Genomic DNA, 144,179 nt, shown 5'->3' on the forward strand with positions numbered 1-144,179 from the left:
AAGTTTCATAGGTGGCCCAAGTGATTGGATGGGACATTGGAATTTTTAACTATCATTCTATCAACTTTTGCTGCAATTATTTGTGTATTCATGCAGCTTCAAGAACGTGATTCATGTTTTCCACTAACAATTAGCTAGTTATTTACCCTATGTAAATCCTTCCTTGCTTGTTGTTTCAATCTATCTTTATTTTCTCTCCAACAAATCGTCGGTTTCTTTCACTGGGAGGAACATAATTATGGGTTACAGCACCTCAACAAAAAGTTACATAAGACTTTTGGGTGTAATCGGAGTCACCCAAAATATTACGGTGGCTCATGACTCTGTATCTTCGTTGATGGATTACGTAAAGCCTATATACCGATCAGAATTGGGTGAGCGTTACAGCGAACCTATGTTATGGATTGGGCTGTACATTGCTTTAGCATCTCTGTGTTGCATCCTTGCAATGGCGGCTGATTTAGTACATGGTGTGATGAGCAGAAAGTTATGGTTCCCATGTAAGTATTTTAGTGTTAATGCTTTTTCTCTCACGGTGATATCTGTTGCGATGAAGTTACCTGTGGATCTAAGTGGTTCTATGCCTGGTGATGTGGACCAAGTGGCAAAGCTCGGAAGCATGGCCTTCTTGTGCACCATGATGGCTAATTTATTGCCTTGTTTAGCAACCATGGATAGCCATGAGCTATTGACAAACATCACAGCTTTGGGTGTTATGGTAATCACCTTGGTGGTGAATGTTTGTATTCAAATAGAAACAGGTGTTATATCCTATAAAGAAGATGGCCATCTCATTAGTACGGTCGCAGAACAATATGATTTAGAATCACTCGGCATTAATACAAGTTGCAATACCATAATAGCCGTAATTTATGTGATTTTTCTACTGTTGTTTCTGATAATTTATGCTTGTTTGTCTTTGGCGATTCTAGAATCCAAGGAGATTATTGAATCGAAATACCAACAAGGTCATAAAAGAGCTTCAAAAGACATTCAACAATCACAAGCAAAAATATTAACAGTTGAAAATCAACAACAACATATGCGAAATTACTTTCTCATGGCAGGAAGTGGCAACCCTCAATTCATCATAGCTTGCGCTGTGACAACTACTGCTTCTGGGGTAATATGTGCTTTTACCGCTATATTACACACTGTTACTATGGATTGGAGTATTTCAGCTATGTTAAATAAAAACTATGATTCAGATTATAAGTGGTCAATGGTAGCTATTCTCATAATACAGTTTATAGGAGTCCTACTTGGTACAGTTGCACCACTTTCTAGATGCTTTGCAACTTTAATCTTTAAGGTTTCCACTGAAAGCATTTCAAACCATATGAAGGTCTTTAAAGTTGAGAGCTACTGGACTCAAAAGTTATATGACTGGAAACATGATACTATACGATTCCCTTTTCGTAGCCGTAGTTTCAAGGTGGTCATTATCACTCTTAAAAACCAAATTCTCAACTTTTGTATAGAGTTTCAAGAAGGTGTTGTGGTAGTATGCAAGATTGTAGCGCTGGTTCCGTTTTTCTTTATGATATGTGTCTGGTATTGTTTGCGTTATTTGAAGTGGTTATTACAGGCGGGGTTTAGTTCACCAAGAAAAAGGGCTGGAATGTTGGAACCAAATCTATATGTTTTGCAACTTGAAGATGAAATGGAGCTTGCTGAGAGAACATTGGAAGGTCTTACAAAATCTATGAATCGATTGATCCAGAAGGGTGAAAGGAAACAACCCAGCATTCTCAGGAAGTTAATTCTAGAAAGATCTACCATAGGTTTTCAAGGAGTTAAAAGGTTCGACGACGGTCATTATGTTCCATCTTTATTATCGAAAGTAGACTATCAACATTGGAAGGTCTTACAAAATCTATGAATCGATTGATCTACCATTGCCATTACTCTTAATAAGATCGAAAAACATGTAGAGTTTAAAAGCTTGTTGAAAAGTGTGAGGGAAGGTCTTGACTACGTCATACTTGTGGAAGAAAGTCTCAATGCTACGGATGACTATGGATGTTTTCAATAGGCGGCTGAAGCATTGTGGCAAGAAGTTGATGTCTACCACAAATGGTTAGGAGACAAGTTGCAAGATATTGTTTCTCAAGTGAATAGAGCGGCTTGCAGGAGGATAAAACACGGGAAATACTTGAATTGTTCTTAGAAAAGGCTAAAACCAAGATCGTTGAAGGGGTGGGAAGTACGGAAAATGGTGGAGGGCCAAATGGTTATTCCAAATGCACGTCTATCTGTGCCTACTCAATGTGTCGTATCACTAAAACAATCCTTGATGATAAGGAAAGCCAAAAGAACCTGCTTACTGAATTATCGACAACCATCGCCGACATAATGGCTGCTTGTCTCATCAACTTACCCCAAGTCATAGCAATAAAATGCCACACTAGTGTGATAAAGAGAAGGACGGCATGTGTCCAAGCTGCGGCAAAACTTCTAGGTGAGACTAAGCAGATAATCAACACCCTTCAAAATCGCGATGTTCCAAGTATGAATCCAGATGACATTCCATGAGTCCTCTAAGTAACAAGGTTAGTTCTTTTTAGATTAATTTGTGATTATATAATCTCTCTAGATCATGAATGTCATTTGTTATTTGGTTTCACAAAATATTGATTTCCTATTACGCACCATTGTACTAACACTTTAGTATGAACCGCAGTGGGAAGCTAATATGATTTTCTTGCAACACATCAAATTAATCTTGGATGAGATCTAGATTGAAAGGCTTCCTTCAAGAAAGTTTGAGATCTTGTGACCCGACCCTTGTTTCTAATAATTTGCATCCTTTCCAAGATTATTTGTAAGATATTGTCCATAGTTTGTTTTTTGTGTGGTTTGAGGAATATTTTTTATGGATTTAATTGTTGTATCTAGCTAGAATCAATCTATGATATGATTCTCCCTTGATGTTTACGGTGTACATTTTCTGGTGAATATCAAGAATAATATCAAAACTGTTATGGATGTTCATGCTTATGCTGTACTTGAATAATATATCGTTTTCCGACTATTAGCACCAACCCAAGTCCACATAAAATGGATATAAACCAATTTATCTTTCACAGTTTCACCTGAATATGATCCAATCCACGTACATATAAACTTTGATTTCCATTAATTTCTTGGAAACCTCTAAACAATTTGGAAATGTATACTGTTGGATAATGATTGAACATATTGATGATCGGCATATGTTTAAATAGCATTACAAAAGGAAAGAAAAACAAAACAAAAACTAACTGAAAACACTAATAACTCACACCTAATTAGGAACTAAAATACTCCTAACGATCGGACATCGGGTAGGAAACTGTTAGTAAAGTAAGATATATAAAACACTCCTGTTGTAACATACAATACATAAATAGAAAGAAAGCAAGAAGCATCACGTATTACTGTATTAGTATCATTACTCTAGTTAAGTGTACACTTTTTACGTTAAAATTAAACTGTTTGTATTTGACCATAACACCACGTCTGATATATATTTAACAGTTGCTACTATTCATGAATAGGTTATAAACAATCACAGCCACTACCAAGCCAAAAGCTCATGGCAGCTTTTGTGTTCGTCTTTTTTTAGCAATCCAATATGACATCCAATCACTTGGGCCACATGTCACACTTTATTTTGGCGCCATTAATCAATTATTAAAGCAGCTACGTGGAACAATTTTGAAAAGTCTACCTCACATTATTGAAGCAGAATAAACATTAATCTTGTAACATATTAATAATGAAAATTTTGCAGCTTTAAGAACATGATTAATATTTTCCACTTACAAGTTACAACTCACCACATCTGATAGTAACCGGATTTGAGATCTGCGGTCACCCAAGACATGACCCTTTGAGCGGGTTAAACTCCAAGATAAAGAATTAGACATTTGTTTTCATAATTTTTCTACTTGCTTTCATTAATAATCAAGGCCTTTTTATATGCAACAAAATAAACGAACTAAAGAAACTAACTAAAGGTTATCACCACTAAGCCACTACCTAAAAGAACATGCCTAAAACAAAACAGTTAAAGTAAATAATGCCATAAAGATTGATGCATTAGCTAGCCCACGGCTCCATATTGTGTATGCATGGTGGACGAGGGCTAAAGTGATTGGGCACGTATCAATTCCTTGCCCCTTCAAAATGTTCTTGTCCTCAAGAACGGAATGCCCTTTCCACGGTGGTCGCCATTCAGCTCGTCCAATGGCATTCGGAGATGTTAAAACGAATCGCCATGGTGGTTCCCATTCACATGATCCGGTACTACCCTTCGATTCCTTGTTGGTCAATGAATAATTCCGGGTGTTTTGTGGGCTGTTGTGATGGCAACTTTTTGGTAGGCCCACGGGCGGTTTTGCGGGTTGGTTTGTGGTGTCGATAGGTGCTATGTAGGGTCGATTTGGGAATTGGTTTGGGTGAGGTTTTTGATGCTAACAAGATGGTAGAAGCGGTTTGTTTTGAGGCAGTTTTGGTGTGGTGCCCACGGGTGCGCTTTTTAGAAACAAGTGATTCTGTTTGATGTAGGAAGGGTTTTGTATCAAACGGTTTCGATTGAGGTGTAAGAGGTGGCAGTGGCGGTTCATGGCGTAACGGTGGTGGACGAGTGGGTAGTGGAGGTGGAGGTTCTAGGCCGAGTCGAACACAAAAAAGCAAGAGTTGCTGTTGGTTTTTCTCGATAAGACTCCATATGTCGTCAATCATTGACATTGTGTGTGAGTTCATGGTGGAAGGTGAGTAAGCCGATGAAAGCACCATTGATAGTAGCCCTTTGAGCAGCAAAATAAACGAACTAAAGAAACTAACTAGAGGTTATCACCGGTAAGCCACTACCTAAAAGAACATGCCTAAAACAAAACAGTTATGTAAATAATGCCATAAAGATTGATGCATTAGCTAGCCCACGACTCCATGTTGTGCATGCATGGTGGACGAGGGTTAAAGTGATTGGGCACGTATCAACATCTTTTTCAGAATGGTAAAAATCTAACACCACTTCTAAATTTCACTTTCTTTTGACAACGACGAGACTCGTAAATATTACCTTTGAGTATCTCAACAGTTATCAAAGGGCATATGGTTTAGCGGTATTATAATTAACTATTAAGTGTACATAGAGTTAATGGTTGTGTGAATTAGTTGTTTTTTTTTAAGTATATAGGTGTTACTAAACGTATCATTTCTGTACTTTATAAAAACACGTAATATTGACGATTGATTCTAGATCTCTCTCCAACTAGATATATTTTTCTCTTTAAAATGGCCTCCAAAATAGTCACATTAACGTAACTACATAAGCAATATCTTTCCTTAAACCAATTGGCACTGCATTTCTTCTTATGTCTTCGTTTGCCATTTTTCTCCTTTCTCTTCTTATTTTCCTCCATCGGGTCGCAACATCCGACCCGACTGAGGAGAATGGAGAGCTCAACCCCTTTGTAGAAGATACGGATGGAGAGCGACTCCCCTTCGTCAAAGTTATCCGGGATAATGAGAGGAACGCGCTCCTCTCCTTCCTTGATAATGTTAATCACAACCCTAGTAAAATCCAATGGAAGGAGTCCGAAAAACGTCATTGCACTCATTGGAAAGGCGTATATTGCGATCCAAGCAAAACAACCGTCGTTCAACTCAGCTTGCCTCATATGAGTTTTGTCGGCGAAATACCAGTTGGCACAATTGGAAACTTATCTAACCTCCTTTACCTATCCCTCCGTGGTAATGGCTTCCGTGGCAGGATCCCTTCTGATTTCTTCGGTCTTGCCCTTTCCGAACTTTACTTGAATGACAACAACTTTACAGGCGGTCTTGAGAACATTAATGCAGATCATTTAGAGAAACTAAACGTTTCGAATAATGCATTAAGCAGTTCGATCCCAACATCGTTGTCTAAGTTTCCACAATCCGCATTCTCTGGGATCAAAAATTTATGTGGCCGTCCTTTGCGTCCTTGTAACAGGACAACATATGTATGCCTGGAACCATATAATCCACGTAACACCGATAATAACAAGAAGCGTGTAACTGTCAGTCTTTCTGCAGGATTTGGGCTATTTGTTATTCTACTCTCCAGTGTACCAAAGAGGATATATAAGCGGATTAACCAACCTACGAAACTAGCATTAGGAGCGAGAAACACAAATTTCTTGTGGTTCGACGATCGGTTTAATTGTGTTGACTGTGACAAGTTGTTGCGGGCATCTGCTGAGGTTTTGGGGAAAGGGAGTGTGGGGACGTCGTGTAAACGCGTGCTGGAGGAAACGAAGATGGCGGTGGTTCTGAAACGATTGAAAGATGTTACGGTTCCATTGACGAATTTTGAGTCACATATGGAGGTGTTGGGGAAGATGAAGAATGAAAATGTGGTTCCATTGAAAGGTTATTGTTATTCCAAAGACACAAAATGGCTTGTTTATGATTACATGCCTTCTGGTAGCTTATGTGCTCATCTCCATGGTAATTTCTTTAAATTCTTATGACAATTTCAATTATTTATAAATTTTTATTAGTTTATTGCAATTAAATTTTATCCAATAGAGAATCTTGATCACTTATATCTGTTAATCTTCTTTTTAGGGGACCAATATTCTTGAGCATTCTTACCATTTAGTTCATTGCAAATATAGTAAAAGGATTTAAACTTATATCAACCATATATAGTTTTACATTCACCTAGATAAAAGTGTTTATTGGACATATAAGACATGCTGATATTAGATTCTATACTCATCGATCAATGAATATAAGGCGCCACTATACTAAACGTTATTGATAAGACTATTAACTCGATCACCACTTACGTGCCATACATGTCATATAATAGAACGGAAAATGGTCAAAATATACGGGATGTATGATCATAGAGGCCATATGGTCATTTAGGAAAGGTCACATGGGTCGTATGAAGTACAAAATCATACATCCCGTATAATGTTTTGACTGACAAAAATTTGACTGATGTACAAATTAACTCATGCAACCGGTATGACCTTTTTTCTTTTCACTCTTTAATACAATCCGTATGATATGACAAGTGGCCCTATATACACACTATGCGAGTGGTGCGTATATCAGTGGTCCATACAAAACTATTTTGTTTTTCTACTTGATAAGGACATCCATGTTTTCCTGTCTGGTTAATAATCACTTAAAGCTTCTTTAACAAACAAATAATTGCTATATGTTTCCCAAAATCAAACATCCCTTCCACCCTTTACAATGATCATCAATGTGACAAGTGATAGTTTTGTAGAAAGTATACCGCTAGACTGGGACCGCCGTATGAGAATTGCACTAAGCGCAGCTAGGGGTGTGGCATACTTACACTTGGGAAATATTGTTCACGGCAACATAAAATCATCAAACGTGGTGCCACTTTTTATCGGTACTTGGATTTATAATAAGTCAACATTAGAAAGTTCGGGTTGGTTCGAGTCACATAATAAAAGTCAATATCATAATAAAAGTTCAGATTAATTTTCTTTGGTTTCCATTTGAAGATGAAGAATCAAAGTACCCAACTTTGAATAGGTGTTATAGTTTTGTTAGTTTTTCTATATTTTTTTGTTTAAAAAAAATTGGATGAGACAAATAAGTTACATAACTCTTTTTTTCTCTACTAATAATGATAATTATTCAGTTAACTTTCTATGTGGTAATAGTCGAACATAAAATCATCAAACGTCTTCCTCCGAGAAGAATCCAACAAAGATGCTGTGTCCGACTATGGTCTTCACACACTCTTTGACATGTTGAGTTCCCCGAACCATTGGGTCACAGGTTACAGGGCTCCAGAAGTTATCAATACCAAGAATTTCACATTCAAATCTGATGTATATAGATTTTCTAGTGGAGCTTTTAACAGGCAAAGCTCCAAACCAAGCCTTAGCAGATGAGTTACAGGTAGACTTTTCGCCATGGGTCCAGTGGGTTGTACACCAACAACAAAAGGTTGAGATTTTTGATGACAAATTAAGGAGGGATCAAAATGTCGAACAGAAGTTTCAGATGTTGCGAATAGCTAAGGATTGTGTGTCGATTGAGCCAGATAAACGACCACGAATGCAAGAAGTGGTGAGTATGTTGGAGGAAGTGAGTCGGGTTGAAATTAATATATGATGTCACATCTTCGACTGATACTCGAGACACACCTGGTACCATCACGCCGTGATCCCAAATTATCATTGTGAATGTATAATAGATCATATTTTTTATAAATATTTCTCTCTTTTAACTTTGGTGTTTTTACATTTTATTTGAATGTAATTTGTCTGTATTACTTAGGTTGGAGTTCCATGGTAGGAGTATCATTCTTACTATTATAACTATTATTATAGAGTAAGTTATAATTTGAGCTCTTCTGATTAGGCCTAAATTTACTTAAGGGTGTGAAATTTAAAACAACGATAAAAACTCCAAATTTTTTAAACTCCTGATCACTTGTTAGAACACAGTGCGGGTTCCCTGGACCGAATTGGGGGTGATCCATCATTCACTGATTGTATAACTTGAACATACAATTCGATACTGGATTGAGTAATGAAAGAAACACATGATAAAACACACTAATTGCATTAACAAATCGACATACCAAATGTTTTACAAGGTCGGTGCTTTATATGTGTTAAAACGTTGTGTCCTTTGTCATATGACACCGATTCAAATCAAACTACTCGAATGCCACCGTTATAAACCTATTGATACAAATGGACATAAACAATCTAAACGTAGCTAACCTAAGTACTTGTCGCCTTCGACCCGTATTAACTTATTGTTTAAACACAACAAACATGAGCTAAAATAAGTGTCTCGTGACCCATTAACTAATAAATATAAATAAGCCCAATCGAACAAAGGGTTAGTGTCACACATGGCCTTTGGAGCTAGGAAATGTGACCATTAGTTAGTAGCTTTTCAAAGTATTAAGGCTTCACAAATACTTTGGCATTTTAATGATAAGAAATTTGAAGGACAAGTTCTTCAGGCATGGCTTGATAGAGATGAGAAATTATATATATAGCCATGGTGTTTTTCTTTGCATCGACTTCTCCTTTCGATTAGCGACAGAGCCATGAACTTTTTCCTATACATGGTGCCACTTTTTATCGGTACTTGGATTTATAATAAGTCAACATTAGAAGTTTCGGGTTGGTTCGAGTCACATAATAAAAGTCAATATCATAATAAAAGTTCAGATTAATTTTCTTTGGTTTCCATTTGAAGATGAAGAGTCAAAGTACCCAACTTTGAATAGGTGTTATAGTTTTGTTAGTTTTTCTATAATTTTTTGTTTAAAAAAAATTGGATGAGACAAATAAGTTACATAACTCTTTTTTTCTCTACTAATAATGATAATTATTCAGTTAACTTTCTATGTGGTAATAGTCGAACATAAAATCATCAAACGTCTTCCTCCGAGAAGAATCCAACAAAGATGCTGTGTCCGACTATGGTCTTCACACACTCTTTGACATGTTGAGTTCCCCGAACCATTGGGTCACAGGTTACAGGGCTCCAGAAGTTATCAATACCAAGAATTTCACATTCAAATCTGATGTATATAGCTTTTCTAGTGGAGCTTTTAACAGGCAAAGCTCCAAACCAAGCCTTAGCAGATGAGTTACAGGTAGACTTTTCGCCATGGGTCCAGTGGGTTGTACACCAACAACAAAAGGTTGAGATTTTTGATGACAAATTAAGGAGGGATCAAAATGTCGAACAGAAGTTTCAGATGTTGCGAATAGCTAAGGATTGTGTGTCGATTGAGCCAGATAAACGACCACGAATGCAAGAAGTGGTGAGTATGTTGGAGGAAGTGAGTCGGGTTGAAATTAATATATGATGTCACATCTTCGACTGATACTCGAGACACACCTGGTACCATCACGCCGTGATCCCAAATTATCATTGTGAATGTATAATAGATCATATTTTTTATAAATATTTCTCTCTTTTAACTTTGGTGTTTTTACATTTTATTTGAATGTAATTTGTCTGTATTACTTAGGTTGGAGTTCCATGGTAGGAGTATCATTCTTACTATTATAACTATTATTATAGAGTAAGTTATAATTTGAGCTCTTCTGATTAGGCCTAAATTTACTTAAGGGTGTGAAATTTAAAACAACGATAAAAACTCCAAATTTTTTAAACTCCTGATCACTTGTTAGAACACAGTGCGGGTTCCCTGGACCGAATTGGGGGTGATCCATCATTCACTGATTGTATAACTTGAACATACAATTCGATACTGGATTGAGTAATGAAAGAAACACATGATAAAACACACTAATTGCATTAACAAATCGACATACCAAATGTTTTACAAGGTCGGTGCTTTATATGTGTTAAAACGTTGTGTCCTTTGTCATATGACACCGATTCAAATCAAACTACTCGAATGCCACCGTTATAAACCTATTGATACAAATGGACATAAACAATCTAAACGTAGCTAACCTAAGTACTTGTCGCCTTCGACCCGTATTAACTTATTGTTTAAACACAACAAACATGAGCTAAAATAAGTGTCTCGTGACCCATTAACTAATAAATATAAATAAGCCCAATCGAACAAAGGGTTAGTGTCACACATGGCCTTTGGAGCTAGGAAATGTGACCATTAGTTGGTAGCTTTTCAAAGTATTAAGGCTTCACAAATACTTTGGCATTTTAATGATAAGAAATTTGAAGGACAAGTTCTTCAGGCATGGCTTGATAGAGATGAGAAATTATATATATAGCCATGGTGTTTTTCTTTGCATCGACTTCTCCTTTCGATTAGCGACAGAGCCATGAACTTTTTCCTATACATGGTGCCACTTTTTATCGGTACTTGGATTTATAATAAGTCAACATTAGAAGTTTCGGGTTGGTTCGAGTCACATAATAAAAGTCAATATCATAATAAAAGTTCAGATTAATTTTCTTTGGTTTCCTTTGAAGATGAAGAGTCAAAGTACCCAACTTTGAATAGGTGTTATAGTTTTGTTAGTTTTTCTATAATTTTTTGTTTAAAAAAAATTGGATGAGACAAATAAGTTACATAACTCTTTTTTTCTCTACTAATAATGATAATTATTCAGTTAACTTTCTATGTGGTAATAGTCGAACATAAAATCATCAAACGTCTTCCTCCGAGAAGAATCCAACAAAGATGCTGTGTCCGACTATGGTCTTCACACACTCTTTGACATGTTGAGTTCCCCGAACCATTGGGTCACAGGTTACAGGGCTCCAGAAGTTATCAATACCAAGAATTTCACATTCAAATCTGATGTATATAGCTTTTCTAGTGGAGCTTTTAACAGGCAAAGCTCCAAACCAAGCCTTAGCAGATGAGTTACAGGTAGACTTTTCGCCATGGGTCCAGTGGGTTGTACACCAACAACAAAAGGTTGAGATTTTTGATGACAAATTAAGGAGGGATCAAAATGTCGAACAGAAGTTTCACATGTTGCGAATAGCTAAGGATTGTGTGTCGATTGAGCCAGATAAACGACCACGAATGCAAGAAGTGGTGAGTATGTTGGAGGAAGTGAGTCGGGTTGAAATTAATATATGATGTCACATCTTCGACTGATACTCGAGACACACCTGGTACCATCACGCCGTGATCCCAAATTATCATTGTGAATGTATAATAGATCATATTTTTTATATTTCTCTCATTTAACTTTGGTGTTTTTACATTTTATTTGAATGTAATTTGTCTGTATTACTTAGGTTGGAGTTCCATGGTAGGAGTATCATTCTTACTATTATAACTATTATTATAGAGTAAGTTATAATTTGAGCTCTTCTGATTAGGCCTAAATTTACTTAAGGGTGTGACATTTAAAACAACGATAAAAACTCCAAATTTTTTAAACTGCTGATCACTTGTTAGAACACAGTGCGGGTTCCCTGGACCGAATTGGGGATGATCCATCATTCACTGATTGTATAACTTGAACATACAATTCGATACTGGATTGAGTAATGAAAGAAACACATGATAAAACACACTAATTGCATTAACAAATCGACATACCAAATGTTTTACAAGGTCGGTGCTTTATATGTGTTAAAACGTTGTGTCCTTTGTCATATGACACCGATTCAAATCAAACTACTCGAATGCCACCGTTATAAACCTATTGATACAAATGGACATAAACAATCTAAACGTAGCTAACCTAAGTACTTGTCGCCTTCGACCCGTATTAACTTATTGTTTAAACACAACAAACATGAGCTAAAATAAGTGTCTCGTGACCCATTAACTAATAAATATAAATAAGCCCAATCGAACAAAGGGTTAGTGTCACACATGGCCTTTGGAGCTAGGAAATGTGACCATTAGTTAGTGGCTTTTCAAAGTATTAAGGCTTCACAAATACTTTGGCATTTTAATGATAAGAAATTTGAAGGACAAGTTCTTCAGGCATGGCTTGATAGAGATGAGAAATTATATATATAGCCATGGTGTTTTTCTTTGCATCGACTTCTCCTTTCGATTAGCGACAGAGCCATGAACTTTTTCCTATACATGGTGCCACTTTTTATCGGTACTTGGATTTATAATAAGTCAACATTAGAAGTTTCGGGTTGGTTCGAGTCACATAATAAAAGTCAATATCATAATAAAAGTTCAGATTAATTTTCTTTGGTTTCCATTTGAAGATGAAGAGTCAAAGTACCCAACTTTGAATAGGTGTTATAGTTTTGTTAGTTTTTCTATAATTTTTTGTTTAAAAAAAATTGGATGAGACAAATAAGTTACATAACTCTTTTTTTCTCTACTAATAATGATAATTATTCAGTTAACTTTCTATGTGGTAATAGTCGAAGCAAGAAATTCCACAAAATGATATATATTCTAGTTTCGTACTTGTTAAATGTAAGCTAAATTGGCAAACTGAGAAAAACTAATCACACTACTAACGTGGCGTTTGATACGCTAGAATGACAAAGGGAATAATATGAATCATTGTGAGCCATGATAAAACAGGTGAATACAATCTTTTAAATTCATTAAAATTTGGTAAAATTCCATAAATAATCCAAAATAGGAGAGAGAGAAAAAAAATAATATCAAAAGAATCCAAATTCCAAAAATAACCCATAAATTTGTACTTAGCCGACACATTGGTAATATAACCGACAGGATTTTCCAACCAACGAAAACTTGACACTTGGAAAGTTTCTGACATTTCCGACGAGATTTTTAAAAATCTTGGGGTTTTCGTCCATATTTCTAATTTAAAGCATTTTGTAAAAAACAGTCTCTCCAGACGGTTTTTTTATGTTTCATATCTGTTACGTTCAAATTATTATTATTCCTAACTTTTTCTTCATCTTCATCATTTTCATCTTCATCTTCCATCTTCATCTTCATATTCTTCATCTTCCATCTTCATCTTCTTCATCTTCATATTCATATTCCATCCAACAATAAACCATTGTTCTTTTATAATCAACAAATTAACTCCACCACTCAAGTAAGAACAAGAATTTGGAACCACCACTTTCCACCGGAACCGCCACTTTCCACCGGAACAAAAATTAACAAACCCACCGGAACAAGAATTCCGTCACTTGAACCATCACTCGGAACCACCACTTTCCCCTGCACATGCATCACCCGTTTATAGCTCCAAACCAACCTAAAAATCACGGCTTTCAACAACACGATATACTTGTATTAAAGTAGTTACATCTCAACCTCATTGCTGATATTTCAATTCCATCATGAATTAAAAATTACAAGTTGTAATAGTGAGGTAGTTCGTCGCAAGGCTACTTTAGTGAAAACAGAAGTACAATGTTAAAAATTCCAATTGTCTTCGTCAAACAAATATTTTAGTGATTTTCCTTTAATTAATTATCTTCTTAAATCTTTGACTGTTTATTTCTTCTCTCCTATATATACATGTATGGTCTTATCTGAAATACGTACTACAAGCAACACAATCAAGCCTTTCTCAAAACAAATCCCAACTTTAACCATTAAATCAGGGAGCCATCAACGCAGTTATGGCTTCCGACGAAATCACGGCTTTCAACAACACGATAGTTTATCTTGATCTTATGAGTAACTATCAAATACCAAAACTTCTTTGATTCTTAAAGATAAGTTGGAGAGTTATGTAACGCTCATATATAAATTAGACCTGGAGGACATGTACGCCGAACCAATGTTATGGATTGGGATTTACATGGCGGTAGCATCTCTGTATTGCAACCTTGCAATGGGGGTTGACTTATTACATGGCTTAAGAAGCAAAAAGCTATGGTTTCCGTGTAAGTATTTTTCTATTAATGCTTTTACTCTCGCGGTGATAGCTGTTGTAATGAAGTTGCCGGTAGATCTAAGTGGTAACTTGGCTGGTGATGTGGACCAGTCTGCAAAGCTCGGAAGCCTGGCCTTTTTGTGCACCATGATGGCTAATTCATTGCCTTGCTTAGCAACAATGGGCAGCGCTGAGCTTTTGACAAACATCACAGCTTTGGGTGTTTTCGTAATCACCTTGGTGGTCAATGTTTGCATCCAAATAAGTACGGGTGTTATTGGAAAAATTCCCAATAACAAGACTTATAAAACTCTCTTTGATAGAGGAATGATTAGCCCGTTTGATGAGCTAGAGGAAAATCTAGATGTGCTCTATACCATAGCAGCGTCAATTTACGTGGCTTTGTTACTCTTGATGTTGATAATATATGTATGTTCATCTTTGGCGATTCTAGGATCTAAACAGACTATAGAATCGAAATACCAACAACAACATAAAGCAACTTCAAAATCAACTGATCAAAAACAATTAACAATTGAGAAGTTACAACAGCATGTGAGCAACTACTGGGTCATGGCCGAAAGTAGCAGCCCCCAATTTATTCTCGCTAGCTCTGCGACAACCGCTGCTTCGGGGGTAATATGTGTTTTATCCTTCCTCTTTCACGCTCTTATTATAATTGTTTTGGTTGGGCCAATTCAATCAGAAAAGCCAAACAATTATGATTCAGATTATAAGTGGTCAACATTAGTGATTCTCATAGTACAATTTCTGGGAGTCATACTTGGTACGATTGCACCATTTATTAGATGTTTTGCATCCCTAAGCTTTAAGTTGTCCTCCGAAATCATTTCTAAACATATTAAGGTCTTTAAAGTAGAGAAATACTGGACTCAGAAGTTATATGACTGGAAATATGGTCGTATTAAACTCCCATTTCGAAGCCACATACTCAAGATGATCATCAAGAATTTGACAAATCTAGTTCTCGACATTTGTATATTCCTTCAGAAGTTTGTTGTGGTACTATGCAAGATAATAGCGTTGATCTTGTTTCTGTTAACACAATTTTTGCGTTGTTTGACATGGCCAATACAGGCCTTGTTTTGTTCATGGGGGGAAAGGACCGAAACCTTTGAACAAAGCAAATTTGTTTTGCAACTCGAAAATGAAAACAAGCTTGCTGAGAGAATACTTAAAGATTTTTCAAAACCTTTTGACCAACTGATCAAAAAGAGCGAAAATAAACAACCCAAAAATCTCATAAAGCTAATTACTGAAAGATCAACTAAAGATTTCCAGGGAGTTATAAAGTACGACAGTAATGATAAACCTGATTGCTGGAGCCTAGCGGTGGTAACCTTAACAACCATTGCTACTACTCTTCCTCACATCAAAAAGGTGGAAGTTGAAAGCTTGTTGAAAAGTGTGAGGGAAGGTCTTACATACATCACATTTGTAGAAGAAAGCCTCAATGCTAATGAAGACTATGAAAGCATTCAAAAGGCCGCTAAAACGTTGTGGGAAGAAGTTGATTTACACAATTTCCACCACAAATGGTTAGGTTTCAGGTTGAAAGATATTGCTTCTCAAGGGAATACAACACCGCAAATTGTTCAATTGTTCTTGGAAAAAGCTAAAAGCAAGATCAAAGAAGGGGATGAGAGGACGCACATATCTATTTGTGCCGACTCAATGTCTCGTATCGCTCAAACTATTATCGATGACAAGGAAAGCCACGATAAACTCTTTGACGAATTGTCATCAAGGATCGCTGACATCATGGCTGCATGTCTCACCAACTTACCCCAAGTCATAGCAATGAAAGCCCATACTAGTGTGATAGAGAAAAGAGAGGCAAATGTCAAAGTTGCAGCCCGACTTCTAGGTGAGACTAAGGAGATAATCAAAACCCTTCAAGACCCTTCCAGACATGTTCCTAGTATGAATCCAGACGAGTTGCTGTTTATTGACAATTGGCGTGCTCATTTAAGCGAACCCTGAATCATATCCGTTCCTCGAGTGTTGAAGTAAGTTCATTTAGCTAGACTTTTCTCTAATATTGATTTCCTATTATACATATATAACACTTGATTATAACCACAGGGTGAAGCTAATACGATTCCTATGGACAACGAACTCTACTCCTCAAATAAAATTCGATGACATCTGGATCAAATTTACATGCTCTCTAAAGAGTACTCGATGATCCTAATTTGTATTTTGGTTTCTTAGTTAATTTGTAACATAAGTCCTCTGGCAAAGTCATTGGTTGTAATAGTTGTTACCTTTCCTATTTTATTTGTAAGATAAATGTATTTGATTTTGGTGTGGTATGATTAAGGTTTTAGTTGGCTATCCTGTCTTGTCGATCTCTTTTTCTTTATTAAACTGAACTCGACATAACTGAATGCAAAATCCTATGATCTTATCATAGTTATATTTAATATCTACCCAATTAAACTAAATATTTAATTCAAAACCTTTAATAATCTCTTTTCCTCAATCCTTTTTACCTTATCATCTAGGGCCGTCTATGCGATTTCGGGTACCCTGAGAGAATACTAAAAATTGGGTCCTCATATAATTTTTCCCCGTAATTGATGATGATCATTTTGATATCAATAAACAAAGGCACACAAAGTGTGAGACTCTTATAGAATTACATGAAACAAAGTTGTTAATCAATTAATTATTAATACTTTCTAATTGATCGTTCGTACTTCGTCAATATTCCCTGTATCCGATTGCTACCTGATTGTGTTCACCGATCTTAGGCTGGTCGTATGGACGATGTAGCGACATTGTATTACCCACTTGTACCCAACCGGTTATTTATTTATCTAATTTGGTTTTGGGTTTTAGTTATTGGGTTAACTTAAATGCATGTATTGGGCTAAAAAATTGTTCACGTACGTTAAATGTGTATTGATTAAATAATTGAGCTAAATATATATTGGGTTAAATAAAATACATTCTTGATCAGTCCAAAGAATTCATCCCATTATCACCACTTTTGTTTAACCAACCAAACCGTCGACATTAATACACGATTTCCATTTCCTTGTTCAAGATTCAAGAACACAACTCAAATTATAGGTTATATCCAATTGTTCTCCAACAGTAAAGTGTAATGTTGTCATTTGTCATTTTGTTTGCAAGATAAAAATTCAATAAAAATAAATTAGTTAGGAGCTGCAAGATACGATGGCATCAAAGCAAAAGCATCAAAAAGCTCCTCTATGACATATCCAATTGTAAGAGCGCACCTTAATCACTTCCAAGATCTTCTCCAGCGCACATTTCCGATTATTGAATACCGTGTGATCATTTCTCGCTTTCCAGAGAATCGAACAAGTTGTGTCGACAATAGAAAGCAAAGCCTTCCTCCTAAATATCCATCAATAATCTCAACATGAAACATGCATGTAACTTTCAACGGCGTCCATTTAATCTAATAAGTGATATTAACACCTTGTGGACCTACGAAATCATTCAAGTTCAACAAATTCCTAAAGGATTTAGCTGAGAAGTGATCAGAACGAACCTGATTTGCCACTGAGTGGAAGTGCTAGTGTGGGGCCATCCACTTTGACTCGTTTTTATGGTTTAAATACTTTTGTATTGCCACTTCTTACTGCCGTATTGTGTGAGCAACCCGACTGTGCGTTACATGTTTAAAAACCCAAACCTTCTTCTTTTATTCAATTTCCAACCCAAAAATTTTCTCCACATCCACCTATCTTCAGTCATAATGAAGCGGAAATTAGAGACCATTATATATATATATATATATTTAGGTCATCAATCTCCATTTTATCCGAATCTGTTAAGTCTTTTAATTCTCCAACTCAAGTTCAGAATAATGGCATTAATAGGACCTCTTGCAACTCTACATTGCACCAAACAGCTCTTGATCGAAGATTCAATATTGTACAGTCTAGGAAACAATTCCTTTAGGGGAATCATTCCTACCCACTTGTCTCTCCAAAACTCAGTTTCATTGCCAAACCAACCTCTCTTTTAATTAAGTTCTATAATAATAATACTCCTGCTTTTACTAGTTCATTCTTGACTTCAGGGCTGGCAGTTCGTGTCTTAACAGGTTTAACAAGTAAGAGGCGACGCGCGTGACACAAATATAAAACTTGAATATGATTCGTTTAACTACTTTATATGGCATGACTATAAAACAGTTCTAAGTTTTGTGTACCAATAAGGGATAATGAGGGAGTCTAGCCTACTTATTTCAATTATTTAAGAAAATAAAAAAAATCACATACCACACTTTTTTGATTAACAGGCCTTATCATGTCTTTAACAGGTACACAATTGTCAGCCCTACTTGACTTTTACGACTTTAAGCCATGTCACCGAATAAGTTTTCTTAGCCAACTTGTCAATATAGATGGTAAACAAGTATTTACATCAATACAGAAAGCAAACGAGCAACACATTATGCCACTAGCCCTTATTGTCAAAAGTCGTTTTAAAAATAGCATTCATAGATTGTGGGACAATAACATTATCATACATGGCCCGTTGTACACGCATAAATAGCTCAACAGCCTCATGTGTTAGGAAATATCACTTGTCATAATCATTATTTTTAACATTATGTAAGGCCGTAATACAACATGCTCATATTGCCATATAAAATGTAACGCCATCTTTTCAATCAAAATTGTCTCGCCCTTTTCTTTAGGTAAGGTACGATCATCTCCAAAACTTCAAGCACAATCAGATTGTTGTTTTCCTCTTAAAAAAAGTGGGGGTATTGAGTTCCTTAAACAAGTGGCCACTGGGCTTTTGTGTTATTTTGAGTTTGACAATGGAAATCAAAATTATTTGTTTGGTTAATTTCTATAATTATTGCTCCTGGTTGCCATCTAAAACTGTCAATGATGCTTTTTCCCCCCTTATATATTAACAACGTTTGGAACTATCCAAATACACAAGTGAGTCTTTTTGAGATGAGATGACAACTATCTATATAAATTAAATTTTGACATTTTAAGCCTGACCCAAAAATTGAGAATGGTGAAACGACCCCATAGCATGGTGATATTAGCATTAGCGAACTAATAAGCCACAATACCAAACCTTAATGCTTGAAGCCTTGACATTATATAATCTATGGATCTAGCATGCGTTCTTTAGTGTTTTCAAACTTAACAATGACACCAATTAATATTATAAATTTATAATTAATTGTCTATTTTTAATAACATCATGATCTATAGTTGCACGCGGGCAAACGTTTTATGTCAGTGATCATGAAGAACACAAGCATGGGTGCTAATAAGCCGATGGTATTTATCCATAATACACCTCGACCATAACATCATTTATATGTCCACTTGAGAATAAAAGGAAAACTTTTGAGAACTTGCAAAAATTTTTGAAAAAAAAATAACAAACGAGCATTTTAAGTTCTCACAAAAAATATTTTAGTGAGTTTTAGTATTTTTGTCATATTACATATATGATATATTAATTACTATATATTATTTAACTACAAATTAAAAATATTAAATAAATGTAATAATTAAGTCTAATGACAACTTTTTTCCCGTTTAAAATTTATCACAACTCATGCAATTTTGTGTGATATGTGAGAAGCCACAAATATCTATGCCCCGGTTACATGACATCCACATGACAAACTGACACTTCCTCGCATTCTACATGAACTACGTACATCAAAGACCTCAAAGTCTATTGGATTTATATCGAAAGAAACCACTGATCATTAATTATGATCGAGAGATGCATTCAATAATTCTATTCTGATGTAGCTGTTTTAATAATTATTTTAATGACGCCAAACAAAATAGAGTTTCATATTTTTTGAAGAGCACCAAAATAGAGTTCCACAGAAGGCGAATTGATAATTTGATATACTACAAGTAACATCAAAATATGTTGTTGGTGGAAATCGAACTCACTGTCTTACTTTTAAAATGTTTATAACTTACCAACTCAACTATGATAAACTGATGTTAATTGGTATATATTCACAACCTTCCATTTATATTTCTTTTAAAATACAAAAAACAAATTATTCTAACTAATCTATGTATTTTAGAAAATTATTTATATATTATGAATCTATAAGATATGTTATTATGGGTATTATTAAATTTAACTTTTTTGTTTTATTTTTTTAACCACTTGTATATCCTAGTAAACCCACTAAGTTAATTCCAAAGAAGAATCATGGCCTCATTCAAGGGGAAGCTTGTATTGTGGTCCGGGTTGGCTCCGATCACACATGTTTTATGCTCAATGGTGTAACTTTATCCGTATTGTAAATTTATTCGTTTCCGTTCAAGATTTTTTAGCATAGTCATCCTGGATTATGAAAAATTTTATACGTATTGAGTCCGACCACCACAATGTATTCGCCAAGCTTCGCCACTAACCTCAAATCGAAATGTTTACACCATCAAAACTCGAATAAAGCATGCGCAAGAAGAAGAGAATAATAGTTGTGCGCGTCTTCAACACACCAGAAAAAAAAGGAGGATATCATTTGTCCGAAGAATCGGAGACAGAGGATGTGACTATAGTAGTTGGCGACCGGCCTGCTATCTCATCTTCGGTTCCGCTGCCGATCTGTCATCATGGACGAATGCATGCATGGTTTCGATGGTTGTAGGTCTCCACCCGTATGTTGCTAAAAAACTGTGGATAAAAATAAACAAAATAATACAAAAGGTTAAAGACTATTTTACCTTAACATTCAAAATAGAAGAGGTTGCTAAAATAGATGAAAATGGCAAGAAGTGTAAAGAAATGTAAAACCTCAATGATCTATATGAAAAAAAAAAAAGAAATATTTTGGATGAACCTCGCATAACTGATCAAACCTTAAAGACGAAAATGACACTTTACACTAATAGTCTATCTATAATAATATATATAATTGACCCCCTTAAAAACCTATATGTCGCTATCTGGTTGCTCCACACTCACTCGTCACTCTCAAGTCACCAAATTACTTAATTTGTGATTTGGAGGTTTCTCATACGTTTGACCTGAATTCGCAGGTATGAATCTCACCGAACCCGAATACTCCTTAAATGGATTATAAGAACACATTTATTTGTGAAACTCTTTCATCATCAAATAGTAATTTCACGGGTCATGGGTCTCACCAAACCTGGATAACCCTTAAACGAGTTACACATCTCATTTATTTGTGAAACCCCTTCATCATCAAACAATAATTTTCACAGGTTTGGTACCCAGATAGCCCTTAAATGGGTTATATATATCATTTATTTGTGAAACCCCTTAATCATCAAACAACAATTTTCATGGTCATGAGTCTCATCAAACCCGGATAACCCTTAAACGAGTTATAACATCTCTTTAATTTATTTATGAAACTCATTCATCATCAAACCCTAATTTATTTTCCCTCATCGCTGGTAACTTCTGATTACCACCCACCATCGCCAGCCTCCCATCTCATGCATCAACCACCATCATCACCTATATCAAATGCCCCTTTTTTGTTGGATTTCTCCTGTGTCTTCGAATGAATAGCGGTTAATCAGCCATCAGTTCAGATTTGACCGCCACTTACCTCCTATTTTATTTATCAAACCCTATTTAAGTCAACCCATTTTCATCTTCATCAGTCATACCACCACCACAACATCAAGAATGTTCCAGCCTAGAACAATTGTTGCTGGTGACAGATTAGTAGCATACTATGTTAGCTTAGATATATAAAAGCATGCATGATTTAGTGTTTGATGTTAATGCTCTCTAATACAAACCGGGGTTAAATTAAATTATATATGTATTAAATCAAAACAAAACTCCATTGGAAAATTAAACACATCATTACAAAAAAAATAGCAAAACGATTAAGCATAAAAACCTAAATAAAGCCTCACAACACGGGGGCTAAAAACTAGTTAAGAATACTCACATGCGTGTGTTTCGCTTAAGTAAAAACATTACACGTATTAAAACTTACATAAAAAAAACCCTTGAAGTTAACATTTGAAAGTCTTAGATTATGGGGGTGGGTACCAAATTGCTTCTCTCCCTAAATGTTAGCGTAACATCACACCTCACTTCACTTCACTCTCTTTCATCATCATCATCATCATCATCATCATCGTACTCAGTATATCTGAGGAGGGTAAGATGTAGACAGTCTTACCTCTACCCCATAGGGATAGAGAGGCTGCTTCCGGTGAGAAACCCCGGCTCGATAGTAGTTTTGTATCAAGCCTTGGACATAAGGCACATAACACTCAATCATCGAAACACCGGCTGATATGTGCATGCACCCTTGTCTTTCGGCTATCAACGCCACCACATGATGCCTGATTAACCTTCCGCCACTTTTAACGTTATTTTCACGAGATTAGTAAAATAACGTCAAAATTAGTGCAATTTAACTTTTGCCTACCCGAGGGTTCACACATATATACATTATATGCGCGCACCACAAGCAGGGCGCTTTAAACTTACTGTGAAATAAGACTTTCACTCTCTTTCATTATGTCAAAGAAATGCTTCCCGATTAGTTTTATAAAGATATTAGAATAAACTAGAATAGAAAAAAAATATTATATATGTTTAGGAACGTTACATTTAAAAATAGGCAAATTGGATTTTAATAATCTCATCTCAAAAAGTTATCGCCGCCAATCTCACATTTCGCCATATTTTTTCAGTGGGTTTCGTAAAAGAAATAATTTAACTTCCTTAAGTTTTTTCTTTTTCAAATTTCAAACTGATGTTATAGGGCTTTTGATTGGAAGGATGACACGAGTCGACTGATGTAAATTTATCTCAAAGCAATGCTCCAAACGGTTTATTTTTATTATTGGAAGTTTAAACACCCGAATTGAAGTCTCATTTCACAGTAAGTTTTACATCAATCGACTCGTATCATTCTTCCGATCAAAAGCCCTAAAAATCAGTTTGGAATTCAAAAAATCTTAACATAGTTAAGTTTTTTTAGCAGGGTTCAGTGAGAAAAAATATGACGAAAGGTGGGACTGATGACAAGAATTTTTATATATTGTTAGCCAACTGCAAAAAAAAATAGGATTATTAAAATTTAACTTGCCTTAAAAATATTATATAAAAATATAATTACTTTGTAGATATGAGCATTTTGTTAGAGCATCAACAACAACAAACCTCTACAAACCGCCACACCAGTGGCACATCATATTTCAAACTTTTCTCAAAAACCTATATTTGTTCTACAACAAACCTCCACAAATTTATCACATAATATTAAAATAATATATATATACACACACACACATGTTATATCTATAATATATATAAACGAAAGCTCAAAAATCCTACGTGTGGCGATGTGGTCGCTCCACTTTTTTTTAGTCACCAAATTTGTTTGATTTTTAAATGGAGGCTTCTCATTCATTTGACCCGAATTCATGGGTATGAGTCTCATCAAACCCAGATATTTATTAAACGGGTTATAACATCTCATTAAATTAAAAACTAATCTCATCAAATATTTGATTTAAAAATCCTATATAGTAGGGATATAAAAAAAATTAATATATATGATTTATTCAAAAAAAAGATATATATTATTTATAAATAAAAAATCAATTTTATGGTAAAAAAAAATAAACGGGTCTTGGGTCTCATCAAACTCATATAGCTTTTATACCGGGCTATATCATCTCATTTATTTGTGAAATAATTTTATCATCAAACCATAAGTATATTATTAACTTTATACAATAAAAAAATAAAATTCAAAAAATAAATAAATATTAGAAACAAATAATATAAAACAACCCTCGATAAAAAGTAGTGTGTATATATATGTGTGTGTGTGTTGAGGGGGGCTGTTGAGAGAGTGGTCCCCCACTTTTTGACACCTATGATGTTTAGATGAAGTTTATAGTCACAAATTTTGTGAAGCAAACTTTTAGCCCATAATAATAAAAGTTGGTGTCCATCTTGTTTAAAGTCATCCACATCATCCAAACTTACCGGCTGCAATTTAGTTTCTTTGTTGATTTAGGTTTAAGTGATAAATTACGTCGTGGTTTCAATTGATTGCGTACGGCTGCGAATTCATTCCTGTATTCATGTTGGACAAGACAAACAAATTGATATATAGATGTGGCTGATATTTTAAACTTCTTGGAGTAACTGTTTCATAAACTCCAAAAGGTGAAAACAAACAAATATAGAGATGTGATATTTTGAACTTCTTGTAGTTATTATTTTATAAACTCCAAAAGGAGAAAACAAACAAATATATAGTTGTGGCCGATATTTTGGTCTTCTTAATTACTTTTTTGGTCTTTTTGAGAAATTATTAGCATCTATAAGTATTACTTATTGGGAAAACGTACAAATGAAATAATGTGCTAATTGTAAGAATCAAGTACATTAATTACGTATACAAGTAGAGTAATTATGTAATTACTCATGTTTGACCCTATCCATGTTTGACCCTAACCCCAAGACCCTAATTCACAACCCTCATGCAGTTTAACTTTGTCGTTCAGTATTGCGTTAGTATATACATTCTAGGAGTGTATACACAAAAGGTGTAATTGGGGTCATATAATTTTTAAAAAATTGTATGTTTATATAATAACTTTACGAACGAACATGAACACATGTCTTGTTCGTTCATTTATGTTCATGAACGTTCATTTATTAAGTTTATTTATGTTCGTTTATGCATTAATATAATATAATTAAATATTATGTGGATATGTCATATACTTAAACTTTTTATATTTGTTAATTTGTGTTCATTTAAGTGTTTTCATTTATGTTTGCTTATGTTTGTGTTCATTTACATTTGTTCATTCATGTTCGTTTAGATTTTAAACAAACGAACACAAGTGCCCTTTTTTAACGAACATGAACACAAATATTTGTTCGGTTAAGTGTCCTTGTTCTTTTAAAGTTAAGTGAACGAACACGAGCATGCCCTTGTTCGTGTTCATTCGATTTGTTTACAGACTTTCATTATTCACATTGATGAATACATGAGTATCAATCTCTAGGCTCTGCCGATTTTATTTATGTTCGCTTATGATCGTGAACCGTTCATGAACATATTCATTTCCTTAATTACGAACACGAACACAAAATCTCGTTCAGTAAATGTTCGTGAATCGTTCGTGAACACATTATTTTCTTAACTAACGAACATGAATAAGCCTTGTTCGTGTTCGTTTGGTTCGTTTACAGCCCTAGTTAAGAGAACAAACTCATATAGATAGGTACCGGGTGCACAACCAAACAAAAAAGTATCATCGACATATCCATATTCTTCGGTAAACACTAGTTAATTACCAGCGGAAATCGGTTAGTAAATTATCGCAAGAAACTAAAATAGCCATGGTAATATGATTTGCAACATATTATCGACAGGTTACCGACTTGTTGTTTAGCGACAAAAGTCGCAGAACTACCAACGGATTAAAAAAAAGTATATGTTCTTTATGGACGGACTAAATCCAGTTGGTTTAAAACGAATTCTAAAATACTTTTTAATTCTTACAGATGGATTACTACAAATAGATCTAAAAAAGAATTGTTTTCTAGCGACAAATTTTCGTTCACAAATCCGTCGATAAATTACAACCGTATTTCATTTCGTTGTTACTTTATGGTTAGCAGTGAATCTAAGCTTGTTTCCCCTCAATTTAGAGGTTTGGTGTTCAAAGTTAACACATAGTCGTGGTTAACCTTGTTTTCTCTTTAATCAGAATCTTTATTAAGAAAAACTTAATTTTGAAATTGAAAATAAGATGACATGATGAGGGGTCTCTTTGTTAACTATTTCATAGATGGGCATGGTGCAACTTGACAACTTCAACATCTCCAAACATATAATAAATTCTTTTTCTTTTAAGTTCTCATATTCTTTTATAATAATCTAATCTAAGATTGAGACCCAACAAAAATGAAGGCCTAAAACCTTGGCCTAATTTAGTTTACCCACAAGACAACTCGGCATAGCTCGCAATGTTGCCAAAACTCGTAACAATATTAACACACAAGCTACTCTAATTTCCGCCAACCCAAAGAGTCGGAATTGAAGATTCTGTTTTGGTCTAATTTTATCTATGATTTTTTGTGTGCGCCTTGTATTTTTTAAATAAGAATGTTTTTCTCGTTAGATATTTTTGGAGTTACAAGATTTTTAACCCTCTCTTAAAAGTATGAGTTCGTTAATTACCATATGTGGTTATACTCTCTTAAGCCAATATGAATTACGAATTGTTTGAAGGTTATTTTGGTGAAACCAAAAGTAATATGTTAAAATTGCAAAATTTCTTCGTCAAACACATGCATATTCTAGTGATTAATATTCGTTTTAAATCCTTCGCTGCTGCCTATATATATATGGTCTGAAACACTACAAGCAACACAGCACAATCAAAAGCCTTTCTCAAAGAAATTGCCAACTTCAACCACCAAATCATCAGTTTTGTTTTCCGGGGAGCCATGAACATGACGAAAGATTATCATAATCTTACCAACGAAAAGGCGATTTTCAACAAAACGATAGTTTATCAGAATCTTATGGATCAACTATTGCATACCAATACTTCTAATGGTACTATAACCGAGTTGAAGAAATACGAAGAGTCCATATTAAAATTAGATCTGGAGAACAAATACGCCGAACCAATGCCAACGATTGGGGTGTACATCGCTGTAGCATCTCTGTGTTGCATGCTTGCAATGGTGGCTGACTTATTTCATGGCTTAAGAAGGAAAAAGCTGTGGTTTCCGTGCAAGTACTTTTCTGTTAACGCTTTTTCTCTCGCAGTGATAGCTGTTGCAATGAAGTTGCCCGTGGATCTAAGTGGTAACATGCCTGGTGATGTGGACCAAGCCGCAAAACTCGGAAGCCTGGCCTTTATGGGCACCATGATGGCCAATTTATTGCCTTGCTTAGCAACAATGGGTAGCACTGAGCTTTTGACAAACATCACAGCTTTGGGTGTTCTTGTAATCACCTTGGTGGTCAATGTTTGCATCCAAATTGATACTGGTGTTGTTGGGAAAGTTCCCACTAATCTTGATTATATTTCTACTCAACTAATGTCAAATAATCTTAACCCTGAGCAGTTAAAGGTCATCTTTGATTGCTTGGTGTATACCACAGTAGCGGCAATTTATGTGGCTATGTTACTCTTGTTGTTGATAATATATGTATGTTCATCTTTAGCGATTCTAAGATCTAAAGATATAATAGAACCAAAATACGAACAAGCACATAAAGCAGCTATAATTTCAACCGAAGAGCTATTAACAGTTGAGAAGCTACATCAGCATGTGAGCAACCACTGGATCATGGCAGGAAGTAGCAGCCCCCAATTTATTCAAGCTTGCTCTGAGACAACCGCTGCTTCGGGGGTAATATGTGCTTTAACATTGATCTTTCACACTTTTATTAAGAGTTGGGCAATATTTACAGATCCGAAAGGTGATTCAAGGAACTATGATTCAGATTATAAGAAGTCAACGTTAGCGATTCTCATAGTACAATTTGTTGGAGTCATACTTGGCACAATTGCACCAGTTATTAGATGTTTTTGCATCCCTAAGCTTTAAGCCCATGCTAGTGTGATAGAGAAAAGAGAGCCTAGTGTCAAAGTTGCGGCTCAACATCTAGGTGAAACTAAGGAGATAATCAAAATCCTTCAAGACCCTTCCAGGCATGTTCCATGTGTGGGTCCAGAGGACTTGCCGTTTATTAATAAATGGCGTGCTTATTTAAGCCAACCCTGAATCAGATGCATTCCTCAAGTATTGAAGTAAGTTCACTTAGCTAGATTTTTCTCTAGTATTGATTTCCTATTGTACATATATAACATTTGATTATGAACCACAGGGCAAAGCTAACATGATTATCACGGGCCGCCTTTTACTCCGCAAAAAAGTTTGTTGTACTTTGGTTTCTAGTTAATTTGTAAAATACGTTCCTATAACGAGGTCTTGTAAGATATAATTTCTCACAATCTGTATTTGATTATTGGTGTGGTATGATCAAGGTTTTAATTTGTTAGCATGTCTTGGTTCCTTTATTTTATTAAAGGAACTCGATATAACTTAATGCAAAGTCTTGATATTTAAACTAAACCAAGACTATATATCCTATGATCTTATCATAGTTATATTTAATCTCTAACCAATTAAACTAAATATTTAATTTAAACCTTTAATAATCTCTTTATCTCGATCCTTTTTAACATATAATTTAAGTCCGTCTATGCGATTTCGGGTACCTCAGGGGAGTACTAAAAATTGGGCCCTCATCTAATTTTTCCCCGTAATTGATGATGATTTTGATATAAATAAACAAACGCACACAAAGCGTGAGACTCTTATAGCATTATGTGAGACAAAGTTAATCAATTAATTATTGATACTTTCTAATAGATCGTTCGTACTTCGTCAATGTTCCCTGAATCTGAATGCTGCCAGATTGTGTTCACTGATCTTAGCGTCACACCCGGCTCCATGGGCCTAGGCGTGTGACCATAGTTGGTACCTGTTTTGAAAATACATCAAAGTATGTGTTGCGTAGCGGAAGTCTTTTCTTGATTAAAATATTCATTTATAGAAAACTTGGGAATTAAATACCCGATATTGTCTTACAAAACATTAAAAGTGATAAAAAGTTAATTTACATCTTTTACATAATTAAAACCAAACCGAGCCATCAGATGCGTCTAAAGGCTATAACCTCCATCTTCTACTACATCTTCCTTGTAATACCCGTAAATTTTAGTTTTACAAAATATGATATAATAATAATAATTTAAAATTGAAACCTAGATGATTTCAAACTCATGACTGAGCATATGTTTATTATTTTATATTCCAATCATCATCTAGATCAACTTGTTTCAAATTCAAACGTGAGCAACAAACAATCAACTTATTTAGGAATTTGATCACGCTTATAACTCGTTTAATATATATATACACAAACGCGATAAGACTCCAACATAAATCTCACAAAACCCTACCGCCATCATATTCGGTTCTGCCGTTACTTGAAAACCACCGCCGCCGCAACTGTTTTAAACCACCACCACTGGCCTCTCTCTCTCTACGTGACCCTACCTTGTTTCTGATTCAAGCGGTCGCCGGTGACTCCACTGCCGACAGACCGTCACGGACCTGTAGTAGTTCATCGCTGCTATCCTTGCAAATTTCATTGCTTCCGTGTCGCGAGACAAGTTCACTTCGTCACCACCGTCAAGTACCGTGCACCACCACCGTTCTGCAAACTTCCGGGAATACACCGCCGCTGCCATCGATCTCCCCAATTTAGTAAGAGACAAGTACCAACCCGAGTCAGTTTCATTCTTTTGATATCATATTTACGTGACAAAGTGGCAACTCATTCGGTTAAATACGCAGCCACCGTCACGCGTCCGGTTACTTCCTCCGCCCTCGCTTTCTGATACGTTCGTTTTGGTCTGGCTTTTGAGGTAACTGTTAACAATCTGATTACGAATACTTGTACGGTTATAGTGTCTATAACCGTTTGTTTGTTCCGGCGACTAAAGCGAATTTCAAAACTTTGTTATAAAGAAAATACACAAACTAATAACATCGATAATCTGGTTCGTTTACTGTATTTACATGATTTAGAATGTGTAATTAAAGAATCAAAAGATAGTCATGTTTCTTGTATACGTAAGTGATATGCATGTGTTTATATAATAATAATAATAATAATAATAATAATAAAGTTATGAGTAGCTTTCAAACTAATTAAAAACCGGGAAATCTGTTTTGTTGAAGGAACATATGTTAAACCACAAATAATTTCATGTAAACAAAATAAATGGTATTTTGAGAATTCTAACTGAACGAAAAGAGAGATGTAAAAATATAAAAGTCTCTATCGCCAGAACACAGGTCAACTAGTGAACTAAACAAGTTAACACATCTAAGCAAATCTTTTGAAATAAATAAAATGTAGGTATTAGTACAACGTAACGCGGCTCGGCTTTATTTGCTTACTCATCGACTATTAAGGTACGGTTTCTGGTTTCTGTCACTCATAGTATAAATTATATTCCGTTACTTCATTACGGATTCTGTTTCTTGTTACTTTGTAGTACGGTTTCTGTTTTTGTTACTTTTAGTATCAATTATATTCTGTTACTTGGTAGTACGGTTTCCGTCTTTGTTTCCTCTTAGTATTATTTATATTCCGTTACTTTGTAGTACGGGTTTTAGTTTTCTTCACTCATAGTACTGGTTCTATATTATATTCTATGTCCGTCACTTCGTAGTGCGGATTTTTGTTATTTTTCAGTTTCAGATTGAGTTCAGTTTATCCGTATGATATGTTTAATATTAAGTTTTTAACATGCAATAGGTTATATATATTTTGTATTCATTGTTGTATGTTCCTGTTCGAATTTAGTTATATGAATTTAGCTTAGTACTCTGTTACCCGAGCATTTCTGACTTGTCGTTGGGGCGTCAACGACATGGCACTTATCGTGACAGTGCGTAATCAAAGTTCACGGCGTCTCTAGCTTGTGCTTGTATAAGCACTCTGGCCCCTAGAGGCGTATAGATCGATCTTAGCTCCGACTCCTGACTCCTGACATGGCACTTATCGTGACAGTGCGTAATCAAAGTTCACGGCGTCTCTGAAAGTACTCATGTAGTACCTTGGCCACTTAGAGGCGTATAGATCGATCTTAGCTCCGACTCCTGACTCCTGACTCCTGACTTCTGTTTGAGATGGAACAATGTGTGCACGCCACCCACACCGTCTCCTTGGTGCATGGACTAGCTAGCTGTGTACCCCTCTGTTTAGGCTCTGGGTGCTTCCGTATTTCACGACCTATTTATTTTAACATCATCGTCGTGTATTTTAGTAATTATATTTTGTTTCGCTATATTTCTGGTCCGTTTCGATATGTGTATATGAATTTGGTTAAATTTGAGTATATTCAGATTACGTCCCGATCGTGTATCGGATTATGTTTCGCATTTAATTATAGTTCGGTCTAAAACGTGGTTTTATATCCGCAATAGTTTCAGTTCTATTTCAGTATGTGTTTTGTCTTATGTGTGCTTTTACCTATACTATTGTTCTTTCCGTTACTGCGCAATTTTTGGCTCAGCCGTGTTTTCTTGTTTTGTTTTTCTTATTTTGTTTTCAGGTAATCCGGGATTCGGGGAATTTAGTGATGAGAGATAAAAATGAAGTTCAAGCTTATAAAAGTTAATTCATTTTGTTTAATAATATGACGTAGGTTGCATTAATTTTTGTTGTATTTTGGATTGTGGCGTTGATTTGATATCTGTAATAGTAACACGTTAGCCTGTTCCGGGTTGGGGTGTTACAGTTATGGTATCAGAGCTAAGGCTCTTTCCTGTAGAAAACTTAAACCTTAAAATCAGACTTGTGAGATAATGGGTAGACGTTGGGTTAGGATTAATATTTCATATCAATCTTCGTGCCGATCATTTTGTGATTTTCGGTCTATTTTTAGAGTCCTTTCTAGGCACCTACGTCAATCTCTGACTTTCCGGATTTCATTTAGTTGAATAAATTGTTCGTGCTTACACTATACAAATATGGAAATGACTTTCGAAGACAACGCTACACAACTAAAGGGATCACGACTTTGACTTACGTACCCTCTACGCTCGATTCAGACTTTACTACCACGCACGCCTCTAGACGTTTTCCGCGATAATTATGCATTTGAATAAACATCATTTCTTAATTATTTTGTCATCACATTACTCTTTTGTTATAAGCCAAGCCATGTTTTTAAAATGCATAATGGAAGGCTTGTTAGGACACAGTCGTAAGGTAAATTGACGATTAAGGTCGCGAACGTAATCGTGAATTTACAGGTATGCATGTGTGCTACAAAAAAATTCTTTTATGCAGATTTTGTTCCTCTAATACTCCATCCGATATGACCTCGTCATAAGATTTTTCACTTTATTGTGCTAGTGTTATGTGTTTATTAATTTATCTATTTATTTATTTGTATATGAGTAAAAAAAAAATATGTAAACTTATAAAATTTGATTTTTGAATTTGATATGTTTTGAGTTTTTTAAAATTATGAAGGATCAAATTTGTTACCGTTTTTAAGTTCTACTTATAGTCACCTGTTTCAGTTAGTTGTTTTGTCTCGGTTACTAGTTATAGGATTCATTTAGATGTCTTCGTTTGACATTTTTGTGATACACCCAATTATATGTATTTAGAGAAAAATTTTCTGTTTCATTTCAGTAATATGATTAAGTATTCTCAGTTAAATATTTTAGTTTACCATTTAAGTTTTGTTTGGTATCATTACCGCTTGAAGTTATGTTTCTTATCCGTTACGTCAAAGTTTGATTGCGCATGGATAACTAGAAATTTCGAGGACGAAATTTTATTTAGGGAGGTAGAATTGTAATATCCGCATATTTAAAATATTTAAAATAATAAATATTAGTAATGGATATAAGAAAATATATACAGTTGAGTTGGATAATTTATTTTTAAACTTCATAAAATCGTTTCAGTAACATAATGATTTTTGTGAAGTAACATATTTATCTTACAAGTATAAATTCAAAAGCAACAAGTATTAACAAATGTATGGTATGTATGTGTGCTACTAAAATCCATTTTGCAGCTTAATGTTCCTCTAATATTTAGATACGACATTGTCTTAAGTTTTCGCTATTATCTGCTAGTGTTACGTGTCTTTTATTATATATTTATTTATTTTTATATCAGTGTAGAAATGCATGTTAATATTCAAAATATGTTTTTGAAAATTTACGTTTTAACTCTTGATTTTTTTTTAGTATTCCATTAGTTATCACTTTTTACTTCCACTTATAAGTCACATGTTTCAGTTATCTGTCTTTCGTTTTGGTTATTAGTTACACAATTTAGTCATAGGCTTTAGCTCATCAAAATTTATTTATTTTAGTTATTAGTTATCCACTATGTTATATGTAATTCTGTGTTCAAATGAAATTTTTGATTTCCGTTTATAAGAACTAGTATTATCCGATACAAGTTTTAGGTTACCCATAGTTTCGTTCAATATCATCATGGCAACGAGTCAGCTATTTCAGTTTGGATGGTTTTGATTTCATATGAATTCTGTTTTATATGTCCTAATATTTGTTTCCAAGACTTTGCAATTGTCATGTCTGAATTTATGAAAGTTTAGGTTTGTTTCGTTTCCGTGATATCCGAAAGTATGTGTCACCGTCTTACAATTTCGAGGACGAAATGTTTTTTTTAGGATGGAAGAGTTGTAATACCCGTAAATTTTAGTTTTACAAAATATGATATAATAATAATAATTTAAAATTGAAACCTAGATGATTTCAAACTCATGACTGAGCATATGTTTATTATTTTATATTCCAATCATCATCTAGATCAACTTGTTTCAAATTCAAACGTGAGCAACAAACAATCAACTTATTTAGGAATTTGATCACGCTTATAACTCGTTTAATATATATATACACAAACGCGATAAGACTCCAACATAAATCTCACAAAACCCTACCGCCATCATATTCGGTTCTGCCGTTACTTGAAAACCACCGCCGCCGCAACTGTTTTAAACCACCACCACTGGCCTCTCTCTCTCTACGTGACCCTACCTTGTTTCTGATTCAAGCGGTCGCCGGTGACTCCACTGCCGACGGACCGTCACGGACCTGTAGTAGTTCATCGCTGCTATCCTTGCAAATTTCATTGCTTCCGTGTCGCGAGACAAGTTCACTTCGTCACCACCGTCAAGTACCGTGCACCACCACCGTTCTGCAAACTTCCGGGAATACACCGCCGCTGCCATCGATCTCCCCAATTTAGTAAGAGACAAGTACCAACCCGAGTCAGTTTCATTCTTTTGATATCATATTTACGTGACAAAGTGGCAACTCATTCGGTTAAATACGCAGCCACCGTCACGCGTCCGGTTACTTCCTCCGCCCTCGCTTTCTGATACGTTCGTTTTGGTCTGGCTTTTGAGGTAACTGTTAACAATCTGATTACGAATACTTGTACGGTTATAGTGTCTATAACCGTTTGTTTGTTCCGGCGACTAAAGCGAATTTCAAAACTTTGTTATAAAGAAAATACACAAACTAATAACATCGATAATCTGGTTCGTTTACTGTATTTACATGATTTAGAATGTGTAATTAAAGAATCAAAAGATAGTCATGTTTCTTGTATACGTAAGTGATATGCATGTGTTTATATACTAATAATAATAATAATAATAATAATAATAAAGTTATGAGTAGCTTTCAAACTAATTAAAAACCGGGAAATCTGTTTTGTTGAAGGAACATATGTTAAACCACAAATAATTTCATGTAAACAAAATAAATGGTATTTTGAGAATTCTAACTGAACGAAAAGAGAGATGTAAAAATATAAAAGTCTCTATCGCCAGAACACAGGTCAACTAGTGAACTAAACAAGTTAACACATCTAAGCAAATCTTTTGAAATAAATAAAATGTAGGTATTAGTACAATGTAACGCGGCTCGGCTTTATTTGCTTACTCATCGACTATTAAGGTACGGTTTCTGGTTTATGTCACTCATAGTATAAATTATATTCCGTTACTTCATTACGGATTCTGTTTCTTGTTACTTCGTAGTACGGTTTCTGTTTTTGTTACTTTTAGTATCAATTATATTCTGTTACTTGGTAGTACGGTTTCCGTCTTTGTTTCCTCTTAGTATTATTTATATTCCGTTACTTTGTAGTACGGGTTTTAGTTTTCTTCACTCATAGTACTGGTTCTATATTATATTCTATGTCCGTCACTTCGTAGTGCGGATTTTTGTTATTTTTCAGTTTCAGATTGAGTTCAGTTTATCCGTATGATATGTTTAATATTAAGTTTTTAACATGCAATAGGTTATATATATTTTGTATTCATTGTTGCATGTTCCTGTTCGAATTTAGTTATATGAATTTAGCTTCAGTACTCTGTTACCCGAGCATTTCTGACTTGTCGTTGGGGCGTCAACGACATGGCACTTATCGTGACAGTGCGTAATCAAAGTTCACGGCGTCTCTAGCTTGTGCTTGTATAAGCACTCTGGCCCCTAGAGGCGTATAGATCGATCTTAGCTCCGACTCCTGACTCCTGACTCCTGACATGGCACTTATCGTGACAGTGCGTAATCAAAGTTCACGGCGTCTCTGAAAGTACTCATGTAGTACCTTGGCCACTTAGAGGCGTATAGATCGATCTTAGCTCCGACTCCTGACTCCTGACTCCTGACTTCTGTTTGAGATGGAACAATGTGTGCACGCCACCCACACCGTCTCCTTGGTGCATGGACTAGCTAGCTGTGTACCCCTCTGTTTAGGCTCTGGGTGCTTCCGTATTTCACGACCTATTTATTTTAACATCATCGTCGTGTATTTTAGTAATTATATTTTGTTTCGCTATATTTCTGGTCCGTTTCGATATGTGTATATGCATTTGGTTAAATTTGAGTATATTCAGATTACGTCCCGATCGTGTATCGGATTATGTTTCGCATTTAATTATAGTTCGGTCTAAAACGTGGTTTTATATCCGCAATAGTTTCAGTTCTATTTCAGTATGTGTTTTGTCTTATGTGTGCTTTTACCTATACTATTGTTCTTTCCGTTACTGCGCAATTTTTGGCTCAGCCGTGTTTTCTTGTTTTGTTTTTCTTATTTTGTTTTCAGGTAATCCGGGATTCGGGGAATTTAGTGATGAGAGATAAAAATGAAGTTCAAGCTTATAAAAGTTAATTCATTTTGTTTAATAATATGACGTAGGTTGCATTAATTTTTGTTGTATTTTGGATTGTGGCGTTGATTTGATATCTGTAATAGTAACACGTTAGCCTGTTCCGGGTTGGGGTGTTACATTCCTACTGACTACCTGTAAAATAGTTTTATAAAATATGTCAGCGACAATTGCTGGTGAACACGCTGACACTAAATCATTTGTATAAACCTTTAGCTTCACTCGTAACAACTTAGCGGCCATGTAGACCGGCGTACCAAATATATCATATAGTCAAGCCTTAACGCCCGTATAGACCGGCTCAATGAGCAGGGATATGATGCTAAGCGTGGCGGGGTATTCCTACCCTTTAACCACATATGTATGGATCCAGACACACGTATATCTAGCCTGAGAGCCAGCGACTACTAAAGTTTTAGGGATCTATAATCCCATGTATACTTTTGAGTCGTTGTAATGACTCGATTAAATAATTTAAAAGAGTTGGGGGCGTATTCACCTTTTTGATGAGTTGTTTAATTAACAACTTCTCTGTATTTGATGAACGATTACCTCGGACCTATTGTTCGAGAATGATAGTTTAATAATTTATCTAGATCAAATGATCTAGTTTCAGACCTTTAGTCTTGTTAAATAGCTTTAAACCTTAATTGAATATTTTATTGTTAAAATATTACTCTAAATCTTTAGTCTATAAAATCCTATTTTAATATTGTCGTTTCTTTCTGTAGGAGAAATCATCTAAATTATATGTTTCTTCCTCTAGAAGAAATCGTGTTTATAAAACTTTTATGTTTCCTCCTTTAGAAGAAACATTATTTATTCAGAATGATTACTTAAAACCTTTTAGTTCATATGATGTTTGATGTAGCATACTTTGGTCTAATATGTTCGAACACTCTCATCAAGCTCTCCAGGAAAGTAAACAGATCTCGCGGTTGATTGGGATTTATACGAATTACTTTCCTTAGACAAGAGACTCGACTATCGGTATTGTTACCATAGTCACAGGAAACGTGATATCACCCGCGATCTACGTTCCGGATCGCCCCTACCGGAAATGGGTACAACAGCGTACTGATCACTATAGAAACGCGATCTGGATCGGTGAAATTGGCCGTTCCCGATTGTTGCAAGAATCGGACTATTTTCATCAAATTCGTGTTTTGGGTTAACAAAAGCGCTGTTTGTGTCGTGAAAAAACACGAATAGGCGGTTACAAGGGTAAATCGAGCGCTTTTGTGATTCAAATCGAAGAAAGATATGTAGATAAAGAGTTACCGGAGAGGACTGTGTAGAACAAAAACCGCCGTCGATTAGAAATTAGGTTTTACATAATTACACTCCTACACTTAAGGTTATATAATATTTAGAGTTTACACTTTTTACCCTTAAAGTTGTAGTTTTTACTAACATTTACCCTTAACTTTATAGATAAGTGTTATTTATATGTTAAAACATATATATAGCTTAGTTAAAGTTAGTTTTACTTAACTTATGTTAGAAACTTACAAAAATTATTAAAAAAATATATTTAAATGTTTTGTATATGATACGATGTACCATATTATACGGGACACCGTACCACGTATCGAATTGTCATTTCGAATGAACCTACCCCATTCGTACCGAATTTTTGATAAGCACGAACCGCGTACCAGTTTTCGTACCGCGTACCGGACCGTACCGTGATCCATGTGACTATGATTGTCACCCTTCTAGTTACTACATGTCCGTCATGTTTTTCTCATTAGTTATTTACAATTATCTTTTATAAAAAAATTAATGTTTCTTCCTTTAGAAGAACGTCACTTGACAATAACCTTCATATGCAAAACTTTATGTTTCTCAATAATAAAGAAACGTCTATTTTTGTAAACTTTATACAAAAAGCTTGAATATATCTATACACTTTCCAAGGTTTAGGCTATACCATCGACTAGGATCTAAGGTATGAAGTAAAATATCTTAAACGTAACTCTTACCTTAAAATGGGTATAACGCTTAAAGACGAACGAGGAGTACTTCGACTATACGTAAGGTGTCGGGGGTATGATACGTCAAAACTCTAGTGTGACGTCGGGACTCCAACTCGATGGCACAAACTTCGAGAAAGTGAGAGTGGTTTGGTGTTCGGGATGTCACAAATTAATGAGCAACCCATGACCACTATTTATAGTTGAAACTCACACCCTCGGTCGGACTGTCGCTCGCCACCATTAATTCTTGTGATGACACATGTCCTTTCATGTTGACATGTGATGACACATGTCAATCCATTTGATTAGTCGCTGGACATGTGTCAATTTTACCCGATTAGTCATTGGACACATGTTGATTTCATCTGATTAGTCATCAAACACGTGTGCTCCCATATTTCTTTAGCTAAAGGACTAACTAGTCACTCAACTTTCTAAATTATCAAAATTGGTATGAAAATTTGTAGGATGTTATACTTAGGCTGGTCGTCTGGAAGATTTAGCGACATTGTATTCCCCACTTGTACCCAGCCGATTATTTATTTATTTAATTTGTTTTTGGGTTTTAGTTATTGGGTTAACTTACATGCATGTATTGGGCTAAAAAATTGTTCACGTACGTTAAATGTGTGTTGATAAAATAGTTGAGCTATATATATATTGGGTTAAATAAAATACAGTTCTTGTTCTTGATCAGTCCAAAGAATTCATCCTATTATCACCACTTTTGTTTAACCAACCAAACCGTGCCTTCACCTATATATATAGCTACCCACCGTCGACGCCAAAACACGATTTCTGTTTCGTTGTTCAAGATTCAAGAACACAACCCAAATTATAGGTTCAATCCAATAAAGCAAGCCCTCCTGTATTAACCCTTCTTCTCGAGATGAGTTAGATCCGAACCTAAGTCGTAATTTCGTCGAACATCTGGCGTGCAACACGTATTAACCAACAAAATAGATAATTTGAATAGAAACCAAAACTAGAAATCGAATAGAGAATTGAATGCTTGTTGTTGTTATTATTGACGATCAGGTCCTTTTAAATTCTCAACGAAATCGGTTCTGGAATTGGTGGTTAATAACCAAAACTTAAGTTGGGTATGTTAAAGTTAGGCGGAGAGAGAAGGTTGTTAGGATTCCTCCTTCCAAATCAATCAAACAAAACCCTTCTTCTCCACTCTCATATCACACGACACAAAACCCTTCTTCTCCACACTCAATTCTCTCTCAGCCTAACAACCTTCTTCTCTCTCAGCCTAACTTTAACATACCCAACTTAAGTTTTGGTTATTAACCACCGATTCCAGGACTGATTTCGTTGAGAATTTAAAAGTACCTGATCGTCAATAATAACAGCAGCAAGCATTCAATTCTCTATTCGATTTCTAGTTTTGGTTTCTATTCAAATTATCTATTTTGGTGGTTAATACGTGTTGCACGCCAGGTGTTCGACGAAATTACAACTTAGGTTCGGATAATTTAAAGGTTGTTTACTTGCATTTGGGTGCTTAAGGGGGTATTTTGAGTTGGAGTTCTACCCAATTTGCTTTATTTTGGAGTTATACCTTCCTCCTCTTATGCCTTAGCGGTTGTTGTGGGGTGCTAGATGGGGGGTAAGCAACCCGTGGTTGCTCCCCTCCTTCAAGTGTGAGGGGTTTGGTCTTTGATTCTTGCTCTAACTCATCTCGAGTCGGGGTCTTTAGGGGTTCGTTGTCTTTTGTGATTTGTTTGTTTTCTGTTCTCATGTGTGCATGGCTACCATAAAAAGAATTCGAAACGTTAATACAGGAGGGTTTGGTCCTAGCTCCACTAGCGAGTTAAGGCCATGCCCCTTTAAGCATTTCCACGAGTGTAAGGATGGTAAACCGGGGTCCTCGGGGTTTTTCCGTCTACTTGAGCATATGCAAAGTACCCATTTCAAAACGGATACTCGGGAGAACCTTTTAAAAGATGCTATCTCCAAGGATTTGGACCTTTTTATAGATGTTGGCGAAGCCCTTCGGACGGGGGATAATGGTTATGTGGGGGTGCATGACATTGCATGCCTTTAGCAGGGGGTGCAAGCATGTTAATGGTGTCTATTCTTTTTCTATGGATTCTGGAGATGTTGGAGAATTAATCGTTGGGATCCAGAAACCTAATCGTGTGTCTGTGGATAGGGACCCAGGTCCATCTGTAGGAGTGGTTGGGGATGTATCCCTTTTGGAACGGGCTTTCTCCCTTCCCATTCAAACGGTTAAGAGCATCCCCCAAGTTGTCGTTTGGCGTTTGCTCAGACTTTGGCATGTGTTTTACGCAAGGTAGTGGATTCACCAGGCTCGATTGAGAATTGGGTCAAATTACTATTGTTGCCACGTTGTACTTTAAGGGTGGTGAAACCTTCCACTAGGCAGGAACGCAGGACAGGGAATCGAAAGTCTTTTTAATGTAGTAGCATTCAGCAAACACTTGCGGTGTGGAAAGATGGATCTGGTTTTGCTGACTTGGTTCTTTCTCTCTTTGATAACGTGAGGGGAAGCACTTTTTCTAAAAGAGAGGTGGGAGGGGAGGAGGGTTCTGAAAAAAAGCCTCAATATTAAACAATGTCTCAGGAAAGTCAGGGATGGTCATTTCACAGCTGCCGTCAAGGTATTATGCTCAAGTGGGGTTGCCCCTCTCGGAGATTCAACCATAAAAGCCCTCATTGATAAACACCCAGTGGTGTCGCCTCCGTCCTTGCCTTCTAGCTCTGTCGCCCTGCCTACTCTCTCGGTGAATGGGGACTGTGTGCTTAGATGTATCCGATCATTTCCTAAAGGGACCTCATGCGGGAGAGACGGGATGTGGGCGCAACACTTGTTGGACGCTCTTAGTGGTGAGGGATCAGTGACTTCCATGGGTCTGCTCTCAGCCATCACTGAAGTCGTCAACTTATAGCTAGGGGGTCTGTGCCCCAAGGTGCTCGCTGAGTTCATTGCTTCGGCCCCCTTACCCCTTTATTAAAGCCGGATAATGGAATTCGGCCCATTGCTGTGGGGGCTATCTGGCGTAGGTTGGTTTCTAAAGTGGCTATGAAGATGGTTGGGAAGGAAATGACTTAGGGGACTTTCAGTTTGGGGTTGGGACCCCTAATGGGGCAGAGGCGGTGCTTCACAGCGTGAACCGGTTTCTTAACTCCTTTCACGCGGACGGTTCTTTAGCTATGCTTACCGTGGACTTCTCCAACGCCTTCAATATGGTCGACCGCACAGCCCTTCTCCGGGAGGTTCATCATCATTGCCCGTCTATCTATCTATGTGTCCAGTTCCTTTATGTCCATCCGGCTAGGTTGTACGTTGGTGATGACTGTATAGGGGCTACTACTGGGTTTCAGCTGGGAGACCCCCTTGGGCCCCTCCTCTTTGCCTTAGCCTTACACCCTCTTGTTCTCCGGGTACAAAATGGTTTTAACCTCCCATTTCATGCTTGGTACTTGGATGATGAGACTATTATTGGTGGTGCCAACGAAGTCGCTAAAGCCCTAGACATTATCAGCTCGGGAGGGCCATCATTGGGGCTTCAACTTAATATTAAGAAAACCGAGGTTTTTTGGCCAACGTGTAATGGAGTGGAAGTTAAAGATGGGCTTTTCCCTAGTGGGATTGGTAGACCAGAGAGAGGGGTAAAGCTCCTTGGAGGGGCTGTTAGTCGAGATCCCTACTTTATTAAGGAGTTGGCGAGGCGGAGAGCATCTTGTGCGGTTGATCTTATGAAACTCTTACCTTGCCTTAGGGATCCCCAGAGCGAACTCCTCCTGCTTAGGTCTTGCATGGGGTTGCTAAGTTGCTTTTTGGGTTACGAACATGCCACCCCCATATGATGGATGATGCGGTATCCTGTTTTGATAAGGGGCTTCGAGAAGCCATCGAAGACATAGTTGTATGTGGAGACCCGTTCTTTGGTGATCTTCAGTGGCGACTTGCATCTTTACCGATGCGCTTGGGGGGTTTAGGCCTTCTTTCGGCTCATGATGTTGGGTTTTATGCTTTTGTAGCGTCAAGGGCTCAGTCTTGGAAGCTACATAATCACATCTTAAGGAATAGCGGAGTTGTCGACATGGACTCAGACTGCGTGCAGGCCCTGGAACGCCTAAATGGCGCTCTCCCAGACTTTGACATTGGCGGTTTCTCTAATAAGGACACCGCCCCACCAAAGCCTCAAAAAACTTTGGCGAATGCCCTTTTGGCAAAATCGCTCAGAGCCTGGGAGAAGTTTTTGGATTGTCCCCCGACAGAAGGCGGTTATTGAATGCTTACAAGGTCCTCATGCCCAAGATTTTCTGACCGTTATCCCGATTGATGGCTTGGGCCAAAGCATGTCTGCGGTCGAGTATGAGTATAGGGCTATTCTTAAGTACTGTTTGATGGTCCCAATGTACCCAGAAGACGAAACATGTCCGATCTGCCGTAAGGCTTGCCTGGATAAATTCAAAGAGCATGCGGTTCATTGCAAGGAGATGCCTGGGTTCAAATACCGACATGATTGGGTGCGGGACGTTCTTTGGGACATCTTAAGGCGAGCTGGGATATCAGCTAAAAAGGAAGCCCCCGTAAACTTCCTTACCACGGAATGGAGATCCACTCTACGACCGGCAGATTTGCTCGTCTTTGGCTGGGCCGGGGAAAAACACGCTTGTGTTGACCTCACAGGGGGGTATCTCCTTTAGCTGGTTTGAGGGATAATGAGTTTGTAGCTGGGCAAGCAATGAAAAGGGCTGAAACGAAGAAGGTGGAGAAACATGCTAAAGCCTGCGAATTGAACCAACATGTTTTTGTCCCTCTGGCTTTTGATACCTTTGGCTCCTTGGCACCGGAAGCTATCCGTTTCCTAACCAGGGTCCAACGGGTTGTGCATAGCAATGTGTCGACTCCAAAGGGGCAGGGGTATGTCTTTAGCAGGTTAGGGTTTGCAATTCAGAAAGGGGTGGCGGCACAGCTTGTTGCCCGCCTACCTGCTATGTTGATGTAATATCTATGTTTCTATATAATGAAAAATGAGTTTTATATAAAAAAAAAATAAAAAAAAGGCGGGAGTTAATCCAATTATATTTTGACATATATATTTTTTTTGCAAGATAACAATTTAATAAAAGTAAATTAGTTAGGAGCTGCAAGATATGATGGCATCAAAGCAAAAGCATCAAAAAGCTCCTCTATGATAGATCCAATTGTAAGAGCGCACCTTAAAATACTTCCAAGATCTTCTCCAGCGGCCATTTCCGATTATTGAATACTGTGTGATCATTTCTCGCTTTCCAGAGAATCGAACAAGTTGTGTAGACAATAGAAAGCAAAGCCTTCCTCCTAGATATCCATCAATAATCTCCACATGAAACATGCATGTAACTTTCAACGGCGTCATTTAATCTAAGTGAAATTAACACCTTGTGGACCTGAGGAATCATTCAAGTTCAACAAATTCCTAAAGTATTTAACCTTCGAACGAACCTGATTTGTCATTGCGCGGAAGGGCTAGTGTGGGACAAACCACTTTGACTCGTTTTTATAGTTTACATACTTTTGTATTGCCACTTCTTACTGTCGTATTGTGTGAGCAACCCGACTATGCGTTACATGTATAAAAATTCAAACCTTCTTTTATTTAATTTCCAACCAAAATTTTTCTCCACATCCACCATCTTCAGTCATAATGAAGCTGAAATTAGAGACCATTATATATATTTAGGTCATCAATCTCCATTTTTCTCCAGTTCAAAATAATGGCATTAATAGGACCTCTTGCAACTCTACATTGCACCAAACAGCTCTTGATCGAAGATTCAATATTGTACAGTCTAGGAAACAATTCCTTAGGGGAATCATTCCTAACCACCAGTCTCTCTAAAACTCAGTTTTATTTCCCAAACCAACCTCTCTTTTAATTAAGTTCTATAATAATAATAATAATAATAATAATAATAATAATACTCCTGCTTTTACTAGTTCATTCTTGACTTTTACTACCTTTAAGCCAAGTGACCGAACAAGTTTTCTTAGTCAACTTGTCAATATTGAAGGCAAACGAGTGTTTACATCAATACAGAAGGTAAACGAGCAAAATGTTATGCCACTAGCCCTTATTTATAGCAAAACTAAGTTGTTTAAAAATAGCATTCATAGATTGTGGGACCATAACATTATCATACATAATCCGTCGGACACAAATAAATAGCTCAACAGCCTCATACGATAGGAAACATCACATGTCATAATCATTATTTTTAACATTGGTTGAGGATTTGTGTTCAACACGTCTCTCTTAAAACAAATTTCACACATCATCTTAGACGAATGCGCGGAACAGTAGTTGTACTGCTGGAGATGGCCCCTGCACCCGAGAAAGCGTCGGGCTTAATGGTGTTCTTGATATATGAAAAGAAAGAAGATGAACAAGAAGATGGAACATAACTTGAGAGTACTACTCCTCTCCAATTCTATGGAAGAAAAACCTATTACTTGTCTACAATTTTCCTTCTCTCTTTAAGCAAGATTAGAATGATCTTTTGAGTTGTCCAAAGACTTAAAATAGAAAATAAAGAGCATTAAACGTCTTTAATGCATTTATTAAGTTTTGAGGAGCGGGCTTAACTTTGATTCAGAGTGGCATTCTTTAATGCATCAAAGTTAAGCTCGCGCGCATCACTCAAGTTGCCGCACACCACTTGCGTGCCAAACGAACCAACCATATCATATTCATAGCTTTGCGTGACATGTGAAAACCCACAAATATCTATTTGGCGTCTACATGACAAACCGAAACTTCCTCACATTCTACATGAACAACGATAGATGAGCTAATAATGTAACCACATCAAAGTCTACTCAAAAGTCTATTTTGTTTATACTTTAAATATCAAAAGAATCCACTGCTCATTAATTATGCTCCAGAGATATATTCAAGATTATATTCTGATGTAAAGTATTTTAATGGCGCCAAAATAGAGTTTCACTCGTTTTGAACAACACCGGAATAGAGTCACAGAAGGCGAATTTTGATATACAACAAATTAAAGGAATCTTTTGTTTTTTTTAACACCACCAAAATAAAGTTCCCCCACCCTGGCCCCTCTCGTCTCCATTGATGAGCTTGCATTGTGTGCTTGTGGCCCGGGTGGCTCCGGTCACCTCGGTTTTTTGCTCAGTAGTGTAAGTTTATGTGTTTCGTCCAAAAACTTTTATACGTAGTGTAAATTTACTCGTTTTCATCCAAACTTTTGAGCCTGGTCACCCTAGTTTATGAAAAATCTTTATACGTATTAAGTCTGGTCACCATGATGTATTCGTCCAGGCTTCGCCACTGGCCTCATTTTACGCAAAAAAAAATCCCTAAATGAAAATCTGCAAATCGAAATCTACACCATCAAAACTCGAATCAAAGCATGCGCAAATCGAAATCTATACCATAAGAGAATATTATTTGTGTCTTCAACCCACCAGAAAAAAACCTGGATATCATTTGGCCGTAGAATCGGAGATAGAGGAGGCCAGTCGTTGTGCCGCCAATCTGCCATCATGGACACATGCATGTAGGGTTTCCGTCATGGAGCTTCTTAATTTCGCTGGTGGAATGGCAATAGGGAGCAGATTGTTGGGTGTTCGCTAAAAATTTGGGGATAAAAATGAATAAAACAATACAAAAAGTTAAAAAGACTCAATGATTAATATGCAAAAGAGAAATACTTTGGACAAAACTCACATAATTAATCAAAACTAAGAAACGAAAATAACACTTTACTATGATAATTAAGAATATTTACATACATTTGCTTCACTTAAAAGTAAAAACATTATACATATATAAAAACTTACATAAAAAAACTTATCATTTGAAAGTAGACTTTGCGGGTGGGTACCAAATTGCTTCCTTCGGTGAACGTCAATGTCGTATAATATCTCACTTCACTTCACTCTCTTTCACTCTGTCAAAGAAAATTAAAAAGTATTTCCCGAATAGTTTTATAAAGATATTTAGTATAAACTAAAATATATATATATAAAACAAAATATTTGATAAATTTAAGAATATTATATTTAAAATAGGCAAATTGGATTTTAATAATCCATCTCAAAAAGTTCTCGCCACCAATTTCACATTTGGCCATATTTTTTTCTCAATGGACTCCGTAAAAGAAATAACTTAGCTCCGTTAAGTTTTTTCTTTCGAAATTTAAACTGATATTATAGGACTTTTGATTGGAAGGAGGATACGAGTCAATTAATATAAGACTTACATCCAAACATTGCTCTGAATGGCTTGATTTTTATTAATTAAAAGTTTCAACACCTGAAAGGAAGCCTTGTTTCGTGGTTTGGAGCACATTTTGTGGTAAGTTTTACATTATTCGACTTGTACTATTCTTCCGATCATCAGACCTAAAAATCAATGTGAAATTCAGTAAAATCTTGATAAAGTTAAGTTTTTTTTAATGGGGTTCAGTGAGTAAAAATATGGCGAAAGGCGGGTGATCAGAACTTTTCGATATAGAATTGTTGTCAGTCAATTGCAAAAAGTTTTAATTATTAAAATTCAGTTTATCTTTAAAATATTAAATAAAATTATAACTACTTTGTTAATAGGTGGTAAAGTTACGATCATTTTGTTACTGGCTGCAATTTTAGTTTCTTCATTGATTTAGGTTTAAGTGATAAAAATACGTCATGGTTTGATTACGCACGGCTGCGAATTCATATAAGGGAAGGCAAACAAATTAATATATAGATATGGCTGATATTTTAAACTTCTTGGAGTTATTATTTTATAAACTCCCAAAGGAGAAAACAAACAAAATATATAGTTGTGGCTGATATTTTGGTCTTCTTATCATTTTCTTTTGGTATTCTTGAGAAATTATTAGGATTTATTAAAAGATAATGAAATCAAAAGGTATAGAATGAATGATGGAACATATTATACAAAAGAATGAAGTACATCATATTTTCATTGTTCATCATTATCATTTTTCATTATTCAGTTTAATTAACTTATCTATAATATATATATATAATATATAAAATATTAGTAAATTAAGACACGTCATATAACATGTAAGATAGGGACACATTTGTTCATTAGAAAATATGTCTTGAAATAGTTACAACATTGTCTCCTCAACTTTATTCAAATTTTGTAAATTTAAAAAATAGTTACTACTTTGAACATTTATCTCTACCCATATATTCCTTTTAATTTTAATTGTAAATAACTTCTCACCAATGATTTTCCACCGGCCATAACTTTTTCATACTTTAATATTTTATAAAAAATTGCACCATAAAAATGAGCATTTTATTGTCTTTAATTTGGGTATGGTATTCCTATAATTTTTCAAATTAAATAATTAACATATTACGTATGGGTGTTCACAATTCCGTTTCAACGGTTTCCAAGTTATACTGTGAGCCAAGCCCTTGGTTCGATTTTTTGTTATTAAGAACCGAAACTGAACCATTGACTCTTTAAACTGAATCGTTACTAATAGTTTGGTTTCACGCATTGAACTTCAAAAATAAGTTTACCGCTCGGTTCGATTTTAGATGACCAATTTTCGTATAAACCATAAACCAAACCGTTTGCTATGGTTTGAACATTCGGAACCGGCTGACTAAAAGTGATTTTTGGTTCAAACGTTTTCAAGGTTTCAAACGAACCTTGAACATTCACAATTGTTACATGATTACTATGAATCTGTTCCCCGCCGAATCGCGCGGGCACTCGTCTAATATGAATATTATACAAAAGTCAAAAATATCACTGCCTTAAAATAAATAAAATTTTCAAAAATAAAAAATGATGATTGCGATGGTGGTCGCGAGAATGGTAGTGATGGCGTTGGTGCTGGTACTGATCATGTTCCGGTGGCGAAAGTGGCATCACTAGTGGTGGTGGGTCTGTCGAACGTGGTGTGGCAGCAATATTGGCAATGGTGGTGGTGGAGACTGACGATGTTGGTGGTAAAGACTGACCAAGTGGTGGTTGCGGTTGTGTTGAGAAAGTCACGGTGAAAGATGAAATTGAATGAAAAAAAAGGTGGTAGAGTTGGAACTAATGAGATTCCTTGTGTAACAAAACACCTCTTTTTCATTGTTTTATAATGGTCTATTCAATTTCATCATAAATTCTAGTATACCAAACACTGTATTCTTTTTAGTGGTGTTTGGAACTACCATCAATACCCAGGTGAGCCTTCATAAGACATGATGTCACCCGTCCATATTGATTTTGGCGTTTCAGGCCTAACTCACCCAAGAACGTAACATCATCAAGGAGGAAATCCAATGTTATGGAAAAACCCCATGAGTTATGTTTCGAACATGAGACCTCAAAAATCCATAACCTTAATCATAATACTCATGTCACTGGACCAAAATGCCATATGCCGAAACACTACCTAAGTATTTATCTTCTAGTTATGTATCTTTTTATTTATTTTTTTCATTGTAATTTTAATTTATTTTTATATCAACCTATTTTAAGTTGTAAGACATGTGTTGATTATATCCTATTTTACATGTCACGACTTTATTTTTTAGATTTTTACTTTCAGTTTATATCTTGAGCATCAGGTGGCGTGACGAACTAAATCGATGCCGCTTGAAATACCGACCTGCGAACGAAGATAATTAGTTTACAGAACAGGTTCGCTATTTCTCTATATTATTTAATCTTTCATAAAAAAACACATGGATCGTTCTCGCAAAGTTAAAGGTGTGAAGAAATCGAGAGCCGGCCCGATAGTAGTCGTAAACCTGAATTAAATCTACATGCGCCTTCTCAAATGCCTTCCCAATTTCAAAACAACCCCACCCCCAAACAATTCTAGACATATACGCAACAAGTACCAATATCGTCCCAATACCAAAACTTCATGCAACCAATAGTAATTCCAACTCCACCATTCCCGAATCAATCTTTAAGATTTGTTGACGGCCTCAACCAATATCAAAACTTGTAACAATATCAACATACAAACTACTCTAAGAGGACACAAAGTGGTGCCCGAAATCAACAGGAGAACCGGCACCGACGACGGAAAATTGGACCCCCCCCCCCCGAGAGAAAATGAGAGAAAGTGGGGAACGGGACAACTTCGTGTGCTAGAACTACCGCCAACCCAAAGAGTTGGAAGATTTCGATGTGGTTTAATTTAATATATATGTTTTTTCAAAATTATTTTGCATGACTTGTATTTTTTTAATTAAGAATGTTATTTTTGTATTATATTATGTTATTTTGATTTATAAAACAATTTAGCTTTTCGTTTTTAATATTAAAATTATGGCCATGTGAAAGATGGAACAGGAAATATGACTTATGATATCATGGAAATATCAAATATGACTTATGATATACTGATATGGAAACCGCTCCAAAGGCATCCAGAAACCATATATTACTTTTTATCTGAAGTATAATACGTACTGGTTTCATAAATTAATATCTTACGTAACGGGGTGCTACGTCCTAAGTTGACTCATCTTGACCATGTATTCTTGTTAAATATTTTGGTTAATACTCTGTTAAAATTGCAAATTGTCTTCGTCAACCACATGCATATTCTAGTGACTTTCCCTTGATTAGTATTCATCTTAAATCCTTCACTGTTGCCTATATATACATGGTCTGAAATACTACAAGCAACACAACACAACACAACACAATCAAGCCTTTCTCAAAACAAATCCCAACTTGAACCATTAAATCATCATTTTGTTTTCCGGGGAGCCATGAACACAACAGATATGGCTTCCGCCGAAATGATGAATTGCAGCACAACGGTTTACAACAGTACATCGTTCAACAAAACGATAGTTTATCACGATCTTATGTGTCATCTATCGTTTACCAATACTTCTCGGGAAAATTTAACTGAGCTGATCAGTTACGAAAAGACAATATATAAATCAGATCTGGAGGACACTTATGGCGAACCAATGAAAACGATTGGGTTTTACATCGCTGTAGCATCTCTGTGTTGCACCCTTGCAATGGTGGTTGATTTATTGAATCGCCTAAGAAGGAAACAACTATGGTTTCCGTGTAAGTACTTTTCCCTTAATGCTTTTTCTCTCACAGTGATAGTTGTTGCAATGAAGTTGCCCGTTGATCTAAGTGGTAACATGCCTGGTCCTGTGGACCAAGCCGCAAAGCTCGGAAGCATGGCCTTTATGTGCACCATGATGGCTAATTTCTTGCCTAGCTTAGCAACATTGGGCAACACTGAGCTTTTGACAAACGTCACAGCTTTGGGTGTTCTCGTAATCACCTTGGTGGTCAATGTTTGCATCCAAATACATACCGGTGTTGTTGGAATTCTTCCCAACAACAAGTCTATTAAAACGGTCATTGAGAACGGAAAACCTAAGGTTGAAGACTCAGAGGTCTTCTCAGATTTGCTCTATACCACAGTAGCGATAATTTATGTGGCTATGTTACTCTTGTTGTTGATAATATATGTGTGTTCATCTTTGGCGATTCTAGGATCCAAATTGATTATAGAATCGAAATACCAACAACAACATGAAACAACTTCAAAATCAATTAAAAATGATCAATTAACATTTGAGAAGCTACAACAACATGTGAGCAACTACTGGATCATGGCAGGAAGTAGCAGCCCCCAATTTATTCAAGCTTGCTTTGCGACAACCGCTGCTTCTAGGGTAATATGTACTTTCACCTTTATTTTTCACACTCTTACTATGTTTTGGGCAGTTCCAAAGACAGATAAATATGATTCAGATTACAAGAATTCAATGCCAGCGATTCTCTAGGTACAGTTTGTGGGAGTCATATTTGGTACAATTGCACCATGTATTAGATGTTTTTCATTCCTAAGCTATAAGCTGACTTTCAAAAGTATTTCGAACCATTTTAAGTTCTACAAAGTAGAGAAATACTGGAATCAGAAGTTATATGACTGGAAAGATGCTCGTATTTCACTCCCATTTCGAAGCCACACACTCAAGGTGGTCATCACGAATTTGAGAAATCCAGCTGTCAAATTTTGCATAATACTTCAGGTGGGAGTTGTGGTAGTGTGCAAGATAATAGCGTTGATCTTTTTTGTGGTATCAATATGTTTTCGTTTTTTGAAGTTGCTATTCAAGGTCGTGTTTGGTTCATCGGTGAAAAGGACCGAAGACTCGAAACAAAACGACTTTGTTTTGCAACTCGAAAATGAAAACGAGCTTGCTGAGAGAATACTGAAAGGTTTTTTGAAATCTTTCGAACAATTGATCAAAAAGAGCGAAGAGAAACAACCCAAAAATCTCATAAAGCTAATTACTGAAAGATCAACTGAAGATTTTCGCGGAGTTCTAAAGTATGTCAATGACGATCATCCTGATTGCTGGAGCCTAGCGGTGGTAACGTTAACAACAATTGCTGCTACTCTTCCTAACGTCGAAAAGGTGGAAGTTGATAGCTTGTTGGAAAGTGTGAGGGAAGGCCTTGAATATGTAACAGTTGTGGAAGAAAACTTCGATGCTCCTAGGGACTATGTAAGCATTCAGAAGGCCGCTGAAAAGTTGTGGCAAGAAGTTGATATCTGTCACAGATGGTTAGGTATCAGGTTGGAAGATATTGCTTCTCAAGGGAATACAACACTGCAAATTGTTCAATTGTTCTTTGAAAATGCTAAAAGCAAGATCAAGGAAGGGGAAGGGAGGACACACAGATCTATTTGTGTCAACTCAATGTATCGTATCACTCAAACCATTAGCGGCGACAAGGAAAGCCACAACTTTGACGAATTATCATCAAGGATCGCTGACATCATGGCTGCATGTCTTACCAACCTACCCCAAGTCATAGCAATGAAAGCCCATACTAGTGTGATAGAGGAAAGAGAAGCAAGTGTCAAAGCTGCAGCCCAACTTCTAGGTGAGACTAAGGAGATAATCAAAATCCTTCAAGGCCCTTCCAGGCATGTTCCAAGTATGGATCGAGAAGACTTGCGGTTTATCAACAAATGGCATGCTCATTTAAGAGAACCCTGAATCATATTTCTTCCTCAAGCATTAAAGTAAGTTCGTTTTGCTATATTTTTTCTCTAATATTGATTTCCTATTATGCATATATAACACTTGATTATAAACCACAGGATGAAGCTAATACGATTCTCACGGGTCACCATTTACTCCTCAAACAAGTTTGTTGTATCTTGCTTTCTAGTTAATTTGTAAAATAAGTTCCTCTAGCGAAGCCGTTTGTTGTCAAAATTGTTACCCATGTAAGATATACATTTCTCATTATATGTATTTGATTATTGGTGTGGTATGATGAATGTTTTAGTTGGTCAGGTCGATAAACAAACAAACAAACACATGTACACAAACGGATTTTGGAGACTAACCAGTCTTCGACTCTTTTTTCTTTTAAACTAAAAATTTTAATCTAAATCTTTAACCAATCTCTTTATCTTGATCATTTCTTTTTAAGTATATCGCAAGAACTTGGGGGTAGTTCCAAACACTTTAAAAAAAAGTGTACAGCAAGAACTTCAGTAACTAATCTGCTGATGGAAGATCCGTTGCACGAGCAACACATCAATAGATCATTCTTTGGTCCTCGTTCTGTGTATATATTAGCCATATATCGTTGTCTTCCTTTTCTGTCAAGTTCGGAAACATGTCATTGTTTTCTAGTTTAATTGCATGAGAGATTAATTTTACATCTTTGTCTTGTTTTTTATTCCTGATAATGTGATATAGAGAGGAGTGAAAAAACCAAAATTGTCTCAACTTGTGAGTTGGGGACCACTTTCGCAATGCGTCTCGACTATCATTCATTTTAAGACATATTTCAATAATATTTAAAAAAAAACATGAAACGATAATAAGGATTTACATAAAACTACTTACACTCAAAGTTACCTACTTTTAAATCCAAATAAAACACCACGAATCTACGATGAACGATACTATATATCCATAACCGAACATCAATTGAATCGACCAAATTGCCTATTTCCTTTACAAAACCACCACTACCCCTTCACTTTAAATGGAACCATATCATGCTTAACACCATTTTTTTATAAAATTTTAATTACCAAGTTTTCAGTCTTAAAATGAAGCAATGTCATCAAACTAGCTTAATTACGTGTAAAATAATTATTAATCCATAAATGCATATTTCATGTAAATATAACACCAAAAACTTATAATAATGTCGTTTTGTTGATGCATACGAAAATATTATATCTTAACTTCTAATGTCTCGACCAAATCATCAATTTCTTTCCCTGGGAGCTAGGAACAAAGTTTGGATTGTAACACAACAAAAGATTATATTCAACTTTAGGAGGAACTCGTGGCTAACTACATGGAGATAATACTTTTAGCTAGGTAAACTTCAAACTTACAGCTTGTTGATATCTAATTAGTTGTTAATATCTTGTTTTAAACTTTAAAGCTTAATTTTTTGATTAATTTTTTTTTAGCTTACCTTGAAAGTTGAAATGGCTGTATGATCTATAATGGACCTTATCCTATACATACGGATCTAAAAACCGAACTAATCATTGGGCTTTTTATGAGCCCACCCAACTATGATCTTGAATGGGCCCTATATATATGTATAATGTATCTAACATCCAGCCCACTACCTACACACTTCTTGAACCATAACCAGACCAAGATTCACATTCCAAAAGTTTTATTACTTTTAGCACAAAATTACAATCAGAAAGAAAAAAAATAATCTACCCCTAACTTTTAAAGATTTTTAAAAACATCCCCATATATCATTATCCACATCTATCCGCACCGAAAAACCGAAGCAAGTTGTGATCATTTTGAAGCTTCCGAATTTACTATTTTGAGATAGAATATCAGCATCAGCTATGACTTTGACCAGAAAGGTCAGCAAGCCCCAGTTTTGACTTTTCCAACTTTGTTAATCCTTCGACCTTCGTAACTTATTTAAGCGAAGCCTGAATCATACTCGTTCTGAAATAATGAACTAAGTTCATTTAACTAGATTTCCTTCTAAATTGATTTCCTATTACACACACATATTTTTAATGGTATTAACATTTGATTTTGAACTATAGTGCCAAGCAAATATGATATTCAAAGTAAATCCGATGACATCATTGAGATTGAATTAATATTCGGCGTTAAAAAGTACGTTGTGTGTTGCTTTCTTGTTCCTTTGTAAAGTTATATAGTAAGTTCTTTTGGCGAAGTCCTTGATTGTAATAATTGGTACCCTTTCCTAGTTTATATGTCTGTATATATACATGGTCTAAAACACTACACACAACACAACACAATCAAGCCTTTCTAAAACAATTCCCAACTTCAATAATCAAATCATCAGTTTTGTTTTCCGGGGAGCCATGAACACGGATAATATTCACAAGGAAATGAAGACTTGCAACAATTATACGGATTTCAACAACAAGGCTTTCAACAAAACGGTAGTTTATCACGATCTTATGTGTCATCTATCGTTTACCAATACTTCTCAAGCTAATATAACAGAGTTGGAGAGTTACGAGGAGTACATATATAAATTAGATCCGGAGAACAAGTACAGCGAACCAATGATAGTGATTGGGATGTACATCGCGGTAGCATCTCTCTATTGCATCCTTGCAATGGTGGTTGACTTATTGCATGGCTTAAGAAGAAAAAAGCCATGGTTTCCATGTAAGTACTTTTCTATTAATGCTTTTTCTCTCACTGTGATAGTTGTTGCAATGAAGTTGCCTGTGGATCTAAATGGTAACATGCCCGGCGATGTGGACCAAGCCACAAAGCTCGGAAGCATGGCCTTCATGTGTACCATGATGGCTAATTTCTTGCCTTGCTTAGCAACAATGGGCAACACTGAGCTTTTGACAAACATCACAGCTTTCGGTGTTCTGGTAATCACCTTGGTGGTCAATGTTTGCATCCAAATACATAGTGGTGTTGTTGGGATAATTCCCAATGACGAGTATAGTAAAGATGCCATTAATAAAGGAGCTGTTAACCCTGGCGAGTTAACGGTCTTCTCATATTTGCTCTATACCACAGTAGCGATAATTTATGTGGCTATGTTACTCATGTTGTTGATAATATATGTACGTTCATCTCTGGCGATTCTAGGCTCAAAACAAATTATAGAATCAAAATACCAAAAACAACACAAAGCAACTTCAAAATCAATTGATCGATTTGCAGTTGAGAAGCTACAACAACATGTAAGCAACTACTAGATCATGGCTTTAAGATGTCATTTAGAAGCATTTCTAACCATTTTAAGGTCTATAAAGTAGAGAAATACTGGACTATGAAGTTATATGACTAGAAAGATGGTTGTATTTCACTCCCATTTCGAAGCCACAAACCCAAGGTGGTCATCAAGAATTTGAGAAATCAAGCTCTCAACATTTGCATAATATACTTCAGGTGGGAGTTGTGGTAGTATGCAAGATAATAGCATTGATCTTTTTTGTGCTATCAATAGTTGTTCGTTGTTTGAAGTGGTCATTCAAGGCCGTGTTTGGTTCATCGGTGAAAACGACCAAAAACTCAAAACAGCACAACTTTGTTTTGCAACTCGAAGATGAAAACGAGCTTGCTGAGAGAATACCGAAACGTCTTTCAAAAGCTTTTAACCAATTGATCAAAAAGAGTGAAAAGAAACAGCCCAAAAATCTTATGAAGCTAATTACTGAAAGATCAAGTAAAGATTTGCAGGGGGTTAGAAAGTTGTATGACAATAATTATCAGCCGGATTGCTGGAGCCTAGCAGTGGTAACCTTAACAACCATTGCGATTACTCTTCCTAACATAAAAAAGGGGGAACTTAAAAGATTGTTGGAAAGTGTGAGGGAAGGTATTAAATACATCACGCTTATAGAAGAAAACCTCAATGCTACTAAAGACTATGAAAGGCTTCATAAAGCTGCTAAAAAATTGTGGCAAGAGGTTGATTTTTGCCACAAATGGTTAGAAATCATGTTGACAATATATAGCTTCTCAAGGGAATACAACACCACAAGTTGTTCAATTTATCTTGAAAAAGGCTAAAGACAAGATCAACCAAGAGTTACAGAGTGCAGATAATGAATGCCAAGAAAGCCATTCATCACACATATTTATTTGTGCCAATTCAATGTCTCGTATTGCTCAAACCATTATCAATGGCAACGAAAGCCATGAGAAACTCTTTGACGAATTGTCGTCAAGGATTGCTGACATCATGGCTGCATGTCTCACCAACCTACCCCAAGTCATCCCAATGCAAGCCCATACTAGTGTGATAGAGAAAAGAGAGGCAAGTGTCAAAGCTGCAGCCCGACTTCTAGGTGAGACTAAGGAGATAATCAAAACTCTTCAAGACCCTTCCAGGTGTGTTCCAAATATGGGTCAAAGAGACTTGCCGTTTATTGACAAATGGCGTGCTCATTTAAGCCAACCCTAAATCATATACGTTCCTCAAGTATTGAAATAAGTTCATTTAGATAGATTTTTTCTCTAGTATTGATTTCCTATCATACATATATAACACTTGATTATGAACCACAGGGCAAAGCTAATATGGTTCTCATGGGCTACCATTTACTCCACAAAAAAGTTTGTTGTATTTTTGTTTCTAGTTAATTTGTAAAATAAGTTTCTCTAGCGAATTCGTATGTTGTAAAAATTGTTACCCTTGTAAGATAAACATTTCTCATTATATGTATTGGTGTGGTATTTGAATGTTTGAGTTGGCCAGGTCAATAAACAAACAAACACATGTACACAAACGGATGTTGGAGAGTAACCGGTCTCAGACTCTTATTTATTTAAACTAAAACTTTAACTAATCTCTTTATCAGAGCCGTCTCCGAGAATTTAAATGTCTCGGCCGAGCTGAAATAAAAAGGTCCATCGGCTCTAACGAGTAATGAAATAAATTGACCCGCATGCCCATTATCTCAAATGGGTTATGGGTATAAAAAGATTGGACCTAATATCTAATAAAATGATTGAGATTTGTACCTATTTTATATAAAAATATATATATATACATAAAAATATATGTATTAATGTATATATAAAAAAATTTTGTGCCCTCAAAAAATTAGTGCCTCGGCCGGTCGCCCGGGTTGCCCAACCCAAGAGCCGGCACTGCTCTTTATCACGTACGCTTCTTTTTAACTTAGCGGTTTATCCTTTTCTCCTATAATCCTATTCAAGATACTGCAACAGCTTTGTATGTTTTCTTATGGTTTTGTTGTCTTCCCATCTCCCCGGATCACATGAGTTATCAAAGAACAAACGGAGACCTAAAACTCAAACACAAATGTATCATGATTTTTTGATTTTCATGTATAATGTGTGTCGAAGAAAACCGTAATTAACTCTATTTTGGTTTTTTTTATGATTAAAAATAACCATTATGGTTTGGTCAAATCGTCATTAATCTTTCAATCGTTGAGGCGTGCGGCGTAGGTAGGTTGATTTGGAAATTAAATGAGATATATCCATGGAACCATTTTCACAACTTGTTAGTTGTGACATTAACCATATAGATCATTTTTGAAAATGAGACATAAATCCATGGGACCATTTTCATAATTCGTCAATTGTGACATATCCATAGACCATGCATTTAAGACATGATTCAATAATTTAAAGAAAATAAATCCATTAAACGATAATTAAGGTTTTATATAAGATTACTTAGACTCAAATTACCAAGTTTTAAATGGAACCGTATCATGCTTAACACTTTTTTTTTAATATTTCAATTACCAAGTTTCCATTCTTAAGATGAAGCTATGTCATTAAACTTTAGATTAGTTACATGTAAAATAGTTATCAATCAACAAATTCATTTTACGCGTAAATATAACACCAAAAACTAATAATAACGTCGTTTTGTTGGTGCATACGAGGATATTATTATCTCAACTTCGAATATCTCGATCACATCATCAGTTTCATTCCCTAGGAGCTAGGAACATAGTTTAGATTGCAACTCAACAAAAAAATATGTCCAACTTTTGGTTGAACTCGAGGCTAACTACATGGAGATAATACTTGTAGCTTGGTAAACATCAAACTTACAGCTTGTTAATTTTTAATTAGTTGTTAATGTTTCGCTTTCCAAGTGTTCATTTCTGGATTTGAAGCTTAATTTTAATATCATTTTGTTTTCGTAATTCTCTAGCTTAGTATGAAAGTTGAAATAGACGTATGATCTATAATGGGCCCTATACTTATGGATCGATCTAAAATCCGACCTCAAAATTGGCTTTTAAGGAGCCGAGCCCAATATAATCTATAATGCGGCCATGCATATGGATCTATAATCCGACCTAATGAATGGGCTTTTAGGGAGCCCAACCCAATATGATCTATATGGATCTAAAATCCGACCTAATGAATGGGCTTTTAGGGAGCCCAACCCAATATGATCTATAATGGGTTGGATACATATGGATCTAAAATCCGACCTAATGAATGGGCTTTTAGAGCCCAACCCAATATGATCTATAACGGGTTGGATACATATGGATCTAAAATCCGACCTAATGAATGGGCTTTTAGGGAGCCCAACCCAATATGATCTATAACGGGTTGGATACAAATGGATGTAAAATCCGGTCCACTACATGCACACTTGCTAAACACTTAAACGATAACCGGCCCAGGATATTAGCACATCCCGAAAAACTTAACAAACTAATGGTTTTCTTACTAGCCCAATACAGTGCATTTAACTAAACAACCCATTAATTCTTATATATCAAAGATTACTTTGTTAATCCTTTGACCTTCATAATTTCCTCCCATTGCAGCCAGTGAATTAGAAGATTCTTGTTTCGACTTTCGACGTAAATAGCCGACACGGCATTCCATTTAAAGAGAAGTTGTAACTGTATTAACTGTTATACCAAACTCACTCTATTTGTGTTTCTTATATATGAACCAATAGTCATTAATAAACTCAATGGGCCTGGCTTGATGACCTGCACATAGACGCGAGTAGTCGATATTGCCATCAAGTGTAAACGCGTATTCAAATTTTCTTGCTACTTTTATCAGGGCGTTGTCAAATCGTTTTCTAGGTCCCACAAAAACGCGAAGATACATCAATCTTTCTCGAAATCACTTGAATGATTGGGTACTTTAACTTTAACTCACCTTTGTGACTAGCTAGCTTGTAAGTGGAATACTAATTTCTTGTCTCTACACCATGTGCTAGCAAAATAGTTGTAGTATTTTTAACAGTGCTATAAGGGTAAAACTGGTTGTAATAAATCAAAAATGCTATTACACCGGCAACTTATGGGTAGGGGTTAGCATGCCTTAACTGTTAACCGAAATTAAACGATAAACTGGACCGCCACTGAGCCAAATCAACCGATAGCCGAGATTAATCGATGGTTATGGCTAAGGTTGTGATTAAGGGGGTCCCATAACCGAACATTAACTGAACTGACCGAGGTATAAACATGATTTATATATCTTAAGGGTTAATTATATGCTATTTTTAATTATGTTCTTGTAATCAAAAACTTTTGTTCCTATATCTTCTGATTGTTGTGATAGTGATTTTGTGTTACAGTAAAAGCAAGTCAACCTCAATATTATATGAAACTAGGGGTGTTCAACGAATCGAATTTCGAATATTCGACTCTATTCGAATCGGATTATTCGAATTTTGAAGTTTTGAGGTTTGCTTCGAATTCGGAATAGATTCGACAAAATCGATTTGATTTGATTCGAATTCGTTTGTTTATTCGTGAATGTGCGTTTATGCAGTTAATATGAAACAAATGGACACACAATCCATGTTTAATTTTAAACTTTACACTTAAAAATTTTGAACCCACCACCTCATTTTTAGGGGACAAACATCATACCGCTATGCCACAAGATCATAGATCGTATATATTAAACTTTAACCCGGTTCAATCTCTGGTCCGGTTTTAAAACATTGTTATTTATAAGAATAGTTAGCAGCTCATGCGAAAATGGCATTTTAACTGCATCACACATGAGATTATCTTGTAAGCGGTCATGAACTTTCAGCATGATGAACTATAACTTGGACCGTGGCTTGAACCGCACAAAGGCACATCTCATCTCTTGTATGAATCCGGCAAATTTAGAACAAAAGAAAGAAAAAAAGAAATTGGAGAGTGGTTAGAGTGATTTTGAATGAAGAATGTAAAATTTGTGAAAGAATAAATGGTTGCTTGGTATTTATAGAGTTAGATTAAAATTTTCAATGTTTTTAACGGCTCTTTTTACCTAGAATCTCAGGCCCAACGTTCAAAAACTCCACACCTTGTCTCTTCACCCACACGAGGCACGCCCACCATACGTGCCGGTAGTCCGAGGTGGCTAAGGCACTCATGCCCCGTGTGAGAGCATTACACATGGCCTTATGCGTGGGAAATGCTTTTATAAGTATTTTTCACGTTGCAACTTTAAATTTAATAATACCAAAATAAAGTTTGACATGTGGGTCATGTGGCCCAATTAATCGGACGTAAATTATTAAAGATGAACATAAAGTTACTTGCTTTTGCTAGTAGTGGCTGCAATTTGATTTGTCATATTCATGCAACTTTTAAAGCATGATTCATGTTTTCCACTACTTAACTAATTATCGTTTGGAAATCCTTGTTTATTTGTTGTTTCTATCTATATGGTTTGAAATAGAACTTAGAGTCAAGTCTCTCAAATACACCATCTTCTTTAATGGGTCAAAACTCAACAGAAAGATTACCTCAAACTTATAAATGAGCTAATCGCTATTAAGTATGATAATAATCCTAATATTACGTCCGATATTATACATTCGTTTTTAGGTTACGCAAAGTCTGTGTACCTATTGGATCTGGAAAACCGTTACAACGAGCCAATGTTATGGATTGGGATGTATATCGCTTTAGCATCTCTGTGTTGCCTTGTTGCAATGGTGGCTGATTTATTACATGGTTTAAGAAGCAGGCGGTTATGGTTTCCATGTAAATACTTTACTATTAATGCTGCTTCTCTCACTGTGATAGCTGTTGCAATGAAGTTGCCATGTGGATCTAACTGGTTTGATGCCTGGTGTTGTGGACCAAGCAGCAAAGCTCGGAAGCATGGCCTTTATGTGCACCATGATGGCTAATTTTTTGCCTTGTTTAGCAACCATGGACAACAATGAACTTTTGACAAACATCATAGCTTTGGGTGTTCTGGTGATCACCTTGGTGGTCAATGTTTGCATTCAAATACAAACAGGTGCTGTATCCTTTCAAGAATACACGACTGGTCCTGTATATATCAGGCCCAATAAACGAAATGACTTCTATGAATTTATTGGCAAAACGAAACTTCGCAATGCCACAATAGCCACAATTTACGTGACTTTGTTACTCGTGTTGTTGATAAATCATGTATGTTCATCTTTAGCGATTCTAAAATCCTAACAGATTATAGAATCCAAATACCAAAGAGGTCATAAAATGTCTTCAAACGAAGTTCAACAATCAATCGGAAATTGTTTTATGGCCGAGAAGCATGTGAGCAACCACTGGATCATGGCAGGAAGTGGCAACCCCCAATTCATCGTAGCTTGCTTTGCCACGACCACTGATATTCAGAGAGAATTGATTGAGAATTGTTATTCAAAAGTTGTGTTTTACAATGAGGAAACAATCACCAATTTATACACAGCTCCTATGAACCCAAAAAAGGAAAAAACTATATAGATGGTTGTGAATTATTGAGAAACGGAAACCGGATATTTGCTCTGCTAAATTACAGGGATATGATGTGATTGTCCACCAATCTTGCTGATCCCAATCCTTTCCAAACATTGTTTTAACACTCCCCCTCAAGTTGAATAGTGGGATTTCCAAAATTCAACTTGCTCAGACACTTACGTAGGACCCCTCATTAACAGCTTTGGTTAGAATATCAGCAAGTTGGTCTTCTGACCGAACAAATGGAAGTGTGATAACTTTAGCTTCTAGCATTTCTTTGATGAAGTGTCAATCTACTTCTATGTGTTTTGTTCGATCATGATGTACTGGATTCTCTGAAATCTGAATAGCAGCTTTATTATCACTCATGACCTTGCTAGTTTCTTGTGGTGGATATCCTATTTCTGTTAGGAGTCTTCGTATCCACAAAATTTCAGTTACCCCTCTAGCAATTCCTCGAAATTCAGCTTCTGCACTTGAAAGGGCCACAACTTTTTGTTTCTTGCTTCTCCATGTAACAAGATTTCCACCGACTAAGGTAAAGTAACCTGACGTGGATTTTCGGTCGCCTTTATCTCCTGCCCAATCTGCATCTATATATAACTGAGTTTCTAGACGCCCATTTGGTTTGAATAAGACTCCATGCCCTGCCATTCCCTTGAGGTATTTTATAATTCTTAAGACTGCTTCCATGTGAATCTTTTGAGGTTGATGCATAAACTGACTTACCACCCCCACAGCGTATGCTATATCAGGTCGGGTGTGTGAGAGGTATATCAGTTTTCCTACCATTCGTTGGTATCTTTCTTTATCAGCTAAGTCTGCTTTTTCCTCCATGTAGAGCTTCTGATTTACAATCATTGGAGTGTCTGTTGGTTTGCAGTCGACCATACCAATTTCTGCTAGTAAATCGAGGACATACTTTTTCTGGTGCATGAAGATCCCTTGTTTGGATCTTAGAACTTCAATACCAAGGAAGTATTTAAGTCTCCCTAGGTCTTTCATTTCAAATTCTGTGAACAAGTTCTTCTTCAGCTTCGTTATTTCCTCTTCATCATTTCCCGAAATGATCATGTCATCAACGTAGATTATAAGGCATGTTATGAGGTTACCTCTACGTTTGAGAAACAAAGTATGGTCTGAGTTTCTTTGCACGAATCCATAATTCTTCATAGCTAAGGTGAACCTACCAAACCACGCTCTGGGAGACTGTTTTAATCCATAAAGGGATTTCTTGAGAAGACATACTTCCTTTTCTCCAAACTGGTCGGAGAAACCATGTGGAGCTTCCATATAGACTTCTTCCTTCAGTTCCCCGTGTAAAAAAGCATTTTTTACATCAAATTGGTGTAGGGGCGATCCTTTATTTGCTGCAATGGAGAAAAGAACCCTAATTGTATTTATCTTTGCAACAGGAGAAAAAGTTTCAGAATAATCTATTCCATATGTTTGTGTATAGCCTTTAGCTACTAATCTTGCTTTGTATCTTTCGATCGATCCATCCGGCTTGTATTTAATTGTGAAGACCCATCTGCACGCAACAGTTTTCTTTCCCGAAGGCAAAACACATTTTTCCCATGTATTATTTTTTATTAGAGCTTTCATTTCTTCTTCCATTGCATATTTCCACTGTTTTGATTTCGAGGCTTGTACTACATTAGTAGGGATTTCCTTAGAGTATAGAGATGAAGTAAACGCCTCTGCTTCCTGAGATAGCTTTCCTTTGGCTATGTTAGCCATCGGATATCTACATTCTCTGGACTTCTTTTCAGGAGAATACCTTTTTGGTGGAACACCTCTATTTGCTTTAGGTGGTATTACATATCTAGCAGTCGTGTCTTCTTGTGTGGGAAGATTTTCTGGTTCTTGCACCTGTTCAATTTGCTCTGCTGATACATCTTCTTGAGCAACAACCTCCTCTTGTTCATTCTCCCCCTGTCTCGGTGCTTCATTCTCTCCCTGTCTCGGTGCATCATTAGTGGTTTCCATAGAAGAGTGAGTACTTACCTCGGGTATCAGGTTGGGAGACGCTCCTTGGGGGGCACTGATATTTTCTCCAGGCTGTGTGGTACTTTGACTCTTTCCTTCCTCATATGTAGCATACCTCAACGACCCCAGTGTGTCTAGACATTCTCTCTCCCCCTGACCACTGTTTTGGGTGGCAAAATAGTACTTGGTTTCAAGGAAATCACAGTTCATAGTAGTGAACATGTGTTGGGTTTTTGGATTGTAGCATCGATATCCTTTTTGAGTTATTCCATATCCAACAAAGACACATTTCTCAGCACACGGATCAAGTTTATCTCTGTTGGATTTTGGTATGTGAACAAAGACACTGCACCCAAAGATTCGGGGCTCAAGAGTAAGAATGGACGGAGGTTTGGTGTATTCTGTAAGGACTTGCAATGGAGTTTTTGTTTTTAGAATTTGAGTTGGAAGTCGGTTAATAAGATATGCAGCGGTGGCAAGGGCGTCGGGCAAAAAAATTTTTGGAGTTTGGGATTCTATCAAAAGAGCCCGAGTTATTTCTAATAGGATGCGGTTTTTTCTCTCCGCAACCCCATTTTGTTCTGGAGTATAGGGACAAGTGGTTTGATGGATGATCCCTTTTGTTTGAAAAAACAATTTCATCTCAGAGTTAACAAATTCTCCTCCGTTATCAGATCTAAAGATCTGAATATTTTTTTTAAACTGGGTTTGGACCATGGTGTAAAAGATGATAAATTTATCAAGAACTTCGGATTTATTTTTTAACAAATACACCCAGGTCATGCGCGTGCAATCATCCACAAATATCACAAAAAAACGAAAGTTCTGTCCCCCAATAATTGGGGCAGGACCACATACATCTGAATGAATCAATGAAAAGGGTAAGTCGGCCCTTGTATTATTTGGTTTAAATGTTTTTCGATGACTCTTGGCTAATACGCAAGTTTCACAATGTGACTTACAATTTGAAGGAAATAACTTAGGAAATAAAGCATGCAAATAACCAGTGGATGGATGACCCAATCTCCTATGCCATAGCCAGGCTTCACGCTCTGCTGTTCCATGGGAAAGCATTACAGTACCACTTTGAGCCACTTCATCCACGTAATACAGCCCATGTCTTTCAGTGCCACGCCAATGATCACTCCCGTCCTGATATCCTGTAAGATACAAAATGTGGGTTGCATGAGAACCGAGCAATTCAACTCCTTTGTTACATGGCTTATCGAAAGGAGCTTATGTGATAAGGCAGGAACATAAAGACAATTAGAGAGCTTAAGTGTTGGTGAAATCTCAATAGTTCCCCCGCTTTGGACACTCATTTTTTCCCCATTTGCCGTGTTTATAAATGATTTTGTAGGGTTTGTCGATGTGACAAAATCTGTTGAATCATAAGTCATGGTGTCCGTAGCTCCACAATCAAATATCCATGATTGTTCGGGTATCATATTATAATTTTGAGGCATGTTTGCATAACCATTAATGTTAGGTTCTTTTTTGCAATTTTTAAAACATTTCTCTATAAAAGAAATGAAGGTTGTGTTTTCGGTGGAAATGTAATTATGTGAGGGATAAGTGAAGGGTTTTGAGACACCTTCTCTCTTATCCCTTGTACCTGTGCACATCGAAAACATATCCTCCCCACTTTCTCTTATCCCTTCACCCCGGCGGTTCCCTTTGGTTATGAGCCCTAACCCTTCTGTTTCGGTGGCAACCAACCCCGCCGCAATGCCGAACAGCGGCGTATGCTGCTTCTGCCGGAGTATTTTCCTTTTAGTAGGTTCATATCTCCGGTCTAGGGCGTTTAAGAATTGAAAGAGCTTTTGTTCTGACCTGATTTTTGAGTATGTTTTTATATCTTCTGGGCATTTCATGGGGTTTGGATCGATTCCTCCCCATACCCCCTGTAACGCGATCCAGAAATCTTCAAGAGAACTGTTATTTTGCTCGCCTTCACATGAAGGTTGAAGGTTTGCAACTTGTCTCTTCCACTGTTGTAGGTAACCACCAGAGCGTCCCACAAAGTTTTTGCGGTGGGGTACTCGGTTAGGTTGCCTGCGAGTACTGGTTCAATGTTTTGGATGAGCCATGATTAGGTCTTCTTGTTCCCATTTATCATATTTTTCATCGCTTTGATCAGGTGGATCTGAGGTCAGATGTGATAACAGAGTTTTTGATCTTCCGCCTATAGCGACTCGGATCATCCGGGTCCATAGCCCGTAGTTCTGGCTGTTGAGCTTGAGGTTGATTTGGAGGTTATCAAAAAGCTTTGGATTTTGAGGCTGGGTATTGAGGCTATTTTGTAACAAACTGGCAAGCTGTAGTGATAAATCCGAGCCTGAGTTGCCGTCTCCGGACATGATGACTCGTTTTTGGATTTATCAGAGACGAGGCTGGAAATTAACGGGTATATGATGAGCAATCCTGCTTTGATACCATGATATTCAGAGAGAATTGATTGAGAATTGTTATTCAAAAGTTGTGTTTTACAATGAGGAAACAATCACCAATTTATACACAGCTCCTATGAACCCAAAAAAGGAAAAAACTATATAGATGGTTGTGAATTATTGAGAAACGGAAACCGGATATTTGCTCTGCTGAATTACAGGGATATGATGTGATTGTCCACCAATCTTGCTGATCCCAATCCTTTCCAAACATTGTTTTAACAACCACTACTTTTGGGGTTATATGTGCTTTAACCATGATCTTGCACACTCTTACTATGTGTTGGACAATTTCAGGTATGTTAAGAAAGGACTATGATTCGGATTATAAGTGGTCAACCTTACTAATTTTCATAGTACAGTTTCTTGGCGTCGTACTTGGTACAATTGCACCAATTTCTAGATGTTGTGCAACCTTAAGCTTTAAGGTGTCCAACAAAAGCATTTTGAACCATATTAAGGTCTTTAAGGTTGAGAGTTACTGGACTCAAAGGTTATATGATTGGAAACATGGTACTATACGATTCCCATTTCGTAGCCGCAAACTCAAAGCGATTATTAAGAATATGAAAAGCCTAATCCTCAACTTATGTATAAAGTTTCAAGAGGGAGTTGTTGTAGTATGCAAGATAATAGCATTGGTCCCGTTTTTCGCTTTGATGTATCTCTTTTATTGTTTGCGTTGTTTGAAGTGGTTATTACAGATCATGTTTAGTTCATCGTGAAAAAGAACTGAAAACTTGGAACAAAGCTCATATGTTTTGCAACTTGAAGATGAAGTGGAGCTTGCTGAGAGAACACTGGAAGGCCTTTTAAAATCTTTGAACCGATTGATCCAAAATAGTGAAAAGAAACAACCGTACAATCTCATAAACTTAATTAAACAAAAGTCTACAATAGGTTTCCAAGGAGTTAAAAAATTTGACAACTATGATCATCATGTCATTTGTTCACCATCAAAGGGAGAATATCGGGATTGCTGGAGCTTGCCAGTGGTAAACTTAACAACCATTGCAGTTACTCTTCCTAACATCAAAAAGGAGGAAGTTATAAGCTTGTTGAAAAGTGTGAGTGAAGGTCTTGAATACATTACACTTGTAGAATAAAACCTCAATGCTACAGATGACTATGAAAGCATTCATAAGGCTGCTAAAACCTTGTGGGAAGAGGTTGATTTCTGCCACAAATGGTTAGGAATTAAGCTGAAAGATATTAGTTTTCAAGGGAATACAACACCTCAAATTGTTCAATTGTTCTTGTAAAAATCTAAGGACAAGATCAACGAAGTGGTGAGAAGTACAGACAATGAATGCTCGAATGATTATTCCAAATACATTTCTATTTGTGCCAACTCGATGTCTCGTATCACTGAAACAATTATTGATGACAAGGAAATCCACAAGAAATTATTTGCGGAACTATCATCAAGGATAGCTGACATAATGGCCGCATGTCTCACCAACCTACCTCAAGTCATAGCAATGAAATGCCACACTAGTGTGATAGAGAAAAGAGAGGCAAGTGTCCAAGCTGCAGCTCAACTTCTAGGCGAGACTAAGCAGATAATCAACACCCTTCAAGACCCCCTTCAAGACAAATGGCATGCTTATTTAAATATGGATCCAGATCACTTGCCATTTATTGACAAGTGGCGTGCTTATTTAAGCGAAGCCTGAATCATACTTATTCTTCAAATAATGAAGTAAGTTCATTTAGCTAGATTTCTCTCTAATATTAATTTCTTATTATACATATATATAGTGGTATTAACATAATAACATTTGTTTTTGAACCACAGTGCCAAGCTAATATGATATTCAAAGTAAGTCCGATGATATCAAGATTAAGTAAATATGTGGCGTTAAAAAGTTCGTTGTGTGCTTGTTTCTTGTTCCTTTGTAAACAAATAAGTTCTTCTGGAGAAGCCTTTGGTTGTAATAATTGGTACCCTTTCCTTGATTGCATGTAAGATAGGTGTTGCTTGTTATATGTATTTGATTTTCGGTGTGGTTTGAGGAATGTTTCGAATAATTTCATATGGATATGTTGGGTATGGTTGGTTTACAGTTTTAAGGGGCTTCTAGCTTCAAGTTTTTAAGAAAAATCTCATACCCAATTAAAAACATTGTTTGGTTGAAGAAGCTTAAAGTTTTTAGGCCATGAGAAAAAGCTTAAAGCTTGAAGCTCCTACTAGTAGCGTTTAGAAAAATCTATAAGCTTTTAGTATTTTAAAATAAATACATTTAATATTATATTTTTATTTATGCCTATTTTGGTCATTTTATACATTTTATTAAAAACTCCATCTACCCTACCAAACATTTAAATATATCTAAAAAGTTACAGCTACTAATTACAGATACCAGCTTCAAGCCATCAGCCACTAGCCTTAAGCTATATCTACCGGCTAGTTTTGTCAAACATACCCGTTGTGTGTTAGTTTTTAGTTTCCAACTATAGTTGTTTCAAATTATTTATGATCCTGTTCAATGGGTTACAGGTTGTTGGCATATTTGGGGTTTGTCCTTTGGGAAATATCAATGGGTCTCTGCTTTCCATATTTGGGCTTTGGCCCAACATCAAAGTATCATGCACCAATTCTATTATTATCAACACTTTCAATAGACATGTTGAACCACATTGTTTTGGGCACACACATTTTCTTTAACTCGATCTAGTGAGTGGGGTTTGTCTCATTTGGCTTTTTGACACTAGGGTTGTTCACGAACGAAATGCTGGCTTACTCATACTTGGATATTTTTTTTACAATATACTTTTATAAAATTTTATATTTTTTCTTAAATGTTTCTTTGTTGCAAAATATTTTCTAGCGAACGAACATAAACAAGAGAATATGTTTGTTTGTGCATTCGATTAAACGTAAAAAAAAAGCATGTACAAACTTCTGTTGGTTTTCCGTTCGTTTATTTATTCGCTATTGTTCGTTTATGTAGTTAATCTTAAACAAATGGACACACGAACCATGTTTAATTTTAAACTTTACACTTACTAGAATTTGAACTCACTATCTCACTTTTAACGGGCAAACATCGAACCAGACCACTAGGTCATAGATCCCACGTTAAAGTTTAACCACAGTTGTCTAAATTCCAAATAAAAAAAGGGAAAGAATGACTCCCTCTCTTCTCTCATGTCGAACTTTCAACCGATCTCAGCCTTACTTCATTTGGTATTTCAACTGTTTCATGCATTGATGTTTAGAATTCATCTCGAATTCTTGAATGTTAAATAGTCATTTAGAAGAAACATGGGTTTAAATGGGTTTAGACATCTGACCCGCTCCGATCATAAGTAGACCGAAAAATTAAAATCAAGTTATACAAACTTATAAAAAATAACACCATGAAAAATATTATAGAAACAAAATTCGGCCATGTTGACACTTGCATTCTATTCTTTGTTACATATTTTTTTTATTAAACTAACATTTTTTTAACGGCTATACATGAACAACGGTATTATGACTGCAACTTTATATTTTATCTATTAATCAAGACAACATATGATATAATAAAATAATTAAACAGAGCGTTTTATTTTTGAATTGTTGGCTGCTACCAAAACTCACTCATCCTCTCAATATTCATCACAATTCACTCTCTCTCTCTCTCTCTCACCAAACATTCACTCTCTCTCTCTACAATGGGCGGCGGTCACCGGAAACCGCCAAAATAGCCACCACGACCCACCCGCACTCCTCCCTCACCAACAAACAAAACCACACTGTCTTTTTTTAAAACGACAGCTATATTATAAAAAACTATCTAGTAAGCAGCAAAGTACTATATAAAAAACTAGATAGGACGATACATTAACACAAATGTGTCAGTTCGCAATCTTCCTCTTTTCCTTTATCACCCTCCACCACCGCGTCACATCCGATCTGACTCACGAACAACATTCACTCCAAACCTTCATATCTAACATCCGTCACGACCCTCGCTACTCATGGAACTCATCCAATTTCATTTGCGAGTGGCGTGGCGTCACTTGCAACCCCACGAACTCATCCGTCATCGCCCTACGCCTCCCTGGCGCCAAACTCGTAGGCAAAATCCCCCCAAACACACTCGGCACTCTTTCCCACCTCCGCATACTCTCCCTCCGGTCTAACGCCTTAACCGGAGGCCTCCCTTCGGATATCTCCAATCTCGTTTCGCTTCGCAATGTTTATTTGCAAAACAATAATTTCTCTGGCGAGTTCCCACCAAGTTTGGTTAAAATAACATCTTTAGAGCGGTTAGATCTCTCCGGAAACAAGTTTTCCGGAGAGATTCCTGACTCTGTTAATAATTTAACAAAACTCACTAAACTTTTGTTACAGAATAATATGTTTTCGGGCGAGTTTCAAAGCTTTAACTTGTCGAGTTTAACCGAGTTCAACGTTGCGAATAATAATCTAAACGGTAGCATTCCAATAATGTTATCTAAATTTCCAGTGTCTGCATTCACTGGGAATATTAATCTGTGTGGTAATCCTTTACCACCTTGTAATAACACATTTGTTCCGTTTTCGATGGTTAAGAAGAATTCTAACAAATTAGGAACTGGAGCGATTATCGCTATTGCGGTTGGATCGGCTTTAATTCTTGCTTTAGTGTTACTAGTTATGCTGTTATATTTACGGAAGAAGAAGACGACTCAACGAACCAAACAATGGGCAAAACCACCAGCGTCAGCGCTGGGTTCTAGAGCTAGCGCTGACGCTGTGACATCGTCCTCAAAGGACGATATCACTAGTGCATTGGCAGAAGGTGAGAGAGTTAAACTCTTAAGTGTGTGTAAATGTTATAATAATAATAATAATAATAATAATAATAATAATAATAATAATAATAATAATAATAATTATGGTTTCTCTTGTATTTACATAAAGCTACCTCTGACATTCTACTAATTACATTGTGTCTAACAGAGAGGAACAAATTGGTGTTTTTCGACGGTGGGGTATACAATTTTGATTTGGAGGATTTGTTGAGGGCGTCAGCGGAGGTTTTGGGGAAGGGGAGTGTGGGGACGTCGTATAAGGCGGTGTTGGAGGATGGGACGACGGTTGCTGTGAAGCGGTTGAAAGATGTTGCGGCGACAAAGAGGGAATTCGAGTCGCAAATGGAAGTGTTGGGGAAGATGAAGAATGATAATGTGGTTCCGTTGCGAGCTTATTATTATTCGAAAGATGAGAAATTGCTTGTGTTTGATTACTTGCCTGCTGGTAGCTTATCTGCTCTTCTTCATGGTAATGTGTTTAAATTCTTACTGATTTTTGATTATTTGTTTGAATTTTTAGTGATTTGTTGGATATACATTTTGGGTATTCATGGGTTCAAATCTTTATCATTAATCTTGAATCATAACTGGTAAAGAGGTAAGATCAAATAAATGTTAAAAGAGTCAGGATATGTTGTGAGGGCACAACATGTTACCGCATTGTGTATAACATGTTTTGAATTATCTTTTGGATATAGATATCGGGCATGCATAGATTGGAACGAAACATTCAAACCTATGAATACATAGAATATCTATATGTAAAATATAATTCAAAACGGGCATGCACAATGGAGTATTATTTTGTATCATGTAAGGTATTTAACTACTATTCATGTGATCCAATATTTTCCATTAAGAAATTTAACTCTAGAATTGTAGATGATATAAAGATTTGAACACATAAATACCGAAAACCTACATGCAACAAATCAAAACAACTTGTACAAAACGCGCGGTAACGCTTGTACCTAAAGTACAATGTGAATGCTGGATCAAATGTTGTGGTGTTACAAGTTAAAATGTTTAATTTAATTTTCGTTATTTTTAATGTTTTAAAGTACAAACATATGAAATTGTCGTGATTATGTTTTTGCCTCTCTTTTAACAATGATAACACATCATAAGACATGTGGTGTGAAATACGCATCTAAGAGCATGATACCTTGGTAGGCTGGCATGTCGTTTAGGCCCTTAGCAAGTGAGTAGTAAATTTTACACTTAACTCCCTTTATTATACCAATAATTACTACACCCACCCCATGTTTCCCCACACCAACATGCAATCATAATATAGACAATGCTCTTCCAATATTTTCCCCTTGTGGTCCTCTAGTTCCCTTCACCAACAAACCACCCACCTACCTACCCCAACGGGGTCCTAACTTGTGTGAACCATGGTCCATGCTGGTAATTTCCATCATAATAGGCGAGTCACGTCTAGGTGAATAAGTTTTATTTGGACGCATAAGATTCATTAATGATATAACATGTTTATAGGATTGCAATAAATGTTGTAAAGTAATTGGTATACCTTTTGGTCAAGCTAGGGTCGTCCTATAAATGCATAGACATGATTAGGGTTATTGTATTATGGATTATTGTAATCGGGATTTGAATGAGTTTTTTGATTATAATAATACAAGAGTTCATCCTAAATATTGTGTTCTCCTTAGTGTTTCTGTTTATCAATTCGTTAGTAAAATCATGGTAATTTTACAGGAAGTAGAGGTTCGGGCCGAACGCCGCTTGACTGGGACCACAGGATGAGAATCGCGTTGAGTGCCGCCAACGGGGTGGCCTACTTACACGTGGAGGGAAAAGTGGTTCACGGAAACATCAAATCGTCCAATATCCTCCTTCGACAAGACACCAATAAGGATTCTTTAGTGTCTGACTTTGGGCTCAACACGCTCTTTGGCGGGTCTAGCCCCCCAAACAATCGAGTCACGGGCTATCGGGCCCCAGAAGTCCTAGAGGCCCGAAAAGCCACATTCAAATCAGACATTTATAGCTTTGGGGTTTTGTTATTAGAGCTTTTAACAGGCAAAGCTCCAAACCACGCCTCGTTGAGTGAGGAAGGGATTGACTTGCCTCGGTGGGTCCAGTCGGTTGTCAGAGAAGAGTGGACCACCGAGGTTTTTGATGTGGAGTTAATACAATATCACAATATAGAAGAGGAGATGGTTCAGCTATTGCAAATAGCAATGGCGTGTGTATCAGGTGTGCCTGATCAACGGCCCGCAATGCAAGAGGTGGTGAGGATGATGGAGGAAGTGACTCGGGGTGAAACAGATGACGGGTTGAGACAATCATTGGATGACCCATCAAAGGGATCCGACAGTCATACACCTCCAACCGATACCCGAAGCTCACCTACTATCGTCACACCATAAACATGACTAATTGGCATGAAAAAATGAATACAGTAGATGATTATTTTTTTAAAGAACCTTTTTTTTTCATTTTGATGTTTTTATGTTTATTTTCACATGTGAAGTTGGTTATTATACTTATAGGTCTAGTTGGGTTTCATTAAAGTTTTTTATGTGTTATTTTCTTTGGTAAATCTTAAGAAAAAGAACCAATATTTTTGTTGATTGTCATGTTTCTGTTTTTGGTTATTAAGTTTAATAGTTTTTAAAAATATTATGCACTTTGAGCACTGTAAAATAATTGTGTTTTATGATTAAAATAAAAATATTACAAGTGTGATCAAGATCAATTGCCGGAAGCATTTTTTAAGTATAAGTTTATATTTTTTTTAGGATATATTGGAAACTGACACTTGGTCACGAGATTAACCTTTACGGACTCTAGTGGCTAATCTAAACGAAATAGTTAAGATTTTATACAAACGGCTATATTTCTAGAGATGTTAACGTGTGTAGATAAATGTCTTTTTAAATTATTGAGGGTTTTAGACTTATGATAATAAAATGTAGATTTAAAAAGTATTTAGTCGATGTAAAAAAGATTAAGGTTTGATGAGGGTTTAAAATTACTATACTAACATATGTTCTAACATATGTTCGAACAAGCTATGCTATAAAGAAAAATATAATAACTTTCTAAGTAATTTAAATGTTTCATTTTACTTACAACTAATAATTTTAGTTGTAAAACACAAGTTTTCATTTGTTTGAATTAGAATCATTTTTAACATCTAATTAATTAACTATCAAACATTTTGAGTATTTTATCAAAAATTCTAATATTGTTTAATCTTTAAAAGATATAATATTGTACCCAATGATTGTACCAAGTCAATATATAACTAGGGTATAGGCTCGCATGACACGCGGGTGGAATAACATGTCACTAAACATAATCAACTTAAACATCAATTTAAACAAACGTATATATTTCTTTAACTATTAAAACTTGATAAATTTACATTGTCACTAAACACATCATCATACCAACAAAAAATTAATATATTTACATTGTCTTAATATTAAAACTTTCAAATTACAAGAAGTTAATTTGAGCATAACAACCAAACACACATCAACAAAATAACTAATAATGTTCTTTGCTATTAAATCATCATCAACATCTTGAAAACTTCAACCAAAAGAAAATCACGTTTCCTAACACACCTGAAAATTGTTACAACACAATAGCAGATTATATAAAATATAAACCACACAAAACAACATGTATAATAATTAGTAACATATAAACAGTACTAAAGTTGTTATATGGAACCAATAAATCTTAACTTCCAAATTATAGTTATTAGAAAGTGTAAAGAGGTGTTGACCATCTACTACTTATATTAAATCTAACAACAATATCTAAAGAATTTATATTTTACCTTAAAGTTTACCATCAGACTTCAAATTGTCTGAAAAATCTTCATAATCACTTTCATAGTTACAACATTCTTCTAACCATTTCACCTTCAAACTCATTTCAACTTCTAACTCAAGATGTGCAACTTCTTTTCTTGCATTAGATAACTTCAACAAGTCAAGCTCTCTCAACATGATCAAATCATCACATGACAATAGTTGTTTAGGCTTAAAATTCTTATACTCTCCATTCTTAAACCAGATAACAACCTTGTTTTGATAAGGGTAAAAAAACAACTCACTTACATGTTCATAAGGTAAAACCTCTTGCTGAAGATCATGAAGGAAATCATGTAAAATATTTATGAGATTTGTTTCTTGTTGACATGGATAATTCTTCCTAAGACCAATCTCATGAATTTGATGTTTAAAGAGGTTGTTGAACATCATGACGGATTCAATATTATCTTTTTGTATCGTGAATAATTCAAGGATTCGAGAGTTTTATTTTAAGCAAGATTTTTGACATAATTTAAATATTTTAATACAATCTTGAATAATTCAAAAACATTAACCTAGAAAGTATTTTGAGATTTAAAAACTTTTAATGCGAGTTTTATTTTAAGCATCCATTTTGACATAATTAAATGGTCTTTATTTTACAACTATTATACCCAAAATTATACGTAAATTAAGGAACAAATGGTTTTATTTTAAGCAATAATTTTGACATAATTAACATATTATTATAATATAATATTGAATTCAAATTCAATTAGAATCGTGTAACCATTAATTGGTATTTTAATGGAATTTAAAAAAAAAATCTTGGTAGTATTTTGATATTGGAATATTTTTAATGACGGATCTTTAACTTTAAATAACATTATGTAACCATTAATTTGTATTATAATGGATGTTTAACCTTAAACTGGTAATTATTTTAGGTTAATGTATATATTATAAATTTAGTAAAATGCAAATATCATATTTATATAAAAAAGAACAATTTTACATAAATTATGAGACATTAAATTGTTATGTAAATTCAAATACAAAAACACACAAACACTAACAAAGATAAATAAAAAGTTAAAACCTTTTTATAACTTATAACATGAGAAAAAAACACATATTAATTAAAAATTAAGCATCTAATTAAATCAACATTCAAAAATTACAATCTATAAGGAATACTTCAACATGCATAAAGTCAAAGACCTGAAAAATTACAAAACATATTAGTAAATATAGAGGGTAATAATAGTATTTTCGTGTTTTTATCATAAAATCGGTTGCTAAATAAGTATATATATATATATATATAACTCTAAAAAGTTTTGAAATATAGTTTGTTATTATGGAAATGTCAAATCCGTTTTAAACTAATTTATTGACTGCTTAACAAAAATAGTTTGTAAAACAATCAAGAATTTAATTTGTTCTTATTTGAAATTAAAAATTTGACCACAAATTAAAACATAGTAAAATTTCTTAAACAAAATACAACAAAATTATATATACACAATATAAATATAAATATAAACGTGAATGAATAACTTAAATGTGGATATTTTGGAAACAAATTATTGTAATTATAAATGATTCAAACATTTAACAAAAATAAGTTTATAAACACAATCAAGAATATACATTTTGGTAAACGTATTATGTATAGAAACTTTCTAAACATAAGTTTGAATATAATTAAATCGGTTTATTATAAATATTTTTTTTCCTAAAATAACCGATTAATTATTTTGAAAATGTATATTTAGAGTTGTTTACTATATTTAAGGTTAATCAAAATCAGTTAACAAAGACAATAATAAGTTACTTAATTTAAAAATAAAATAATAATAAGAATAATATATAAACATTAAACTCTCTCCTTAATTATCGTTTTTATAGTCAAACATTATAATATATTTGAATTTCAAATTAGTGAAAATAAAATATTAGTGTAAAATAAATTATTAACATTTTTAGAAATTTCTAGAATATATTATATTTGGAAAAATAAAGATTGATCATAAAACAAAATATATTTAGAATCTATGATTATATACTATTATATAATTTTATTTAATATTATATAAAAACATAAATTATTTCCTTAATTATAGTTTTTTTAGTCAAAACTTTAAATATAGTACGTAATAATTTGAATTTGAATTTCAAATTATAGTCAAAAGGTCAACTAATAATGGAATCAGTTATCACCATTAATATTTGTATAAAATTCTATAATAAATTTTATTTGAAAGATGAATATTATAATTTAATATGTATCTTAAAGATCAATATTATAATTTAGTTTAGTAAGTTTAGTATATTTATAATTTACTAAATGTTAATAAAAAATTAGTAATTTTATAATTAATATTTCAGGAATATTAAATTAAAAATTAAAGATCATAACCCAATAAAACATTAAACAATACTGAAACAAAACTGGCCAGAAAAATATAAAAAATTGGACGGAATTTATTATTCTTAATATTTAGTAAAGAAAAAATAAAAAATTGGACGGAAAAATAGCATAAATTAGACATAATTTTAGAACTGGAAAAAACAAACAATAAAAAGTTGGGCCAATTTGAAAAGTAACATATTTGTGTTATAACATTGATATTATGGAAGATTGGAAGATTATAATTACAATTTATAACCGGATAATTTAAATGTGTCTTACCGGAAAAACGAAATAATGATATTTTTCATGGATGAATGTGATTTTTTATTTAGAACCTAGAAGAACAACATGTAAAACAAAAAAACAAGAAAGAAAATATAAAACTTCAAATAAATATAAAACAATCATTGTTATAGGTATAACAAATAACCGAAAAAACTTAATGGAAAAACTTACTGGAAAAATTTAACGGAAAAACTTACCGGAAAAACGTAAATACGTCCACATATTAGCTTCATCGTCGTTTTTGATTTACAACCTAAACTGATTTTAATAAAATCTGTTAACAATGAAAATAAAGATAAAATGTTAGAGGAAACAATAACCGGAAGAAAATATAATGTTGCCGAAAATATATATATCAACAATCGGAAATTTTTTATAAAATATAAACTTACCGGAAAACGATTAATACAAATCTAAATCTAGATTAGTCGGAATATTTAAGAGGAAAGAAAAATATAAAACTTCAGATAAGTATAAAACAACCATTGTTATTGTATAACACATAACCGGAAAAACTTAACGGAAAAACTTACCGGAAAAACGTAAATACATCCACATATTAGCTTCATCACCGTTTTTGATTTACAACCTAAACTGATTTTAATAAAATCAAATGACAATGAAAATAAAGATAAAAAGGTTAGAGGAAACAATAATCGGAAGAAAATATAATTTTGCCGGAAATACATATATTAACAATCGGAAGTTTATTAGAAAATATAAACTTACTGGAAAATGATTAATACAAATCTAGCCGGAATATATTAGAGGGTGAAAAGAGATCCGGCTAATAGAGAAAGAGAGAAAAATATGTTTATGGTGAAAAATTATGAATTATTAACTCAAATATACATAGGATTTATTTCCATTTTTGAGTTAATTTCCATTGTCCACTTCCAATACAATGTGATTTTTAATATATAGGATATATTTTTCATTTTTAAAGACATCAAGATAACTTAGTTGAATGGTTTGTATGCTATGTATTAAGAGTTTCATCTCACTCAAAGCCCAGGTTCGAATCCTAGTCCACGCAACTAATTTTTGATTTATTAAACAAAGGTTTGATGACACGTGGCAGAATATTAGAACACATGAGAATGGAAACATGCTGACTGGATTGCACATGTGGACAGCCTAGAAGAAGGTCATGTGTCCACATTGTATTGCTTTAATAGTATTTAAAGATATTACCGGCATTGAATAGTTTTTAGGAGGATATGATTTTTAAAAAGGCTATTGCCAACTTGTAGTTTGAAACTTGGTTCAAATGCATCTTGATCGAATTTGCTTCTTTGTTTTATTAAATTTATTATTACTAGATTTTTTGAATTTTTGAAAATAATATAAATATTTTGGTTAAACTTCCAAATTACTATAAACAAAAACTAAGGTACAAAAAAAACATTAGATAGTCGATCCCCTTAGTTGAAGACCTTATATACTATTTTCTAACAAAGTTACAATAACAATCAACACTTGAGTTGCCTAAATATCTTACTGAATCGTGTAATTCTCAGTATTAGACACTGGAATATTTTGATAGTATTTGAAATTTCAACTGGATAATTTAAAGAGAGAACAAGAACGAATATCAAGTTGTTTCTGATGACCAAATTTTAGTGTTGATTACTACTAATCGCAATTTTAGTTGATCAGTTGTCGCTAGTGGACCAAGTGTTGATGGTGTTAGCTACCGACTATTAGCGACTTATTAGTGATACTCAATTATAACTGGCGACTGTTTTTTTATATCCAAATTTTCATCAACCATGTGAATTGCCACTGATGGACCAAGTTGCTTTGCTCCTTAGACTTAGCAAGGGCGCTACCTTAGACCCCGCTAAGGGGTGATGACCCCTTGAAATTCACTCCGTGATTAGTGATTACCATTGGGGTTCACCCCCTTTGAACCATAAGGTTAAAAATTGTCATAAATAAGAATAATTTAATACACATGCATACTTCATGTCTCTTAACTTGTAACAAAGTTACTTTATGTTTTATTTTATTTTTAGTAGATCTAATTAAACTAAAACAAACTTGTCGATACTAAAATCACCAAACATACTTCATCACACAAATCTTTAGTCGTAAAACCGTTTGCATCATAAATGATCAAGGGCGCGTGTAATCATCATATGCTCTTTCATAAGTAAGCTCTTAAGTCTTTTTGAGTCAATCTTGTAAGTCAACCTAGCTTGAACTATCACCATGTGATATGGGTGGTACACAACACAATATCTAGTTGTCATTTGGAATGAAGTAGTTGAGATACAATTAAGCATATAAAAATAAAGAAGAAAAGGGTATAATATGTAAAAAGTGGTAAAATGAGGGGGTGTTGCGGTTGATACGGTAAACTGTTTTACTTTTAAAAATTATAAAAATGTGTTCTATGTCATAATTTTAAACTCGTTAGGCATTTTATACCAAATTTAAAAAGATATAAAAAAAATCATCCTCATCCTTTTAAGTTTAATACATATTTGTATTTCTTGTAATTTTATGATTTTTGACTTATATGTAAAATGTAAAATGAGATAATTTTATGATTAATGTGTTAGTATCAACCAATGAACACACATGTCATACTCGGGTTCATGTATCTAAAACGACGTTAGAATTTGTGTTGTATTCGGATTCGTGCCAACTGCCAACCAGCCAACACCACGAATTTAGTACCGCTTATGAATGAAGTACTCTCCTCCAAACCAACTGAATGGTTAATTTTAATATGTAAAAAGAACTTATTACATTTCAAATAAAATGGAGTAACACAATAGATTAAAGAGAGTATTTTGATCTAAAAAGATAAACATTAATAACCAATAACTAATAAAATTACAAAATTATATATACCTTGTAATATGGTGCTTCATAATAATATACAAAGCTGAACAACATTCATCATATATTACCTTATGCAATTTATGTAAGTTTTTACAGGGTATGTATGTGCAAAAATTTCTTATATGTCTGATCCACTAATGACTCGCATTCAACGAATATCGACCCGTTTGACCAACCACGAGTCAAAGATTCGTGACGCTCATCACTTTGTGAAGTTGTGTTATCATTGGCAACAAAATCATGAACCTTTTTTCCAGTTTGAACCAAACCACACAGATAATTTTTCTCAACACGAAGAATGACCCGTTTGACCTACCAAAAGTCAAAGATTCACAAATGCTTGCACTTCCGCTTTCAAAAAGCCTAACATCGCGTAAATCTCATCACTTTGTGAACTTGTTGTATCATTCACAACAAAAACATGAAGTTCATTTCCAGTTTGAACCAAACTACACGGCCCGTTTGACCCCCCAAAGTCAAAGATTCGCATACGTTTGCATTTCTGCTCTCAGCAAAGCTAGCATTTCATAAATATCATCACTTTGTGTATTTGATTGATCGTTAGCAACAAAAACATGAAATTCTTTTCCAATTTGAACCCAACTGCACCCCGGGTTCTTCTTAATCCCCTTTTCTTTCATTAAACTCATCAAATCCGACACTTCATCCCACATTTCATTTGCAGCATACAAGTTCGAAAGAGCCGTATAATTCCCTGAATTATTCGGCTCTAATTTACTCAAATTCTCAATTAAATGCTTTGCAATATCAATCTCATTATGTTCTCTACAAGCAACAAGTAGTGATCCCAATATATGCGAATCGGGCTTAAACGGCATGTTTTTCACAAGCCGAAAAGCCTCAGACTTTCCACATTTAGAAAGAAGACTCACCACACAACCATAATGTTCCACGCTCGGCGCCACGTCATACTTCGTAACCATATTAACAAATATATCCAACCCTTCGTTTATTAATCCACAATGTCGACACGATGACAAAACATTAGTGAACGTTATACTATCGGGCTTTACACCTTCATTCTTTAAATCTTTAAAAATAGTAATAGCTTCATTATGACACCCGTGTAACGCGTAACCAGATATCATCGCGTTGTATAACGGTAATTCTTTTGCCAAAATCATATCAAAAACCTTTCTTGATTGCTTTATATTCCCACATTTTGCATACATATCCACCATAGAAGTTGCTAATACCGAATTCATATTCATATTATGCCTTATTACATATCCATGTATCGCTTTTCCAAGTTGCAAAGATGCACGGTTTTTACAAGCCGAAAGTATGCCCACCATGCTTACATTATTCGGTTTAATCCCCTTTTCTTGCATTTCAATAAATACTGTAATCGCGTCATCAACACATCCGTTTTGAACTAAACCCGTGATCAAGATAGTATGTGTGATTAAATTAGCCTCAACGGCAAGCGATTCCATTTCTAAAAACGAAACCTTGGCCTCGTTAACTTGTCCGTTTTTCAAGAAAGCGAGAATTACCGAATTCCAAGAAACCACATTGGGGGGTACACCATCTAATTGCATTTGATAGAACAGCTTTAACGTCTCACCACTCGACCCGACTTCCGCATACGCGGCTAACATTGTGTTCCATAACACAAGGTCTTTGGTCTGTAATGACGAAAATACCCTTTTCGCGTTGTGGATTTTGTTACATTTAGCATACATGTCAACAATGCTGCTTGCAAGCGCCATGTCGGACATAAGATTGCGTCTAATGCATTGACAATGCGCTTCTTTTCCGAGTTTTAAATTTTGGTTATCGCCTGCACATGTGGCGATCGATGTCATTGTCACCGAGTCGAACTTCAACCCTTCTAATAACATGTCACGACACAAAGTTAGCGCCTTTTCTATATCTTTATCATTTACATAACACGACACCATCAAATTCCACGCTACGACGTCTTTCTTAACCATCTTGCTAAACACTTTCTCTGCCTCTTTAACCAACCCCGTTTTCGAATAAAGATTAATCAACGACGTGCCCACAATATTACCCTCATCTAACCCGTACAAAACCGCAATCGCATGACCTTGTCTACCTTCTTCAACCGCACAAAGATTCGCCGTCGCCGAAAGAAAGCTAACCATCGTCACAACCGTCGGATCAACGCCCTCCATTCTCATATCAAAAAACACCCGAACCGCCTCCTGAAACACCCCATTTTGCGAATACCCAACCATCATCGAATTCCACGTAACCACATTCCGTTCCGGCATTTCATCAAACACGTTGTGTGCATCGTCCAACGCGCCACACTTCCCGTACATATCCACCAAACTACTCGCGACAAACACGCACTCACCCAACCCGAACCCCATCTTGATCACATACCCATGAACCCCTCTCCCAAATTTTAACCACCCGAGCCCACCGCACGCTTTCAACACATTCGGGATCACAAAACTATCCCCCACAAACCCACTCTCCACCATTTCACAAAACCCCAATAACCCATTTTCAAGAAACCCTAACCTACAATAAACCCCAATAACAGCAGCCCAAGAAAACACATTTTTGTCAACTAATCTACGAAACAACAATAACCCATCAAGCAATTGATCACATTTGGCGTAAAAGACGACTAATTTGGTCTCAACGTACTCGTTTTTGACTAAAGGTTCGCCTTTTTTGATAATCTTGGAGTGAATTTGCTTACCCAGTGAGAGATTACGGTTGTAGACACACCCTTGAAGCAAATCGCCGTAGATGTTGGCGCCAATTTCGAAGGATTGAGAGTCTAGTTCGATGAGGGTGTTGATGGCTTCTTGGAGTTTGCCTTGTTTGGATAGGAGTGAGATGTGTTTGGAATAAGAGTTGTAGAGGATTTGGTGGTGTTTGGTTAATTGGGGTTGTGGGTTTTGGGGATTTGTGATTGGTGTTAATGGGGTTAGTGGGAATTGAAGAGAAGCCATGGTTAGTGACTTGTGAAGAATGTTTCGAAGGAAGGAGATAGTTGAGTGACCATAGGAATTGGATAGAGTGGTGTAATGTTTTTTATTATTATTATTTTGGTATAAACTTTAAGTTTTTATTAACGAGTTAGCTGCTAACGGTTTTATCTTTTAACGTAGTTGTTTGCAACGGTCTATGACTTAGAATCCTAACATCATTACTTGCAGGTTAACGGAAAAACGTTTTTGGCCGGAAAAGTCATATTTTTTACTGGAAAACACAACCCGAACCCCACCACCACCACCGCCACTTGAGCACCACCAATCGATTCTGAAAATAGTTCTAGGGTTCTGGCGACCTTAATTTTTTTTTTTGAGGGGGGGGGGGGGGGTTACTAGAAAATGGTTTCTAAAGATCGGTCCAAGGTTACAAAGATGTTTGTGATGAAAAGTTGAGTTTTCGGGAAGAAAATTATGAGTGTTCTGGACAAAAACGTTTTCTGGCAACCTGCAACTAACAACGTTAGAATTATGTTACTCGTGGACCGTTGGGAACAAATATGATAAAATATGAGATTGTTATTGGTGTTATCGGGGATTGAAGAGAATTTATGGTTTTGAAGAAGGTTTGAAGGAATAGATAAATTGAGTGGATAAAGTAGAGTGATCATATTATCATGAATTCATTTGGGGTATTCTCTTGATTTCAAAAAAGCAACGGGATCAAGTATGAGTTGTCGATCAGAACATATATGGATAGAATCTATAAAACGAGCTTGAAAAATAAGTAACTTATGCTGGGCTATTATATTATCCTTTTTAGGTTCGTTAGGATTTTTTGTTGGTTGAAACCTCGAGTTATCTTGGTAGAAATGTGATGTCTTTATTACCGTCTTAGCAAATCGTTTTTTTTTTCTTTTCGCAAGAAATTGAGATTTCTTTCTATGGAAACGCGGGTCTTTTTACTAGCTTCTATTTGTGGTGCACAATTTCATGAAATGTAGGGAATGTAGGTAGTGGTCATGATCGATTTGATACAAAAAACGGAACAGTTTGTATCTTTCGTTGGGGATTTCCTATAATAATCGTCGGATCTTCCTCCAATTTCTTATAAAAGATATTTAATTTTTCAAAATAGAAGTTAACGATGGTATTTATGCTCGCGTTTCCTTTATATGGATATAAGAGGCAAGGGAGTCATTCCGTTTGGCTCGTACTGATGAGAATTTTACTCCACCGGAAATGAATCAAAAAGATGTGGAATTGGCTTATTTCTTGTGTGTATCAATTGAAGCATTTTAATTTGAAGGAATCTAACTATTTTGAGAATTATGTATGGAATTCGCTCGTAATCACTACACAATTAAAACTTGAAAAGAATAGCAAAACGAAATGGTAAAAAAATCAAAGAAAATGGAGGATGGGATTTGAACCCGGGTAGACACCGGTAACGTAAATTGTTTAAAGAAAAAGAGATTATTAAAGTCTAAAGACCGTATGATAACTATATTCAAGTTTAGAGGTAGACATAAATTGGTAAAGAAAAAAAATAACAATATTTCCGTCCAGTGAATGAACGTGTGAGTAGAAACAGTTTACAAATGTTGAACAATGGAAGTCACTCTGAAATGTAAAATTCAATACTTTAAAACGGTCTATATTTTACGCGAAGTCTAGACTTCAAGTAACTGTAATAGCTCGTTTGCAGCTAGCTCGAAAGAATCTCGAAGCCGGTTTGAGCTTGTATGATTTATGTACAAGAAAATATATAAATCAGTTTTTAGTAGTAAAATGTATCATATTTCTCTCTTGTTTCTTTAAACTTTCATTCACCAAAACCATATCAAAACACACCAACTAGTTAAACCAAATATGCCTAGTTCAAAGATTAGTAATTTGGATAATTTCATAGATAAAACAATCTACCCAAGTCTATCAAATGCAACATCTTCTAAAGAAAGGAAGTATCATATTTTGCTTAAAAACTCTGACTATTTTTTCTTCAGTTTGCATATAGTGTACCGTACATTGTGACATAATTTCATGTTACCTCAGTTGACCCGTAAGCCGAACTTAATGTGTACATCGTCGCTGGCAAGAATACATACTAAATTTGTCTCATTACACTTTTCCAACTTCAAAATTTCTTAAAATGAGATATAATCTGAGTTAATATGATTATTCTTAAAGGAATAGCTATATAACTTGGGTTTATATAATACTGGTAAACTAGTAAAGGATGTCATAAAGATCAGTAAAGCATACTCCGTGTGCAGAGTTTAATTATATATGAATATGTTAAAGTTTATATATGAATATAAAACTGGTAAACTAGTCAAACAAACTGCCCATCAAAGATTATAAATGAATATGTTAAAAGTTTATGAGGTTCCGTCATTACAATTTACAAACCTCTGTTTTTTGACAACTAACAGGATCTGAATTGCTACTCGAAAAAGTTGCCTAGCGGGATCAGAGTTTCCTAATCTTACATTTACATAACAAAATACAGTAAAATGACTCCAATAAAACCAAGAATTATAATATCCTGGCAATGACCAAAAAACCTACGATGTATGATGTATCATTGTGTGCTTAAATAACCATAATTTGAACAAGGGTATGTGAGAAATTAGGCTGCAATTTATGTAATACTAAAAAATCCATATCTTGAAGCATATGGTTTACAGAAAAAAAAAAAGAAAAAAAAAACTTATAAAGGAATCTCAAGGTGTCACTGTAGGGTGCAAACGAGCCGAGCCGAGCCCGAGCTCGACCAGGCTCGATCTCGGCTGATTTAATTTATACGGAGCTCGAGCTCGAGCTCGGCTCGTTTCGTAGTTTTTCAAGCTCGGGCTCGGCTCGTTTAATATTTATTAATTAATTTTTTATATATTAATAATTATATTTGAAATTTATTTTCATAATAACTTTATATATAAAATAATATGTTATTTAGTTAGGTTTTTTCATAAAATTATATATATGAATTAATACTTATTAAATATATATGTATCTATTAATATATATAGTTATAAAAAATATATAAATAACAGGCTCGTGAGCCGGCTCGAGCTCGATAAGTGAAGCTCAGGCTCGGGCTCGGGCTCAGTTATTAAACGAGCTTTCTTTTAGGCTCGGGCTCGTTTAAGCTCAGCTCGATCGAGCTTTTTCACGAGCCAATCTCGAGTAGCTCGGCTCGTTTGCACCCCTAGGTGTCACTCATGAATGATACTTCAAACCGAAATACTCTAATGCAAAAAATTCTATAGAAAACCAATCAGTAATCACACAAAGCTACCAACTAAGAACGCGTTAATTGTTTTGAAAATCAAATTAAGAACAAAACAAGAGAATAAATGCATTGATATTAGATAACAAAATGCATGATTAGCATTTACTCTCATCGACAAAACAAGTAATGTTCACCGCTATAATAAAGCAAGCATGCCCGAATACACAAGGCATGAACCGAAACGTATATAATGTGAAAAAATATACCTATTTGATATAACAATAATGATATAAATCCAAAAGCAAAATGGCTTACAAAGAAGTATAAAACTAACCAATTCAAAAGCTTATACGCCCGAGATCTTGCCAGATATGCCCTTCTCTTGATCTCCTTCCGAATACTCATCACCATCATCTGCCTTCTCCATCAACTTATTAGCCGCCGGGTCCCGCTGTGCAGCCGCACTAACTCCCGTCACAGACTGCTGATACATAATCCCCCCCGCAATCGTCACAAGCAAACAAACCAACCCGAACGGGCTCGCATGCTTATCCCAAATCACAACATTAATCGCCACCGTCAAAAACTTATTCACCACACCCGTAACCGTAAACGCCGTCGCGGAAATCGCCTTCCGGCACGCAAACCCAAAGAAACTAATCAAAAGCCCAAACACACACGACAATGACACGGCAACAACCGCCACCGTCTCGAACAAATCCCGACCGTTCTCCCCAACCGACGCAAACACGTCCGAATACTCACCCGTCACTACCCAAAACACCGGCGCCATCATCAACGACAACAAGTTGTTATAATAAACAAAACCCCAAGTATTCAACCCGAGATTCGTAACCATATGTTTAATATAAACCATCTCGGTCGTGATCGTGATCAAATACGCAAACGCCCATGAATACGCAGTTAAAGTAAACCCCGAATCAGTCGCGACATACCCAACCGCACCCATTAATATAACCACAAGTGATAAAAATGTAACCTTTGACGGAATCGGTTGTTTTCTAAACATGGTATCAGCTAAAGCAACTAGTAACGGAGTCAATGATCTAAACACAATAAACGTATCGACATTCGCGTGCCGTAAAAGATTAGTATTCGTAAAGATTGCTAAGTAAAACACAAAGGCAGCAGGCAAGAATCTTTTAGCAGTATCATACACAAATGGGTCATGATTCAAAACCCCTAATTTGCCTAAGACCCAGACGCCTAAGGCGGATGTTAAGTACTGTAAGGCGGTTAATACACCTGGGTAATTGAATTTGGTGATGGCGAATTTGTTGATTACTGATAATAAGCTTGAACAGAGTGCGTACCCGATTACGAGACTGGTGGTGGTGTAATGGTGTTTTGGGACTGCCATTCGGGTTTGGATTCGGGTTCCTGAAATGGGTTTTGGGTGGATTTGGATTTGGGTTAGTGGGTGATTGGATCTGGTGGGTTGATTGAGATCTAGTGATGGGTAGGTTGAAGAAGAAGAAGATGAAGAAGAGAGTGGTGAGTGAGTGATTGGGTGATTGGATTAATGAATGCCGTGTTCTATGGGATTCGATTATGTGTTTTGTGTAGTTTTTAGTTTTAATTTTTACATTGTTTCGGTTTATTCGATTATGTTTGTTACGGTATCAGAATTATATTAAAATAGTTAAATTCGTTAAATTGAGATATAAGAAACTTGAAATATTTAAATCGATGTTTATTCGGTTGTAAAAGACGGGTGTGTTGGTAGATGACGAGAGATGTCAATGTAACTGGGTGTTGATAAAACTCGAGTGTTGGTAAAACCAAAGTATTGCTAGTAAAACCTAATAAAATAATTCAATATATTAATTCGGTAGGTAAATTCAGGACGTTGGTAAACCCGAACGTTAGTAAAACATGAGTGTTATCGACGCGTACGTTTGTTACATCAGTGTAACTAGAGTTGGTGAAAGTCGAGCATTGAAACTAACCCAGGCGTTAGTAAAACCCATGTGTTGTTGGAAAAATTGGAGTATTGGTAAGATCTGACGTTATGGCGGTAGCATTGTACGACAGTAGTTTTACATGTCTGGTTTATTTAAGGGTATTTAAACGAGCTTTTTTTTAACAAGTGATGATGATGATGATGATGGTGATGGTGATGGTGATGGTGATGGTGGTGGTGATAATAATGATGTCATAATCAATTATGTTACATTTTCGATTATGTAACGTTTTCGATTACGTTACATAATCGATTATGTAACCTTTTCAATTATGTTACATAATCGATTATGTTACGTTTTTTATTATGCTACATTTTCGATTATGTTACATAATCGATTATGTTACCTTTTCAATTATGTTACATAATCGATTATGTTATATTTTCAATTATGTTACATTTTCGATTTTGTTACATTATCGATTATGTAACATAATCGATTAAGTTAAATAATCGATTATGTTACATTTTCGATTATCTTACATTTTCGATTATGTTACATTTTGGATAACCCTTTTTCAGTTTTTATTTATGGGTTTTTATTGTCCGGTTTCAAACCAGTAGACAAAAAACTTAATTGACTTGGAGCAGTTAAAATTAAATCTGATTACGAATCGGGTTTTCTGTTCAGTGTTGAATAGAAAACAAATTCGTAAGCTGGTTTAGTCACAATGTCGTTAAAAGATGACTTATTTGTCCTCTTTGAGTCATCTGGTAACCAAGAGTGGGTAGGTGATCACAATGTTGACTTGACATAGTTGTGTCACAGTCTTGATTATTTGACATTTTTCATAATAATGAAAATACCACGCCAACATTTTTAAATATATGTATCCAGTTGGAACCGAATCACAAATAATGAACTTTCAAATTTTGTTCTTTAATAAATTCCAGTAACAGTCTTAACTAAGTTTTACTTTTGGGAGTTAAGCCAAAACTGAGTTTGTTATGTGGTTTATGGTGACCTGGCATGACTTTTGAATTCCATTTATCGGTGTTCGCTTCGGTAAGGAATATGCGAATCTTGTTGAAACAAAATTTATTAAAGGTAACATAGATGAGTGATATAAGTTATGATCAATACCTTAGTATGATGCCCCTTACAATGCCATGATTTAGCTCTGAAACACAACATCTATTCAATCATTAGCTAAGGCTTTTCACTTAATTCAAATTGTCATTCATAAGACTATGCGTAGTAGGCATGAAGATTGGGCGATTTTGGGCGAAAAGGGGCTACAACACGCCCCCCTGGGCGAAATTTAGGGGGGGCGGGCAAGCTTTTGTCGTTGGATTGCGTTGTTTGTGGTGGGGGGGGGGGGAGGGGGGCGAAATGTGTTGTTTATTATTATTATATTGTATTGAGAGAGAGAGGGATGTATATATATATAGGTCTACAACAACATTACACCCTAAAAACAAAAACCTACCCTTGCTGACTGGGCGCCACACGGCGCAAAACGCCCCATTTTGTAGCCTCTCCACTACGCATAGCCTAAAGGAATTTAGTAAGAAAATCTTTTAAATAATTAACATAACGAAATCAAAAGAAATAACATCCTAGGACAAAATCAAATACCTAAGATCCAGAAATAAAACAGGTATATATATTTTAGCCAACAAATATAACAGAAGTTACCTATGACCACACAGACGATGAAGCCTATCAAGCAAAACACTTGTAAAAAAACAAATGCAACAAAGTACGTATCCCATATGAAGAATACATACACACACTAAAATTAAACTAAGAACACAATAAATTTCACCTAAACTCAAAACGATTGAGTGAAAGTCTGAAACAATGAAGGCCGTGAGTGAAATTAAACCGTCAGCGTCATACGTCACAAAATAATCGATTAAACAAAATGAAGGAACATCAAAATATAAGTAAGAAGATGACATGCAGAGGTTAAGATGGAAGCGCTTTGCTGAAGACGAAACCAGTGAACGCAATTTAATAATGCAGATGGTATAAACTAAAAGGACAAGTGTTAACATGCATACAAAAAAATTAAACTTTCTTCCATAAGACAAATCGAACATGGGATTGAGCCGATATGAGCTAGCTATAAAGAGCAACATATAAGCCACGCTGCTAGAGACGGAATTTGTGTCTGAATTGCACAAATATACCATATATTTAAAAGATTGACATGTCCCTTATCAATCTTGTGATGACAAACTTTCTAATTATATATACTAATAATAATTATATAATGTATATCCAACGCATGGACGCAAATCATAATTTTCTTAATTATAAGGTTTTTTAAGTTCTAATCATAAAAAGTTAAAAGCATATATTTTGGCTATGATTCATATAATTGAGTGCTACCAGTTTGTAAATTTAAGATGTTGTAACTTTAAATGATTTATTATTTGTTTTATACACTTGTATTTTTTTGTTGTTAAAAAAAAAAAGAAAACTCAAATTTGTAGTTGTGTTGATATTCAGATTATTTTGGGTTGAATCCGAATCGAATTTGGAATTGCGTGTTTTGAATTCGAATTGAATATGTCAAATCTATTTCTATTTTGAATACGTATCCAACTTTAAATTTCGATTAGTTGAACCTCATAGCCGAGACATTATCGCGTTGATGTGGACGAGTAAAGCCATACATAATGCTACCCCAATAGACTAGCTATTGGTTTTATCTCATGATAAAATAACGTAAAATAACCGAACCCTTATTAATAATCTTTTAAGCACGTATAAGTTGATTATTATTAAAAATAAATAATATTGGCTTTGCTATTCAAAAGGGGGTTATTAATAATCTATTAAGCACGTATAAGTTGATTATTATTAAAAATAAATAATATTGGCTTTGCTATTTAAAAAGGGGGGTTGCGGCGCAGCTTGTTGCTCATTTATTTGATACTTTATTGTAATCGTTTTATAGTAAATTATATATAAAATAATTATTATTATTAAAAAAAGTAAACTAAAACAAAGAGAGAAAAATGCGTCTTTTTCGCTATTTCTTTATTTAAGTTAATTATTATTGTAACACCCCAACCCGGAACAGGCTAACGTGTTACTATTACAGATATCAAATCAACGCCACAATCCAAAATACAACAAAAATTAATGCAACCTACATTATATTATTAAACAAAATGAATTAACTTTTATAAGCTTGAACTTCATTTTTATCTCTCATCACTAAATTCCCCGAATCCCGGATTACCTGAAAACAAAATAAGAAAAACAAAACAAGAAAACACGGCTGAGCCAAAAATTGCCCAGTAACGGAAAGAACAATAGTATAGGTAAGGACAGACGTAAGAGAATAAATATACGAACTTCAATTCAAACTCGAAACCAACCCTTTTTACCGAAACATATACTTAATAAAATTCGGATGTATGATCCGACACTTGGCCAGAACATGGTCAAACGCATGCGGAAATATATCAGAACTATAATAAAAACACCCAGAGCCAGAAACATATAACTTGTAACATATAATGTGTGACGTGTAACATATAACGTGTAACATTTAACTGAACTATAATTAAATGCGAAACATAATCCGATACACGATCGGGACGTAATCTGAATATACTCAAATTTAATCAAATGCATATACACATATCAAAACGGACCAGAAATATAGCGAAACAAAATATAATTACTAAAATACACGACGATGATGTTAAAATAAATAGGTCGTGTAATACGGAAGCACCCAGAGCCTAAACAGAGGGGTACACAGCTAGCTAGTCCATGCACCAAGGAGACGGTGTGGGTGGCTGTAACACCCCGTAACCGCAGCGGAAACGTACACGGGATGCAACAGACACATCTGATATCAACAGCATTGCTTATAAAGAAAATACCACTACATTAATTTATAACATATTACATTGTTGCGAGTTTCATTACTGTCTAGGTGTTACACACATATTTTACCGATAAGACATTAATAAATTCGTTACAAAACAAAGAGCAGCAAGCTTCCAACAGGTAGCACAGATAGTTAAGCAAACATCAATCAATCCAACTTGGGCATACCTAGAAAACATGTAAAGAAAACGGGTCAACTACGAATAGTTGGTGAGTTTCACTAATTTAAATAAACACTGACAAATCATTTTAATAATCATTTATTAACAATATAATCATGCTGGGAACTATGTTACCCCAGAACATTTCCAATAACTTTCTGGGAACTATGTTACCCCAGAACAATAATAACCCCTGGGAACTATGTTACCCCAGAACAATAACAACCCCTGGGAACTATGTTACCCCAGAATAATAATAACCCCTGGGAACTATGTTACCCCAGAACAACAATAACCCCTGGGAACTATGTTACCCCAGAACAATAATAACCCCTGGGAACTATGTTACCCCAGAACAATAACAACCCCTGGGAACTATGTTACCCCAGAATAATAATAACCCCTGGGAACTATGTTACCCCAGAACAATAACAACCCCTGGGAACTATGTTACCCCAGAACAATAACAACCCCTGGGAACTATGTTACCCCAGAATAATAATAACCCCTGGGAACTATGTTACCCCAGAACAACAATAACCCCTGGGAACTATGTTACCCCAGAACAATAACACATTATAAACATTTTATATATTCTATGCATCAGTCCATATATATATAAATGTACAAGTATTTCCATACGATCGGTATGTACTTAAATACTTTAAATAAGACATGTTTTCCGCCCCGGGAAAATATAATTAAAACAATTCATTAAAAGGGGCTCGTGAAAACTCACCTTGTTGTGAGTCGGTGAGTAATATAAGGAACAGCTACGTGCCTGGATCTGTAATATAATATCTAGTCGTTACTATATAATTCCCATAACTTAAATACGTATCAATCGGTACATCTGGGAACATTGTTAACCCAGTACTGTACTCGATTCGGGGACAATGTTAACCCCGTGACACTTCTAAGGACTCAGATTGACATTGCTTAGAGTTTGACAGTCAATTTAGTTAAGGTGATGAAATTATAGCTCGGTTTGACACCCCGTTTGGCCGTGGGGCCCATTTCCGGTATTTCGGTGCCGAAAACGGTAAAATCGGGTAAAATTACCCAAATCATCCGAATTATTTTCGGATGATTTATTTTTACTTAATTTACTTAGATTTATGAAATAGTCTATTTTTAGAGTTTTCATGTACCAGTCAGCTCGCTTATGCGAACTTTGCCGGTTTACACGTTTTAAGCTTTAAAAACTTGTTTTTGTGTTCTTTTTAGCACAAATAATTACCCGATTAGTCTCGGGTCTTGAAATTTTGCACAAAACTTAATTTGACAGAAAGGAATTTTGTAAAAATTTTCCAGATTTATTTTCTTATATTTATATTTATTTATCTATTTTTAAATCTTATTAAAATACTAAATATATCAAAAATACCAAAACACTTTAGAAAAATCCCAAGTTTTTCTGGGATGATCTTTATCATCCTCATAACTTTCTGGAATTTTCCCAGATTTATTTTCCTACATTTATATTTATTTATCTATTTTTAAATCTTGTTAAAACACTAAATATATCAAAAATACCAAAACACTTTAGAAAAATCCCAAATTTTTCTGGGATGATCTTTATCATCCTCATAACTCCCTGGAATTTTTCCAGAATTTAAAACTTATTTTTCAAGCCATTTTCACCCAAAACCGAGCTAGAAAGCCCTAGAACTCGTTTCACCGAAAAGCCTACTTAGACTTTTCCAACTGAGCTCAAATTTTGTGGGTGACTTTTATATGTTATAAAAAGCTTATCTTAAATTTTCCGGAATTTTTCATCATGTTTTGCTATTTTTCACTATTTTTGGCCAAAACCGAGCATTAAATTCACCAAATATTCATCTTTTATCCAAAAATTACCAAAAATTCACAGATCTCATATTTTCATGTGTAGATCATCTCTGTGAAATTTCGTGACCCGACTCTAAGCACACGTAAATCTGTCCATTTTTTCATAACACACGAAAACCGAACTATCTTGTGTTTTCTAGCTTTAGATCGCAAAGATCTCGGTTTCTAGCCTTTGCTAGCCGCTAGATACAACACTTACAAGCACATCAACACCACACCAAGCAAGTTATACCCACAATCAAGCCATTTCTTTCCTAGTGTCGGTTAAAACATCAAAACAACGATTTTGACCGTAAAAATCCATTCTCGACTCTTTTTACTCATTTCTTGGACCATGATCCCTTGTATAACATGTATACATCTCTTGATCATGCAAGAGTCGGTTTCATCTCGGGTTTTCACCCGTCTTTCACTTGGAAAATTCATTTGACAAGATTTCAACCGTAAAAATTCATTCTAAACACTTTTAACTAATTACTTGGATCAAGATCCTTTGTATAACTTGTATACATCCTTTGATCACACGAGAATCGGTTTCATCTCGGGTTTTCACCCGTTTTTTCACATGAAACTTCCTTTTCTCAAGAATTTATGCAATTAAAAACAAGATTCAAGTATCAAAACATGCTTATACCTTCAAGTTTTTGGTTGGAGATCAAGGGATTGGATGAATGCTTGAAAGTTGAGAGAGTTTGAGAGTGTTTTTGGGTTAAAAAAAAGAAAATGAAAGATAATATGAACATGGGTGGGGTGGCCGGCCATATGTGGGGGTGTGGGGGGGGGGCCCACATCTCAAATATTGTCCACAAATTTGGATTATGCAATCCAGATAATGTTGTGGATAATCTGGTTCAGTTCGTTTCTCGTTTAAACTCGTAATTCGGCTTGAAACGAGCCTAAAATGGTTGTTTTTCAGGTTAAAATAAAATTTATATAAAACTGATTTAAAAACTTTAAAAACGTAACCCATGACATTAAAACATCATATTATTAATAATTACGCATCTTTTTCGGCTTGATTGATCGTCTCTTGCTTGGTTTGGTGTTAAAGGCTTCGTTTAGCGTACCGACGTACCATTAAATCGAAATCCTTTTTCTGTGCTATAATTTACTTATCCCGAAGCATTAATACTTCGTAAATATCACTAAACATTATATACTTCGTCTATAATGTAATTCCCGATTCGTTCGGGTTTCAATAATCGTTCATTGGTTAATTGTAATTCCAATATGATTCACTATATAATTGAGTATGATTCATACTGTGAACCATATATATTCGTATAAACGTGCTATAACTCATATAATCAATATTAAATAACACGTAAATAGTATATTCCGGCTAGGGTATACCTGGAGTTGCCGGAATCGTTACATTCTCCCCCCGTTATAAAAATTTCGTCCTCGAAATTTTATGCGTCAACTACTTCCTTTTGAGGAAATAGGTGGGGGTATTTCTTCCGAAATTCATCCTTTCGTTCCCAAGTAAATTCTGGGCCTCGTTGCGAATTCCATCTAACTTTGACCAACGAGATCTTATTGTGTCTAAGTTGCTTGATCTTACCGTCCACTATTTCGATGGGCTCCTCTACGAAGTTGAGCCTATCACTTATTTGAACACCCTCTAAGGGTAACACCGATGTCTCATCCGCCAGACATCTTTTCAAATTCGACACATGAAACACATTATGAACTGCACTTAGTTCCTCAGGCAGTTCTAGTCGGTAAGCTACCGGACCGATCTTTGCAGTAATAATGAATGGTCCAATATATCTAGGGGCCAACTTCCCCGCCTTTCCAAACCTGACCACTCCTTTCCAGGGTGATACTTTCAAATATACCTTTTCACCCTTCTCAAATGACAACGGTTTTCGACGGGTATCAGCATAACTCTTCTGCCGATCCCGCGCGGCTTTCAGGTTGTTCTTAATCTCAAGAATCTTGCTGGTCGTCTCCTGGACCAGATCCGATCTAATGATCTGCGGGTCTCCCACTTCAGACCAGCAAAGTGGTGATCGGCACTTCCGCCCATACAATGCTTCATAAGGTGCTGCCTTTATACTGCTATGGTAACTGTTATTATAGGAAAATTCAACGAGTGGGAGATGTTGATCCCAATTTCCCTTAAAGTCCAGTACGCAGGCACGAAGCAGGTCCTCCAAAGTTTGAATGGTCCTCTCAGACTGACCATCGGTCTGAGGGTGGTAAGCTGTGCTTAGGTCAATACGTGTTCCCAACGCTTCTTGGACAGCTTGCCAAAGTTTGGAGGTGAAATGGCTATCCCTATCGGAGATGATCGAGATGGGGATGCCATGACGAGACACTATTTCATTTATATAAATTTGCGCAAATCTCTCAGTGTTATAATTATTCCTAATTGAAATAAAATGTGCCGATTTGGTTAATCGATCCACGATTACCCAAATCGCATCATGACCTCGGGGTGTCTTGGGGAGATGTGTCACAAAATCCATTGTGATCTGCTCCCACTTCCATTCGGGAATTTCCGGCTGTTGCAACATTCCCGAAGGTTTCTGGTGCTCCGCCTTAACTCTCGCACACGTCGTACACTTGCCGACGTATGTGGCTATATCCTTTTTCATCCCTGGCCACCAGTAAAATTCTTTCACATCCTTGTACATTTTATCTGATCCCGGATGTATGGAATATTTCGATTTATGAGCTTCGTCCATGATTAAATCACGAAGGTCATGGAGGGTCGGGATCCAAATCCGATTTTTGAAATAAAGAATTTCGTCCACACGCTGTTCGAAATTCTTCTCATTCCCGTAAAGTCCTTCTTTAACCAATTGGCCCTCTTTCAACGCCTCGCGTTGAGCGACTCGAATTAAATCTGAAAGGTTCGACTGGACTATCATCCCCAATGCTCGCACACGTAGTGGCTTGACTCGATCCTTTCTACTCAAGGCATCGGCTACAACGTTAGCCTTGCCGGGGTGATATCGTATGTCACAGTCATAGTCACTCAGCAACTCGACCCATCTTCGTTGCCTCATATTCAGTTCTTTCTGATCGAATATGTGTTGCAAACTTTTATGATCAGTGAATATGGTGCACTTTGTACCGTAGAGATAGTGTCTCCAGATTTTAAGTGCAAAGATGACTGCTCCCAGTTCCAAGTCATGAGTAGTGTAGTTTTTCTCATGAACTTTTAACTGTCGAGACGCATAGGCTATGACCTTTTTATTTTGCATTAACACGCACCCTAACCCTTTACGGGATGCGTCACAATATACAACAAATCCATCGTCTCCGTCGGGGAGGCTTAAGATTGGCGCTTGGCACAATCTTTGTTTTAGCGTTTGAAACGCCGTTTCCTGCTCTTCACCCCATTCATATTTCCGATCCTTTTGAGTCAGGAGGGTTAAAGGTTGGGCGATGCTGGAAAAGTTCTCTATAAATCGACGATAGTATCCAGCTAAGCCTAAGAATTGGCGGATTTCTTTCGGAGATTTAGGCGCTTGCCAATTCTTAATAGCTTCAACCTTACTCGGATCAACGTGTATTCCTTGGTGGTTTATAACATGACCGAGGAATTGCACCTCTTGTAACCAGAAGTTACACTTGGAGAATTTTGCATATAACTTCTCCTGATCCAGGAGCTCTAAAACTAACTTTAAGTGTTGCTCGTGCTCCTCTTTACTCTTCGAGTATATCAAAATATCGTCAATAAATACAATGACGAACTTGTCGAGATAGGGTTTACAGACTCGGTTCATGAGATCCATGAACACTGCTGGCGCATTTGTTAGCCCAAAAGGCATAACTAAAAATTCGTAGTGGCCATAGCGAGTCCGAAACGCGGTTTTTGGGATATCCTCCTCTTGAATTCTAACTTGGTGGTATCCCGATCTAAGATCAATTTTTGAGAAATAGCTCGCACCTTGTAGTTGGTCGAACAAATCATCGATTCGGGGAAGAGGATATCTATTTTTGATGGTTAATTTGTTCAATTCCCTGTAGTCAATGCACATTCGAAGGCTTCCGTCCTTCTTTTTCACAAATAGTACAGGTGCACCCCACGGGGAATAACTGGGACGTATAAATCCCTTATCCAACAATTCCTGCAACTGGTTGGATAGTTCTTGCATCTCGGACGGTGCAAGTCTGTAAGGGGCCTTAGCAACAGGGCCGGCTTGAGGTAATAAGTCGATTCTGAATTCGACTTGTCGGGTTGGCGGTAATTCAGGAAGTTCCTCTGGAAAAACTTGTGGAAATTCGCGTACCACGGGAATATCGTCCACCCGTTTTTCCTCAGAATCAGCGGCCGTCAGGCTCGCTAGATACGCCACACATCCCTGACGTATATATTTCAACACCTTGAGGTGGGATATAAATGGTATCATGGTGCCGGATTTTTCTCCCTGCACTAATACCTCCTCGTCATCCGACACCCGGATCTTGACGGTTTTCTTTTCACAGTTTATTTCTACCCTATTACGTGCCAACCAATCCATTCCCACTATCACGTCAAAACTACCCAATTCTACCGGTAATAAGTCAATCAGGAAGGATTGTTCGCTTAGAATAAAAGGGCAATTCCGAACAATCCGATTAACTATCATGGTTTTACCGTTAGCGACCTCTACGGTGTAGGGTTCTATGGTTTCACCAATAGGAAGGTTTGCTATCGAAAGGAATCTAACGGAGACAAAACTTCTATCGGCGCCTGTATCAAATAATACAGAAGCGTACTGATCAGAGACGAGGAAGGTACCTGTCACTACGCTGGGGTCCTGGCGCGCCTCGTTCGCTCCCATCACAAATGCCCGGCCTCGCGCCGGATTGGACGACGATGGCTGACCCGCGAGTTGTCTCCCGTTTCCTCCCTGATTCAGTTTCGGGCAGTTCCTTTTGAAGTGATCCGTGCTGCCGCATTCGTAGCAAGCACGGCTAGTGGTCACCATCTGGTTTCCTTGCGGGTTCTGCTGTCGGGCTGGTTGAGTTCTAAATGGTTGCGCCCGAATAGGTTGTGGTTGACGGTTCAGGTTGTTCAGATTTGTCTTACAATTTGGTGCGTAGTGTCCAACCCTGCCACACCGGTGGCACACCACCTCCTTGCACACGCCACTATGGTGGTAACCACATTTCCCGCATTTAGGAAACGTTCCCCTCTGCGGTTCTTGCCTTCCGCCCGAACTAGTCATGGCATAGCTCTGGGCAGCGGGCCTAGCTCGTTTGTTTTGCTGCTTCTCTCGGATCCTATTGTCATACGTACCTCGCTTTCCCCCAGCCGACTCTCCCGTCGCCTTTATCGATCCGCTCCTTAAGAAATCATACGTGACAATACCAGCCTGTGTCACTGCACCCTCATACGTCTGGTGCCCTCCCGCGTTAACTATGCTCCTCACTACTGGAGTAAGTCCCCAAATATAACGTTCCACCCTTTTTGACTCTGGGGTGACCAACCACGGCACTAATCGTGACAGTTCATTAAACCGGTTGGTATATCCCAAGTGGTCCGCCCCATGCATCTCTAGGTTCCACAACTCATGTTCCAGTTTCTGCAATTCATTCTTTGGGCAGAAATGTTTCAAAACAAGATCCTTAAGCTCTGCCCAGGTCATGCGGTTTGTCGCCGCCTGACCTCGAGTCTGTACTATGGTGTTCCACCATGTCAAGGCATGGTCTGTGAACGTACAGGTGGCGTACTTAACGACACAATCCTCGGGACAGTTGCTGATATTTACCACTGATTCTATTTTCTCTAACCATTTCACTAACCCATTCGGTCCTTCCGACCCGTTAAATTCTAAAGGCTTGCATAACATAAAATCCTTGATTGAACAACCCCTGGATGGTCCAGTGCGGTTGGTCTCTACAGTAGGGATAGGGCCATTACTGTCGGTAGCGACCACCGTAGGCGGTGCGTCAGTACTCGGCATAGTGTTATCGGTAGGTGGAGGATTAGCATTATGTTCCCCGCCATTATTTATGGGCGTTTGATTGCTCGGAGGGGTTGGATTAGACGAATTATTAATGCTGGCGGCGATGCGCGATACTATATCCGGTATCGCCGCCTCCAACTGTTGAGCAATCAAACGGCTCACATCTACTTCCGATACTTTCGTTGATCGTTTCGGTGCCATTCTACACAACATCAAGGAAACACATATAATTAATACCATTCCAAATTATGAAACACAAACACATTCCATACATTAATAAACATTAGTACATATTACACAAACATCCATTTACATACTTCCCAGTCATCATTACACAACTAAGTTTTAATACAAAGGGCCTATGTTGGTATCATCCTCGACATAACCCGCAATGGGTCAGTGCTTGAATGATACCCAAAAGTATCGATAATGATATGCCCTACAAGAGACCCCCTATGGGCCAGTGGTTGTACTATAACTAAACAAGATTCACTCCGTGTTAGTATCACCACTAACCACTTACACGGAGTATCAAAAAGCGGTTCAAGATTCTACCATCCAACACGTCTACACATGGTGGTAAACCAACCCCACCAACACCGCCACCAGCACCACCAGCACCGCCATCATAACCCGCATTCGGGTTTCCATCTGGTCGATCAACCAGTGGGAGTATGAGCACTCCCTTTTTAACTGGTTAATAGCATACTGGTGGTCCAGTATGCTGTCCCCGAGGTACGCCCGCCTCTGTACCCCCACGACCAGGGCGGCAGAGTGCTCGTTCACCTGCTCGGTGAGAACACGTAGCCAAGCCGCCAAGTCCCGCTCCTGCCTTGGCAGACCCCACACAGGTAGGGTTGCAGGCTCGGGTTGGGGGCGGGAAGACTCGCCCCGGTGGTATGTGGATCTGGGTGGGGTAACAGTGGGCGGAACATACGGGGCACTGATCCGCGCCGTGAGGCGGGGACCGTGTCTGGGGGGAATCGGGGTGGTCTGTGGTGCGGGCGGGGTAGGAGACCTGGTAACCCTAGCAGGGGAGGGTACACTAGCACTCCTAGCTGGGGTGGTCTGTCTAGAAGTACTATGACTAGCCTCCGAAGGCTCGGAGCTGGGTGCTACACTTGGGCTTCCAGAGGCCCCGGAACTAGCCTCTTCCGGGTCCTCTTCCGTCGACACACTAGGTGTTCTTGCCATTATACCTGCACACAAGTTAACAAACATATAGTCCCTTTCGTAGTGTAATTCATAATTAGATTAACACATACTTATTTATACAACCTTACCACATAATAATATTATCATATATTTACACATATGTTGCCAATTTTACCTATTTAAGTCCCCCGTGACTTCCCCTGAATTCCCTCGTGCAGACAAGTCTGTTATTATGTTCCGGACCATAATAACCCACTTGTCCATCCAAGTTCATCCCGATCTCGTCACAATATATTATTAGTTGATATTCAGATCCTATAATACTTGAGCTACTGGTTATATTTTAGGTATCTTTTTCAGACATCCTAATTCTTTATAACCAATGGCTCTGATACCAAGTTCTGTAACACCCCGTAACCGCAGCGGAAACGTACACGGGATGCAACAGACACATCTGATATCAACAGCATTGCTTATAAAGAAAATACCACTACATTAATTTATAACATATTACATTGTTGCGAGTTTCATTACTGTCTAGGTGTTACACACATATTTTACCGATAAGACATTAATAAATTCGTTACAAAACAAAGAGCAGCAAGCTTCCAACAGGTAGCACAGATAGTTAAGCAAACATCAATCAATCCAACTTGGGCATACCTAGAAAACATGTAAAGAAAACGGGTCAACTACGAATAGTTGGTGAGTTTCACTAATTTAAATAAACACTGACAAATCATTTTAATAATCATTTATTAACAATATAATCATGCTGGGAACTATGTTACCCCAGAACATTTCCAATAACTTTCTGGGAACTATGTTACCCCAGAACAATAATAACCCCTGGGAACTATGTTACCCCAGAACAATAACAACCCCTGGGAACTATGTTACCCCAGAATAATAATAACCCCTGGGAACTATGTTACCCCAGAACAACAATAACCCCTGGGAACTATGTTACCCCAGAACAATAATAACCCCTGGGAACTATGTTACCCCAGAACAATAACAACCCCTGGGAACTATGTTACCCCAGAATAATAATAACCCCTGGGAACTATGTTACCCCAGAACAATAACAACCCCTGGGAACTATGTTACCCCAGAACAATAACAACCCCTGGGAACTATGTTACCCCAGAATAATAATAACCCCTGGGAACTATGTTACCCCAGAACAACAATAACCCCTGGGAACTATGTTACCCCAGAACAATAACACATTATAAACATTTTATATATTCTATGCATCAGTCCATATATATATAAATGTACAAGTATTTCCATACGATCGGTATGTACTTAAATACTTTAAATAAGACATGTTTTCCGCCCCGGGAAAATATAATTAAAACAATTCATTAAAAGGGGCTCGTGAAAACTCACCTTGTTGTGAGTCGGTGAGTAATATAAGGAACAGCTACGTGCCTGGATCTGTAATATAATATCTAGTCGTTACTATATAATTCCCATAACTTAAATACGTATCAATCGGTACATCTGGGAACATTGTTAACCCAGTACTGTACTCGATTCGGGGACAATGTTAACCCCGTGACACTTCTAAGGACTCAGATTGACATTGCTTAGAGTTTGACAGTCAATTTAGTTAAGGTGATGAAATTATAGCTCGGTTTGACACCCCGTTTGGCCGTGGGGCCCATTTCCGGTATTTCGGTGCCGAAAACGGTAAAATCGGGTAAAATTACCCAAATCATCCGAATTATTTTCGGATGATTTATTTTTACTTAATTTACTTAGATTTATGAAATAGTCTATTTTTAGAGTTTTCATGTACCAGTCAGCTCGCTTATGCGAACTTTGCCGGTTTACACGTTTTAAGCTTTAAAAACTTGTTTTTGTGTTCTTTTTAGCACAAATAATTACCCGATTAGTCTCGGGTCTTGAAATTTTGCACAAAACTTAATTTGACAGAAAGGAATTTTGTAAAAATTTTCCAGATTTATTTTCTTATATTTATATTTATTTATCTATTTTTAAATCTTATTAAAATACTAAATATATCAAAAATACCAAAACACTTTAGAAAAATCCCAAGTTTTTCTGGGATGATCTTTATCATCCTCATAACTTTCTGGAATTTTCCCAGATTTATTTTCCTACATTTATATTTATTTATCTATTTTTAAATCTTGTTAAAACACTAAATATATCAAAAATACCAAAACACTTTAGAAAAATCCCAAATTTTTCTGGGATGATCTTTATCATCCTCATAACTCCCTGGAATTTTTCCAGAATTTAAAACTTATTTTTCAAGCCATTTTCACCCAAAACCGAGCTAGAAAGCCCTAGAACTCGTTTCACCGAAAAGCCTACTTAGACTTTTCCAACTGAGCTCAAATTTTGTGGGTGACTTTTATATGTTATAAAAAGCTTATCTTAAATTTTCCGGAATTTTTCATCATGTTTTGCTATTTTTCACTATTTTTGGCCAAAACCGAGCATTAAATTCACCAAATATTCATCTTTTATCCAAAAATTACCAAAAATTCACAGATCTCATATTTTCATGTGTAGATCATCTCTGTGAAATTTCGTGACCCGACTCTAAGCACACGTAAATCTGTCCATTTTTTCATAACACACGAAAACCGAACTATCTTGTGTTTTCTAGCTTTAGATCGCAAAGATCTCGGTTTCTAGCCTTTGCTAGCCGCTAGATACAACACTTACAAGCACATCAACACCACACCAAGCAAGTTATACCCACAATCAAGCCATTTCTTTCCTAGTGTCGGTTAAAACATCAAAACAACGATTTTGACCGTAAAAATCCATTCTCGACTCTTTTTACTCATTTCTTGGACCATGATCCCTTGTATAACATGTATACATCTCTTGATCATGCAAGAGTCGGTTTCATCTCGGGTTTTCACCCGTCTTTCACTTGGAAAATTCATTTGACAAGATTTCAACCGTAAAAATTCATTCTAAACACTTTTAACTAATTACTTGGATCAAGATCCTTTGTATAACTTGTATACATCCTTTGATCACACGAGAATCGGTTTCATCTCGGGTTTTCACCCGTTTTTTCACATGAAACTTCCTTTTCTCAAGAATTTATGCAATTAAAAACAAGATTCAAGTATCAAAACATGCTTATACCTTCAAGTTTTTGGTTGGAGATCAAGGGATTGGATGAATGCTTGAAAGTTGAGAGAGTTTGAGAGTGTTTTTGGGTTAAAAAAAAGAAAATGAAAGATAATATGAACATGGGTGGGGTGGCCGGCCATATGTGGGGGTGTGGGGGGGGGGGGGCCCATATCTCAAATATTGTCCACAAATTTGGATTATGCAATCCAGATAATGTTGTGGATAATCTGGTTCAGTTCGTTTCTCGTTTAAACTCGTAATTCGGCTTGAAACGAGCCTAAAATGGTTGTTTTTCAGGTTAAAATAAAATTTATATAAAACTGATTTAAAAACTTTAAAAACGTAACCCATGACATTAAAACATCATATTATTAATAATTACGCATCTTTTTCGGCTTGATTGATCGTCTCTTGCTTGGTTTGGTGTTAAAGGCTTCGTTTAGCGTACCGACGTACCATTAAATCGAAATCCTTTTTCTGTGCTATAATTTACTTATCCCGAAGCATTAATACTTCGTAAATATCACTAAACATTATATACTTCGTCTATAATGTAATTCCCGATTCGTTCGGGTTTCAATAATCGTTCATTGGTTAATTGTAATTCCAATATGATTCACTATATAATTGAGTATGATTCATACTGTGAACCATATATATTCGTATAAACGTGCTATAACTCATATAATCAATATTAAATAACACGTAAATAGTATATTCCGGCTAGGGTATACCTGGAGTTGCCGGAATCGTTACAGTGGCGTGCACACATTGTTCCATCTCAAACAGAAGTCAGGAGTCAGGAGTCAGGAGTCGGAGCTAAGATCGATCTATACGCCTCTAAGTGGCCAAGGTACTACATGAGTACTTTCAGAGACGCCGTGAACTTTGATTACGCACTGTCACGATAAGTGCCATGTCAGGAGTCAGGAGTCAGGAGTCGGAGCTAAGATCGATCTATACGCCTCTAAGTGGCCCTAATACTTCAAAAGTACTAGTTAGAGACGCCGTGAACTTTGATTACGCACTGTCACGATAAGTGCCATGTCGTTGACGCCCCAACGACAAGTCAGAAAATGCTCGGGTAACAGAGTACTGAAACTAGTAACTAAAATATATTATATAAAATAACTGAACTCAAAATATGACCGACGTGTAACGAAAATTCGTGCTACAAAGTAACGGAATAGATTCAATACTATTAGTAAACGAGAACAAAAGCCGCACTACGAAGTAACGGAATATAATTAATACTATTAGAGAAAGAAACCAGAAACCGTACTACGAAGTAACAAGAAACAGAATCCGTACTACAAAGTAACGGAATAGATTCAATACTATAAGTAACCGAAAACAGAAACCGTAATGAAGTAACGGAATATAATTTATACTATGAGTGACAGAAACCAGAAACCGTACTACGAAGTAACAAGAAACAGAATCCGTACTACAAAGTAACGGAATATAATTAATACTAAGAGTAACAAAAACAGAAACCGTACCTTATAAGTGGAATGGTGTTAACCGCAATAAAACTTAAGCTTGATTAAACGCCGCGAGAACCTACAGTTATTATTGTAACTTAAATTATATTTTGGTATTGACTTTCATTGTTCTAGTTATAACTGCCTCATTTATAATATTTAACCATACCATAAAAATAACTCTTTAACTTCGTAGTCTTATAGTTATACTTGTTTTATACAATATTTACTTCGCTGGATTTCAAAGAAATACTCTTGATTTATGGAAAACTTAATACTAGTTAAATTGCATTTATAGATTATCGTATTTTCTTAAAAATATAACTTATTCATTTGGTTTAAGATCATAAACTGTTAGCTTTTTAAATACCTTATATTAGCAATTAGGAACAATATTTAGAAACCCAAGAGCAGCAAATAACTCAGATCACATAGGAACTCGAGGTTACACAACGCCCATATTTTGTTTTCAAAATAAGAATGAGTTTTCCCAATAAACCCTCAAGTTTAAGACCCATCTTTCACATTCAAAGTGACAGGAGAAAACAACAAGAGGGGAACAATTAGCAGAACCAGTCGTATATTAGACGTTACCTTCAACGATGGAGGATTCACGGTGGTGGTACTTAGCGAGCTCCCGGTGGCAGCGGCTTAATGCGGAAACACAGAGAGCGGAGGCGAGCGATGGTGTATGACTACTAGCTGCGTCAGCGAGAACCCGTGTAGCGGTGGCTGCGGTTTCTCCAGCGATTTGCAGGCGGCTGCAGTGGTGGGATATACGGTGGGCAGAGGAGGATGCGATATAGGGTTTGATAAAAGAAATTGTTTTTGTATTCGTGTATATATAAATGAGTTTCCTGTAAACTTTGCGATAATAACAATTGATAATATCTAACAATTTGTTGATAAGTCGGCTACCAAAGTTGTAGTTTATGTATTATTCAATTTGGGTTTCACATTTATTATTATATTAATATTAACCATGCAGTGATTATATTTATTTATTAGATAATATTACATGTTGATTTTGAAGTTTGAAAACAAAACAAATTGCATGCCATTTTATCGGATTTTAGGAATGATGAAGATGATGGCGGTACATGTTAACTTCCTTTACAATTTCTTTTCTTCTATTTATTATTATTATTATTATTATTATTATTATTATTATTATCTTATATATTATACATATATATGTTTATTCATTTGTTATCTAATACAAAAGTTTAGGGTTATTATAATTATTATTGTTATTATTATTGTTTTATCCACCCCCAACACCAACACGATAGAATAAAAACTCTGATTTGATTCTCTGTCGACAAGTGCGATTTGGAAATCGATCGGCAAACCAAACCCTAGAAATCATCGGCGAATTGAGGTATGTGTATCTGAATTGTAATTTATTAGTATTATTATTATTATTATTCCGTTTACTGTTGTTGTCCCCGGTGGTAGATGTGATTGTATTGCTTTTACACTAAAATAAACGAATTAATTTAATACGAAGCTACCTTTGGTTTTGAATTAATCAATTGTTGTGTTACTATCCAGCAAGCAGCTTGGCTTAGAGATCACTATGCAATTGGATCCGATGGCTTCGAGTAATCAGGTTGGTGATTCACCATGGATAGATAGATAATTAATTAATTAATTAATCATCGGATGGATACTATTTATTACTTAGTTAATAATAATGTATGTATGTATGTATGTATGTATGTATGTTGTTGTTGCTGTTGTCAGGCGGCGTGTATCCAAGACTGCAAAGAGACTTGAGGAGTTGTCTGCAACCATTGAGCAAATGAAGAATGCAATGCAGTCCAATTATTGGGTCTGCCTGCAGGAGATCTTTGGCAAGATCAATAGGCAAGTTGAAAAGCTCATGCGGCTCACTAAATCTTATACGCCCCCAACAGTTATATTAAGGCATTGGTTATGTTGGAGGGCTTCTTAAATCAAGCAGCAGCCAATAATAATAATAATAAGGGAAAAACAAGAAGCAGCAGCAAAGCCAAGGCGTTGCATGCGATGAGACAGAAACTCATCAAGAAATATAACCAGTATGAGGATTTGATCAATAAATGGAGGGCGGAAAATTCTGAGGAAGAAGAAGATGATGATGAAAACCAGCCACCTACGATGATCGTTTCACTGGACGACATACTGCTGTGCCACGTATTACCAAGGGTCCCGACCAAATCGATAGTCCGTTTTAAGTGCGTTTCCAAAGGACGGTACTCGTTCCTATCGACCCCTATGTTTGCCCGCATGCATCAAAGCCACCACCACAAATTACTCTTCATATCCACTAATTACAACACGACAACATCACCCGCCGCCTTCAGCACCCTCGACTGCGAAGCACTTGAAGACGGCTTCACCTCCACTCGTCGTTTGCCATTCAAAGTAGGCAGACCTCAAAACGTGTCCGTCATAACATCTTTAAACGGACTGGTGTGCCTCGGCATTATAAATGGCCGTAAACATACGTAGAACGAAGAATACTCTTGTCTAATCTTATGCAATCCACTCACGGGTGACTATAAGACCTTGCCTAAAACCAATGTTTGCAAAGAATGTTACGAGGCTAAAGGGAGAGCGTTTGTGCTGTATTACATATCTTCTCAAGACGATTACAAACTTCTTCGTGTAACCAACTCTTGCAATGTTTACATATACTCGTTGAGATCTAACTTGTGGAGAAAGATTGAGCCGACCGAGGACTTCCACCGTCTATCCCGCTCGTTTTCTAATCACAGTGCTTCGCTCAACGGTAAACTCTATGTCCTAAAAGAAGACGAGGCGGATGCATATTCGATTATAACGCTCGATCCGGAGACCGATAAGTTCACAGAGGCAGCAACTCCCTTCTTCAGGGGTGTCTTGACAACATGTTCGGGTTTCACCGTTCTAAGAGGTTTCATTCATGTTTGGATGCGCAAGTTAATGGACGAGTATCGCCATATTGACTTGTGGAAGATGGATGGTGATGGCGATTGGACCAAGTTGGTAACTTTATATGAGACACCTTCTTTTCCAGTTGGTATGTATATGCGACCGTTGCACTTGATGGCGGATGGAAACTGGCTCATGTGTTGCGATGGCGAAGAGTGTCTTTACAAAACAGATCCAGAGAAGCCTGCAGACAAGTTGTTCTGGTCATATACCACTACGGTATACAAGTATACAAATATGGGCATGGATATCCTGCCCGGAGGGAAATACATTGAGACCTTGGTGTCACCCAATCAATATATGAAATAACAGATTCTCTTCTTCGTCTTTTAACTTCTTTTTTTAAATTTCCTAGGGAGTGTTTGGCCTAGCTTTTATTTTTAAGCTTATGCTTATATATAAAATTAGCTTATAGCTTTTTTTATATTATTTGATAAGCTCTTTTTAAGTGTTTGGATTAGCTTATATTCTACAAGTTAATTATGTGTCTTAATAAGTTGTTAAATCCAACATTCTTTAATTTGTTAGAGTAATAATTACTAATCCACCACCATTTGAGGACAAATGAGTAATTACACCCTTAAACAAATAAGCTTCTATCAAATAAGCTAAAAACCATCTTCAAATAAGCTTCTTCAAATGAGCTTATATAAGCTAATAAGCATAAGCTTAAAAAGCTAAGCCAAACACCAAGTTAAGCTTATTTTGTAAAAAAAAAACTAAAAAAGCTATAAACTTGGTTAAAAAAGCTAGGCTAAACACCCCCCCCCCCCCCTAATGTATGAGATTCTGCCATGTAATGTTACGTGTCACTTTTGAATTGTTGCGTATATGTATTTACCTGTTGCCAGCAATTTTTTTTGAATCCTGTTTACTACTAGATTGGTTAGTTGCAAATGCTTAGGTAAGTGTCAAATGGTTATAATAACAGCATAGCTGAAAAGGAAAACAATATTTAATAAGTAAATTTTTTTTCTTCCGGATAAGAGATTGGTAATGAAATAGAAGTTGGCACACTAATTATCTAAACTGAATATGGAACTGTGATTGTTACACAAACTGATCGTACCAACCCTATTTGATTAGATAAGCACCTGTTCATGGATTTCGATAACCCTATCCAAATATGTATTTTGTCAACTTTGACTTTCTTGGTCAAAGCGGACAGTTTAACCTTTGTTGACTTGGTTTGGGTCAACTATGAATGTTGGTGGTACCCAATTGTCAGCATTTGTCAGTCAAATGCCATTTCTTTGGTAGCAGCTTCAATGTTAGTTTGGAATATTCTGTACTCTCATCATAAAATCAGTCCTAGTATCCTAATGGAAGTTAGTGAAGGTCATAGAGGTAGTTTTGTGTTTAGTTTTGCAAGTCAAGTTATTGTTTTGGACTGAAACTGCTTCAGTGGAGGTCCAAACAGCTGGTAATTCCAACCCTGACGACCAATGCGTTCATTTATGTTCTAAGGGTATTTAGGTCATTAGGTAACTAACTGCATCAGTTTCCAATATCTCAAAAAGATAAAGCAAAACCCACGCATGATTGGGCTGTCGGGGATGATCCAGCATTCGGTCAAGAAACGATGAATTCAAGCCGTAACGCAAGTGAGTTTAAACATTTCAGATTACCTAACGAAAGTTTTTGGATTTATGCGAGGCGTTGGGTTAGGGGTGTTGCTAGATCGGTTTCCGGAAATGGTCTATGCGTTTGTGTTAGGATTTTTGATCAGCATGCTAACAACGTGGCTAAGACGATCGTCGAGCTTGTTGACTTTTATAAATGGTCAAAGGAGTTAGGTGTTTCTAGAGCCTCGGTGTTCCCAGAATTGCAAAACCATTAAATTTGATTATCAGCATTTGGTCCAAAACCATCCTTCTATGTCTTCAATTATCAGCTGCAATTGTTTCATTGGTATTTATCATGACCAACTATTAAATTTGAAAAGAGAATAATGGTAAATAAATATTTTGGTATAACCAATGAAATCAAGTGTGTATAATGTAGTATATCAAAAAAGTAAATGATTAGAAATAAGTAACCTGTGTTATTTGAGTTTGTACATAGAAAACTTTGTTTAGTAGTTGACGGTTCATTTTCTTTTCCACCGTCTAATCAATTAACATTAAATGATGTGATTGGACAAGTAACTGCATAGTTATTAGAATAAAATAAACATAAAATTTAATAAAGTTTACATATTTAAAAAACCAATTTATTGTCTATACTAAAGTATCTTATATTTGTAAAATATTTAAAAAAATGGTTATGTAATATGTTAATGTAGTTAAAAAAGTATTTGGTTGTTAATAAATGAAAATTTTGAAATACAAACAGACATGTACACATTAGAAAATATAAATCGATTGGAATTATATTAAAAAAACAATTGAACATCGTTTAGTTTGTAACATATATCGATTCATTTTAACATAGTTTCTATGCTAATATAACTATACGTTTTTAACATAGTTATATGTTAACATAAGTATTCACATTTTTTGGTGTTCACAAAGGTTATATATAAATTGAGAATTATTAAAAAAAAATAGCATAAACGTTATTGTAATTATTTTTGTGTAACTCTTAAGTCAATTATATTAATTAAATTATTTTTGGTAATAGAATACATAGTGCATACAAAAAATGATATTTACCTTACATTAACATTTATAGAATATGTTGATGTAAATTTTTGTTTGAATCTAATAAAATAACAAATTAAATATAAATATATGAAACCGTATTAATGCGCTACAAATAAAATATTACCGTTGGATATGATACTCAATGGTTCTCTTGCCGTTGACACTGTACGTTTTCAAAAAATGCAAAATAATATAACATTTAGAGAGTAAACAAAAAATATTAAAATGACTAACCATTTAAATTATTTTATCTTATTGGAAGAGGATGACTAAAAAATATTATGTTTCTTTGATCTTGAAGACATCTAAAATATAAAATAATAATGTTATCATATGAAAATTAGGAAAACCTTAACATATAGACAATAAAAATGTATATAGCATGACGTATGATTATATTGATTTAACAAAGGATTTAACTTCTAAAAAAAAACGTACATACATTTTGTCTACTACAACGTATAAAATCGGTTAACTTAAAACGACATGAAGAATTACAAAATCTTGAATCTCAAAATTTATAACACACCAAGTATTAATCTTGACATATTGTGTGTTAATAGATAGTGTGTCATATTGTGTGTTAATAGATAGTGTGTCAAATGTAGATCAAGAAAATGTATTAATTAAAAAATATATTAAGTTTACATAGGTTACTTTAGGTAGGATGGTAAACATAAGGAAGCACAAACCCTTTGTTTGGCATAAATTATGTTTCTCTTAGACAAAGCATCATTGAATAAGTTAACATGTAATTTGTTTGACCAACTTAAGTGATTATGAATAAACCACAAATTTAATTATATTTAAGTGATTATGAATAAACCACAAATTAAACGATGTTCAATATCAAATTAGCCTAATTTAGAGAGATTAAATAACTGGTATGGCGCAAATTAAACGTCCAATAAGTTAACATAATATGGTTCAACAACTTTATTAAACGCCCAAAAATAAACGTCTAATAACCAATCAATAACAAATTAAACGATGCTCAACAAATTAATAGAATATGGTTTATAAGTAGAATAACATAACCGGCCAATTTAGCCTAACTTAGAGGGATACCTTGTTACTCATATGACATCCAAATAAATTATAAGATTCATGGTAACAAATCTTAAATACATATAATTAGGAAAGAAAAACGTAATACTTGATTATCTAATATAGAATCATAATAAAGCTAAAAAACGTCAAATTAAGCTTAATTTTAAGGGATACCTTTTAATCAGTTTAGTCCATTTAAAAGATAAGATTCATGTTCAAAAAAAATATAGATAATTAGGAAACAAAAAGTTAATGTTTGACTATCTAATATAAAATCATAAGTAAAATTAATAAACTTTAGCAATATCATACTCAAATTAAAGAGAATAAAATGTTCGTTTTTATAGAATAATTTTCTTAAAAAAATATTAACGTTTGAAAAAGTTATGAACGCTTGAAAAAGTTATGAACGTTTAAAAGTCGTGGATGTAGTTTGTTTTAAATAAGGGGTAAATGTGTAATTATTCTATAAATTAACAAAGTTTTATTAAAGCTGGAGGACTAAAATTGAAACTATTATGTAAGACACTAAAGTAACTAAGTAACTGTAGATGTTGTGCTATAAAGACAACATTACCCTTAAAATTTCTTAAATCTATGCATAGTATGTTGTACAATAAACAAGTTAGGTACCTCTTAAAATTTAAGAGGCCCCTAACTTATGCTTTATATATAGTAGAGAAGTAGAGATATATCAACCGAACCTACATTAGTGCACCACTGCAAAGCGACAAATATATAAACAAACCCGACCAACTCGGCGCGTTATCCAACCTGCCCGGCGTAAAGCGCCGGGTAAAACACTAGTTAAACAGTAAAAACGGATACATATAACTAAAATGTATATTATATACAATTGAATTAATTTAGGAAATGACTCACGTAGCAAAAATTGAACATTGTTATTTACATCACCACCCTCAATCTACGGTTAAATTCACCAAAGCAAGTTTTCAACCCCATGGGGATGTTTCATATCGAAGATCAAACGGTTACAACAAAGTGGCAGGTAAACGGACAACAAGCTGTGTTGTAACCTCTCTTGAATGGCAAAACTGATTATATTTAAAGCAAAGCTTTGGGTGTTAGAGGCCGAATATTTATGCATGACACATTTGTTTAGAAATTAAACCGCCTCTTTAGCCAATAAACCATATATATCAAAAGTAAAAGGGAACAAATGTGTTTATTCTTTAAACAAGATTTCTCGTGTTTAGTCAATTTGCGTGATGAGTCCTAGCCGACAATGAACGCATTATCCCCGAGCCCAACAAAAGGGGAAACGCTAGAATTTTATGCTCGTTTAAGAGTTTAGAGTAAATGATGGACTCCCTTCAACCCGGTTACAACTACATGATACTATTAGAAACTCCATGGGTTTTTCTTGTTAATTTCAAATCTTAGAGGACCAAATAGTAACATTTAGTAGCTTATATCAAGTAGTAGTCGTTATGTTTGAAATATATATATATATATATATATATAGTTTATAATTCATTCCTCTTCACTTTCGTTTCTGTAATCAATAATCAATCATCAGTTTACACCGTCCTGATACGAAACCCTAAATTGATTCTTGATCACTGTTCATAAAATTCTTGGTAAGTGCTTCACAATTAACATTTGTTTTGTAATTTCGACGTTCTTGACAAATTTAATTGTTCAAAAACAGTTTCTTGAAATACATGAATTTTAATTTTCCGATAATGTTTCAGGCAGTGAAGATGGAACCGGAACAGGAACTAGAGTTCAAACGAAGTGCGCCGTCATTGCTAGAGTTGTCACTGAGTCATGCAGTCAAGGATCTTGGGATGCCTCAGTTCAGGAAAATTATGGAGCTCCAGGACTACTATGTAAAGTTGGAGTTGTTAAGAAGGATTAATGAGAGACAAGATCTCACAATTGACATGGCAGACATTGTAATAAGGGAATTGGAAGACGTACAAATCAATTGCAATAGGTTAAGGCGAAATGAAAACCGTTTGATCACCGCATTCAAACACAAGCCCACTCTTTACCTTAGAGTAAGTCGCAATCGGGTTTTTTTTTTGATAACCGACCCACCCGTTTAAAGTTTGGGTCAATCATGTCAGGTTGGCGGGGTGAGATTCTTCAACCCTAACCCAACCCGTATATATTCGTTTCGTGTCGACCCATTTAAATTCGTCTCGTGTTCGGGTCAACTCATTTTACGATCATTTACAAATGCGAGTAATACCCAGTGGCTTAATAATAAACTAGACAACCAATTACTCTTATTCATATAAAATATTTTAATAATTTTGTGATAGATGTAATTATTAAAATACTTTCGTTTTAGGCTCTCATGATTGAAGACTGTAAGCAGCTTAATAACATCCTAACCAAGTCACTCTTCAAGGAACCAAACACCTGCCCATCACTTCGGATTCTCTCTTTTAAAGGGGGCGAAAAATCTCTATCCGACTCCGTACTTGTTAGTATAGGGCGATTTGCCCCGGGACTTCAATCTCTTGACATTAGCGGGTGCCACATCACAAGTTCCGGACTTAACCGGTTTGCGGAGGAGCCGGCTCTTATGGCTAGCTTACGGGAGTTATATCTTATAGGTTGCCCGCGGTTGTGTATGTCACATTGGCGGATGGATGTTGTGCTCAGGGGGGGTAAGACTCCCCACTCAACTTTCAATAAGTTTTATATATTGTATAAATCTTGTAGTGTCAGTTTGTTAAAAAAAAATAATTAGCCCCTCTTTACTTTTTTTATTAAACCCCTTCTACCTTCTCCCAACTAGATAAACAATCCTTGAAGCACAGTCCACATATATTGATCAATTAATTAAAAAAAAAAACTAATTTTTGATTAACCGAAGTAGATGGAAGTGAGCGACCGTCAAAATTCTATACAATACAAATCGGATATTGCGGGTTCGATTAGGAGAATTAGTCGCAACAAATCCTAGTCAGTTATCGAAACAAAATCGAAGATACCACTCTATCAGGTTTGATTGCTTTAATTGTTTGTAGGTGCTTGAATATGTAGTTAATTGTTCAACAATTCATATTTATTGTTAATGTAAAGAAGTAAATCTGCCACTGCTGTTTAACTTTATATGTTGTTCTTAGTTTTTCATTTGTGAAGAGACACGAAAAACGTATTGGCTTAATGGACCTTGCCAACCACGTAATCATAACTTCTCAAAATGAAAGATGGGAGTAACCACGTCGGTTGAAAGATGCTCCGTGGCGTTTGAAGATTGTAAAGACAAATTTGCATAATCGAATTGGTGAGGATTTTTTGAATGATTGTGAAATTTGTATTGAAAAAGAATCATTCAAAAATGTGGTGTAATTAACCGTTTCCAAAAAATTAAATCACATAGAGGACACCTATAATAGGTATTTTGATTTCTTATATTTAATGAACTATATTTTTTCATAGTTTATTTTTTGCCCCCTACTGAGTTAATGTTCTGGATCCGCCACTGGTGTATGAGAAAATCGGTCCAAGCATTGCGGGACATTCGAAACTTGGAGGTTTTGCACGTAGCGGCTACTCCCGGAGTGAACGATTGGTTTGTTGCCGAGATAGCTACTGGTCTCGGGGGAAGACTAAAAGAGATGGGTTTAGTGGGAAGTGGGTAAGTATCGAGCTTCTACACAATCGTTTATAAAAAATATATTTGTTAACTGGTAATTTTTATGTATACAATTATATATATACATTGTTTGTGGTTAACAGGTTAACTGATTGTTCACTTGAAAGTTTTGGAGCCTTTTGCCCCGGGTTGAGGGGTCTCGACATTGCAAACAATAAGGAAATGACAGACTGCGGGCCGCGCTATCTTGCCAATGGTTGCCCGTCGATACAGATCCTGAATTTAGGAAACAATACCTTCAGGTGGTTATAAAAAATATTTCTATCTTAGACCTTTGGGTGAATATGTTGCAACTAAATAATTACCCTAGCTTATTGATTTTTATTTTATTTTTTATAACCTTTCATGTCACAGTGACGAAGGTCTTGCTACTTTGTTGGATGCTTATAAAGACACTCTCGTTGAACTGTCACTAGAAAGCTTACCCATGGTAAGGGATATATTATGCGTTCTAAGTAACTGCTATTATTCTTAATAATATACAATAGGCTGGGTTGTTATAATCAAAACCTATGAATGTTTTAAGGTAATACCGGATTCCGGACACGGCACAATAAGGGCCGGTATTTGTTGTGGCACCGTTTTTACAGTTGAACCGGTTTTGATAATCTTTAAAACTAATTTAAAAAATTTTAAGTTTCAATGAAATACCGATAATTTTGGGTGAAAAACTAGCGGACTTTGGATTACTTTTGTCTAAGAAAAACCGGTTGAACCAATTTAAATTTTAAAAGCCATTTCTTAAACCATTTGTATGAAAAAAATGCAGGTTGGATGTAAAACTTGAAATAATTAAATCGATGTATAATTAATGAACCATTTTACGGTACTGGGATTATACCAGAAAATAAATTTGTTAGATTGAGATATAAGAAACTTGAAATAATTAAATCGATGTTTATTCAGGGGGTGTTTGGCCTAGCTTTTTATTTTCTAGCTTATGCTTATATATAAAATTAGCTTATAGCTTATTTTCTCTTATTTGATAAGCTCTTTCTTAGTGTTTGGATTAGCTTATATTATACAAGTTGATTATAAGTCTTAATACGTTGTTAAATCCATCATTCTTTAATTTATTTTAGTAATAAGTTGCTTCAATATTATTAATCCATCTTCAAATGGTAATTTACCCCCTTAAACAAATAAGCTTTTTCAAATAAGCTAAAAAACCATCTTCAAATAAGCTTATCAAAATTAGCTTATATAAGCTTATAAGCATAAACTAAAAAAGCTAAACCAAACACTAAGTTAAGCTTATTTTATAAAAAAAACTAAAAAAGCTATAAGCTTTACTAAAAAAGCTAGGCCAAACACCCCCTCAGTCGTAAAACACGGGTGTTGGTAAACGATGAGAGATGTCAATGTAACTAGGTGTTGATAAAACTCGAGTGTTGGTAAAACTTGAGTATTGCTAGTAAAACCTAATAAAAGAATTCAATATATGTATTCGATCGGTAAATCTGGGACGTTGGTAAAATCCGAGCGTTAGTAAAACATGAGTGTTACAATGGAGAGTCGGCGCTTACGTTGTTAACAGGTTAGCAGACCGCTTAATCGAAAGTATCGGAGGCTTGTGCCCTGGGTTGAGGCGTGTCGACTTCGCAAACGATAAGAAAATGACGGACCGTGGGTTTCCCTATTTGGCCTATGGTTACCTGTTGATGAAGATCCTGAATTTAGGAAACAACACTAAAGAAGCAAGAGCCAATACTGCTGTACCTGGCTGAAGCTCCTCCAATGATGAAGATGAGATCATCTCACGTCTTGTCCTTTTCGGCTTGTTTCAGATTTGCAAACGAGCCAAGCTGAGCCCAAGCTCGGCTTGTGTGTATATTTTCAAGCTCGAGCTCGAGCTCGAGCTCAGCTCGGGCTCGACTCGTTTATTATTTATCCATTATTTTTTAAAATTTTTTATTATAATTTTATGTATAAAATAATATATATTATTTAGTTATTTATATTTTTCATAACATTATACACACACACATATATATATATATATATATATATATTAGTTAATATTTATAAAATATATATTTTTAAAAAAGCATATAAATGGCAGGCTCATTTAGGCTCGCGAGCCAGCTCGAGCTCGATAAGTGAAGCTTGGGTTGAGGCTCGTTTATTAAATGAACTTACTTTTAGGCTCAAGCTCAGCTTGATCGAGTTTTTTTAACGAGCCAATCTCGAGTAGCTAGGCTCGTTTGCACCCCTAGTGGTTAGGAGGGAAAAAATGCCTCTGGCTCAGAGAAAACGTCATCGCTACCATCAATGGTGATCCCTTCGTGCATATGTAAAGCACAAAGAGATAATATAGAGTGAGAGAGAAAGAGAGAGATGAAAACAACATACCTCCATATTGATTAAGAGTGATCTATATATAGGGTTTTGATTGTGATAACCCTAAGAGGCCATCTTTGACTTAGGCCATGCCATGTATATGGATTGGGCCAGTGTATTGAGGTTTAGCCTATTTAAGAGGTTATATCTTCAAATACCTTGAGTAGTGAACTCATTTTGACTCAAACGCACTCAATTTGACGAAAACCTTTTCTAACCCATTGCTCATCCCTGTTCGTTTGCTAGACTTAATTTACGTACGTACAACAGTAAACGTTGATCATGTCGCCAGAAAATCAACATAAAATTAACTATTGGAAGTTTCGTAGATCTGATTCAGAATATACTTTAAAAGTTCTCTTATTTGGAAGAACTTAGATTTTATTTTGCGTAATATATAAGCGTCCGACACAATACTTTTGCAACACAAACATCTAAATAAATCATTTAAGGTATGTTTGGTTGGAAGTAATGGAATGAAAAGGGAACGAAGTGAGAGAATGAATGGAATGAACAAGGGAATGAAATGGATCATTATCATTCTTTTGTCTTGTTTGATTACCCTATGAGAATGAAATAAATAACTACTTTATGTTGTTTGGTATCCAAAATAAATTATAGGAATGAAATAAAAATAATAAAAATATTCCTATCCCAAAATATATTAAAAAAAAAACTAAAATGGCGACGGTGGTTGTGGTAGCTCTGGCGACGAAAAATGGTGGTGGTGGTGGTTAGGCGGGGTGGTTGTGGTGGTGGGGGTGGCGGTGGCAACATTACTAGTGATGGCTATGGTAGGGTGGCGGCGACGGTTGTGCTGGCGGTTATGGTCAGGTGGCGGTGGTAGCGCTGGTGGTGGTGATGACAGAGGTGGTGGCGACGGCGACTGTGGCGATGGTAGTGGTGGGGGTGGTTGTTATGTGATGGTGGTGTTGAGAAAGTAGGGTGAGGGATGAATTGAATGAAAAAAAAGAAGGGGTAGGACTAATTTGTTTGATGGAATGTGATTCCATGTGTAATAGATGATTCTATTCCATTGAGCATCAAAACATCACTTTCCTCATTCCCACGTACCAAATCATTTCATTCTCTCTATTATTCCTGCATACCAAACGCTACCTTAATTTGTAATCTTAAAAATTTTAAAATATAACAAACTTGTTAAAATCTAATATTTATTCACCTCTTAAAAAAATGGATATTGGTTTTTAATACTCCCAACTTTCACCCGTTGATCAATATCACTCCCAAATTTCGATTTGTTACATACCACTCCCAACTTTCATCATATTTGTTTTTTGTCACTCCTTCACTAACAGACCACTAACGTCGTTAGTGGTGATGCTGACGTAGCTTTTTTTTTTAACTGAGCTGACATGTTACGTGTCTTTTTTTTAACTGAGGTGGCATTTGGTGATGCTCACAAGAACTCCAAGCTTTCATTTTCTTCCACACATATCTTCTTCCTCTTTCTCTCTAAGAAAACCCAACTCCAACTACCATAATCACCACAACTCCGGCCACCCTCCACCACCACACAAAACCGAAGTTACGTACAACCATTGCCACCATCCTACTGCCGACACCACTTGAACCTATCATCATCAACGCCTTTGCCGCTAAACTCTCATCCCCTTAACCACCGTCGCCGTCATCGTCCTCATATCCACCTCTGTTACCCACCATCATGTCTCTGTTAACTATAACCAACTTTTAGATCAGCTCTTATATCTGACCAGAGTTTAACAGATCTGAACGAAATTGGCTCAAGAATTACCGCCGTTGTTCATTCTTCTTCTCCGCCTAGTGCCACCTTGCTCATCCACTCTCTCTTATTCATTGTTGTCATCTTCATCAAACTCCGCCATTGTTGTCTCTCTAACGACTTGTTTATTTGAAGCAGCTGAATGGTGGGTCTCTTTAACGACTTGTTTATTTGAGCAGCTGAATGGTGGGTCTCTTCACAATAGGAGGAAGATGATACATACCAATTTATAAATATTATAAAGTGGTGGGGAATTTGGGTTTGAAGGGTTGGGGGAAGAAGTTGGAGTTAAAATGGTGGACCCATAAGCTTTATAAATATTAATTATGCTAGCTCAGAAAATAAAAAAGCCACGTCAGCATCACGATTAACGACGTTAGTCGTCTGTTAGTGAAGGAGTGACAAAAACATATATGATGAAAGTTAGGAGTGGTATGTAATAAATCGAAAGTTGGGAGTGATATTGGCCAACGAGTGAAAATTGGGAGTATTAAAAACCAATATTCCTAAAAAAAACTATGAAAAATTAAATTCATTTTATTTACAAAACCTAAAAGCGTTTAACGTTCAAGACATTTTGTATTACCTACAGTCCTACACATAGCTACATGTAAAGGTAAACGTTTAATATATAGCATATAGGCTTTTAAAGTATGTGCTAGATACATTCTAGCTACACCTCTTATTCAATTCAAGAACAAATTAATCTATAAAAATGTTAGATACGTTCTAGATATACACACAATTAAGGTGGGCGGAAGCTTGAACAGTTGAACGGGTTCCATTCCGTCCACTTTGGTACCCACAGGTTGAGCGGGTTTCTCTTGGTGACTTATTTAGTCGTTCACTCCCTATTGTGACACAAAATTGCTTCAATTTTGGATTATGAGCTCTTATTTATTTGACCCGGTTTAGACTCATGTAAGTTATAAATCTCACGAGTCATAGGTCTTACCAAACCAAAGTAACCATTAAACGGGTTATAGGATCTCATTTATTTGTGAAACTAATTTCTATCTTGTACATATTCTCCGTCGCCGGTCTATTCTCCCCATCGGTTAACATCCAACTACCACCCACCATCATTGACCTCGATTCCCTCTCATGCATAACCCCCATTATCATCTACATCAACCGCGTCTTCTTTGCTGTATTTTTCGTAAATCGCCATTATGAACATGAACATAAACGAACACAAACAAACGTAAACGGATATAAATAAACAAAATTAAATAAACACACACGAACAAATATAAAACATTAAATAATGATTCATTCAATGTTTTATTGAAAAGTAAACATAACCAAACATAGATAGATCAAAATAAGTCAAACTATATTTATTACAAACTTCTTTGCAACAAACTGAATTAAACTTCAAAAAATATATATATTTACAATATTAAAAATGACCAAAAGAAAAAAGACTACTGTGTAATACAAGAGGCTAAAAGCTAATGTATGTATAATTTAATAAATTATCCTACTCCTTTCCAAAGTTATAGTATTAATCTCACATGTTTGTCCGCGTGAGTCAAAAAGAAGGTTAGTGGGTTATTTGTTTTTATGATATATATGGTTATATATATAAGACAGAATCTTTATTCCTTGTAGGCCATTGCAAAAGTAAGACAGCATATATGATCACTTTAAAATCTCAAAAAAGCATTTGCCTTAAAAGGTCAATTTTCTTAAGATTTATGATTACAACCGGGCTATTTTGTCACAAAGAATTGTACTTTAGATATAGGGAAAATCATCAACACAGCCCACTTAACCAAAAAAACAAAAAAGTTATAATATAACCCTTTGAATAACCAAAATAGCGTTTACGTTGGGCTCCTTCGTCAACTTTTGTCTTCCCTGCCAACCCTATACTTTCGTTAATAATGACCTCCCGCCAATATAGGTTGGTGACAAGATTAACTACAATTATTAAATATTTATAAACCTAAAAAAAATTCAAGACTGTTTATTTTGATAGTTATTTAGTCAAGATCAATGCTATAGTTGTGATTGATCAAGAAGGTAATCCAGAAGGGACTCGAGTTTGTAGTGTGATGCCAAAGTACGCATGATTTTAGTAATTAACCAAATATATATGATACTTGGGTTAAGTGTCAAGTTGGTAATTTCCACCAATTAAGTAGCGTCTAGCATATTATTTGACAGTAACAAGATCACTATAAGTGACTCCATTAAGTTTATCATCATAGAACTCAACAGTTACACCAACTTGTCCGATGATTAGGAATGGGCATAATTAGACCTCTTTTTACACAACTTTGTTTATTTGAGACTCTATTCAACTCTTTAGGCTTCCACCGAATAAAAACAGGCCAAGAATCATCAAGTTTGGAGTTACCAGCTCAAGGGAATTTTTTTAAAACCGTTCCCGGTGTCATCTTCTTCGTCTCCACTATAATCCAATAGAATTTAAAAATGAAAAAAGTTCTATTCAAATAAAATTGCCCCTTAAAATATATAGTCAAAGATGATATCAATAACTAAAATCATTAAATAATAATTATTATAATAATCAAATACATTAATTCTCAAAGAGTAAAAAGTTCCCTAGTATTAGGGTTTCTTCTCACTTAACATCTTCTCACTAGAAACACTAGCTTAATTCATGCTGCTGGAGCATAATCATAATCACCATCATCGTCATCTCCGTCGTTCTCTGACACCACTGGCTCCAGTACATCATCTTCTCCTTGTAACCGAGCTGATATCGGATAACCGCAGGCGTCTGCATTGCTCTTGAATGACCACCCTTGGATTATCTCGGTAACAAGTGACATTTTCTTGAACTCTTGGTGATGTTTATGGTTTTGGTTGAAGTGAAAGAAAGTGATGAGAAGTCATATTTATGGGCAAGTGATTGTTTTTCGATTTGGAGTTCACGTTCATGCACGAGCATAAGTGTGGAGTTACGAGTAAAGGGTGTGTCTTGTATGGTAACACACGAGTGAACACATGTCTAGAGTGTACAATTATTGAGGATGTAAGTACTAGTAGTGAAGCATGTATGGTGGGTCACATAAGGTGCTGGAAAGTAAAGTTGTGTAAGGAAAGGTCATGTTCTATTTATTTTGTGATAGGGGTGTTTATTTGACCCGTCTTTTCCATACAAAGCATGTGAAAAGTTGTATATATATAGCCAAAACTCTTGGAGGCTGAAAATTTGTATATATGCTTTGTAAATATGCTAATCTATTTGTAGTGGTTTTAACTCCGTATCATTGTTAAAGTGCCATGTATAATTGTTATGTAGCTTGTGAGACTTTAACTAATGGTTTTAACTAAAAGATAAATTCAAGAAAAAAAATTAATAAATAAAACCGTATGATTGGTTGATTGGGAAAGGACCTAGCCAATCTCACACTTTGCACGCTGGCTAAAGCTTTGGCGAAAGGAGTTTTGACGTCCCTCTTTGGCGCCTGCATAGTGGTTTTGCATATGTTAAGGGGTATTGCAACATGAATTGGTCGCTAATTTCCCTTCTACACGTACTCTAATAAAAATTACATAGAAATATTATTTATTATTAATTAACTATAGTTTATTATAAGAGTACATATGAAGATAAATATTTGAATTTTTCAATTGAGGGTGTGTGGCGGCGCCCAAGTTTCATGTGTTGGAAAATGTACATCACTGAATTAATTTAAGAAGTCTCTATCAGCCTCATGCATGTATGTAGTGTCTAGATATTATATGGATGTAGAGGATTAAAGTTATGACTTTCAATATTTAGTCGGGTTGATTAAAGAATAATCAGCAATTGGACTCTTTTGACTATCTATTTACAAGTGACATTAAAGTTATCTTATAGACCTTTGCAACAAGAGTGCAAAGTTAATTCCCTCTAAGATTTAGGCAAATTGGAACATAATAAGTCAAAGAATACAGATAATAATCTAATCTCAAAAAATTCTTGTCACTAGTCTCACCTGGGGCTGTTACCCTATGACACATACCTGCTAACATGACACGGCCCGAGTTATAACATGTTTGGGTTTGAGCTTAATATGTTTCGCGTCTTAAACAGATCGACCTGTTTAAGACATGTTTAAATTCGTGGCATAACAAGTTAAAAACCTGTTATGTAGATTTTATTTTAAAAATAAAATGTATATACACTCCTAGATTCTTAAGCCTAAAGTCATACTTACAAACGATATTTCACTAATACCTGTCAGAACCCGATTTTATATTTTTTATGAATGTTATGATTTGCATATATGGTTTTTTGTTTCAAATATGTTATGTATTTGTCGTCTTTTTTTAGTACGTCTTTTTTTAGTACGTTATGGATTTGTGGTTTTTTGTTTCAAATATACTATGGATTATCTATTAATTAAGACTTTTATGCTCGTTTTGAAAATTTTGGTTTCGTTACAAATGTATTATTCATTGTGTCTTTAAACAAGTCCATTAACATGTCGTAACATGTTAACCTGCTACTAACAAGTTCGTGTTCGTGTTTTGAAAAATGACACGATTAGTTATCGTGTCGTGTTCGTGTTTAACGCAACAAGTCATCGTGCCTTATCGTGTCGTGTCCGACATGTTATGACAACCCTAGTCTCACCTTTCGCCCTATTTTTTCTATTTTTTTTCTAATTGGACATATATCCGTTAAAAAACAAAACTTAACTACGTTAAGTTTTTTCGAATATCAAACTGATGTTAAGGGTTTTTTAAAAATCGGAAGGATGATACAAGTCATTGGTGTAAAACTTATCTCGAAACATGCTCCAAAAGACGAACATACAGGGAGTTTAAACTTTCAATTAATAAAAATCAAGTCGTTTGGAGCACCGTTTCAAGATGTTTTACATCAATCGACTCGTATCATCTTTCCGATAAAAACCCTAAAAATCAGTTTAAACATCCAATTAACAAAGAAGAAAACTTGATTGAATACTTACTGTTTAATCTCAAATACCAATTGCACGTACACTCACATTTGTTACATTTATCATTACATACAAGTTTTATGTTCTACCGGATAACTTTCTTGACTGAAATATTGAATTCCTTGTGTTATCTGCCACATATGTATAAATGGTGTGATCTTGCTGTTTTTCTTTTCAATAAGTTTAAAAAAGGTTGAAATACAATTGTGATTGTGGAAGTGGTTTATCATGCTTTATTGAGCTTTATCATGAGTACAGTTGTTGCTGATTATAGTACATGTCTAACACCCCAACCCGGAGCAGGCTGACGTGTCAGTATTACAGATATCATAGACCAAACAAAAACCATTTAAATGAAATGAAAAGAATCCCATGGCAACCAAAAGAGTTAAAAACACTGAAAGAAATTCTAAGTCAAATTTATTAAATGCTTAAATAAAAGAAAATTAAATCAAGTCCTTATTCTTGAGCTTCATTTTACTTTCATCACTGATCTCCCCGATTTCCCGAATTACCTGATAGCAAATATGACAGACACAAACAAGAAAATACGACTGAGCCAAAAATTGCCCAGTAACGAAGAGAACAATAGTACAGGTAAAGGCATACATAAGACAAAACACATACTGAAATAAAACTGAAACTATTGCGGATATAAAACCACGTTTTAGACCGAACTATAATTAAATGCGAAACATAATCCGATACACGATCGGGACGTAATCTGAATATACTCAAATTTAATCAAATGCATATACACATATCAAAACGGACCAGAAATATAGCGAAAAAAAATATAATTACTAAAATACACGACGATGATGTTAAAATAAATAGGTCGTGTAATACGGAAGCACCCAGAGCCTAAACAGAGGGGTACACAGCTAGCTAGTCCATGCACCAAAGAGACGGTGTGGGTGGCGTGCACACATTGTTCCATCTCAAACAGAAGTCAGGAGTCAGGAGTCAGGAGTCGGAGCTAAGATCGATCTATACGCCTCTAAGTGGCCAAGGTACTACATGAGTACTTTCAGAGACGCCGTGAACTTTGATTACGCACTGTCACGATAAGTGCCATGTCGTTGACGCCCCAACAACAAGTCAGAAATGCTCGGGTAACAGAGTACTGAACTAAAGTCGTATAACTAAAAATATTTAAACAGGAACATGCAATAATGAATTCAAAATATGTATAACCTATTGCATGCTATAAAATTAATATAAACATATCATACGAATAAACTGAACTAGATCTGTAACTGACAGATAACAAAAATCCGCACTACGAAGTGACGGACATCGAATATAAAATGGACTAGAACCAATACTATGAGTGAAGAAAAACAGAATCCGTACCTTAAACAAAGCAAAAAGAAAAGATAAGGTTGTCTTCAACTATATTGAGAATCCGCACCGTGAGATGATATGATCAGGAAGCGGGGCGTCAGAGACGGTAATCCGGAGACGCTTACGACTGCATCGGTCCAACAAACCAACAAAGTTTCTGATCAATTAGAACATCGAAGAAGCAACTAATCTTAAATGCTGGTCATGAATCAAACTGACCTGAGAACAAAATAGATGTCTGGTTGTTAGCGGCCCGGTAGTGTCCGATTTGTAGTGGCGGAGGCAGTCTACGGCGGCAGCGGAGGATGAGGCTTATTTAATAGTGGCGGGGCGATGCGGTGGTGGTAACGAAGAACAAAGGTCATGTGAGAATAGGAGCTAGTAGGTCTTATGAGATGTGATTGAGAGAGTTTGAAGATGTTTATAAAGAAACGAACATATCATCTCGATCTATCCGCAACTTTGAATTTGAAGTAGATGATGATTGAATTTAGAATAATACACATGTGCTTAAATCTTGAGTTTGAACTTTGAACTCTTCCAGGTTCTATTTATTTATTTATTATTATTATTATTGTTATATAATACTAAAGTTCGGGTTATTATAATTATACTCCCTTAAAAAAAATTTCGTCCACGAAATTGTAAGACAGGGACACATACTTTCGGATATAACGGAAACGAAACAAACTTAAACGTTCATAAATTCAAACATGACAATTGCAAAGTCTTGGAAACAAATATTAGGACATATAAAACAGAATCCATATGAAATCAAAACCATCCAAACTGAAATCACCAAGTGCTAAAATGGAAATAAATACGGATATTGGGAACGAATTGTATCCTCCATTTCCCATGTAGCTTCTCGTTCAGAATGGTTCTTCCAAAGAATCTTAACGAACGGAATAGTTTTCTTGCGCATAATGCGTTCTTGACGATCAAGAATAGCTTCAGGTTCTTCTTCAACAGATAAATCCTCGCGAATCTGATGGAGCGGATAGGTAACAACATGTAACGGGTGATAATTATACCCCCTAAGAAGAGATACGTGAAAGACCCTATGCACATGAGATAACTGAGGTGGTAAAGCCAAACGATAAGAGACTTCGCCAACTCTTTCAAGAATTTCAAACGGTCCGATGAATCTTGGGCTAAGTTTTCCCTTGATTCCAAAACGTTGAACGCCTCTACAAGGTGAAACTCGCAAGAATACCCGATCACCAACATTAAATTCCAAAGCTCGACGATGTTGGTCTGCATAGCTCTTCTGTCGACTCTGAGCCTCTTTTAGCTTCTCACGAGCAATGGTAACTTTCTCATTTGTAATCTGTACCAACTCGGGCCCTTCAATAATTTTCTCACCAACCTCATCCCAACAATTAGGGGCTCTACACTTACGACCATATAAAAGCTCGAATGGCGCCATATCGATGCTAGCTTGCCAACTATTATTGTAGGCAAACTCAACCAGACTTAAATACTCGTCCCAGTTTCCACTCCACTCTAAAGCACATGCTCGAAGCATATCTTCGAGTGTCTGAATGGTACGTTCTGACTGACCGTCAGTCTGAGGATGAAACACGGTACTGAATCTCAATCTAGTACCCCATGCGGCCTGCAACCCCTTCCAAAAACGCGAAGTGAAACGTGGGTCTCGATCACAAACAATAGAGACGGGGGTGCCATGGAGTCTCACAATCTCTCGAGTAAAAATATCGGATAACTTACTGACTGAGAATCCTTTTTGAATCGGAAGAAAGTGAGCCGATTTTGACAAACGATCGACTACAACCCAAATAACATCATTTCTTTTGAACGTTTTAGGTAGTCCGGTAATAAAATCCATTGAGATATCATCCCACTTCCATACCGGAATGTCAAGTGTCTGAAGTAAACCCCCAGCTCTTTGATGCTCAGTTTTAACTTGCTGACAAGTAAGGCATCTGCTGACATAACTGGCCACGTCCTCTTTCATACCGTTCCACCAAAAATGTTGACGAAGATCCCGATACATCTTTGTGGATCTGGGGTGGATTGAGAACGGTGAACTGTGAGCCTCGGCTAACAACGACTCCCGTAGGGTGGAATCGCTAGGAACACATAACCGTTTCCCACACCAAACTACGCCATGCTCGTCTTCTCTGAATTCTGACTGTTTACCAACCTCCAAATTCTGTATAATTGCCCAAATTTCTCCGTCTTCATGTTGCGCACTCTTGATTTGAGAAATTAGATCAGGCTCAATCTGAAATCTGGCTAGATATCCATTGGTATCACCAAAATGGAGACCAATACCCAATCTATCTAGATCATTGAGGATATGAGGTTGCAGCTGAAAAGAATTTATCGTTCCGGAACTCTTCCGACTAAGAGCATCGGCTACAACGTTTGCCTTCCCCGGATGATACTGTATGATAGCGTCGTAATCTTTTAGAAGTTCTAACCAACGTCTCTGCCTCATATTCAGTTCCTTCTGAGTGAAGATATATTTCAAGCTCTTATGATCAGTGAAAATATCGCAAGTCTCTCCATAAAGATAATGGCGCCAGATTTTCAACGCGAAAATAACTGCAGCGAGTTCGAGGTCATGCGTCGGATAGTTAACCTCGTAAGGTTTCAACTGTCGTGAGGCGTATGCAATGACTTTACCATGCTGCATTAAAACGCAGCCGAGACCTTTCTTAGAAGCATCACTATAAATTTGGTATCCACCCGTGCCTGAAGGAAGTGTAAGAATCGGATTAGAAACCAATCGCTTCTTTAGTTCTTCAAAACTTTTCTCTCGATCATCATTCCAGGAGAACTTAACCCCTTTCCTTAACAGTTGCGTGAGGGGTAGGGCGATGGCGGAAAAACCTTCAACAAATCGGCGATAATAACCGGCAAGGCCGAGAAAACTACGGACTTCTGAGACTGAGGTAGGTCTAGGCCAATTAGTGACTGCCTCGATTTTAGCCGGGTCCATTGTAATGCCTTCGGCCGACACAACGTGACCCAAAAACGCTACCTTGCTTAGCCAGAACTCGCATTTTGTGAATTTTGCATAAAGCTTCTTTTTACGTAAAATCTCGAGTACGATACGAAGATGATCCTCATGTTCCGCTTTACTTTTAGAATAAGTTAGAATATTGTCGATGAAGACTATCACGAACTTATCAAGAAATTCTCGAAAAACTCGGTTCATCAAATCCATGAAAACGGCCGGGGCATTGGTTAACCCAAACGGCATCACTAAGAATTCATAATGGCCATAACGAGTACGAAAAGCTGACTTAGAAACATCTGAATCTTTGATCTTAAGCTGATGGTGATCTCAAATCAATCTTAGAAAAACATTTGGCGCCTTGAAGCTGGTCGAACAGATCATCGATACGAGGCAAGGGATAACGATTTCGAATGGTGATTTTATTCAACTCCCGATAGTCAATACAGAGTCTTAATGAACCATCCTTCTTCTTCACGAATAAGACCGGTGCGCCCCAAGGAGAGACACTCGGTCTAATAAAACCCAGTTCCAATAATTCTTGTAGCTGCTCTTTGAGCTCCTTAAGCTCCAAAGGTGCCATACGATAGGGTGCCTTAGAAATCGGCTCGGCACCAGGGACAAGATCAATAGTAAACTCTACCTCGCGATCAGGTGGAAGTCCAGGCAATTCTTTAGGAAAAACGTCCGGAAAATCACAAACAGTCGGATAATCGGAGATTTTGGGTTCATTAGAAGATGTAGCTTTAACCGAAGCAAGAAATCCCGCACAACCGTGCGATAGAAACTTATGAGCCTTAAGCGCAGAAATAATTTTTAAAGATTTTCGAGGCTGGGTCCCCTGATAGATAATTTCGGGACACTGAGGATTTCCAAATAAAACACGACGAGTCTGACATTCGATCGTAACATTATGTTGCGATAACCAGTCCATACCCAGAATAACATCAAAGTCGCTCATATGCATAGGATACAAGTCTGCGGCACGGATAACTGAATTGATTCGGATTGGACACTCATTATAAACGTGAGAGATAACAGTGGTGTCTCTCAGAGGAGTAGATATCACTAAAGGGTACTCTAAGGCAGTAGGCATAGTCATTAAATATTTAGCAAATAAGAGTGATACCACAGAATGTGTCGCACCAGTATCAAATAAAACATACGTATCACGATCACCAATTTGTAAATTACCGGAAACCATACCTGGGGCATTAGCTGCATCATTAGCTGTAAGTGTAAAAACTCGTCCTCCTGCAGCAGATCTAGCATCTTCCCTAGTATTAGCCCTAGGGTCCCGCTGAGGGCAGTCTCTGATCATGTGTCCTGCATCTCCGCATCTAAAACAACGACCTTCAGCTCGACGACAAGCACCTCCATGACGTTTCCTACACGTGCCACACAGAGGAGTATTTCGGTTTTGTTGATTAAGTGGTTGAGCTCTGGTGGGGTTATGATGTTGTTGCATATTATTCTGTGCGGGCCTATGATTCTGATTTTGATTTCCCCCATTTCGTGGCTGATTGTTGAAATTCCTATCAGTACGCTGTCTACGGTCTCGGGGTACAAGGGACTGTTCGGTTCCAACCTGAGAAGAAGATTGACCCTGATTATTTTCTCTTGGCCGCTTACGACTTTCATCAAAAGACTTCTGGCGGTGTTTCTTATCATTATCAAGGTTCTTAACCGCATCAACTATCTCATTTATGTCATTAAAACGGAGGTTCAAGATAAACTTCCTATCTCGGTCACAAATGGCCCACTTGAAATGGTTGGTCTGTTGTTCTTGCGTGCCTACAGTTGGGCCAAGAAAACTAACCAATCGACTGAAACGATTTTTAAACTCAACGATGGGCTCATCATTAGCCTGAATAATTGAAGAATATTCTCTCAAATATTCACTGCGATCAGCATCAGTGAAATACTGTTGGTAAAACAAAGTACGGAATTCATTCCAAGGAAGTGTAGCAGCATAATTGTCTCCACCACGGGCAGCTTTCAGTGTCTTCCACCATCTGTGAGCGTCATCTTCGAGCTTGTAAGTAGCTAATCGAACCTTAAACACATCTTCAACACCCAGCACTTCAAACAGTTTCTCGATGTGCGCGATCCAGTTTTCAGCTTCTACTGGAGAACTAGCAGTACTAAAGGATTTTGGCTTTTGCTTTTGAAAACGCTCAAGCCAGACATGAATACCAACAGGAGGATTGTTGCCTCCAGCATTGTTTCCACTGGCGTTGTTGCCACCGGCGTTGTTACCACCGACATTGTTGCCACCGGCATTGTTCTGCTGCAACTGTTGTATGATGTTAGGGACTGCCGCAGCAATAGCCGCATTGACGACGTTAGCGACAAAGGTCGCAAGAGGTGGGTCGTTTCCAGCATCATTCCCGTTTTGGCGGTTAACACGTCTTCTAGGAGGCATCTGAAAGTAAGATAACGTATGAATTGAACGATAAGGATTTACGGAATACGCGGAAGACGAAAAGGAAAATCCTAACCCGACGTCTACCCATTAACTCACATTTTTAATTATTTTCGTGTAAGTTTTCTACAAGAAAGAACCTGGGCTCTGATACCATAACTGTAACACCCCAACCCGGAGCAGGCTGACGTGTCACTATTACAGATATCATAGACCAAACAAAAACCATTTAAATGAAATGAAAAGAATCCCATGGCAACCAAAAGAGTTAAAAACACTGAAAGAAATTCTAAGTCAAATTTATTAAATGCTTAAATAAAAGAAAATTAAATCAAGTCCTTATTCTTGAGCTTCATTTTACTCTCATCACTGATCTCCCCGATTTCCCGAATTACCTGATAGCAAATAAGACAGACACAAACAAGAAAATACGGCTGAGCCAAAAATTGCCCAGTAACGGAGAGAACAATAGTACAGGTAAAGGCATACATAAGACAAAACACATACTGACATAAAACTGAAACTATTGCGGATATAAAACCACGTTTTAGACCGAACTATAATTAAATGCGAAACATAATCCGATACACGATCGGGACGTAATCTGAATATACTCAAATTTAATCAAATGCATATACACATATCAAAACGGACCAGAAATATAGCGAAAAAAATATAATTACTAAAATACACGACGATGATGTTAAAATAAATAGGTCGTGTAATACGGAAGCACCCATAGCCTAAACAGAGGGGTACACAGCTAGCTAGTCCATGCACCAAAGAGACGGTGTGGGTGGCGTGCACACATTGTTCCATCTCAAACAGAAGTCAGGAGTCAGGAGTCAGGAGTCGGAGCTAAGATCGATCTATACGCCTCTAAGTGGCCAAGGTACTACATGAGTACTTTCAGAGACGCCGTGAACTTTGATTACGCACTGTCACGATAAGTACCATGTCGTTGACGCCCCAACAACAAGTCAGAAATGCTCGGGTAACAGAGTACTGAACTAAAGTCGTATAACTAAAAATATTTAAACAGGAACATGCAATAATGAATTCAAAATACGTATAACCTATTGCATGCTATAAAATTAATATAAACATATCATACGAATAAACTGAACTAGATCTGTAACTGACAGATAACAAAAATCCGCACTACGAAGTGACGGACATCGAATATAAAATGGACTAGAACCAATACTATGAGTGAAGAAAAACAGAATCCGTACCTTAAACAAAGCAAAAAGAAAAGATAAGGTTGTCTTCAACTATATTGAGAATCCGCACCGTGAGATGATATGATCAGGAAGCGGGGCGTCAGAGACGGTAATCCGGAGACGCTTACGACTGCATCGGTCCAACAAACCAACAAAGTTTCTGATCAATTAGAACATCAAAGAAGCAACTAATCTTAAATGCTGGTCATGAATCAAACTGACCTGAGAACAAAATAGATGTCTGGTTGTTAGCGGCCCGGTAGTGTCCGATTTGTAGTGGCGGAGGCAGTCTACGGCGGCAGCGGAGGATGAGGCTTATTTAATAGTGGCGGGGCGATGCGGTGGTGGTAACGAAGAACAAAGGTCGTGTGAGAATAGGAGCTAGTAGGTCTTATGAGATGTGATTGAGAGAGTTTGAAGATGTTTATAAAGAAACGAACATATCATCTCGATCTATCCGCAACTTTGAATTTGAAGTAGATGATGATTGAATTTAGAATAATACACATGTGCTTAAATCTTGAGTTTGAACTTTGAACTCTTCCAGGTTCTATTTATTTATTTATTATTATTATTATTGTTATATAATACTAAAGTTCGGGTTATTATAACATGTATGACATTGATGATGCATATATATAACTTGAACATAAATGGTACCATTAAACAACAAATTCACATATATATCATGTAGCTACCAGCCTACCAGCCTGCTTCAAACACACACATACAAACACATCAACAAGAAAACCAAAATCAAGGAAGACTATGATTGGATATCAGTTGGGATAATAATCATAAGCAGGATATGACATTAATGAAAGCATTTGTTATACAAAGCCTCCAAGGCCACTCATTGGCGGATCCAGCATACAAACGGGTGGTTCCCCGGAACCACCCGAGTTTCGAAATAATAGTGTACGGATATATAGAAGACGCGTAGGAACCACCTTATAAATTAAGAGGGAACCACCTAAAAAAAATTCCTGGATCCGCCACTGAGGCCACTTATTGAAGATATATCATATATCTATAATTCTACATCTACCTATTGTATATAAGCATCAGATTTCTGTATCTAAAACTAGGATTTCTCACTTGCAATTAGATCAAGTATCTTGATCAGTTCAATCAGCAATACCACCACCATCGTTGCCATTGCCTTCTATGGACGCAGCGGGAGCGTAGTCTCTGTCCCCATCATCATCGTCATCGTCATCACCATCATTGGGATGGGTATTATCATATATATAAGCATGATCATGAAATTGAAGAGTATTATGATGATGACCATGATATTCATTTTCATAATCATACAAATTACACAAACCATGAAACATTTTCCCCTTCTTTAGGGACAGAGAGATGAGTGGTAAATACATGTAAGTCACTCTAAGCTTCTTCACTCTCAAAGTGACTTATGCTTGGTGAATATAGGTACACAAACTACTAATAGATAGAGAACTCAAGAATGAAACGAACGCGACATAAGAATAAGTGCAATGACTCCTTTTCCATAATGTTCGAGTATCTCCTACCTCCGTCCACAAAAAATAATAACGAATATTGTCCTTTGTAATCTCTTTGATTTGCAAACACATAGTGAAAGACTCTTTATTTTGAGATGATGACACAAAGCAAAGAAACTAGTGATCATGGAAAGTTGTGTGTCATACCCATGGGGAGGTGTGTACAACTACACGCGAAGTGTGCTGTACGCATGGCAAGTGGGGAGGTGTCGGCAACTACACGCGAAGTGCGCATGGAAAATCATGCTATGTCATTGCTTTCTTGGCACATTTTTATTCACAAGTACACATACTAGATTGAATTAAGAGTATATGTGATTCTGAAATGACTACATGCTGCATAAAATTTCATATGCTAATGTATTGATCTTATACATGTGTACCTAAAGAAGGACTAAACCTGTTAATTATTTTTTCATTTCTCAAGATCAATCAATGTAGTTTATAAAAGACTGGTTTTGCCATCCAAAAGGGGTTAGTACTAGTGGCGCAACTTGTTGGGCGCTTGCCTTCTATTTTGATGTAGATCAGATGATATTTTTTCAAATTTTAAGACAGAAAGTTGATAATAATTTAGGTGACTATGTTATTTCTCAAAAGTATTCTTGAATACATGTGATACAGGGGGGGGGGGGGGAATACTCTTAGCACTTTCTGAGGCATAGGATATATATGATCATCATGTACTTGTGCATCCTTGCATATTGATCATCATATACTTAACAGTTCTAGTCAATCAGAAAACACACATTTGGACAAACATGTAGGGCAGTCTCCTGTTATTTGATTATATAATGACCATAATATCACTATATATCAAGAAAAAAAATGCATGCATACTATATTAGGCATCATATAGAACCCATATCATGCTATATTGACCTTAATAAAATTGAAAGAAAATAACTATCACATTAAAAGGAATAACTCCAAACATCAATTCATTATTATTATAAGACATACCCTAAAACATTAAACTAGCTTTTATTCTTATTGACTAATTTAAGTCCTCTCACAAGAAGAAACTATGCTAGTCAACACATCCTCAAAGTTAGAGTCAATGCAAGTCATTACTAGACAATCAGTTCATGCAGCTGGAGCATAATCATAATCCCCATCATCGTCATCGTCTCCCTCTAAGCGAGCCAATATAGGTGCATAGTCGTAAGACTTGTAACCATGAAAATCACCACCATTGTCTCCATTTGCATTGCCCCTGTTGCACCACCATGGTCGAACTGCCTTGCTAATTTGAGCCATTTGTTTGAGTGTGCTTATGATGAAACTTAGAGTTGTGGTAAATTTGAGTATGAAAATGAGAAATCTAGAAGCCATATTTATGGTTAAGAAAAGGTAAAAGGTGACCCACACACTGGATTCCTTGAGAAGACGCGCACATAAATCCATTGATGAGTTGATGCATTTCTATGACTAATTGTTAATAATATTGCATTTTTAGTTGAATATATGTTGGAATGAAATTACTTTGAGTTGTTATTGTTAACAGGTAAGTGGAGCTTAAATGGTGTACTAAGCTAAACAAGTGACGCTCTGACAAGACAACTAGATGCCGATTAGTTGAGTTAATCTTCAAATGAGTTTCAATTTACTACTATCATTAATATTATTATTATCAACTTACTTTTGATAATATATAATATGATTAGTTTGATTTTGGAAAAGAAAAGAATTAATTTTCTTTAAACGTGACATCATGCAAAGGAGTTTAATGAAATTATTGATATAACTTTGGAATGGGCTTTGGGCCAAGGAAACTGAGGTTCGGTTAGCACATGAATTAAGGGCACACATAAAACAATTAAGGGAGAGCTTGGCAGGGGTGTTACGCACGAAACAAGAAAAGAAGAAAAGGAATCGTACTGCTGTTGTTTTGGGAGGCGAACAACCTCATGGGTATTGTGCATGCAAATCAAGACATGATAATCCATATGAGCAAAGGCTAGTCTTGTTGTAGCTTACTCTGGGTGAATGGTTCATATAGGTTAAGCACTTAATTTTGTTTGTTTATGAATTGGATTTGTTTATGTGATGACAAACATTTAACGAATTGAAGTACTAGTTATTTAAATAGTTTTTTGGTGTTTTGAGTTCTTTCTTTACAACCACCTTGGTTGATGACAAAACCTAGAAGTGGGTTAGGTGACTAGAGAAGGTTGACTTGATACTATTAGACTGGGTAATTGAATTGTATAGGTTTGATGACAAAAGCCTGTCTCATTATCTACTTTAACTAATTTCCAACATCATGTCTATGTGGTGTCCAATTGATCAAACGAGTTTTGTGTGAAACCTAGAATCTAAACCCGGAGGAAGTTGCGATTTCTTTAAGTTGTTTTTAAAATCAATCTTTCAAATTTTGCTTGACATCGTTTGTCCACTTAATTTTAGATTAAAATAATCAAACAAATTTTGTAACACTGACCACATGCTCCTTGTGGATACGATACCCTACTTACTTTAACTATTTAGTTTAATTGGGTTTTTGAATGACTTAAACGACGGTCATCAAAATGGCGCCGTTGCCGGGGAGCTAGTGCGCTTAGTGTTGCGTTACTTGTTTGATTAAAAATAAAAGAAAAAAAAAATAAATATATTAATATATATATATACATTTCTTTTTATTACTTTTTGTTTAAGTTTGGTATTACGCGTGGTATTCTTGTCTTTGCTTGTACAGGAACTTATTATCATGTTGGTAGTGCACGTGTAGTTCGGTTATGAGTTATTACAGTAATCAAAGTCCACCAGATAGCCAGTGGCGGACCCAGGATTTTTTGTCAATGGGGTCCCAATTTTTCCGGTTTACAAAATTTTTGGGTCGGTCGTTATTCGGGTCGGGTCGAGAGGAGGAACATAATAAAACACGAAAATATGGTGTCATCGGAAACAAGTAAGTAGAAAGAATATAGATTAGAAACTAGATAAAACATACACTTTTAATTCATTTTTATTCATACCAGAAAAACATAAGCGTAAGCTATATATATATGGTCTTACATGAATAACCAAGACATGAAAAACTAACTCTTACACAAATAAATGATTAATTATAATATACATACACAAGATAAATAATTTAAGTATATGTAAAACTCATGTTGTCATTATATATGTTGCATGGTGATAATGGTTATATTGGATAAACTAAAGTGATAATGGTTATATGGGATAAACTAAAGAAAAAACACAAATACCCTAACTAAATAACTAATATTGACTAGAATATTAAAAAACAACAAAAACTGAGTATGGTGAGGCTTGAACCTGCAACCTCTCAAAGAAAAAACAAGGGACTTTCCACTAGACTAGTTCAGCCTTAATAGTATGGGTTCCGAGTATTAATTTTTATGGGGTCCTTACAAAATTTAATATATCGTCTCTAAGTAATTTTTAAAAAACATTGGTGTCCCGGGACCCCGATGGGAACTATGTGGGTCCGCCCCTGCAGATAGCCCATTGTACCCACCATTCTCACGAAAACAACAATTTTCGGGTTATGTGGGAAGTGCATTTGACTATGCACAAAGGCCGTATGATTCGAGTTGGGCTATCAAGGAACAATGCAAGAGGTGGTAGAAAGACAAAGACCGCCCACGTTTGGGAATTGGCCCGAATATTCCCAAACCATTTTTGATCAACAAACCTTCATGGGTGCGAGCATGGAAAGGGCATTAAAGCAGAATTATGATCGACAAGAGTTGTGGAACCGCACCCATGAAGATGCCTTTGAGGATAACATGAAACGCCAATACCTTGACGATCGTCAGCGACGGATGCATGACGCGTGGCATGCGGGACAGCCGGTTGTGGCCGACCCGCCATATGTGGATTACACCACTTTGCCACCGTATGATGGTAGTGTGTTATACCCTACACCACCATTGCATCATTCCAGGTGGGTGGATCCCAATCAAGGTTCAAGTCAAAGCACCTCGCAACAACAAGGAGGTGAGCAAGGTGGTGATGGTCAAGATGCATTTGGATTTGGTGAGTTCAACGATGTGATGACATCCATTTTCGGGCCGGCCCGACCGCCCTTCTTCTGATGGAATCTCGTGTTATCAGGTGAACATCATTTTGTATAGTTTTGTATAAGTTATTTTGTGTCTTTATGTGTTTTTGGGTGGATGGGTGGTGGACAAAATACTTTTGATTAAGTATTATGGGAATGTGTTGGAATGAAGGTGGTGTTAACAAGTGGTTTGTTTTATTTTTCTTAAAACTGTACATTGGGGACAATGTATCCCAAGTGTGGGGATGAGGAAAAATTTTGTTTGTTTTTTATAATAATAAATAAAAAAATAAAAATAAAAAAAAATAAAAAAAATCAGAAAAAATTAAAAAATCAGAAAAATAGAAAAATGAAAAAAAAAAGTGTTTAAAAGAATCGGAAAGTGGTAAGATGGCGGGGTAAAGTTTTGGTCCCTTTTCATGGTCACAATTCCCTAAATAACATGTGCATAGTTGTTTTTAAAAAAAGGAGATTATGTAGTTTTCTAACCAAGGTTAGCATGCTTTCGGTGTAATAACTTACATAACACGTTCATTTACACTTGAGAATTGAGAAAGTATTGTTGGTGGGACGATTGATATTCTCCGATAGAACTTATACAATTAGTGCATTTCGAGATCTTAGCTTGGCATGAGTGCAAAAGTGATAGAGGCACTTAGGTTAAGCCTCGTCTGGATGAGCGCGAGTGTGGGTTTTGGGGGGTTGGGGCCTCATACATTATACATATGAGGATGGTCATGTGACGGGCGGGGGGTTGGGTTCCTTTTGAAAACTTTATTGGGCCTCTTCTTTCATTTAATCAATCGGGGGTTATTTTGCGAAACGATCCGACTTAATAGGTTTCTATGTAATTGTTTTAGTAATTATCAGTCAGAGATGTGAAGCATTATGTTTATCATGCTAGTTTGTAATGTTCAAGTATTATATTAGTTCAAAAAGAAAAAAAAAAGAGAAAAAGAGAAAAGAAAAAAAAGGGTTTGTATTATAGTTGCAATGTTTATGTATGTAATGTTCAAGTATTATATTAGTTTAAAAAAAAGAGAAAAAGAAAATGAGAAGTTAGTGATGTTTATAGTTGTTTATATTATTTTTATTTTTCTTAGATTGTTTGTAATAAGTCGGATCGGATCGCTTAAGATACTTTCAATATTCCCTTCCATACTCTTACACTTGGCCCCATTACAACCCGTTTTAAGACCTCTTGATTTGTATTCATGTCAATACGCATTTACATAGGTGGAGATTTGATGATTGTACAAGCGTATGCGAGGAGAATTGATTAAATATGAAATGTATGGATGATCACCAATAACAATGTTATTGTGTAAATGTGTTATGTATAGATAAAAACCAAAAGCATGTTAGGTTTGGTTAGAAATCTTCGGTTTAAATGAAACATCAAGTGAACTAGTGCAACAAATAAAAATAAGGGAATGGGGTAAGACTTGGGACCTTAACTGAACCGAAATTGTGGTAAGATTGGTGGAAACAAGTTGAATGTAATCGGAAGTTGTTTTGAGATGTTGCTTGAGGGCAAGCAATGTGTAAGTGTGGGAATGTGACGGGTGGTCCATGGGACAACCCTTAAGTGGTTTAAGTCCGTTAATATTCATGTGTTTAATTGGTTTATCTTGTTGAATTGGATAACTACGTTTACTCGTGTAACGGCAGGAATAATAAGCTAGATGATGGAATTACGAGAACGTAGGTGAAAACCGTGACGAAAACGGACTTGGAACGAAGAAAATATCAAAGAAACAAGAAACTGGTGGTGAAGACCACCGTAGCTTACGGTACCCACCGTAAGCTACGGTGGGGTTGGAGATTTATAGCTGCCGTAAGGCAGTTTCCAGCCACCATCAGGTTTTGGAAGCCACCGTAAGCTACGGTGGCCACCGTAGCTTACGGTGGAGGCGACGCTGCAACTTTGTAACTGCCGTTTTTCTTATATCTGGGACGGTTTTTCATATCCTTATGATTATCTTTCATCTAAGGACGACCTAAGGGCGATTTGGAGGTGCCATAGCTTAATTTGGAGTGTGGTAATCATTAGAAACTCTATTTTGATTCATATGCAAACTATAATCGAAGAGATAACGAACCGAATCATGCTCGGCTAATTTCCTTTGTGTTTTCCCTCGGATTGTAAGGTTTATTATGTTTGTTTGGTTGAATGTTTAGACAATTTCTGAGATAATATTTGATCTTATTGATTTCATTATTATGGTGTTTATGTATTGATTGATAAATTATTAGTTTATCGATTTTGTGTTCTAAACCGTCAGTTCTTGGTTCTTTAAGTAATCGAGATTAATCGGGAGGGATTAAGGGTTAGATAAATTAATTGGTTTTTGAGTGATTACCTTGCGTTGTAAAATCCAAGTACTTGATCTTCAATTATCGCAATCGTTTACGTAAACACGAACTTTATCTATTGTTCATCTCAGTTAAACATTAACTGTAACATTCATGGAAACCTGAAACCGAGGGAAGACATATTGTCTCATATTGATTAAAACTCGTTTAATTGTTTTAGTTCTTTTTGTTATTCAAATCAACCAACCGAATCACTAAATTTACTTTTCGCACTTAGTTTAATATAGTTTAATTATAAAGCTACTTAGTAACACATTTTCCACAAACTCCTTGTGTTCGACACCCGCTTATTGCTATCTAATTAGTTATAATCGGTTTATTTTTGAGTGATTCTTCGACCTCACGTCATCCATGCATGGTTATAAGTGTGGTGTTGTAAGTAAAGGGTGTGTGTAACATGTGAAAAACAATTCAGGAGACATGTCAGCAGACTAAGCACACTCAGAACAGCTGTAAGTGATGAAACATGAGCAAGTGTGTCTAGTTTGTGCATGAGTGGATCATAAGAGGAAAGTGCAAGGTTTCCCTACTTAGTGCTGAAAAGGAACACTAAGAAAAGGTGAATGAGCATTCCTCTTTTGACAAAGAAATACTAATTAATTAATTACAACTAAACAATATTAACTTCTCAGCACCATTTGTATATAATTGTATTCAATTCATTTATGTGGGATATATGCATCTAAGCATACATGACAACTAGCAAGTAGTAGTAAGTCCACTCTAACCAACTAGCAAGTGACATTTATATAAATTAATCATAATGTTAATATTAGGACACAGTCTTGATATAGAAACTAATTTGAGTATTGTTTAAACTGAATGACCAAAATGGAACAATGCCTTAAACTCAAAAAGAATAACCAACAATTAATATGCATTTAGTTTAACATTTATATAATTTTTCACGAAGACAGAAACTTGTTTACTATTAGGTGACAAAACGTTGTGTGCCACGATCTGGCACCACACCCATGTTTCCATACCTTCAACTCAATGCCATGCAGTGCAACTTTTCTATGTTCTTTGAATTTGTTTAGATTGATAATTGTCCGTTTAATATCTTTGTAGTGGCCTAGCGGGTAGTTAATTAAGTAGTGGGTCGATTATGTATCTTGGCTATGTATCTTGGCTATATAAGCCACTAGTTCTTATGTGTTAGGATTATGAATGAAAAATGTTAATTTGATCTAAGTTTCTCTCTAAATTTCTAATCTGGCTTCCGTCTAATTTCTTTGGCCAACGATTAATTGTTGGAACCACAACAGTGGTATCAGAGCGGTCTTGATCCCCTCTATGGACGCTCAAACATGGAACGAGTCGTTGGCTCGAATCGAGTCAACACTTGCGGAGATGATCAATCTTCTCAAAAACCGACCTCGGTTCCCAACCTTTGTCGCTTCCGCACCCACAACGCCAACACTGGCCACTGCCGCCGCACCACCACCATCTGCTGTCATCAAACCACCTCCACCTGTGTTGTTTGCATCCACCGTTGTACCGCCATTATCACAACCACACAACACTTGGCTCAACCCTCACTGTTTCACACCAACCTCCACGACCCACCCCAGCAACAACCCTTTTTCATGGGTTTGATTTTGAGTATTTTACCCGCATTAATCGAGATAACCATGCATATGTCCGGTCTTTCAAGGAGTGGCGCCCACCGTGGTGCCTCGTGGTGACTGCTCCGAACGCCGTTGGAAGGCTCGAATGGCGACCACCGTGGCAACGCGTCATATCATGTCCACATTCTCAACCGTGCGGACACGATTTCTTCAAGCGGGAGGGATTGTTGTGTGCCACGATCTGGCACCACACCCATGTTTCCATACCTTCAACTCAATGCCATGCAGTGCAACTTTTCTATGTTCTTTGTATTTGTTTAGATTGATAATTGTCCGTTTAATATCTTTGTAGTGGCCTAGCGGGTAGTTAATTAAGTAGTGGGTTGGTTATGTATCTTGGCTATATAAGCCACTAGTTCTTATATGTTAGGATTATGAATGAAAAATGTTAATTTGATCTAAGTTTCTCTCTAAATTTCTAATCTGGCTTCCGTCTAATTTCTTTGGCCAACGATTAATTGTTGGAACCACAACACAAAATCCCCAAATCCCAAAATATTAATATCATTGTTACAAGCTTCTAAAATTTGTTAACTCTTTTTTATATGTATATAGGACAAATCCATTTTTTTATCTAGTTATTGATATTTCTATAGAAGATGAATATTAGTTTACATAATCATACACACAAACATTTGTTATTCCAGAACTAGTGTAAGTACCCGAGTGCATTACGGCTTTCTTTTGATATGTTAACAAATGCAAATTCTCTTCTTTCATGTTGTATGGATCTTTCATCAATAGAGTATGAAATCATCTGCCAGTTGTTAATGTTCAGCTAGGCTTTAAACTTATCAAGAATCAGCATTGTTATCACAGTAAGTTGGGAAGTTTGCTGGCTAGAAACAGCTTTCATGCATTCTGTGCATGTGCTATATACGCGATGATTTAAATAAGAAGTCATTCATCATGATTAGCATGTAAGCATTGCATCATTACTACGATAACTTCTAATTTCCTCCAGGGTTTCATTTAAGTTCTACATACCAAAATAGGACTAATTGTTAATTAATTATCATTATTAATTCATTAATTCAAAGGTATTTATGAATTCATGTGATACATATGGAAGCAATACTATATTGCTTCCTATTTACCCAAAAAAAATACTATATTGCTTCCTAAGGCATAAGATATAATTATGATCACTTGTCATCATTGTAGTGGTCATCATAAACATTTACATGTTATGGAGATATAGAATTGCATACATGCATGCAATATTAAA

The 144,179-nt window shown here is 36.1% G+C and overlaps 8 protein-coding genes, 1 long non-coding RNA gene and 1 pseudogene across 10 annotated transcripts in view; 8 read left to right on the forward strand and 2 right to left on the reverse strand.

Moving 5' to 3' along the window:
* Positions 1-3,273, forward strand: part of LOC143632350 (uncharacterized) — a 3,296-nt gene extending 23 nt beyond the window's left edge. Inside the window, exons 1-2 of the mRNA XM_077100891.1 lie at positions 1-2,552; positions 2,684-3,273. The exon at positions 1-2,552 is cut by the window's left edge and continues 23 nt beyond it. Of these exons, the coding sequence (XP_076957006.1) occupies positions 239-1,882 (1,644 nt within the window). The 5' untranslated portion in view covers positions 1-238 and the 3' untranslated portion in view covers positions 1,883-2,552; positions 2,684-3,273. The remainder of the gene's footprint in view (positions 2,553-2,683) is intronic.
* A 1,975-nt stretch (positions 3,274-5,248) lies between these two features.
* On the forward strand, positions 5,249-9,110 carry LOC143632351 (putative inactive receptor kinase At2g26730). Its single transcript, XM_077100893.1, has 3 exons — positions 5,249-6,480; positions 7,277-7,371; positions 7,689-9,110. Exons 1-3 carry the CDS (start codon positions 5,364-5,366, stop codon positions 7,917-7,919), a joined length of 1,443 nt encoding a protein of 480 aa, XP_076957008.1. The 5' UTR covers positions 5,249-5,363; the 3' UTR covers positions 7,920-9,110.
* Positions 9,111-14,222: 5,112 nt separating this feature from the next.
* LOC143632317 (uncharacterized) lies at positions 14,223-16,301 on the forward strand. The gene has a single exon (XM_077100869.1). The coding sequence runs from the start codon at positions 14,223-14,225 to the stop codon at positions 16,299-16,301; it is 2,079 nt and encodes a 692-aa protein (XP_076956984.1).
* Positions 16,302-26,795: 10,494 nt separating this feature from the next.
* On the forward strand, positions 26,796-27,905 carry LOC143632318 (uncharacterized). The gene has a single exon (XM_077100870.1). The coding sequence runs from the start codon at positions 26,796-26,798 to the stop codon at positions 27,903-27,905; it is 1,110 nt and encodes a 369-aa protein (XP_076956985.1).
* Positions 27,906-49,852: 21,947 nt separating this feature from the next.
* On the forward strand, positions 49,853-52,111 carry LOC143632319 (uncharacterized). The gene is made up of 4 exons (XM_077100871.1): positions 49,853-50,773; positions 50,826-50,909; positions 50,990-51,133; positions 51,209-52,111. The coding sequence occupies exons 1-4, from the start codon at positions 49,853-49,855 to the stop codon at positions 52,109-52,111; spliced, it is 2,052 nt and encodes a 683-aa protein (XP_076956986.1).
* Positions 52,112-54,456: 2,345 nt separating this feature from the next.
* LOC143632321 (uncharacterized) lies at positions 54,457-61,226 on the forward strand. The gene is made up of 4 exons (XM_077100872.1): positions 54,457-55,305; positions 55,589-56,035; positions 56,133-56,415; positions 60,919-61,226. Exons 1-4 carry the CDS (start codon positions 54,457-54,459, stop codon positions 61,224-61,226), a joined length of 1,887 nt encoding a protein of 628 aa, XP_076956987.1.
* Positions 61,227-69,774: 8,548 nt separating this feature from the next.
* Positions 69,775-73,735, forward strand: LOC143632352 (putative inactive receptor kinase At2g26730). 2 transcript variants are annotated; one of them, XM_077100895.1, is made up of 3 exons: positions 69,775-71,002; positions 71,140-71,499; positions 72,753-73,735. In XM_077100895.1, the coding sequence occupies exons 1-3, from the start codon at positions 70,084-70,086 to the stop codon at positions 73,424-73,426; spliced, it is 1,953 nt and encodes a 650-aa protein (XP_076957010.1). In that variant the 5' UTR covers positions 69,775-70,083; the 3' UTR covers positions 73,427-73,735. The 2 variants fall into 2 exon arrangements, with proteins under 2 accessions (XP_076957010.1, XP_076957009.1); XM_077100894.1 differs by having other exon boundaries at positions 69,775-71,017; positions 71,179-71,499; positions 72,753-73,733.
* A 6,525-nt stretch (positions 73,736-80,260) lies between these two features.
* Positions 80,261-83,428, reverse strand: LOC143632353 (pentatricopeptide repeat-containing protein At5g55740, chloroplastic). Its single transcript, XM_077100896.1, has one exon. The coding sequence runs from the start codon at positions 83,336-83,338 to the stop codon at positions 80,858-80,860; it is 2,481 nt and encodes an 826-aa protein (XP_076957011.1). The 5' UTR covers positions 83,339-83,428; the 3' UTR covers positions 80,261-80,857.
* Positions 83,429-86,805: 3,377 nt separating this feature from the next.
* LOC143632354 (GDP-fucose transporter 1 pseudogene) lies at positions 86,806-88,138 on the reverse strand (annotated as a pseudogene).
* Positions 88,139-114,204: 26,066 nt separating this feature from the next.
* On the forward strand, positions 114,205-115,342 carry LOC143632259 (uncharacterized). Its single transcript, XR_013153494.1, has 2 exons — positions 114,205-114,758; positions 115,055-115,342. It is a non-coding gene; the product is annotated as an uncharacterized LOC143632259 (long non-coding RNA).
* Positions 115,343-144,179: the final 28,837 nt, after the last annotated feature.

Source organism: Bidens hawaiensis, unplaced genomic scaffold, assembly GCF_021521415.1.
Source record: "Bidens hawaiensis isolate Kalapana, Puna unplaced genomic scaffold, B.hawaiensis_p1.1 tig00006387_1, whole genome shotgun sequence".
NCBI lineage: Eukaryota > Viridiplantae > Streptophyta > Magnoliopsida > Asterales > Asteraceae > Bidens > Bidens hawaiensis.

Bases quoted from the DNA above. Each gene is read 5' to 3' on its own strand.
- LOC143632351 (XM_077100893.1), top strand. From the start codon at position 5,364: ATGTCTTCGTTTGCCATTTTTCTCCTTTCTCTTCTTATTTTCCTCCAT. The intron at 6,481-7,276 runs GTAATTTCTTTA...ATAGTTTTGTAG, and splicing joins CTTATGTGCTCATCTCCATG to AAAGTATACCGCTAGACTGG. The intron at 7,372-7,688 runs AACATAAAATCA...TGGTAATAGTCG, and splicing joins TGGGAAATATTGTTCACGGC to AACATAAAATCATCAAACGT.
- LOC143632317 (XM_077100869.1), top strand. From the start codon at position 14,223: ATGGCGGTAGCATCTCTGTATTGCAACCTTGCAATGGGGGTTGACTTA.
- LOC143632318 (XM_077100870.1), top strand. From the start codon at position 26,796: ATGACGAAAGATTATCATAATCTTACCAACGAAAAGGCGATTTTCAAC.
- LOC143632319 (XM_077100871.1), top strand. From the start codon at position 49,853: ATGGCTTCCGCCGAAATGATGAATTGCAGCACAACGGTTTACAACAGT. The intron at 50,774-50,825 runs GTAATATGTACT...TGTTTTGGGCAG, and splicing joins CGACAACCGCTGCTTCTAGG to TTCCAAAGACAGATAAATAT. The intron at 50,910-50,989 runs GTACAATTGCAC...AACCATTTTAAG, and splicing joins GTTTGTGGGAGTCATATTTG to TTCTACAAAGTAGAGAAATA.
- LOC143632321 (XM_077100872.1), top strand. From the start codon at position 54,457: ATGAACACGGATAATATTCACAAGGAAATGAAGACTTGCAACAATTAT. The intron at 56,036-56,132 runs GTTGATTTTTGC...ATCTTGAAAAAG, and splicing joins CTAAAAAATTGTGGCAAGAG to GCTAAAGACAAGATCAACCA. The intron at 56,416-60,918 runs GTGAGACTAAGG...ATTCGTTTTTAG, and splicing joins AGCTGCAGCCCGACTTCTAG to GTTACGCAAAGTCTGTGTAC.
- LOC143632352 (XM_077100895.1), top strand. From the start codon at position 70,084: ATGTGTCAGTTCGCAATCTTCCTCTTTTCCTTTATCACCCTCCACCAC. The intron at 71,003-71,139 runs GTGCATTGGCAG...ATTTACATAAAG, and splicing joins CTCAAAGGACGATATCACTA to CTACCTCTGACATTCTACTA. The intron at 71,500-72,752 runs GTAATGTGTTTA...GTAATTTTACAG, and splicing joins CTTATCTGCTCTTCTTCATG to GAAGTAGAGGTTCGGGCCGA.
- LOC143632353 (XM_077100896.1), bottom strand. From the start codon at position 83,338: ATGGCTTCTCTTCAATTCCCACTAACCCCATTAACACCAATCACAAAT.